Raw genomic sequence first — 116,672 nt, 5'->3', positions numbered from 1 at the left:
TCTATCTATCTGCTCATCACTCCTCCCTCTTTATTTGATACTGTAAAGATCATTGTGTTTGTTTGTTTGTTTTCTAAATTGATTGTGTATGTCTAGTATGATATGGATGCTCTAGAAATAGGTGATGTTGATCTGCTGTGACAGTAATGCCCTGCTTTGGGCAGAGAGCCTAATTAATCGGCAGGACCCCTGATTGCTGTGAATCGGTTTGCAAAACATAAACCTTAGGCCTCTTCGGTAGAGCGAGAGAAAAAAAACACACACACACACAGCATGGAGAAGGAAAACAGAATCAAGCCTTTTGTGTGGCACTGGAAGAAAAGTGCACACTTGCGTTGGGGACGGCAACAAAACAAAAAGGCCATGAAATATGAAAGGGCCGCCTTTGTGTCATTTGAATAATGGGGATAATTACCCTCTGTCCAGCGAAGCACCTGCATTTGAAATAAGCCTTTGATACCAACTTAAATCCAGTGAGATTGTGCTGTTTGATTAAGATTCAGGCTGATGCTGTCTCTACCTTTACAGCAGCTGGAGAGATCGCTCTGTCAACAGACTGACTGCACTGCTTTTTTCAATGCACATGTGATGATAAATAGATATGCATCACCTACACCGAAGTACTTATGCTTTGCTGCAAACTGACGTTTTGGGCTGCTTTAATAAAAGCCATTTCATTATCGACAGAGCAGATAGTGTGAGTCTTTATTATTTTTATTTGCTAATTCCAGCCAGAGCAAAGCAGGCCGGACGTCTTGTGTGTGTCTACAGATATCTGAGTACAGGAGATAAACAGATAGTCTTTAAGCACCTACAAAGCTATCTCTTTTTAATTTGCTTGCACTGCCAGGAATCCATAGATGAATCAGAGTCTCTCATTAAACCACAGTCCTGACATTGTTCGCAAGGAATGGCTGTTTTTTTTTCTAGTGGTCTGATAGCAGAAATTGCAGGGACATTGTAACGCAGAGGCAATGAAAATGCTCAGAATGTAGACATGTTTTTTTGTCCTCAGCACTGGAGGCTTTATTTTGATAGCGATCGTTGATTGTGGCTTGAATCTCGCACCACCTCCAATATGGAATGCAAAATTATATTGAAAATGCAGTTTTTCCTTAAAACAAGCAAAATAGTCTGCCAGTGGGTAGGTTAAACAATCTTGTTTTGAGCTTGAAATTAGTTTATTTTACTTACCTTACAGATAGATTATTTGATTGAAGGAAATCCCACTTAATTTAGACTTATAGGCTCAAAGTCTAAAGTGCATGGCGCAAAAGCATTAAGGGCATGTGTGATCCACTTTTGGTATTTTAAGGACGGATAAATACGCTTGTACCCCTGCACATGGCCTAACAGGGTTGTGCTTATTCTCTTAATGAGTTGTGGGTGTGTTTTGAAAATAATTTGCATTAAACCAATCAGAGCTTCACCTCCCATTCTCTTTAACCAGTTAAGCTTTTAGGCTATTTTTGGTATTTCCGCAGAGGAGTAAATACAAAAGTTTGTTATAATTTTAAAAGGAAACCATTTGAGATTACATAAAATACTGTTGAAATTGATTACTATTATTGTGCATATTGCATGGTGTCCACAACACTCTTTCTTTCATGTCGGGGCGCCATGCCAAAATCGATCCTGATCGAGATCAATTTTTTCTGTAACCGTAGTAGTGCTGTGCGTTAGTTGTTTAACCCTTTAAGGTTACGTGCTGACTGACTGACTGGCTGACTGACAGGTGCGTGATGCATGAGGTCAGCAAACACGACGTATAGGCGTTTCACTTTACTTCAGGACGCATTAATATCGCTCTGTAGGTCTATTTGAGACATTCATAAATATTCCTAGCAAATCTAATAAATATGTTATGTAGCATACTTGTTACATAAACGCACTAAATCACACTTCAGCAGCGTTTATTTAAGAGCGCACAAGTAGATCTGCGCTTGAGCAGCTTATATTTGAGGGAGCGCGCAAGAAGTTTTGCAAGAAGTTTTGCACGAGCAGAAGAAATCGGCGCCCAAGCAAAGAGATTCGCATGCTCGTAGGCCATTACATAGGCCTAAATGCGATCTTGACTTGTAATACTGCGCTTACGACATTTGTCATTGAAATAACACCACCGGTAGTTGGTAGATCTGTGTAAAAAAGGCCTGCCGACACAGCTGGAAAAAAATCCTAGAGGAAACACATGAAACTTCATAGAAACACTGTATGGTCTGTGTTATAATAAACACACTCAAAAAGGCGCATTTACTTTTATAAACTGAAGATTGAAAATGTGTAACTCAGGCCTTGAGTGCTCCAGCACCCCGGAACCAATTTAATTTCTTTCCAGCAGGTGTCAGTAAACACAAGAAAAAGGAAATTTCTCTCTATAATAATATATGCAAGAGTTATGCTATTCCAACTGCAAGGAGGAAAAATGGCAAAAAACATTATTTCCGCCAGCCTAATTTTGAAGTCTCCCCATACCCACATACAGTACAATAAATGCAATATCTCAATGTCATTTTTAAAGTTAGTTGCATCTCACCATGACACATTTGCTATTTACATGTCAGACTTTGTTAGTGGAAAAACCGAACGCTTCACTAGCGAGAAAACAGTTAATCAAACCATTTGCAGCGCGAGGATAAAGAATAAGTCTCCTCCATTCAGTATCTTTACTTTCTTTTTACTCTTACTCTACTTCTTTACGTTCATGGATAAGGGAACTGTGTTGTACGCACTCCACTGAAGACATCCATTAGCCTACATATTTAATTTAATTTGTTAAGCGCAAAGATTTGTTTCAAAACTATTTCTAAATTCATTTGTAATTTCCAGCAAATGAATAAATGAGGACGCAGTGGCGCAGTAGGTAGTGCTGTCGCCTCACAGGAAGAAGGTTGCTGGTTCGAACCTTGGCTGGGTCAGTTGCCATATTTGTGTGGATTTGGATCTTCTTCCCGTGTTTGTGTGTTCCCCCACAGTCCAAAGACATGCGGTATAGGTCAATTGAATAAGCTAAATTGGCCGTAGTGTATGTGTGTGAATGCGGGAGTTTGTTTTGGGTGTTTTATAATGTTGTGTTGCTGCTGGAAGGGTATCCGCTGTGTAAAACATATGCTAGATAAGTTGGTGGTTCACTCCGCTGTGGCGACCCCTTTTTTAATAAAGGGACTAAGCCGAAAAAAAAAAAAATGAATGATTTATACAAATTGTCATAAATAAACTGATAAAAAAATAAAATAAAATGAAGAAGTCATGGAGGCAGGGGTTTTTATATAGAAAGTAATAGTTTTTGTAATGTTTTAATCCTTTATTTTTTCATTTGCATATTTGAGTATTGCTGTACATCTTGTGTGTATTAAGCCATGTGTACACATTTAAGGAGCACAACTAATGCTCTGTGCGCTGGACGTTAGACCAACATTCAGTTGGTCAATGGCGTGGTCTATTTTAGTTCCTCAAAATAGCAACAATGCGCCCTAACACACCTCCATTCTTGACCGACACACAAAGCAAATGGTGCAAATGGATTTGCTATTTAAACAAAATGGCGCAAAACTGAAAAATTAAGGTTGCATTGGTCTGAAAGTAGTATTTTATTTATTTATTCTTTTTTTGTCCACTGACAGGTTTGGGACAGTAAATATGTTCACATATTACAATTAAGAGATTTCTGAATGAAGAGTGCATTACTTAATTCTAAAATAATTTAAGGAAAAGCAGACTATGTATTATCTATGATTATTTATTGAACATCAACGTTGAACAAATTAAATTAAATTGCACATTGCCTAAAACGAACAGTCAGAAAGTGAATAACTTACATTTTTTTTTAAATGAAATAAATTATTTTCAGTGTTTTTCATATTAAAAGTAGGAAATAATCAGTAGCTCTTCTAAATAAATTAACTCTTGTAAATTCTGTTAATAATATTTTAAAAAGTGAATTTCTTGCATCTTTCGTAAATTAATAATTTAATGTAAATAATAATTTGACTGTAATGCATAATATGCTGCCTCAAGGCATCTTAGCGCAGCTTCCAATAATCATCAATGTAGTGCAAAGTAAGGCTCAGGAATGGGTCCTACTTGACTCAAATGTGGCTGCAAAGTGGTCTCAAAAGAGCCACAGCCTTTAACAGAGCGGGGTCACATGACACGTATTGAAAGTAATTGAAAAAATCATCCTGAAAAAATGTAATCAATTTTATTGTCTGAATGTCAATTTCGATTACTTTTAGATGAATCACCTAGCCCTACTAAAACAAAACAATATTTTGTAGGTGTCTTGAAAAGGCTTCTTGGTTTAAGAATATTTTACAATTTAAGAAACAAGACAAAAGCTCCAAGAAAAGCATTTTTGAGAGAGCATAGTAAACATTTAAAGGGATAGTTTACTCAATAATTTCTGTTAAACAAAAAGACATTAAAGAGCGTTGGAAAGATTAATTGAGAACTTATTAGATAGTTACTGCTAGGTAACGATCACCTGCATTTTCCCTGTCATGGTTAGGTGTGTATCAGCAAACTAATAAAGCCCTGACCTCACTGAATAAACAGTGTTCCACCAGATCCTATATGTCAGAAACTATAGTTTACTGCTGAACAACTTTTTTTTATCATGGTAAACACAGAAATTGAATAATAACACTTCAATCTCCTCCCGAAGCTCCGACGGTCAGCTTAGAGAAACTGTCAATCACAAATGTCAATCACGATGACACACCCAGCATTAAATTAATGGCTAAAAACATCTTCTTTACAAAAATGAAGATCTGCACCCATATCAGCGTGATAACCAGTGCTTTAATTGACCAGAACCATCTTTCGGGAAATGTAATTGCAAGTAGTTCATTTTTTAATTTGGGCTCAAGTCTCCTTCATTAACACGGAGGAGGCAGACTTTATGACTTGTACTGCTGCCAGCCCCCAGGGGGCGATCTAACGGCCGGGACCTTCATTCAAAAGCAGGAATGTGGCACACTTGGTATGGATGTTTTCCAGTACTGGGTTGCAGCTGGAAGGGCATCTACTGTGTAAAACATTAGCGAAACTGATCTGTGGTTTTCTACTTTCGCACTGATGAGGGTCACAGTTGATCCTATATTGGATGGCTGAGGAAATATATATAAGCTTTTCTATTATGGTCAGAAATATATCTGTTGTCCTTTTCTCTCCACCACAGCCAGCCATATGCCGCTCTCGGTTTGCCACGGTAAACATCAAGAATTTAAGGGCATCTGGAATTGACAGAAAGGGAACATTTGCCTTCGGCCTGGATAATGACTGTTTTTTATGTCTATTTTTAGACATTTGGTCAAAATACTCACTTTGATAACCATTGATGTATTTCACATAGGTTCACAAGATTATCATTAATAAGTAATTTATTATGGCAACACGGTGGCTCAGTGGTTAGCCCGTTTTCATGTGAGTTTCCTCCACAGTCCAAAGACATGTGCTGTAGATGAATTGAATTCTACTAATTGAACTAAATTGGCTGAGTGTATGAGTGTGAATGAGATTGTATGAATGTTTCCTAGTACTGGGTTGCAGTTGAAAGGGCATCCGCTGTGTGAAATATGCTGAATAAGTTGGCGGTTCATTCCACTGTGGCGACCCCTGATTAATAAAGGGACTAAGCCAAAGGGAATAGTTTAATTTAAATAAGCATGTCATAGTTTTTTTGTGAATACAATACAGTTCTTTATTGTCAGACTTGCATCTGGAATTTTTCTTGCATACCAGCATGATAAATACTCTTTGCAAAGAGACAAAGACATACGAAAAAAAAAAAAACAATTCATTTTACACCGGCTCTATTCAGCTCCAAGACAGCCTGATATACAAAGGACTTTTTTAATTTCACTTTATTAAAGCTTGGAACTCTAAATCAACGCTTAGACTTTAATTGCATAAATAAATTCATGATTCAACTCATGACCTGAGTTCAAAATGATGTTCCTTGCCACCTTGTGTTGTTCTTGTAATTCAAATGGTCTTATAATTTCTTAATAGGCTTTCCCACTATCTTTGAACAGATTTTAATGTTTAGTATTCTTTTAGAGAGTACTGGTTTCTTTCTTCTGGTTGGCAGAAAAAAAAAGATTAATTGGAAACTTATTAGGAAGTAGATATATTCTAGATATTATTTTAAATTCATAAATTCATAAATTCGTTATTCTGTTTAACATTTTAAAATTAAGCTAAGAGAGATTTTTGAGTGAATGCACTGAATGCATTTCTGTTCTTGATGCACTGAAAAGCATTTATATTATAATATACTTATGGGATTGAATTGATCTTCTTCTCCTTTTTATAATTCCCTGTTTTAATTGGTCTGTAGTGTCAGATGATCCTTCAGAAAACATTCTAAAAAATCATGCACGATATTCATTGATTCATTGATTCATTCATTCATTCATTCATTCATTTATTCATTCATTCATTCATTCATTTATTTTTCTTCGGCTTAGTCCCTTTATTAATCAGGGATCACCACAGCGGAATGAACTGCTAACCTAGTATCCATCATATGTTTTACAAAGCAGATGCCCTCCCAGCTGCAACCCAGTACTGGAAAACATCCATACACACTCATTCACACACATACAGTAGCGCATGTGTTTAAACTGTGGGGGAAACTGGAGCACCCGGAGGAAACCCACTCGAACTCTGGGAGAACATGCCAAGTCCACACAGAAATGCCAACTCAAACCAGCACTCGAACCAACGACACTCCTGCTGTGAGGCGATAGTGCTAATCACTGAGCCAACGTGTCGCCTCCATCCACAGCATATTGTTTTTTTTTTTTTCAAAACAATAGAAAACATCTTTACAGTTTCGGTCCTTGCTAAATAAAACTGTTAAACAAAAGTGTAAACGTGTAAATGATTCTGGAAAGATGAAAGTGTTTTATATCTTCAAGAGGATCATCTCTTTATTTGTAGATCTGTGAATCAGTTTGCAGTCCCTTGTTATTTTCCTAATTGTCAACTCTCTCAAAAAGCCACAATCTAAAGCTGACTGATGATTTCATAACACTTTGCTTTGAGTCACAGAAAAGGAAGACCGATGTAAACAAAAGTTATGGTTTTCAGCCACATCCCGCAGATGAAAGTGTGCCTTATTTTTAAGATCAAAGCCAATTGCTTTCATTTAAAAGGTGTACTTCTCCACAAATTGGAAGTCTTCTCTTGCCAACCCGCCTATGATGTTTTAAATCAAAGATTTCCAGAAACCTCATGTCAAGTCCAAACAAACATCCTTAAGCCAGGACCGGTGCGCAAATTGAGGTTACCTTTCTGTACTCAAAAGTGGCCTGAATGTTGGCCAAATAACAGTGTGTTTGTGATATGCGTGCCATAGAAGTGGGTGATAATACTGGCCGGGCAAACATCACCCTGCTGCCTTATCTCTGATTTTGCACCGTAGCTTTGGAGCCAAATAGTTCCATTGGTGAATGTGGGACGAAATGAAGAAATAAACATTCTTTTGAGTGGAAGAGGCTTAGGAGAGATGAATTAGGCTTTCTTGGATAAACTGTCAGTCTGGTTTATCATGCTATAGAGAGCCCGATCTGTTTCTGCTTGTCAACAAATTTCACTCTGATTGGCGGTGACAGTCTTAAATTTAGAGTGAAATCCGACAAAGCCTCTTGTCCTCAAGTTATGGGGCAATGCTTACGTCAAATTCTGTAATGCAATGCCTTTGAAATGCCTGCTGCATGCGGAATGACAAGAATCGCTCTCTTTTGAACAATCTGTTGGTTTCTCAGAGGTGTTTTACTCCTGTAATTTGCAGAGGAGCCTGTGAAACGGCTATTTCAGAGCTCTCTTTGAACCTTTGGGTTTAGATGAATTACGGTGTGACTTTGCTGCAAGACAGAGGCAATTTTATTCTTTCAGGGAAAGGGTTTCTTTTGTGTGGGATTGTTTTTTCTTCTTTTTATCTTTTTAATACTATAGGACTGCTTTTTAAAAGGTTTTTTTGGAGGATACACTTTGATGGTCTAGATTGTTTCTTGACTATTAATTTTACAACTATATGTCAACTGACTCTTATTAAAGTGTTAGTAACGTGTATGGTAGGGATTATTTGAGTAAGTTGACGAACTTACAAACTATAATGTCTTTTGAGGAACCATTAAAGTAAAACATTGGCAGATTTTAAGTAGATATTCTGCTAATGTTATAGTAACTGCTAATTAATGTGTAAGGTTTTATTAAAACTTTATTAAATAAAAAAACAACAACACTGCATTTGTGAAGTGTGCTTGACAAACTACATGTCTCTCTGGCCACGTTTACACTAATGCGTTTTCATTTTAAAACGCACACGTTTTTCTACGGTTACGATATCCGTCCACACTACGCCGAAGTTTTCGAGTCCTGAAAACGGAGCGTTTTGGAAACACTGAAGTGGCCGTTTTCATTCTAAAACGCTGCTGCTCTGTCTCAGTGTGAATGGGGGAAAACGGAGACATCTGAAAACAGAGGCGGGGCTGCCGACATTCTGATTGGGGCTTTTCCTAAATATTAAGTAGCCTAACGTTACACACAGTTCAGTCCTGCATCCTGTTCTTGTAAGTTCAGACATCGCAAGTTTAATCAAGGCGGCAGTCTCCCCCTCCTCAGTTTGATATGGAAAACAGACTACCGAGGACACGGGTAAATCATCAAAGGGAACAGTGTACTTTATAACTTCATTCACATCACCCTGGCTACGTTGTTTCACTTTCTCAACAATAAAATGAAAACATGATTTAAGGAACTGCCTATTTTCATTTCGATATTAGCAACTTAACAGACAGCAGAATTGTTGAGGCGTTGTGCTGCTTATATGAGCGTCATCTTCACTGTGTGGATATTTATAACAAAACGAATCCTATAACATTACTGCCTCCTTTCATTTTCACTGAAAATACGAAACATTTTTTGCTGAATATCAGTTTTAATAATCGATAATGGCCATTATAAAAATATAACATACAATATGTTTATATATTATAGGAAATAAAGGCAAGCGATCAGTCAATATACAGAATGTAGGCTACGTGGTAACATTAATTATTAACTTATCTTTGCGCTTACCAAAACACGTTACCTGAGAACAAATAATAGATTCCAATGACCAAAGTCAGGGAAAATGTCGTTAGATATAGACAACAAGATGAATGAAACATCACGTTTAATAAATATAGTGAGATTAGATCCAGCAGAAGATGCTTGATGAGCAGTCCGACGAGCAGAGCTCTCATCTGGGTAGATAGGCTGCAGTGCTTGCCCGAGAGAGTGTGTGTGGTCACGTGATGTGCGTTTTCAGCGTTTTGGTGTGGACGGAGAGTTGTTCAAATACGGATGCAGATCCTTTTCATTCTAAAACGCCGTTTTAAAACTACAGTAAAACGCACTAGTGTAAACGGGGCTTCTATTAACTAAAAAACTCCTTTATTCAAGCACTTTATTCTCTGAGCACTATCAGTTTCTTTGTATAATTAGCACTTCTTGTGTGTGCTACTTATTCGTTGAATTGCTGAATGCCGCCTCAGTTGTAAGCCCTTTGGACAAAAGCCTCTACTAAATGACTGAATGTAGTAAGAAAGCGACAAAAAAAAAAAAAGTTATTCGAGACGATATACGATATTCAACTTTACACTGTATGTACACCTACTTCATCCGCCCAAATTGACATCATCTCTGCTTGTGTGAAGGACATTAATGATTGGATTACCTCAAATTCTCTGAAACTTAGCATGGACAAAACTGATATGATTTTTATTGGCACCCGAGCACTTACCAGCAATATTTCCACCAGTTTCTTCTGTGAGATTGCTGTCTCGCACATTAAAAACATCTACTTCTGTAAAAAATTTAGGTGTAATCTTCGACTCCACACTCTCTTTTCAGTCTCACATTAAATCTGTTATTAAATCTACATTCTTTCATTTACGTCGCATTTCCCAACTGCGCCCCTTCATCAGTAGCAAGGATGCTGACACTGTCATCCATGCATTTGTCTCCTCACACATCGACTACTGTAATGCCCTTTTCATTGGTCTGCCTGCCAGACTCATCTCCAGATTACAGTATATTCAAAACTCTGCAGCTAAAATTCTCACTCATACCAAACGTTCTGCTCATATAACCCTAATCTTGTATGACCTCCATTGGCTCCCAGTTGCATACCGCATTAAATTAAAAATTCTCCTCCTTGCATTTAGATCCCTAAATAGCCTAGCTCCCTACTATCTCTGCCACATGCTTGTTCTCTACACTCCAACTCATCAATACGTTCCGCTGACTCTGGCCTTCTCGCTGTCCCTCAGTACCGCCTCTGTTCAATGAAATCTCTCAGTCAGTTGCAACTTTCTGATTTAGTGGTAAATTCATATAAATTTGTTTGATCTCATTCATATTTGTTTGTACAATTTGCTTATCCTCAATGATGGATTGGATTGGATTTATTGTCCCTAAGTGACAATTTGTTTAACAGTAGTAGCTGACAAAGATCAACACTGGAACAAACATAGAGTAGTTTTAATAAAAGTTTTATTAACTCATGTCTAATAACTGATTTATTTTATCCTTGCCATGATGACAGTAATAAATATTTGACTAGATGTTTTTCAAGACACTTCTATACAGCTTACAGTGGCTTAACTAGGTTTAATTAGGTTAACTTGGCAGGTTAGGGTAATCAGGTAAGTCATTGTTCAACAATGGTTTTGTTCTGTAGACTATCGAAAAAAATATAGCTGGAAAGGGGCTAATAATTTTGACCTTAAAATGGCTTTTAAAAAATGTAAAACTGCTTTTATTCTAGTCGAAATAAAACAAATAAAACCTTCTCCAGGTGAAAAAAATATTATCGGACATACTGTGAACATTTCCGAGCTCTGTTAAACATCATTTGGGAAATATTTAAGAAAGAAAAAGAAACTCAAAGGGGGGTTAATAATTTTGACTTTAACTGTATATATAATCAAATACAACAAATTAAAGCTTGTTAACTAATCCAGTTTCTGCAGTTGGAACAGATGAATCTGTTGGACCTAGCCTGTCTGGAGTAAGTATACGTTCTGCCTCTTGGCAGGAGACAAAACTTAGAATAAAGTGGGTGATTCTCATCTGCTAAAATGGACTTAGCCCTCTGTATATGAACCTCACCTTACACCTGCCCAATGCTGTTAAGATTTATGCCCCAAATCTTTTAAGATAGTTAAACAATTTTGTAAGGATGGTTTTGTTGGTCATACTTTTAAAAATCTTAGATTTTTGTACAAATGAAACCTTATACATTTGTACCAATTTGCCACTTTTCTGAAAATACACAACATTTCCTTATGAGATCAGACTGGTAAAAGTATGTAGGCATTTTTGTATGACAGTTATTTTTTTTTACTCAAAAATAGGACACATTCTAATGAAAAAATCAGTGTTATACATTTAGTTTCTAAAAAAATCACTTTTCATCATTTCGTTTTACCAAATATGGATAAAAAAATAATAATACAGAATTTAAAATGTGTTGCAAGGATGTAAAAGCCTCCTTTTGACTTCATGATTGCATATTGCAGTCCAGTAAAGTGTCTCATTGATAAACATCAAGAAAAAAAAACATCCGTACAAAACAGCTGCGATAACCCAAAACCCCTCACTGAAAACCAATGTATAATATGAATTTTCGGTGCCTGTGTGAAGTCATTTAGTTGGCATTCATTATGATGGTCAGTGATGACATCAATCAGCTGAGGGGCAAGGTAAGAGTCTCCTCAGCTGTCGGAAATGACAGGTCTTCTCCAGCTTTGATTGCAGTCATCTCATCCCGCCACAATAACAGCTGTGCACTGCATTTGTCATTGAGAAAATGATCTCTGTTATCTGCCATGTCACAACTCTGGAGTCCAATCTCCACAATATAATCTGCACAGTGCATTGCTGTCATTGTAGAATTGGCCCAACGAAAGAAAGTTCATGCATGTTATGTACAGATGACGCATGTCCAGTGTCCTTTTGACCGATGGGGGGAGGTTTGTGTCTCCTTTGGCTCAGAAAATGACACCATTTTTTGGCGATCTGTGCAGACTTCCTTTCCAAAATGACGGCAATAGTGTGAGTCATGCAGTTGGAGATTTGGACAGGTAGAAAATGACAACATCTGTCACTTGTGGGAGGTTCGGTCAGGCTGAAGGATATGTGAAATGTTTAGTTATTCCTGACCTTGCTTGTCTCATCCATTTTTTAATATTAATAATAATTCCTTACATTTATCTAACACATTTCTGGGCCCTCAAAGCTCTTTACACATTGGGGGGAATCTCCTCGTCCACCACTAGTGTACAGCATCCACCTGGGTGATGTGAGGACAGCCATATTGCGCCAGACCGCACAGAGGAGAGGAGACAGAGTGATGAAGCCAATTATGACATGGGGATGGTTAGGAGGCTATGATGGATAGAGGCCATGTGGTCTCCCATCCAGGTACTGACCAGGTGTGGTCCTGCTTAGCTTCAGTGGGTGACCATGTGAGAGCTGCTCAGAGCTAGCTGCAAACACACTGATTTTTCCAATCAAAGAGATATATCTTAACTTTTTCTGTGTTTAAGTGACATAATCAGGTCCCCAGCGTATTTATAAACCCGGACTACATGGCAACCCAGCAACATTGTTTTGGTCAGCTTTTATGTACACACATAGAAAAATGGCTGGTTGAATATTAGGAATATTTAATAGTGCTAGAACTTGTAGTATCAATGAAGCCATAATCAGTGTAGGAGGTAAGCCAAAGTAGCGCAAGTTACGAAATGATATTACTTTTCTAAGTAACATTAATAACAGTCGAAAACTTCAACGAGTGTCAAGTAAAGTACGCATTACTTAAAAAAAATAAGCAATTTAATTATTAACAATATTTAAGTAACTTTTTAAAAAAATGTAATGAGAGTTACTTTTTATTTGAACTAATCAGCTTTTAATTAAGTTGTTAAATCAAAATTAATGTAGTCATGCTGAATCACGCACCCAATGAGAAAATTTATTCATTACTTTGAACACATTGAAGAAAAGGAAAAGGCGATTGTCTGAATAGACAGTGATTTTACTTAACTAATAAACAGGGCCAGACAGAATCTGCGGACATTTTTTGCTATTTCTTCCCGGAATTCTGTAAAGAATCTGCAGATTCATGCAGAAGGATTTTGGGAGTATCTTAACTTAAAAAAATAAAATAAAATTTAAAAATACCTTTTTAACTATTATTAAATGTTTACTATTTAATGCAAATCACTTATTTGGTAAACAAAGCAAGTTTCTCAGATAATAGATGTACTAAAAGACTGAAAATGTTACTTTTTAAAACTGTATTGTAAATAAAAGAAATTAACATTTACATACTTGTCAATAAATGTTACTGCAATTATATTAAAAACTGAATAAATAAAAATTTACACACTTTACACATGTAAATAAGTAGACTCATTTATAGGCAAAATATCTTTGGATTTCTGCCTGTGCATATTCTGTGTGGGCCTACTAATAAGACAACAAGTACACAAATAGCAAACACATTGCTTTAAACTGTAGGTGAACGTGCAGTTTATATGGTGCGTTGTTAAATGAAGAGCTCCTCTATTAAAAAGAGGAAAAAAAAACTGGCAAACTCTGAAAGAGATTACTTATATACACCGTAAAAAGTAACTAAGTAATGCAACTAGTTACTTTTTTGGGAGTAACTCAATATCGTAATGCATTACTTTCAAAAGTAACTTTCCCCAACGCTTGTCATAATAAAAACAGTCTCTAAATAAAAGATAGTAAATAGGATTTAGTATTTCCATTAGCAACCTAATTTTGTTTGGTCAAAGCTGTGTTGATTGGCTGAGAGGGGTTTGCTGTCTGTTTTTCTCATTGGAGAAATGATTAAGGATCTGTTGATTTGGGCGTCAGGTGGATGAACGCCACTGACCACATCACTCAATGAGGCAGTGAGTGGATGTGACGTTTACCAGAGGCAAAGAGCAGAAGAGCAAATCAATATTCACTCATGTGAGTGTGGCAGCTCCTTACTACCCTGATAACACACAATACATGCACACATGGGAGAGATGGGGGACATTTGGAAAATTGCCATTTTATAAAAGAAAGAAAGAAAGCATCATCCTTTTTATTCATTTTCCCAAGTGATGTTTAATAGAGTGTTGTAATTTTACATCATTTCCTTTTTTTATTTTTTAAACTGAATAAAAATCAGTTTTCAAAATTTTAAACAATTTGTGGTCAATATTATCAGCCATTCCTTAAGATATAATTTTTACTCAATTACAGCTGCAGTACAAACCACTGTTGTCCAATGAATTATAACCTATCTTGCCTAGTTAACTTAATTAAACTTTAAATTGCACTTTAACCTATGCACTAGTAAAACTATTCTGTTTTGAAAAAAAACTACTGAAAAATCTGTTGAAACCATCTACCTTGAGTAAATATTACTTGCTAAAAAATTTTAAAAGAATAAAAAAAAAATGAATAGAAGGGTTAATAATTATGCCTTCTATATGTACACAGAGACGTACCCTTGATGTCAATATTATCTGCCCTTCTGTAAATTTAAATGTAAAAAATATATACATACATATATATATATATATATATATATATATATATATATATATATATATATATATATATATATATATATATATATATATATATTTATATACTCTTGGCTACTTTATTACTGTTCAACTGCTCATTAACACAAATTTAGGTGCCAATCACATGGCAGCAACTCAATGCATTTAGGCATGTAAACATGGTTAAGACGATCTGCTGCAGTTTAAACTCAGCATCAGAAAGGGTGATTTAAGTGACTTTGAACATAGCGTGGTTGTTGGTGCCAGACGGGCTGGTCTGAGTATTTCAGAAACTGCTGATCTAATGGGATTTTTACAAACAACCATCTCACACTGGAATTTTCACACACAGGGTTTAAAGAGAGTGGTCTGAAAAAAAAAAAATCCAGTGAGTGGCAATACGAATCATAGATGTGCAGCTGACAAATCTGCAGCAACTGCGTGATGCTTTCATGTCAATATGGACCAAAATCTCTGAGGAATATTTCCAGTATCTTGATGAATCTATGCCGCGAAGGATTAAGGCAGTTCTGAAGACAAAAGGGTATCCGGTGCTAGTAAGGTGTTCCTATCACCTTTCTTCCCTATTCTGATGCTCAATTTGAACTGTAGCAGATCGTCTTAACCATGTCTACAAGCCTAAATGCATTGAGTTGCTGCCATGTGATTGGCACTTACATTTGCGTTAATGAGCAGTTGCACAGCAATAAAGTGGCTGTGAGTGTATATATCGATAATTATGACATCAAGTGTACTCTATGTGTATTTATAGAGACATACACTTGATGGCATAATTATTAACTCTTCTGTCATTTTTATGTTTGTTAACTATTAAAAGCTTGTTTTAACATGTTAATTAGAAAATGTTTCATATGAGTTATGATGGACAATGTGACTGAAGACTGGAGTAATGATATTAAAGTCTGGCTTTGAATTATAGGAAACAAACATTTTAAAATATATTAAAATAAGAAATAGATGTTTGAGTTCATAATAATATTTTAAAATATGACCTTTTCACTTTCTCTTTTAAAAGCATAAAATAAGTTTAAAAAGAATTCGAGCAATGATGCATATGGAAAATGTAGTCATTTTAGTTATAAGGGTAGTTCATATTGTAGTTATTCTTAATATAATTTCTGTCAAATTAAAAATCATAAGCAGGAACACGGTTTACACACGCAAACATTTTTTATGTGTTTTAGTCTTTTTAAAGCAGGATCAATGCAATATATATATTTTCTCAACACGATGAACCGAGAGCCTCATATCCAAGAAACACTCTTTGGAGTGGAAAGACGCCTGTGAATCCTGTCTGCTTTAACCTCATGGGGCTTTCTCAGTTTACGCTTGATCTGGCAAGACACTGATGATGCTGGTCAATCTCAGCATATCAAGCTGTGTGAGTCGGTGTATGGTCCCCTGATCACTCCAAGCCCACTGACTGTAACACCTTAAAACAGTCCAATCCCCAAAGGAAAAGAACAATTACATGCTTTGTGAGTATCTTCATCCCAATGGCTTTACCGCTTTGTTGAGTTTGGCTGGTATTAGCACCAACACAAAAGCTCTTCAGATCGAGAGCAGATTCAAAACATTTCCAGTTAATCAAGCTTGACATTAAGTGATGCTGAAAATATGGTTTGGTAAACAAAACACAATCCCGCCTTCATGTGTGGATGTTTTACATTAAAACTGGCAGCTTGTTAGATTGAATGGTGTCATGATGAATTGGTTTTATCGTACCTCAGAATTGTGTTTTGGGCTGTTTATTTACACCGTTTTGTGAGTTTCGGTTTAATGGCTGTCCTCAGTTTGTCTCTGATACTTTCAAACAGCAACATTAGAAGAGTATTTTAAAGCTTTCGCATGAAAACTGAGTTCCATTACGTCTGTTCAAGGACAAGAATGAAAGGTTTGTGCTGTCTGAGCTACAGTTTGTGTTTTCTGCAATGCAGACCTCAGATGCTGTAAATACTAAACAAAACATTCAATTTATTTTCTCTAAAGTGCTTGGGATTGTTGTTTTTAAGTTGTATGGAAGGATGGTGATTATGTACATGGTGATAAAAAATATTTACACAATTTAAAAAAATATGGGGGGGTGGATTGGGGGTTGCCACAACGGAAAGAACCGCCAACTTATCCATCATATGTTTTATGCAGCAAATGCCCTCTCAGCCGCAACTGGGAAACACCCATACATTTTTTCATTCACACCCACACATAAACTACGGCCAATTTAGCTTATTCAGTTCACCTAAAGCGCATGTCTTTGGACTGTGGGGGAAATCAGAGTACCTAGACAAAGCCCACACGAAAACGGGAAGAACATGCAAACTCAACACAAAAATGCCAATTGACCAGCTGAGGCTTGAACCAGCGACCTTCTTGCTGTAAGGCAACAACACTACCCACTCTGCCAGCGTGTGGCAACATTATTTTTATTTGCAGATTTTTTTTCTAGCAACCCAATTAAGTGGCGATTTCTTACACGGTCATACGGAAGCAGCATGCATCCACATTTATCATCACTTTCAAATGTTTCATGTTTTGTTTTCTAGTGATGGGTCGTTCATGAACGATTCGTTCATTTTAAACCAGGCTTCAATATGACTCAGGAACTACGAGTCCTCTCAGGGAGTGATTTGTTCATCTGCGCGTGCGCACATTTGTGCAGGTGGTATCGTTTATTTAAAGTATTTTAAGTCGTTCATCGCTGAAAGGCAGAAGCCAATCATAAGCGTTTAGAGCCGGAAAAAGAATTGAACTGTTCATCTCTCGAGTCCTCTATCAGGTCTGAGTCATTCGTTCCGCACGGGCCAATCATATGCGTTTAGAGCCGGAAAAAGAATTGAACCGTTCATCTCTCAAGTCCTCGGGTTTGAGTCCTTCTGTGATGTGATGAACGAACGACTTAAGAACCAAAGACTTAATAGGTTAACTAATTATCATGGCTCCTGACAACTCAGACTGTATACATTGGTTAAGATTATATGTGATTGTCAGTGTAACGTGAACGAAACATTGACATTTGAAAAAATCACCTGCAAGTGAGCTGAGCAAAGAGACAATAATACCTTCATAGACAAAAGAGCAGGTAAACATTGAATTATTATTTTCTCCTTCTTATGGCTAGTTGTAGATGTGTTTGGAAGCAATTCGTAACATTTTAATAATATTTTGGCAAATTGAACCAAATGAACGAAATGACTCGAAAAAAGATTTGTTCATCTCGATGAACGAAATTCAAAGATCCGAGTCAGTAAAATGATCTGAACTTCCCATCACTATTGTTTTCATGACAACATGTTTTGTATGTAAACTTTTGAAAACGATACTGTTAAAGCTTGTTTACACCAAGCATTATATCTATAAATATAAATAAAACAATAACTATATTTGTGTCCACACTAACGAATCATAAAATCCAGCCTGATCTCATGAAGAAAGGTGACTATTTCACGCTTTGTCTGTTTAGTGGCTTATTTATACAAATTTGCACAAGTTTAGTTGTATGACAATGTATGATTTAAAAAGGAGGTGTGGCACCCAACCCAGCCCCTAAACCGAACCGTCATTGGGTGATGAGCAAATCATACAAATTTGTGTGAACGAGATTGTACGAATTTATACAAATTAGCCACTAAATCAAAATGTTAAGAATTGCTGTGAGATCATGCTTTAAATGTCAGTTTATTTTAGCTCATGCTTTTGTTCAGCATTGGAAACCAGCAAATGTTGTCAGTGTGACTCTAGCACATCTGACCATTGAATCTTTCTTATTAAATCTAATTAAACGAATTTAGCAACTTAGTGTAGTGGATTTACAACCAACAGACTATTTTCGCCAGCATTTTTGAAGGAAGCAACACAACGACGCTGAAACTAGCTCTGCATACTTGAAGTACTTTTATTCTTATACATAAATTTGTAAGTCTGTCTTGCATTACCTCCATGTATTTTTATCATTGTATGATTGTATTTTATTCTTGTTTTCTAAATTATCATTATCTTTAAATAATCTTTAAAAAGTTTTGAAAGGCTTCTCAACAATGTTGTTTTTTAGCTTTAAATTGCACAAGTGCTTTATAGTTCTGTGGATTCTGATTAACGGCTTGTTTCTAGTGTCAGAATTGTGCTATGATGATGCCACTGCTCTGGTGCGTGTAAAATGTTCTTATGTCAGTTGCTCTTAATGCTTTTTCTGTGCCACTTTCAATCCCATAATGTACTACATGGGCTCAACTTCCATTTTCCATTTACGCTCAACTTTCATGTGAATGAACTAAAAACGCTGCCAATGTGCCAGAGGAAACACGCCATAACCGTCAGTGTTTCATCATGTATTAGCTGTGAAGAAAATAATACTGAAAGGGATCAAGTACATCGTTTTTTTCTACATCTTTGTCATATTGGCTGTGGTCTGAACTCTGCTATTGTTTTAAATTCAGAATGTTTTATACATTTATACGTTAATAGTTGGTGCGTTTGATGGGAACGGACCTTAAATGTCTCAGTTTTGTGAAAAAAGTGATGTAATCAGGGCCGGCGCATCCATAGAGGCGACCTATGTAGGTGGCTGCCATAGTTAGGCGTATATCACAGATTAACTTTAATCTGTGATAACAAAATCATCAGGGGTTTACCTAACTAAGTGACATCGCCATCTATTGGCCTGACCTGCAAATGACCAGCATGTTTTCCATGGATCATAGACCATTCTTAACATTAATATATATATACATATAAATTATATAATATACATTTTAAAAACAAGTTAACCCAGTGCCTTAAAAGGGATGAGCTGAAATTGAAGAATTAACTTTAAGTAGAAATTTAAGCTTAGGCTTAAAATAAGTAACCTTGGAACTTGGAACTGTTAAGTTGACTTAACTTATATTTGATGTTGTTTTTTTACTTAATAATTTAAAGGCAACAGGTTTATTCACTTTATTTTTAAGTACAGGCAATGTGTTTTGTTTTGTCTGGAAGGCTGCTTCACAGAGGAAATAGTAAAGTGTTGCCATATCCTCTTAATTTAAACATTGGTAATTGCATCCCTGGATTTGATTCAGTCTTTGCATTTAAAAAGAAGGCAGCTGCAGGTCACAATATTTGAGTATGTTTCTCATTTATTTGGGTTTAAGACTTAAGTTAAACATCAGCTTGTTTTTTTGTTTTACTGATTGCTTTTTTTTCTAGCAAAACCTGGCAACTAATGGCCCAATTTTCTACCTTACTAATGATGTACCTCATTCCCTGGGATTTCTTACATGGCTCATACATGCATCTAATACATACTAAATGCATCATTAAAATTATGTCGTTCAGTTCAGTTTTATAGACATGTTGTTAAAATATTTTGAAAATGTGCTTGTCACTTCCTGTATTTTCTGGACAACTACTGAACTACATGTGTACTAAACACAAATTTAAAACATCACGAATTTCATACGTTTGATAAATTAAAAAAACATATTGAGTGATTTTGAAAATTCATATTTGATGTACTTTATCTTGTATAATAAAATCATGAAAGTAAATATAAAAATACAAAAGATATTCCTGAGGAAATGACTCTTTCAGGTTTACCTAAAAACCGTAGTTATTATAGCCTTTGAGATTAATAGTAATCTACAACAATTCTACTGCTAAGTATAGCCTTATTATTGTTGCCAAGCAACTTGATTTATTACTATAGAGATTGCAGAGACAGGTGTGAATTTCTGTTTTACTGTGGCTGTGAATATGCCTCATACCAGCCCTATTTAGTTTGAATTATCCCCTTTATATTGAAAATGATGCTGAAATTATGTTTTAGGCGTTCATTTCACCACAAAATGGAGGAAAGTAAATGGGTCCTAGACAAGAAGTGGATTTTGAGTATCAACAAATAAAATAAGTAATATTATATACAGAGGACACTCTCAAAAATATCAATTAGTGTAGCAATAGTTCTCTTTATTTATTGAAATCTTATTAGACATAGTAAAACAAATCATTTGTTGAATTAAAAGACTCTATTGAAAGATCACATAGTGATAAGGTTTTGGTAATTTATCATTTAATATTTTTTTTAAATACTGGAAAATTATGTTTAAAAAATAAGTCACTGATGAAGGAACATTATTTAACCTATTTCAATATTCCGTTTTATCCAAAGACATTAACAATAATACTTAATTTGCATGTAATACTCTTTTCATAGAGCTATGGGGAAAAATGAAGAAATTAAGTGAAAATGTTTATATTGGATTTTTTAAATTATATCTGATGGTCTGACGGCATTTCTTCAGAATTTAAAATAGAAAAATAAATTGTCATTTAGATTTTTTTTTATTGTTTCAGCATCGATATCATAATGTGCAATGTTGAGTCTGAATTTATCAAGTTTTCTAAAAAAGAATAATAATGACACATGAAAATGGCACCTATTTTGATATTTTTTGCCAAAAAAAGTCTCTAAATGACAACAATTTTAGTTTACAGTTTGACAGAAGTCATTGGTAGTTTACAGAATAAAACAAAAATGACATTTTATACATCATAATTTTAGAGAAATCTCATTATTCTCAAGAATATTTTATCAATATTAGCATTTTTATATAATTTAATGTGGACACAATTAAACACATTTTTTTTACAACATAAATAAATTACAATTCGCAAAAATAAAAATTGCAGTTAATTTCACAATAAAATGACTTCGTAATTCCTTTACTCTCTTGATATTCATTTGGCAGCTCTGTTGTTAAAGATGATTCTCAATTAAATCAAAGACAACATCACAAGTAAATACTTCACAATGAAAATATCAAGTGTGAGTGAAACCCAACTGCGTCGTCTCTTCTGTCAGCGGATATCAGACACACACTTTCTTCAGGGCCAATGAACAGGCTGATAGAAGCTTTCTAAAGCTCTTGAAATTGATTCGGTGATGAGCAGTTACCCTGTTAGACACTCCATTTACATTTTTCACTGTTTCTTTCAGGGCCAATTAGGAGGGTTGCAAATTAGCTGCATAATAATAAGCCAATCAAGAAGAATCATCATTTGCTTAATGGGTGGAAGGATTTTAGGTTTGCACTTCTTTTCCACCTTGTCTTCTAATTGCCAGTTAAAAAAAAAAGACAAACATGTTGTATGAGAAACATGTGCACCGTAGAAACACATATGTCAGATACGCTTCAGCAGATTGACCTATACAGATGCTAGCTGCTTTAATAATTTCATAATTGTTTTCCACTTGCTCGTCATTACAGTGTGTTTTTTTGCTGAAGCAAGGCTTGGGGTTGTGTGTGGTGGGCCGGTGAAATGTCAAACTGTCACGCTGATTAACTAAATGCAGAAAGTGATTTGTGTTCTTGCCTATATCTGTTGTTCTGCCAGCTGTAATTGGTGTGAGCTTTTTTTTGTGTTAGTAATTGGCGTGTGCCTTTTAGCAGGTCAAACATTCCTCTTATCTCCTATGAAAAAGTGCTATAAAATGTGATTTAATTGACTGTTTGCCCTTTTTATCTTCTACAAGGCTGCGATAAAGGCAAGACATTGCAGGCAAGAAAATACATTTTTATGCAATTTCTTAAAGTGTGTTTTTTTCAGTCTCATAAAAAGTGAATGTCAAAGTTTCACTTTATTTGCTTGATTTTAATCATAGAGTTAATTATAGAGTGATAAAAAGAAATTCCCAAAAACTCCTTTGCAACTTTTGAGTGCCGTAGAGCCCCCACCAGTGCTGATATACAGCCATATGGCACTACTACAAGTGTGCTGTTAGGTTTATACAACAGTTTGACGGCATAATCGTGTGTATAAAAAAGAAAATCAAACACAGAGAGTCTCAAAAACCCTTTTGTACAAGGAACTACTTTTTTCCGCCACTCATTCACATCTGCAGCTGACATCAGAACAGCAGAAATCGTTGCTAGTTCACAGACATCACTTTAGAGCTAGTATCTAGCGTAATATCTAAAGTGATGACAAAACAGCTGATTTTAGCTCACATTTTAAGAGAACAAGGCTAAACGGCATGAAATGCCATCAATCTAACATTACAGAGATTTCCCAGTATTTTTCTATAGCAATCAGGATATCACAATAATTAACCCCGGAAAAGCCAGAGCAAAGCAAACACCGCCAGTTCTGTGGTATAAATACAACAATACAAAATACAAAAGAGAAAGGCCGACTCAGAATAACACTTACCTGATTTATAATGATTTGTTCAGCTGCAGTTTGAAACTTGCGCTGAGTAAATGTATGTTTTTTTCCCATAAGGACTTATTACGTGGTCTCTGTCGCCATCTTGTGGCAGAACGTCAACCGTCACTTTCTTTGGTCTGCTCAGACAGGCTGATGCACTGAATCGGATGCTCTGAAATTATAAATATTTTAAAATAGGCACTATCCTTATAAATAAACTGCACCTTTGCAACCTAAACAACTACATTTTTGACTGTGGCTGCATTGCATCATCCAAGTGGATGCTGCACACTGGCGGTGGTGTGGAAAGACCCTCCCTCATGATTGTGAAGCGCATGATTGTAATGTGCTTTATAAATACACATTACACTAATCAGATTTTTGTGCAAGCAATGTTTGCAAATTAGTGCATATTTAATGAAATAATGCATCCTTTGCACATTTAAACATGATGTTCTAGAAAATTGTAACGCAAATAAAGTTAGTAATTCTTACTAATCTAATTAATAAACTAATGAACTTTGGTGATAACGGTTGTTTCATTTTTACCATATTCACATGCAGTGTTTTGTCTTTTATAGGGTTAGCTATGCCATAAATTAAATTACTTTTTGGATTCGAGCCTTTACGAGTTCTGTCTTCTGTTAAACACAAAAGAAGATATTTTGAAGAATTACTGGATGCCATCGACTTTGAAAATCTTGTTTATGGAAGTCAACAAGTCCCATCAACCAGCATTCTTTTGACGTATTTTTTTGTGTTGAACAGAAGAACGAAACTTAAAATAGGTTTTGAACAAGTGACAGAATTTTCATTTTTGGGTCAACTATAACTATATCCATAATTATTTGTTAATATTTGTCATGTTATTGATGTATGATCTGATTTTTTCTTTATCTGTCTCTTTCTGCTGACTGAAATATGGTCGACTGAATCCTCCAAGGGCGTTTGTAGTGTGACCTCGGGGCATAAGTTTTGAATATGGAAATTGCTTTTCCTTTTAGGCCCTGATTAAATGGCCTTGCACACAGCATTCTGTGCCTATTAAGTATTTAATGTCCGTTTAATGAATGCTCTTATTAAATACCTCTGATGAGTTCTGAAACCTCATAATGAATTTGACATGGTGTCCATGAGCTTCTGAGGAAATTAGCCGTTTGCTGATCATGGTCTGTTACATGTCCAGCTGTGCTTAGAGGAACTGATCTGCCATCGAGTTACATAATGCAGCGGATTATGGAGGCATTTGTTAAATATTTACAATGAAAGGTGCTGGTTTGGCACAATGCATTTTGCTGTGTTCCTATATTTGTTTTTGTAAATACTCAAATCTAATGAAAAATATCCAATGAATTATTGTCAGTTAAGAAAATATCTAATTTCTAATAACTGATGTCGTTTATCTTTTTCATGATGACAGTAGATAATATTTTACTGGACATTTTTCAAGATACTAGTATTTAGCTTAAAGTGCAATTTAAAGGCTTAACTAGGTTAATTAGGCAAGCTAGAGTAATTAGGCAGGTAATTTTATAATAATGACTTGTTAGACAATTGGGAAAATGCTTAAGGGGGCCAATAATATTGACCTTAAAAGGGTTTTGAAAAATCTTAAAAACTGCTTTTATTCTAGCCGTAATAAAACAAACAAGACTTTCTCCAAAAGAAGAATTATTATAGCAAACACTGTGAAAATTTTCTTGCTCTGTTTAACATCATTTGAGAAATATTTGAAAAGTGACGTTTATTTATAAACTAATTTTGAGAGAATCACAAGCAAGATTGCCCACAGCTAGTCCTGCATTAGATATCACATTATTTACCAATCAGACGAATCCAAACTCACAGAAAGCGTAAGTATTTTACGTTTTTTCAGTTTAGTGGCTAATTTGTACAAATTCATACGAGTTCAGTCATATAAAAATGTATGATTTTAAAAAGGGGGCATGGCACCCAACCCCACCCCTAGACCCAACCATCATTGCGTAATGAGCAAATCGTACTAAAATGTACAAATTAGATTGTACAAATTAATGCGAATTAGCCACTACATTTACATTTAGTCATTTAGCAGACGCTTTCATCCAAAGCGACTTACAAATGAGGACAAGGAAGCAATTTACGCAACTATAAGAGCAACAATGCATGAGTGCTGTAGGCAAGTTTCAGGTATGTAAAGAAAATGTAAGAAGCAAAACATTAGTAATTTTTTATTTTTTTGTGGTAGTTAGTGGAGAAGCCAGAGAGGCAATTGCAGATTAGTAAGAAAAGTGGAGACTAAATAGTTGAGTTTTTAGTTGTTTTTGAAGATAGCGAGTAACTCTGCCGTTCTGATGCAGTTAGGGAGTTCATTAGACCAACTGGGCAGATTGAGCGCGAGAGGTCAGGAAAGTGATTTCTTCCCATTCACAGAACGCAAGTTTCTGGAGGGCATATGAATCTGCAGAAGTGAGAGCAGATAAGAAGGAGCAAAGCCAGAAATCGATTGGTAAGCAAACATCAGAGCTTTGAATTTGAATTTGATGTGAGCAGCAACTGGCAGCCAGTGCAAACGGATGAGTAGCGGAGTGACATGTGCTCTTTTAGGTGCATTAAAGACCATTCGTGCTGCTTCGTTCTGAAGCATCTGAAGAGGTTTGATAGAGTTAGCTGGGAGCCCGGCTAGTAGAGAGTTGCAATAGTCCAGTCTGGAGAGAACAAGAGCTTGAACAAGGAGTTGAGCTGCAGGTTCAGATAGGAATGGTCGGACCTTTCTGATGTTGCAGAGTGCGAATCTGCACGATTGAGCAGTTCTAGAGATGTGGTCAGAGAAGTTTAGTTGTTCATCAATCATTACTCCAAGGCTTTTCACCAATTTGGATGCAGTAGTGGTTGCCCCATCCATCTGGATTGAAAAGTTGTGATGCAGAGTCGGGTTGACAGAAACTTCAAGCATTTCTGTTTTTGTGAGAAAACTGACAGAAGGAGTTTCTATCAGAAACAGAAACTTTTCCCATTCCTCCAGAAAACAGAATACGAAAACTAAATCAAAAGTTATGAATTGCCGTGAGATAGCGTTGATATACTACACATCTGATACATATTTCAAATGCTTTTGCAGTACTGTACAAAATGTCATGCCAATAAAGTAACTCAAACTTAAACTTGAGAGAAATCTCACATCCTCGCTCCTCCCTTTGTTGGCAGAATAGTGTGACCTGCTTTATGGCACATTTTACTCTGCATAGGAGGACTTAATCTACATTTTCACTGTCAGCAGACCGGCTAATCGATTGACCCACCCTCCTCCTTCCCTAAACTCAACCAGTTTTACCGATTGACCCACCCAACCACCCGCTTACTTCCCTAAACCCAACCAACAATTTACAAAAGCCATCCAGAAAAAGAAAAGCCCTCGTCTGATTTTTACCACATTCTTACCCTGTTATTTACTTGTTGGAGGAGACAGAGTGATGAAGCCAGTTATGATATGGAGATGGTTAGGAGGCCATGACAGACAGATGCCAGTGGAAAGATTTGGCCAGGATGCCTGGGTTAAACCACTACTCTTTTTCGAATGACATCTTAGGATTTTTAACAACAATTTTTGGGAAATTGTGATTTCTTAGAGTCAGGACCTCACTTTAAAATCTCATCTGAAAGACGGTGTTCACTGAACGATATAGAGTCCCCATCAATATACTGAGGTGTTAGGACCCACTCGGATTGCAAGTTGAGCCCCCCTGCTGGTCTCACTTACACCAATTCCAACAGCAACCTAGCATTCCCATATGGTCTCCCATCCTGACGCAGTCTTGCTTAGCTTCAGTTAGCGACCAAGTGACAGTTGCAGTGAGCTAGCAGCCAACTATCTCTGTAAATTTTTGTTGTTACCTCTCACTCCTACGAGATCATTTCTGCTGGCTCAACATCATTTACACTGCCGCTTCAGACATTTGAACCCCACTGTACATGTTATTTATGATTATAGTGTTGTAGTAAACTCAGCATCTATTTTGTAATTGCAATAATAAATCGCATGCATACAATTTGATGCCATTTATGATTAGTTTGAAGGTCAGAAATCACTTCTCTGCTCAATTTTCAATGGCAAAAGTTGAGATTTCTCTTCTTTCCCATCCATCTTTCTCTCTCACACACACAAACACACACACACATACGCTGCACTTCTATTTGACTTACAAAGGACATAATGACAGGGAGCAAGTCCTTTTGTCACTGATGAGATAAATATTTATGAGCCGGCGACGGAGGCGATTGAAGCGACTTTCTTTGGGCCGAGGGGCTTCATTAAACGGCAGGGCAAATCAGTGAGGTCATATGGGCGAGTGAGATCCACGTCTGCGGCTCACGGCGTGGGCTCGCTCAAGTACCCATCAGTGGGCTGCTGTGTCCACATGTAAAAAAAAACATCTCCACATGCTGCTGTCTTCATTTCAAAGAGAGCTGATTGCCTCCAAATATTTCAAATTGCACTTCCCTCTTTCCCTCTTCAGCATTTAAGAGTCCCTTCAGTCCCATCGCAGCCTCTTTTCTCTTAGTCTTCACTGGCAAGTCCACATTCTGAAGCCTCAAGAACCAATGATGAATTGCACCAAATGAACACATCTGGTGGTTCGTTGTGGAGTTAGTTAAATGAGTTTTGGTGGGCCGAGTCAAGGAAATAATCATGAAATATAAATTGAAAATGAACATTTGGATATATTTATGTTTTATTTATTGAAGTAACATTTAAGAAAATATAAATGCGATTGTGTTGCTTATTTACTATATCAAGGTTCTATCAGCTTCCACTTCCACCACCAAGGGAAGTATTATATTATTTAATTTAAATTTGCTTTAGTTTATTTCATCATTTGTGAATCAGTGTATACAGTGGGAGAATTTTTTCTCAAAATATTTTTCTATTTTTCTCAAAAAACATATTTATAAAGGTGCTATTGCCTTTATTTTTTTCCCAGATGTTGGAAACAACCAAAGAAAACCATATATCCAAAGAAAACAAATCTATTTTACAAATTAAGTTTTGCATAATAAAATAAAAAATAACACAGTTACACAAAGTTAACACAAAGTTAGCGAAAGCCCAGACAGCAGCTGAAATCTCTTTGTTGTTGTTCAGCAACACTCGGCCCTTCGTTATTGAAAATTTTTATTGGCAAAAGAAAAAAATTCAAGCTGTAGAATGGCCCAGCCAATCACCTGACTTGAATCCGATAGAAAATACCAAATAATGCTCAGATTTGATAGACGAGACAAACAGAACCATCATTCATTGTTATTACACCCAACTCCTTTTTTAGTTTTGTTTTATTTTTATGTTTGTATTGTTTGGGTTTTTACCAAAATCTGGTTCAATTCCATGTCAACAGCTCCTTTAGAAAATATTTTTCCCAGAAAAAAATTACGTGTTCAATACTTATTTTCCCTGCTGTAACATATTAACTAACTACATTCACAAGGGGGTCTTTTTAAAGTTTCATAAATTGAAAATAATTTTCAGTAAACAGGCAAAAATGCTTTATTAGCTTAATTTTTTAGATTATAAGAACTCTGTATTTCTAGTCAACTAAACTTAACATTTTAAGTTCATCTAAAAGTTTGTCTTAATCAAAATGTTATGTTGATCAAACATGTACACAAGTCTAAACAACAATTTGACCATTAGGTTAAGTAAACCCAAAAATGTCTTAAATCTGGTTGTTTTAAAAGCATTTCTTATCATAGCCTAGAGAGCTCAAATTTAATTGCTGCAATTTAAGAAAGCACAGGTAAGTACAAAAAACACTAGCAAATTAAGAAAAATGGGCTATACACGGTGGCTTAGTGGTTAGCACTGTCGCCTCACAGCAAGAAGGTTCCTGGTTTGAGCCCCAGCTGGACCAGTTGGCATTTCTGTGTGGAGTTTGCATGTTCTCCTCATGTTTGTGTGGGTTTCCTCTGGGTGCTCCGGTTTTCCCCACAGTCCAAACTAAAGACATAGTGGAATAAACCGCCAATTTATACAGCACATGTTTAATACAGCGGATACCTTTCAAGCTGCAACCTAGTACTGGGAAACATCCATACGCACTCATTCACACACAATTTACAGCCAATTTAGTTTATTCTAATCACCTATAACACATGTGTTTGGACTATGGGGGAAACCACAGGAGCAAACCCATGCCAATACAAGGAGAACATGCAAACTTCACACAGAAATGCCAACTGGTTCAGCTCAGACTCAAACCAGCAAACTTCTTGCTGTGAGGCGACAGCACTAACCACTGAACCACCATGCCATATTTATTGCCAAACAAAAAGCCAAATTTTGAGATCAAATTGGTCATCAATTTGCTAAAATAGATAAATATGTAATGTAAAAGTCGTGCAAACTGTTGCCTTCCTAAAGTTTTACTAACTCCCCATTTTGACAAGGTGTGCTGACTTGGCCATTTAGTTACTCTGCAAAAGTTTCCCGGTGTTTTCCTTCAGTTTCTCTCTGAGTTTTACTTGGTGAAGGTTGTAAAGGGTGAGAGAAGGTATAGGCATTCATTCACCCAGCTGCTGCTACTGCTGCCGCCGATGGGTTAGCCTGTGTCCAGAGGTGATATCCGGATGACCTTGTCCTGTCCATCTCTGTGTGTTAAGATGATCTGACAGATAAATCCCATGAGCCTCTGGACATGAGCTGCTTCACAGCACTCGCTCCCTGACAACAGTCTGTCTGTCTTCTCCTTATATGCCATCCTGCTCAGTTCAGCTATTAAAAATGCATGAGGAGGGCTGTTTGTATGTGTATGAAGTGACAACTCAAGAGTGCTGATCATGACTTTTTTATGCTTTAGACACGCACACTCACACTTGCGCTGCTTGTAATGGATTGATGATGTCCAGCAACTGTTAAAAACTTGATGGGTGTGAGATTTTTTTTTTTGCTGACACCATTAGTCATCACCTGAAATGTGTGTTTTTTGCTCGGAAACAAATAATAGGAAAGTTCATTTGAGTGTGTGTGCGCGCGCGCGTGTGTGTGTGTGTGTTTGTGTGTGTGTGTGTGTGTGTGTGTGTGCGTCTGTGTGTTTGTGTGTGTGTGTGTGTGTGTGTGTGTGTGTGTGTGCGTGTGTGTGTGTGTGGGTGGGTGTGTGTGTGTGTGTAAATCTACACATAAAAGTAAATATACTCCCACTAAAGGTTCTTTATTCACCTTATTCTCAGCTGACGAGTGGGCGCTGCCATTTGAATCTTTTTGTCTCGCGACTTCCGGTCACATTCACTTCCATTCATTTTTTGACGTTAACAACTGCTCGTTACGCTGCTTGATGTTGCAATTTAATATTTTCTTATTATATTATGCTACTTGGTCTGTGTAGTCATGCAAACATTTGTTTGTTGAGTAAGTAGTTTGGCCATTTTCTGCCGTTTATTATTTCTAGTCATTTCTCCCATAGGCGACTGAATCGGAAGTTCTAAGACAATCGCGAAAACAGGCGCACTTCCGCATTTTAGAATAAGGTCAATAGTGGGAAAGAAGTTGTGCAGATAATTAATATGTTCTTCACACTATGAAAAAAGTTATTTACAGGGCACATATGATGAAAATCATCTTTTGTACGCTGTTTGGACAGAACTTTGTGTAGGTATAGTGCGTCCACTGGCATATATGATATAAACACAATACATTTTTTAAATAAATACTGATCCACTGTGAGAAACAGGCGCTAGTGAGCTTGTGGTAAACCCTCACGCTTACATCATCATCTGTGCGCACGATGTATGCTCTTGCAAGCGAGGTCAAGCCTACAGTGCACGTGCGCCATCAGTTCTCTCCGCTTGCTTGTTGACTCTTCTCTCTGCTCGCATGAAACTTTTAGATTTTTGTCTGTCTTGGAGCAGGACTTTATTTGTTTATTACTGGTTTCAAGAGTTCACACTTAGCTGATGATTTACAAAAGCTTGTTTGGCATGCTGTCCCGGGAGAGAGCCCCGAGCTCAAGGGCTCCTCGAGCCCGGGGCTTCCTCCTGTTGGCAGAGCAAGAGGGGAGCCTGAGCTCAGTGAATCTCAGAACTCCCCTGCTGCGGTAGCTAAGGCAACACAAGGGATTAGACAAGCTTGATTGTTATGCATGTTGAATGTCTTTGGATGGTGGGAGGAAACCGGAGAACCCGGGGAAAACCCACGCGGACACGGGGAGGACATACAAACTCCTCACAGAAACACCCACCGGTCATGTGGAACCAGGGCCGGCAGTGTTCTTGCTGTGGGGCTCACAGTGCTAACCACTGGGCCGCCGTGCCACCCAATCACAGGTAAAGGAGGAGAATAGGGGAGGAGGGGGGTTTCTTCCAAACGAAGATAAAGTGAACTGAAAACTGTGGCTATTTATAGTAGCTTATGGCTCATAAGATTGGAAGATAGTGATTGGCAAATGCAAGACTGGCCGTGATAAATCATAAGCATGTGATCCTCTCGAAATTAGTTTATGAATAAACTTCACTTATTTGTTCTCAAATGCTATTGGTTACCCATTTCCCAAAAATCCAAAAAATGTTGCGCAAACAGAAAGAATAGCCAGCGAGCAAGTGAAGAGAGCTGATTGCACATGTGTGCTGTAGGTGCGAGAGCTTACAGCATGCACACAGATGATGATGTGCGTGCACAAGGGTTTACGTCTAGCTCATGAGCACTCGTTACCTCACGGTGGATGAGTTCAGAACCCGTAAACATCCTCTGTGCATGCGCGAGCTGTAGTTTTCTCACGTATAGACCTTTAATCTGCCCACGGTTCACTTCTCCTTGTGGGTAAACCTCACAGCTGAGCGCTATTATTTTTGACATTGATTTACCGTCATAGGTGACTCATTGTTGCAACTCCACAACAAATACATCACACAATTATTGGGAAAGTTCTTACTGTAGTATTTCTCACAAACGTTACTTGAGATCTGCTTCCTTCATGTCTTTCACTGTGCTGTTTATCTGAAGCAGCCGAGGCGGAGGTTGAGGCGCACTCTGACAGGCACGTGAAAATGGTGGGTGGTAGGGCTGTGCAATTTTTCAAAATCGAATCGCGATTTAAAATGTTGTGATAAGCTAATCACAAGAGGCTGCGATATGAAATGTATATAGATTATAAAACTTTCCCCACGCAGAGCAAATGCGTGACTGCCATCTGTGTGTGATATTCTTACTAGCCAATTGAGTGAGCACACTTTCGTTCTGCCCAATCAGAATTGTGTAAGTCACAGACACCAAACAAAACCAGAACTGTCCCAGAATTGTAGCCACAGCACAAGAAAATACAACAACCAGCACCTAAAAAAGCACCACAGGCGGCTACATGAGGACTGTCTTGCTAAAACGTCAACTAAAAAATATTTCCAGTGACACTCAATCTAGTAGCTAGCAACAGCTAAGTACAATTTCAGAGTTGTTTGTAGCTGTTACACCATATGAAAAAAACATCATGAAGGCACCAGGAGATAACTAACTACTAACATAACTCATTACTGTTTGCTCTAGAGAAAAAATAGTGATTAATTTTTGACTATTTGTAAACAAATTTAAATAATAGTTGAAGTTAGTTAATATATTTTTAATTCCTTTTTTAAATAACACTCGCTGCATTTTAGCAGTACAAAGCTATGATATAGAATATTGAGCTGAAGCTTGACTAAAAAATAAGATCAGAAATCAAATCGAAATCACAATATCTGTCAAAAAAAATCACTATTAGATATTTTCCCCTAATTGCACAGCCTTTGTCGGCGGAGAGAACTAGCATTACAGGCACAGGCCACAAAAGCTACAGTTTGTTCAGAGCTGAAAATCCAACATTCTGAAAGGTTTAATAAATAATCTGATAGGTGTTTTGAGCTGAAACTTTACAGACACATTCTGGTGACACAAAAGACTTTTCTTACATCTTGAAAAAGGGGTAAAATAGGAGCCCTTTAAAGAAAGTTCACTGTAGAGTTCTTTCTTTTTGGCATCATCATGAAACCCTCTCTGAAAAAAATTTCCTGACACCTCTATTTTTAAGAGAGTATCTAATCCTCAAAGGTGTGATTTTTCTTCTAGGATTTTGTGATAAAATGGACATGGGTTTCTGAAGAAGGCTAGAGAGGTTTAAAACAGAGACATGATGTGCGTCAGTCAGAGTGAAGAGTCTGCCAGCCATCAGCTCAAGCACCAATCACAGGCTGCCATTCACAGCATCCCTAAATCTTCAATGTTTAGGCGTCACATGCATCCTTGTAACAGTGAGTCTGAAGTGAGTTTAATGCCATCAGTGAAAGTACTTTTTCCTGCTGTTCGTTGGTGACTATACATTGGGACAAATATAGAGCTATGGAAAAATACTGGAATGGCACAGTGGCTCAGTGGTTAGCTTTAAAAATAAGAATGTTTTAGTACCTTTCTGGACTTGCTGTCTATGGAAGTTCAGAGAGTTCCTGGATTTATTCCAAAATATCTTAATTTGTGTTCAGATGATGAAAGAAAATCTCAGTGGTTTGGGACAAAAAAATGGCAATTTTAAACAATTTTTATTTTAGGTTGATTTGTGCCTTAAATTACTACTATATGTATATTAGTATATTTGTAGACTGGTTGTTAATAGACCATAAATTAACAATTCACATTTAAAATAAGAGTATATATGTTTTTACCTGGAAATTGCTAGGTTTATTCTTAGGTTTAAAGTAGCTTTAAAATCAGACTGTTTTAGTTTACCGTGAAACTCTGAAACACAAGTTCTATTCAGTTTGCCTCTTTTTGTTTGTCCATATATTTTAAAGATTAGATTCTGTGACAAGGGTCATCCTCTCTACAGCAATTTAGACAAACAAGTTATTTGAGATGCCATCTCGAATCAGTCTGGTCAGTCTCATCTGACCTCAGATATTAAGAAAGCATTTTTGCCACTCACTGAAGTACTGCTACTGACTGGATTCTTTCTCTTATTCTGACCAACCTCTGATAATCCAAGAGATGATTGTGTGTGAAAATCCCAATACATAAGAAATTTTTGAAATAGAGCCAATAACACAATCTAACTTCCTTAAAGTCAGCATGAAGTCTAAATGTAGTCTTCTTACTTGTTAAAAATGATGAATCTGTTGTAATCGTGATGTAGCCCTTGTGGTTCACTGGAGAACACTCTGTCATTCACCTAGACTACATATCCCATCGTTCCCTACAGTTCAACTCCCGATTAAACTGCTGACGCTCTTTGTGACTGATTACATGGACTATATATACACCACACACACACATTCAAAGTCTGAATTCACTGTAATGTTTATTTTTTCATCGCCTTGCCATGTCCTGTTTTTGACCCTTTGTTTGCTTATACTGTTTATGATTGTTTGCTTCCTGCCCTGACCTTTTGCCTGTTACCTCATTTAATCTTTAAATTATCCACATGTTAATGTCTGCTCCCCTATTGAACTTTGCATGCCTGACTATTCTAATAAAGTTGCATTTTGATCCGACCCCTGTCGTCAACCCCATAATTACAGTATCTGTGCATTTCATTATTTTTGCTCTCATAACCTTTAATCAATAATCATAACCTTCCCTTCCCCCTCAAAAAAGCTGCCTTTAGGGCAAGGCTTCCAGGGTGTGTTTTGTTTCTGCACTGCTTTCGTCCATTTGTCAACCTTCCTCCATTTTGTTATTAATGCCAATGATCCAATAACTTCCCAAAAGGATGGAATCATGCACCACTCTACATTTATTTCTCATTTCAGGACTGTTTAAATCAAATCTATGCTAACTTCAGTTTCATGGCGACTTTTAATCACATTTCTTCCTCATTCTGATGTTTGGTTCGAACATCCACAGATTCTATTAACTACATCGTTGTGACTCAATGCATTGAGTTGCTCCTATGCAATTGGCTGATTAAAAATGTTCGTTAATAAGCAATTGGACAGCTGTAGCTGATAAAGTGTCTACTGAGAGTATATAGCTAGAGTCCTGCAGCACCTAACTCTGATAACCCACAGTGCCCTCTGAGAGCTGTTGCACCTTTTTTTCTCCATTATTGCTGGGTTCATACTGACCCACCTGTCCATGGGGAACACACATGAGTGACTGTGAGCTTGCTTTAATCTGTGTGTGCCTGGGGAGGCTGCAGGTGGCTGAGACCACAGCGGAGTCGATGCCAACAGTACACTAAACCACTCCAGCACTCACACATCTTCAACTCAGTTGCCTTTTTCAATACAGCTGCAGATTTCACAGAGAACCGCATAAGTCGGATGCCTAATTATTTGATTTTCTGTACGGTCTGTGCCTACACGGTACTGTACACACAAGAAAATACGGTCCCACTTTATATTAAGTGTCCCTAACTACTACGTACTTACATCAAAAAAATAAATACAATGTACTTAATGTGTTTATAATGTATTTGAGAACACTTGTGGTGCTTTTGAGTTAGATAGAGGTTGGGTTATGGACAGGTTTGGTGGCATGGGTAGGTTAAGGTGTAAGGGATGGTCAACCATGTATTTACAAATGTATTTACATACATGTATTTAATCAAGCATAAGTACACAGTAAATACATGTATTTACACTATGTACATGTAACAAACTATTAATTCCTATGTAAGTACATATAAGTTAAGGCCACAATATAAAGTGGTACCGAAAATACTGTATATTAATTCTCATCGAAGTTGTCTTTCAGCCACACATGAAAAGAAAAATTGTTGATGGGTAATTAATAAATTATTGATTAATCTATCGTTTTCAATGTGTTTTTTTTTATTTCTCGTTTTATTCTTTTGACTGCAAGTTGAATCCTACAGTGAAAGAAAAAGGTTCTGAGAAAGAATTTGCACCAAGGCTACATTATTTATTTGATTGAATAGCTTAAATGAGCAATATCACAAGAGTAGTGGTGAGCTATGGCTGCTGTGAGTCAGCTATACATTTCAAAATTTACATAAAATCAATAAACCAGCAGAGTTCTGTCTGTATTACTGTAACTCATCTGGGAATTCACCAAAAGTAACCCATAAAAGCAAAAACAACCATAAATCGGGCTCAGCTTGGATTAGTCTCATCTTCACACAGCTTTGGTTTGAATGTCCACTGAGGAAAACAAAAATCAGACTTTCTATCTCCCTGTGTTAATACACATTTTGTTTTTGTATTGAATGAGAAACAAGTGATAAAAATAACACAATTCTAAATCCCTTAATTCACAAACTATTTTTACGCATATTTGAGAGGGTTTACGTGAATAATGGAAGATGCAAATGCATTTGCAGAATAAACTTAGATATAGTGATCATTATACCCACTCCATTATGCTTACCTTGTTTACTGTTGGTTGGTAGGTTACCAATACTACAGTCAGCCACTCTAATGATCTTTTTTAAGTTACAATCTTTGAAAGATTCACTTTGTGTTGTGATGAATATCTGGCTGATGTCTTCTTTCAAACGTAATGAGGATTTCTCATGACAATGCTGGTTTAGCACTCACTTAGAATATTATCATTCGATAGAATGGGCACTATCAGTGGTTATCAGCTGATAAATATGGGCCTGTAAGGGGCCTTCTGTGCCTACTAGTAAGCTCAGAAGGCTGTTATCATTCATCCACATGGTTAATCAACTACACTAATAGAGAAGACTCCAAATCCAGATCGGTTTTTACATAACTGTGACAGTTGGGTTTGTAGGGGTAGAGGTAGAAGTTAATAAAATACAATTAATGGAAAATTTAATAAATAATATAAATAATTCTCGTTACTTTCCGGCTGCAGCCGTATGTGATCTATAACTGATTAACCATGTGGATGGATGATAATATATATCATCTGATAACTACTAATAATGCCATTCAATCGAGTGATAACATTCAAATTGGCTGGGTTTAGCTTCCAGTCAATATAATAGGCTCTGGGCCCTATCATACACCCGGCGCAATAAAGTGCAAGACATGCATGGTGTGATTTGTTGCTATTTTGAGATCAGGGCAACTCTAATTTTCATGTTTTGCGACACATTATTTGAACAGCAAATTCATTCATTCAATTCATTTTCTCTCTAATGAAGCGTTTAGTTTTCCCGCCTACAAAGTCCGCCATGTAAACAGCAAATTTGCCATGAAGGAAATGTGAAATGTAACTCCGGTTTAATAAATGTTATGCTCAAAACACACCCATAACTCATTAGGAAAAGAGTTGGACAAAAAACCTGTATTTTTCCATCCTTAAAATAGCAAAAGTGGATTTGGACCATGCGCCTAAATCATTTAAATAGAGGCTTTTAATGGCTGAAAAATGCAGTCAACTGTCAATCATACTTACAAACAAAGACTATTTTTAATAGGACTATTATTTATGTACAATATAATTTATTGAGCAATGATAAATAATGATACAAACCAGGGTTTCTCAACCATGTTCTTGGAGGACCAACAACAGCGCATGTTTTGGATGTCTTCTTTGTCTGTCAAACCCATATCTGGTCTTTCAGTCTTCGCTAATGAGCTGATGATCTGAATCAGGTGTGTTTGGTTAAGGAGACACTGGAACAATGTGCAGAGCTGGTGTTCCTCCGAATGTGGTTGTGAAACACTGATATAAACAATTATGTAACAATTGTTTGCCAATAAGTCAAATAAACAAAGGGGATTTTTTAAAGATATGATGTAATTTATAGACAGTTAAATAGACTAATGTTGCACACAGTCAAATTAATTTTCTTTGTAACAAATAACAAAGGATAAAGACCAGAATTAATAGCTGTTAGATATAACCAATATGAATTCAATTTAATTTTTAACCAATAATAGAGACCTAAATCAGATACCAGAATAAGTGTCTGAGGTAAGGACGCTCTTGCCTTGCAACGCGAGCAATTATTTGGCCACTGAAACCCTGGATTTCCTAAATCTTCTTATTATAAGATTAGTTGTAAGATTTCTTATAACAGTGTCGCAAACTTGCAAAGCAAGAATATTCTATTTAAATAATTCAACTTTAAAATTATTATTTAAAGTCACAAAAAGTAAACATCACTATAAAAGTGTCAACAATTTGACTCATATTACAGTGACTTTTTTAAGGCCATTCTTTCATCTGAGTTCCTCAGAGATACCGACCAACATCCTTTGCCAGTTTCCTGTAACCATAGAGATAGTGAGTTCAGCCAATCCCCAGGCAGGACCGTGTGGAATGTTTTCCTGAACTCTCTATGAATTTCCTTTCATGACAAACACTCTGCTGCCTTTTTTCTTTTGCTGCACAGCTCTGAGTCATTACACTCATTGGGAATACTTCTATGGAATAATGCTGTGAAAAGTAAGCTTTTATTTTATATTTATTTTATAAAGTTTTCTTTTTTAACAAAGGATTAATGTGAATAGGCTATTCATTTTAACACAGAAACCACTCACTGTGCTTTACTCTTATAAATAAAAGTTCTCTCACTGATACTTCAAAATAACCAGTTTTAGTTTGCCAAAGATCCTTTAAGTGCATGTTTTTTTATTTCTTAGTTTGAAGAATATATTAATAATATAGGAACATTTTTATACAATAAAGGATCGTTAGTGGAATGAAAAGGCTCCGTGGATGTTAAAGGTTATAGAACCATCAATGCCATTAAAGAAGATTTTACAGAAGGACAGTACAATCCAATAGTTAATGTTAATTCATGTGTTTACTAACAAACATGAACAAACAATGAACGATACATTACAATATGTCATTCATTGTTTGGTTAACTCACAGTGCATTATTGAATGTAACTAGCTAAACTTTACATTTTAATAATGCATTAATGAAACACTTTAGCTTATGTCACAATTCATGCTATTTACAACTGCTATATTACCTGCCTATTATTATGATATTAACTGTTTGTTAGTAGTTTGATAAAGTTTGATCTTCTGCATCCCTAATCCTACCCCAAAACCAAAGCCAACTTCTACTTTACCAGCTATCAATAAACAGCTAATTATTAGTTTATTAAGCTAGTAGTGTTAGTTAACGGTTTGTTAATAGCATGAGTTGTGACCTAAACTTAAAGTGTTAGGCATTAATAAATGTTGAACTATGAATAATATGTTGTATTGCACATTGTTTGCTCGTGTTAGTAAATACATGAACTAACATTATCTAATACCAACTTATTGTAAAGTGTGACTAAGAACCTTTTTATTTAAAAGTGTTTTCCTGTTGATTATTTACAGTTCTTCAAGATAATTGTGAATTTAAATGTTACAGTATGCTATGGATGTTTACTGAGTTTATGTAAGTGGTACTGAAGTGGAGATTTCTGGGTCATAATTATTACACAGTGTATATGTATAGATTTTTTTAAATCACACATTAAATGTATTGTAATTAAAATCTATAAAGGAAAACCAATAAAGTGTAATAAAACAGTTAAATGTGTATTTTAGATATTTTCTTTTCAATAGTCTAAAGATGACAAATAGTGGCGGGAAAAGAGCACAAAAAATCACACTCTCAAACCTGAACAGTACCTCAGAAATGCATTATTTTTGCTTTGACTTTAAATCACACTGCTCCTTTCAAAATGAATTATAATCTGTGGAAGTTAATTGACTGAAATTCATCTTTGCCTTATAAATCTTCAGTTATATAAGCTAAAAATTTGCTTCTGTTCTGGAATGAAATTCTTTATTAAATCTATCAAGAACATCTTTTTTAATTTTCCTTCCAAAAGAGTCACCCATGTAAAGCCTGCAGGTTTTCATGAGGGTAAAAAATGTTGCTTTTAAGTTTTGCTACAAGCTACTTGTGCTTGGAATACCATCACTGTAAAGTACAGTACAAAATCTACATACTGTATATGTGACCCTGGACCAAAATGTCTTGTTTTGCATAGATATATTCTTGGAAATAGCCAAAATACGTTGCTTGAGTCTAAATGATTCATTTGTTTTTTTTATGCCAAAAATACTAAGATCATGTTCCATGAAGATATTTACAATTTTTCTAACATAAATAATATATCAAAACTCACTTTTTGATTAGTATTATTTATTTTAAGCACTTCATTTGGACAGTTTTAAAGGCGGTTTTCCCAGTGTTAATTGTTTTGAATCGTCAAATTCCAAGTTTACAGATATTTGTTCTTCGGCCAAGTGTTCGTTCATTCATTCATTCATTTTCTTTTTTAGTCCCTTTATTTATCTGGGGTCGCCACAGCGGAACGAACCACCAACTTATCCAGCATATGTTTTATGCAGCGGAGGCCCTTTCAGCTGCAACCCATGACTGGGAAAAGGCCAAATATTATCCAACCCTAATAAATAAAACATCATCAGAAATCTTAATAATTCAGCTTTAAATTCTGCATTAAATTCAAAATTCTCCTCCTTGCATTTAGATCCCTAAATAGCCTAGCTCTTTCCTGTCTCTGCCACATGCTTGTCTTCTACACCCCAACTCGTTCATTACGTTCCGCTGACTCTGGCCTTCTCGCTGTCCCTTGGTACCACCTCTCTTTAATGGGGGGCAGATCATTTAGTGTTATTGCACCCAAACTCTGGAACTCTCTACCATGCTCACTCCGTTCTGCTAATAATTACTCTGAATTCAAATCCTTACTTAAAACTCATTTATTTTCTGAATGCTTCTGATCTGACAAACTGACCACTTTATCTGATCCACCCGCACTCTGCTTATTTGTCTCTTAGGTCTTGTTTTTGTATTTCCAGTTTGTTATATTTGACTTCCTGTATGTTTGTGTATCTTTTATCTGCTTGTACAATCTCTTTTGTCGCATTCTTTGTAAAGTTTCCTTGAGTTCTGGAAAGGCGCAATATGAATAAAAAATATTATTATTATTATAAACTTGATGTATAAATGACAATGTCTACAAACTGATACCTATAACCAGTGCTTAATTTGTAAATGAATAATTTCTGGAACAAAACCAGGAAATATAAGTTACTGTCGTCTGCCACAAAATTTCAGTTTACCTGGGACATGTTGTTACTGAGCAGTTATAGAGAGAAAAAATGCATTAAAGTTCTGAACGGTTTTTTGCAATACAATATTATGGGTCAACCGTGGATAAAAAACAAACAAAGATATAGCTACAAACATAAATCATTTACTAATTTTAGTAACATCACTGACTTTCAGTTCACTTCACTATTATGTGCTAAGCGAAAATGACTCACTCTTTCTAGTCTTGAAGAAGAGCCCACAGTTAGCTCTTCTGTCATGTTTCCTGGCTGATTTGAGATCGCTTTGCTTCTGTCTCCTATCCTGATCCAGGGGTGCAGTTTCATTTTCTTGAGATCTTGTTTGATCAGGCTCATTGTCAGATTTACTTGTGGTTTTACAAAAATGATATATGCTTAACTGCTTCTTTGGCATTTTGAAAATACAAATATTATTTAGGAAGACCAGTATGCCATTATTTATTTTCGCTGCTCACTGTGCGCAAAAAAACAATAATTAACAACCAATGAGAATTATTATAAGAAACTGATCTTGACCAATCAAGAAAACTGATCAAAAGTGACTACCTTTATGCGTGTGCGAGCACAGAAAATCCACACAGCTTTGTTTGCTGCTTATCACTCGATTTCATTCACATTCTCTCTCACACATGCAGGTATTCACCACACAAAAAGTTAATGCCGGATCAATTAAAATAAATGCCGCAACACAAACCACTGATATCTGACATTTCCTGGAACAGGATCTAGCAAGATCCGACTCAAATTAAGCACTATGACTGGTTTTGTGGTCCATGGTCACATATACTATTACACAAGCTATGCAAACCTTAGACAACAGAATGATTACACTACGCTGTAAAGTCTGTCGCTCTACAGTAAATCTCAAAGAAACAGTTCAACTGACATCAATATTGGCTCGGCCTCAGCAGCTCACAGGTCTGCAAGGCTCACCGAAGCCTTTGATTAAATTCTATATTAGACCCCAGATCTCCACAGGATGGCCAGCGCACTAGACTGATCTCAGCAGGTTAACCACTTACATATTTCAGTCAATCACACAAAGACTCATTCTGTTCCAATGCTGTTTTAATTGAGCAGCAGGAGTCGCCACCAGGCCCTGATCCGATTCCTTCAATCTACACCTTCTCCTAAACAGATGTTCAGCAACGGATGACTGCCTTCGCCTCTGCCGAGACACTTTTAGGTGGAGAAACACACATCTGGAGATGCCCACTGAAAGTACAAACAGAAACCTGAGTGTTTTGGCAGACGCTCCTCCAAGGAAGAATCAATCAAGTGTTGGCTGTCGGACTTCAGCTCTGCCTCGTGTTTGTTGGGACTTTCAGCTCAGTTTGGCTGTGCCGTTTATAGTCTTGGCTGGGATTTTGATCTTGGTTTTACTATATTGGGTGCTTCTTCTTCGCCACAGGCTCCGCATCGCTCAGGCCGGAAATGCTCTAGAATATTTTGGTTTCTATCGCATGGCTCAGTATGATTTAAAACAGCCCAATATGTCTGTGGTTATGACTTCTCCTCCCTCTCCACCTCCACCTCCTCCTCCTCCTCCACCTGTTTTTCATGTCACTCCACCTCCACCACCATTGTTATATGTGACGCCTCCCCTCATCCACACCACACCACCCAGTCCTCATCCATCATGTGGAACCGCTTCGGATGCAGAGGTTTACTCGCGGATTGGTGTCCTGCGACCCTCTAGACCCTGCAGTGTGAGTCAGACACAGGTGATCCTGTTTGAACACTCAGCTTTTTGAGTCTTTCAAGTACAACTACAGCTGATTTCTTTACAGTGGCTACTTATTTTCAGGCTGTTTTGTTGAACAATGTAAAAAAAGATATAGATACTTATTTTGAGACTATAACTTCAAGACATCTAGAATGATTATTATAAAGGCAACTTGACCCCTGCTTAAAAAAACCCAAGCATGTGCTGGTTTGATGTTAGCTTGAGATCTGGTTGAGATTGGATGTTGCTGGTGCTTTGCTAGCCATATTGGTCCTGGCTGAAACTTGAACTCAAAGATTTACAAATTGAGGCCTATAGCCAGCCTGGTGAAAGGCTTGGTTGTTTTTTCTCAAAAAGTGGGCGTTTTTAGAGTTACATGCCTCATTTTATATTTAATTATGAGAGTTAAATAGATTTTAAGCACTATTCTTATAAGCCTTAGCTTGTCAGATGGTCATCATAACCACACTTTGATGTACCAAAAATATTTCCTAAAGATTTAGAACACAGGTGTCAAACTCAGTTCCAAAAGGGCCGCAGCTCTGCACAGTTTAGTTCCAACCCTAATTAAACACACCTGATCAAACTAATTGATTCCTTCAGGCTTTTTTGAAACCTACAGGTAAGTGTGTTGGAGCAGGGTTGGAACTAAACTGTACAGGGCTTCTGCCCTCCAGGAATTGAGTTTGACACCCCTGATTTAGAATAAAGAAATGAAGAGTTCAGATGCAAAAAAAACTCTAAATGCCATCTAAATATTTTCTGCACATTTCTCAGCCTCCTGTGTCTTGATTCATTAATTTCACTTTTACAGCAAAAAATAAGTTATTTTGATAGATTTTAATATAAAATAACTGAACATAAACATAAGAGGCAGAGAAAAATGCTCATTGTAGAAGAAAATTCTAGATGACATTTAGAGGTTTTTGCATCTGAACTCTTCAAATATTTATCTTTAAAATACAAATTTATTACATCATATATCATAAAAAATTAATTCATTTTAAATTAAAAACAAGGCTATTGTCATTTATTAGGTAAATAAATAACAAACTAGCCAGCATTTTCAACTTTCCTCAGTCAGAATTTGGCCATTTGAAATAAACAAGTAAATAATTAAATAAAAATAGAAAAATTAATTAATAAATAAATATAAATAAATAATGAATACATTTAATTTAACAATGTAGTGCTGTTAATTTTCTAGACTCTCTTGTAAAAAAAACAAACAAACAAAAAAAAAAACGTACATTTAAAAATTCATAGATAATAAAAATAGCCAAAATTGTCTTCCAATTAAATTTAATATGATCCACTTTTGGTGCTTCACACCTTTATATTGGTCATTATTTAGTGTCATGAATAAGGTCTAAGCAAAAAAAAAAAAAAATGTCCTTGTAAACTGTTTTCTGTATTTTAAAAACAATACAGTAGTAAAAGATCATGTCACTTACATCAGATTGTGTGTTTTCTTGCACAGCTGGATGTTAGACTCATGAAAAATAATTGTTCGCATTGGTCAAAACAGATTAGCTGCTGAAGTCATGACAGCCAACACAGAATTAGGCTTGGTCTTAAAGCCTTTTCGATGGGTTATTTTCAATAATTACAATAAATTAGCAGTCAAAATAGGAAAAATTCTGGACCTTTGTCAGTGAGGGGTGGGTCTTTCAAACCAACCTGAACCCCCTATAGGCTTGAAACTGCACAAAAATTAAGTTTTTCTCCTCGTATTTAAATTTTTTATAACCTTCTACCCCATTGTCCTGTTTCCACATTTACCATTTTAAAACGATGATATTATATTTTCATTTAAGTAGTTTCTGACTTCAGCGTCATCCTTGGTTAACTAGACTGGTAGCTGCTCCTTGAGCCTATCAGTTAAAGAAAAAGAAGTTCTTTATAATTTGACACGTTTTCATTTTTTTTTAATTTGAGCTTTTTAATTTTTTAATCTGTGACAGCAATACTTTGGGTGGAAAATTGATCTCATGACCAGCAAAAAAAAAAAAAAAAACAAGCTTAAAGAATCTGGAAGAACCAGCTCATGACCAGCAAAGAACCAGCTTAAACCAGCATCCAAACCTACATTACAAGCATATGCAGTTTTCTTTCAGCAGGTATTAGCATTTGCACGAGTGACCACCAACTCTGCACATCTTCCATGTCTCCTTAACCAAACAGACCTGATTCAGATCATCAGCTTATTAGCAGAGACTAAAAAGACCTGTAATGGGTGTGACAGACAAAGGACACATGCAAAACATGCAGTGTTGGTGGTCCTCCAGGAACATGGTTGCTAGATTATTTCACTTCAGCCATAGAAAAAATCAACAACATGAAACCAGTTTGAAATCTCAATAGCAGATCATAAAGACACACTGTTTTGTAGTAAAATCAAGTGGTAGTTCACCCCAAATATTTAATTTTGCTCTTAATTTTATTATGTTAATGAGATTATTTTCTTCAATGTTTTTTTCTGAAAACCTGCTAATGGTTTATCATAAAATGTCAAAAACACATATGCAGGCAAAATAAATGAATACTCATGGCTCCCGATAATACATTATGATGTTGTATTAACGATCTGTGCAAGAAATTAATAAATATTTACAATATTAACTTAGATTATTAGAGTATGTCCCTGATACATTTAAATGTTGGTGTAAACTACCCCTTTTACCTGTAATTTTCCAAATGTGTTACATGTAAAAGCTTTCAAGTGTTGTCTGTGTGAGGAAAACTAACAGGAAGGGGGTTTATTTTGAAACAACATATTCCTCTTTTTCCTGAATCTGCATTGTAATTTCCTTTAAAGGGTGGGATTTCCTGAGGAGACTTTCCATTGCTTTGTTCCTCTCTGCCTCTTATAACGTTCGTTCTCTCTCACTAAGTAAATATCAAATAATCAAGTATGAAAATAAAGTTTTACTATCTATGTTGATTTTTAATATGGTTTAAAATGTCATTTATTTCTGAGATGGCAAATCAGTCATTACTTCAGAGTGAATAAACCTTCAGTAATCATTCTAATTTGCTGATTTGATGCTGTTCAGGTTGTGCTGTTTAATATTTATTAAAGAAAGCCGACTTAATCATGAGTGTTTGATAAATAGAAAGTTTTTAAAAGAACAGCTTTTGAAGCTGAAGTCTTTTCTACATTTCTTCACTGTCTTCTTTGATCAGTTTGATAATAAATCTCTGACCCCACACTTTTCTGAATATATTATTAAATCTATAACAGTGTCATCAGTGAAAACGCGAGTCTCTGTGTAAATTACAGCACACCACAGCTGCGCTCATGTGTTGTTCATATACAAATGTGGCCACAAAGTAGATTTGAATAATTGATGATTCTCCACCACTTCCCTTTGCCAATAATGTATAATTTAGCATTGTTAAATAGCTGTGAGAGGAATATTGAAGAGCAAAAGTTGTCAAGCTTTTTATGATTTTTAAAAACAACTTGTTTTACTCAGTGCAGATTAAATCATGATAGATTAGTGATATTCAAATGATTGATTATGTTAAAATCTACTATTATTACAGTTGTTCTGTCCTGATTAATGAGTTTGTTTTTGGGTTTGGTCAGATTTAAATGCTTCTTCCTGTGTAACTGCGGTAGTCCATCCTGTGAGTGTGATAAAAGATGTTGTGTTTGTTTATAGCTTAAAACGATTCTCTAATTTTCAGTATTACTTTTTATAGTCTGCTGGAACTTCTTTGCCTGTTTGTCAAAGTGAAGCCGTGTAGTTATACACTATACCTGACAAAAGTCTTGTCATCTATCCAAGTTTTAGGATCAACAAATTATAACTTGACTTCTAGTTGATCATTTGGTATCAGAAATGGATTGTATAAAAGGCAAAGGCCTCTAGATTACGCTTATTTTACCAAAATAAAATAGGATCATGCCTTGACTTTTAATTATTTAATTATGACAGTAAGGTTCTGACTTTGCTCAGACATAAGTCTTGTTACTAAACAGAAATAATCTACAGTATTGAAAATAAAGTCATGGTGCAGTTGAAAAAATTATTAATACTGTGTATGAATCCCATGAGCGTGGAGGACTGCATCCATACATTTCTGCAATGACTCAAATAACATATTAATAAAATGATATGGAATGCTAAAGTAAGAGTCCTTGCAGGACTCCCAGAGTTCATCAACAGTCTTTGGATTCATCTTCAATGCCTCCTCCTTCATATAACCTCAGTTGTAACCCCGCCGGGTCCTACGCCACCCAACCCGCTCTGAGCTGGTATTGAACCAGCGACCTTCCGTATGGGAGTTGGTTGCTCTAACAAGGAGGCTAAAGACCATAGCCTCTAGCATCTGTCGCTAGAGCACCTTTAGAGGTCAGAGGAGTGAGGTTTACCTGCACAGCACACACTAGCTGGCCTCCGTTACACAGACATGCTCAATAATGTTCATGTCTGGTGACTGGGCTGGCCAATCCTGGAGCACCTTGACCTCTTTCGCTTTCAGGAACTTTGATGTGGAGGCTGAAGTATGAAAAGGAGCACTATCCTGCTGTATAATATAATGGTGCCATATAATACACCAGTCATATACCATATAATTACCATATAATGGTAATCTTGTTTTCTTGTGGTTATCTCCCTATATTAGCATTGTGTAAATACATAGCACAGCAAAACAACTTTGCAGAGTGAGTAATCTGCTAGAAGTTACTGTGTTTTTGACTTCTGGAATGACTACTGCAGATGAAATCTTGTATGACGTATGAGCTTGCGAAGACTCAATGATGTGCGGGTGGTGTCCCATTTCTTAGGGGAATATTTTCATCCCTTCACATTCTGTCTCAACGAACAATGGCAAGCTGTAGGTGTATTGGTATAAAACAGAATTGGAACCGGGTCTTAGTCTTGGTTTAGATGCTTTTGACTATAAATGACGGTAAACTACAAACCACTGAATGTATTGTACTCATTTCATCTGTCAAAAAATAAATAAATTCCACCCTGACTAAGTCTACTGTGGCTCATACGCACGAGACGAGGCTTTGGTTCAGCATCATCTGCACTTTTCTTCTCTTTCATTTCCTGCCTCCTCTCAGCTGCCTCTTTCATTAAAATGGCAAAAGCCCAAAACTAAAATAACAAAGAACAATAAATCGCAATTTTCATGAATACAGCCTGGCGGGAAAAAGGCTGTTGTTTTCCATAGCATGGGGACACTTTTCTTTTACCTCAGTGGTGATTTTGAATGAAGTGGTTTGGAAATATTACCTTTCATATGTGCTTTAACTGAAGCTGGAATAGCGGCACCTGCCACCTCTGGGAGAGCTTTCGTTGACACACACTCAAGCTGTGATTGTGAAGAGCAGAACTGCTGTGTGTGTTTGTTGGTTTATTGCAGGTCTGTTTGACAATTGTTGGCACTGGGCACAAGAAGTTTTTTTGTTTGTTTTTGTTTGTTGTTGTAGTTGTTGAATGGCTGAGCTGTGGTCTTGGGTTTAAACCTTTGTATCTTGCCCGCTGTGAAGAGACGTCCTCTGGAGAATCAGCCATCAGCTGCCTGGATTATATGAGACTATCCAGAATCTCTTCTTTTGACGGTGCATCTGCTTCTCATAACTCTTAGTAGAAAACCTGAGAAAAGCTGCATTTTCTGCATCATCACTGCAGTCTTGAGTCACATGATCCTTTACAAATCATTTAATGCTTTTATTTTTAATGTTTAAAGACTTTGTATTCAAACTCTGAAATTTGGAAGCATAGAGGGCTTTATTATGAAACTTCAGGTTTGGTTTTCAGGCCAGTAGGCAGGGAGGGGGTTAAGGTGGTTTGAAAGACTCACCCCTCTACTAACAAAGTCAAGACTTTGGCCCCTATATGAGCTTATTTGTTCGATTTTTAACAGTATGCCATCATAAACGGTCAAAATAACTAATAGAAGAAATCTTTAGGACAAATTTAATTATCATTATTAAAATGGATAAATTCTGACTGAGGAAATGAGCTGGCCAGTTTGTTATTTCCCTGTAGGTTACATTTGGTCATTTAAAATAGATTCAAAAGACTCTTAATTGTTTTCTTTTTATGATGGATGATAATAAATGAGCGTTATTTTATTCAGTATTTTTTAAATATTTCTTTGTTCAAACATTTTATTTAAATTTAAAACTCCAAACTCATTATTACATTATTTATAACACTGTAATAATGTACATTTTGCACATTTGTAAATAAACACAATTTTTTGTAAACATAAAATTGTATGATTTAAGCACTTTGCGAAAATGTAAGAAATATATTTGTTACATCAAATATGCATAGTAATGATAACTATCCAACAAGCAAAAATTTGTGCTTAAAATGTTAATAAAATGCAATATTTGAACCTTATAATTTGATAGAAAATAAGGCGAATAACTGCAAAAAGGACGATATAAATTTTTTATCGTCCTTGGGCTGGAGGGAGTCCGGTTCGGGGACCACAGGATCTCATCTCTGTTATTCGCAGACAATGTTGTTCTGTTGGCTTTATCAAACATGAACCTTCAGCATGCTCTGGGGCGGTTTGCTACCGAGTGTGACGCAGCTATCTCTCTCAGCTGGCCTGGGAACGCTTCAGGATCCCCCTGAAGGAGCTGGAGGAAGTATCTGGGGAGAGGGAAGTCTGGGGTTCTCTCCTAAGACTGCTGTCCCCACAACCCGGCCCCGGAAATGTGGTTGAAAATGAATAAACTGCAAAAATGTCCACTTTTTGAGAAAAAAGAACCACTCCTTTAATACAAGTCTGGTTTTGGTTTTACACTTTTCACGTTTTAACAGAAATAATATTTCACAACATTACTGTTTTATTTTATAGTCTTAAATCGTAATTATTTTGTAACCTTTAGCAATATTTAATCTTGAGCTCATCTTAACTTTAAGATTTTATTCAAACTGTAGAATTCTGAATGAATGCTAACACTCGACATATACTGTATTCATTATGTTCATTCATGTTCATTGGATACCAAGTTTTGGTCTTGGTTCTGATAAAACTGTAGCCTTTTCAGGCTTTTTGGAATCAGAAATTTGTTGTTTGTCCATGAAGAACATTTTAGTAATTTTTTTTGTTTCACAAAAGGTTCTTAAAGGCATAGTTCGTCCAATAAAATGACAGTTTACACACTATTTAATCTGCCTCAAGTGGTTTTGAATTTTTTTCTTTATTTTTTTTTTTATGCAAAAAAGATATTTTAAAGAAAGCTGAAACACTGAAAAAAAACTTTCAAGCAGAGCTTCATTCAATTAAAAATGTATCTTTCATTTCATTTTAATTATTTATCTTTATTATTTAAATATTTTCTTTATTATTTGTTAATTATTATTTATTATGTTACATTTTTCAAGTAATATATTTTAAGTTAAAAATATATAGTTAAATATAAATGAAGCTCAACTTAAAAGAGCTCAACTAAGAAGAATTTGTTTGACCAATATAAAATGTTCACGTAATTCACACAGGCCAGTGCATGCATATTAAACAGAAACTCAATATGCTTAGTACTTTCATGGACTTAAAAAAAGTGTTTAAGGCTAATTATGTATTTTACATTGGCTCAAGAGATTAAATTTAGATGTGAAACCATTATCCTATTTTTAAATTGGATGAATGACTGTTTTAATTGGTTATTAAAGCTATATCTTCTGGTTTAGAACAAAAAGAGAATTTAAATTAATTGGCATTTGTACCAGGTTATATAAAATGGTTCTGAAGATAGAAAATATTGTTTAAGGCAAATTATTTATTTTTCATTGGGTCAAGTGATACAGTTTAGATGTGAAACATTACCATTAACATTAAAAAAATGTAATTGGATGAACGAAAGCTTTTATTCCAGTGAAACCTGTAACCATTGACTTCCATAGTAGGAAAAACAGACACAATAGAAGTCAGTGGTTACAGGTTTCCAGCAATCTTCATTTTATCTTCTTTTGTATTCAACAGTATAGAAACTCAAAACAGTTTGAAACAAGTTAAGGGTGAGCAAATGATGACAGAATTTTCATTTTTGGGAGAACTACACTATAAAAAATTTACACAATCACAATTTTGTCATTTGGTCTAGACAAAAATTAATTAAGTTATAACTTAAATGTTTTTAGAAGTTTAAGTAGACTGAACATAAAACAATTAAGTTGTTTTGTGTTAAAGAAAATTAAGAATTGTGTTGATTCAGCTCATTTTAAATAAGTAGTTTGAACAAGCAGCCAATTTATTTTGAATGTATCAGATTATTAAAAGGACAAATTTTGACTGAAAGCAGCCCAAAATACACTGAAGAAAATGATTCAAAGATGATTCATTGGATGCATTTTTTAAGTTAAGTGTTTTAAACAATTTATTTGGGCTAAATTTAAACAAACAAATTAAGATAAACATTACTAAATTTAATTTGCTTATTAAAATTCCGCACATAAATTGTTTGCAACAACTTTGTTGACATTTTTTATAGAAATCTTCATTTTTATTTAGAGTTTTCATGATTTTCCAAATAAGGAAAAAAATAAATAAATATCTGTAATTTAATACCAAACTATACAGTCTGTGTAAAGGGATTGCACTGTCTGTGGACTTACCTGACAGACTCTATTTTGGCTTAGATTTTTTCTTGTCTATGCAGTATATTTACTCTAAGCTTACAAGCTCCCGTGGTGCAGTTGTGACCCAAAATAGACAATCACGAAGCTCACGGGTGTTTGTTTTGCGATCAGCAGTGGTGTCTCTGCGGGGTTCTGGAGGTTTCTCACTGTAATAAATAACTGTGGATCCTCAGGTGGGTAAATGATGCCAGCTGTGGGTGTGCACGTGGGTCTGCTCTATTGTCCCAGGCCTTTGATCAGATAATTGCACCTCAGACCCAGAGTTTGAAACATCTGAGAGTCTCTATGGTGACCAGCACCACTGCGTCTGCTCTCTGGAGTGGCTTTTACAGATTCAGACACCAGAGCTATGGCAAACAATTATGGCAAGCTGTTTTAATACACAATTTATTATACGTAATGGTGTTTTCATGCGAGTTACTTGGTTTTTAAGTACTATCTTTCCAATTGAGTAGTACTTACTTATTCATATTATTGAATTACTAGTTATTTTTGTTATTTATTAGATATTAGTACTCGTTAGTTATACTGGGTAACTATTAAACAGACACTAGTCATTATACTATTCATTTTTTACATTTATTCATTCATTTTCCTTCGGTTTAGTCCCTTATTTGTCAGGGGTCGCCACAGTGGAATGAACCACCAACTATTCCAGCATATGTTTTACACAGCGGATGCCCTTCCAGCTTTAACCTAGTACTGGGAAAGACCCATACACACTCATTCACACACATACACTTATAGCACATACACTTTTAGCTTATTCAATTCACTAGTGCATGTCTTTGGACTGTGGGGGAAACCGGAGCACATAATAAACCTACACGAACACGGGGAGAGCATGCAAACTTCACACAGAAATGCCAACTGACCTAGCTGGGACTCAAAAACCAGTGAACTTTCTGGGAGGCAACATTGCTAACCACTGAGCCACTGTGCCGTCCTGCTTTAGATCCTGTTTAAAAGTAGTGTGAGCTGTTTGGTGTTGTTTGTACTTGGATTGTAGCCTTTTATGTGTTCTTTTACTGTAAAGCACATTGTAATGACTTGTATGTGAAAGGTGCTATATTAATATGTTTTTACTTACTTTACTTGGTGCTATTTAATTTAAAACGAGTACTTGTTTCAAAAGTAACTAATAAATAATACTGTTTCAATTGTTGTTGTTTTGCCATTGACTTCTATTGGAATCTGACATTAGGATAGGGCGTTTGTATGGAAGCTGTGACTGTTACATATTTTGTTTGCACTGTGCTTGATGTGCTTCTATGAATGTTTGAATGCTAATAATTACAAAAGTAACCTGTAAATGTTTAAATAGTAAGCATTCATTAAAAACTGAAGAGTTTAGATGCAAAAATCATCTGAAATTTCCATCAAAAATGAATATTTTTCTCAGCCTCCTTTGTTTATGTTATATTAAAAGACCTGGAAAAGGACTTATTCTTTGCCATGAAAGTGATATTGCTGAAAATAAACACAGGAGCCTGATAAAAATGCTCACAAAAAAAACTCTTCAATTATTAGTAATTATTAATTAGATGTACTTATTCACTAGTATTTAGCAGGTGTTAGAACTTTTTGCTTGATGTGCTTCTATGAATGTTTGAATGCTAATAATTACGAAAAGTAACCTATAAATTTTTAAATAGTTTAATTTTATTAGTAGTAATTAATAATTAGATACTATACTTATTGACTACTATTTAGCAGATTCTAGAACTTTTTACTTGATCTTTCTATTAATTTTTGAATGCTAATAATTACAAAAGTAACATGTAGCCTAAATGTTTAAATAGTAAGCTTTCATTACATTTTATTATTAGTTGTTACAGATATTATACTTATTGACTACTATTAAGCAGATTCTAGAACTTTTTTATTACAGTAGGTATTAGAACTATTACAGTAGGTATTAGAACATATTTATTATTGTAACAATTCATATCTATATTGTAAGATCTGCTGTTTTAGATGTCTTTCAATATAATTAGTCTACAGACAAAATATAGATCAATACAATAATTTAGTTAAATAACAAATTATTAGTAAAATTTTAGTAATTTTAGTAAAATTTTAGTAACAATTTTTAAGCTGAATTAAATTAACCTTATGGGTCCATTGAATTCATATTATGTTAAACTGACTTAAAACAGCTTGTGTAACTTATAAAATTAAGTTAGAACATGATTAACTTAGTTAAACCTAAAAACATATGTTGTCAGGACTAATTGATCATATAATTTTTTATAGTGTTGTAGTAAATAAATGTTAGAATGTTACTACTAATAAGAGTATTAAATGATAGCAAGTTAGCTACCATTTAAAAAATAAATAGTATAAAGAAAAAAGTAGTATGTAAAAAAATTTACAAGTCAGAACAGAAATAAATACTCGTCAAAACTGAATTGATATCTCAATGACAAATCCCTGACAACAAAATTGTGGATCACTTATGAAATAAGTAATCTATTTAATGGGTACTGTATCCAATAATAACCAGTGTCTATTAAATAAATACTAGTATCTAATAAATACATAGGCCTCACACTGTAAACCATATAATCAATGACGTCATGACGACATAAATGCTTTATTTAACTAATTTAATGATGTTTTAACTTAATTTTTTTAAGTTTTATATATTTAGGTTATGCATATTTATATATGTTTTAAATTTAAGTTGTGTATATTTACATATTTATTTATGTTTTAAGTTTAAGTTATACATATTTAAATATGGTTTAAGTTAAGTATGTTTTAAGTCGTTTTAATGTGACTTATGTTAGAATGACTAGGGTTTCTAACCCTAGGGTTTTTTGATTCAACCTAAAAAATGTTATGCCGTCCATTTTACAGTATAACTATTAATTTAACCACTGAGTTTAATTTATTAATTACATATTATATGGTTAAATGTGTGTTTAGTTTAGGATTAGTTACATACATCATCATGCATAATTAATTGTAATTACCATAGTAAATACAGAACAGGTGCAATAAGGATACCTTAAAACAAATTATATATATATATATATATATATATATATATATATATATATATATATATATATATATATATATATATATATATATATATATATATATATATATATATATATATATATATATATATACATATTTACATTATATTATATTATATATTTTTTTTTGGGGTAAGTGGTTGGAAACAATTTTTATGGGCTGAATTTAAACAAACAAATTAAGTTAAACATTACAATTTTAAATTGTTTGTTTAAATCCAGCCCATATAATTAGCTTTTAACAGCTTACCATAAAAATTTTGCATATCCAATGAATCATTTGTGTTCATTGTATGGTTTATGAATTAAATTAATAAAATGGCTTACTACAAAAATCCACTGGATCTGTTGCTGGAACACAATTGAAGTGGCATAAATCCAAAGGGTGCACATCTGACTGTTCTATTGGCTTTCGCACATTTTCATTTTCAGTAAACAGATGATTTTGTTCCAACAAGAATTCATTAGTTGACATAAACATGGAGAGCTGAGGACCTGTTAATGTAATTCACTGGAACAATTTGCACTGGCACATTCCTGATCATGTAAAAAGCCTTGAGATTTCTATAAAAGAGATATGCGCAGTGGAGCATCTTGTTGTAAAAAAACATTCTCATATGTGTTTGTTAAGAGGATCTTTGGCCTCCCCGTTGCTCCTTTGTGTCCATTGTTTGATGCTGGGTTTACACAGAGGATGGAGGTGCGAGTCAGGATTAATGGGTTTTAAAGTGCTTGCAAAGAGGAAAAGTATGAAGACGCATTTCAATGATGGACTGGAAAATGACACATTGATAAATGTATATCTGCCTCTTGAGGGAAAAAAGGCAGCAGCCGTCTTTAGAGTATCAAATATTGATAAAGCACTTACTGAATGTGAGCATTCTGTGATTTTATTATTGAAATACTTAATCTGTCAAATATTAAGAAAAAATATGTTATCATTTATGTACGATCAATATATCTATACAGTTGTTGTACATTAAAAGTTCATTAAAAGGTTTTATTTTTAAAATGTAATAATCAAGAGATCATTATTATTTTTTAAATTACTCAGTTCAGCTGTTTTTCTTTCATTGCAGAGCATTGTATATCCTCACTCAAGTGATCTCTTTTGTAGTATATCAATATTAACAATTAACAGAAAGCAGGAACGCATGGTAAACATAATGGGACTTTTTATTTCCACATCATGGATATGATCTGTGTTTGTCATGGACATGAAATAAACATTTTCAGTACACATTATGGTGTTAGAGCATATACATCTGATATATAAAATCATACTTATAACGGTACTAAAGATGTTTTCAGTGCTGTTAAAATACACCACTATTTCTTCAGAGCAATCAATACTGTTTAACTCGTGTTTCTGACAGTAGAACTGAAACATTTATGGCCTGCAAAAATGGCATTTGATGATTTTCTTGAACGCGCTCTGGAAGTCTTTATTAAAGTATGCGTAAATGATGGGATTCAAAAGCGAGTTTGAATAGCCGAGCCAGTTAATGACGTCTTGGAGCCACAAAGGCATTACACAAGTCGGACAGAAAGGCATCACGAGCGCTTTGATGAAGAATGGCAGCCAACACAGAATGAAAGTGCCCATTATGATGCCCAGAGTCTTCACTGTCTTGCGCTCGCGTGCCAAGGCGAGCTTCCTCTTCGCCTCGGTGTTTTTCTCGTGTTTGTTCTCGAACAGAGGGACAGAGTTTGGTGTGTTGGGCAGAGGCAGGTTGTTTTTGGAGTTGCTGTGAACCTCGATGATCTCCAAAGACTCGCCGTCCTCCGCGTGCTTGATCGCGCCGTTTACGCACGCGGCGGGCTTGGGCTCGACTGCGCTTTTCCAGTTTTTGCTCAACTCTCCGTTGGCGCGCTTGAAAAGTGCAGGCGACACAGTCAAACACTTGACCCTCTTTTTCTCAGGCTTGCGAACAGTTTTGCGAATGCGAAATCTTGCCGCTTTGAATATGCGTCCATACAAGACCAACATGAGAATCAGAGGGATGTAAAATGCGCAAAAGGTGGAATAAATGGTGTACCAGGGGTCGTGGCTGATCATGCAAGCTTCAGGGTTGGCCATGTCTTCTGCTCTACTCTTGGGTTGAGACTTCATAATCAGCATGGGTGGGATTGATATCGAAAAGCCGACAAACCAGGTGACGGTGATCAGCAGAGCAGCGCGTTTTAATGTCCTTTTCTTCATGTAGTCTATAGGGTCGGTGATCGCCCAGTATCTATCCAAAGCTATAGCGCACAGGTGCAGAATGGAAGAAGTGCAACACAAAATGTCTAAAGAAATAAAAATATCACAAGTTACCTGTCCAAGTGTCCACTTGTCTAAAACTTGGTAAAGAGCAGCCATCGGCAGCACGAGCACCGACACCATCAGGTCCGTCACGGCGAGAGATCCGATCAGGTAGTTGGCAACATTTTGCAGAGATCTTTCCAACGCGATAGCCGCCACAACACACGCGTTTCCAAATATGGAACATAAAATGAGCGCGCCGATCAGCAAAGATGTGGAAATCTGATAACTCAGTGGGACCTTCACTGGTAAAGTCACATTGTCGGTTTGGTGATCTAAATCACTGTCGTTCTGGAATAAGAAGGACGTGTCGTTGTTTTCTTCCATGTCGTGTAGAACATGAAATACGCAAAAGCTTCAGCAAACAGCGCTACTCCATTCGGAGGAGCTCGTACACTTGGAGGCGATGCCAACCGTCAACATTGTTACTGACGACTTGTGACGACGCAGCAGCATTTATATGAGAAGTGCTCCAGACGTCAGGTACCTACGCAGGTGTATCGGGTGGGCTCGGCATATGCGTGCGCCTTAACTTCTTCGTAAGGTTCATGTATCTTCTGGGTTTTCCAATTGGTGGTGTCTTGTAGTTTGTCAGAAAATAGGTTTATTTCCTTGAATTGCTGAATGATTTCACTTAATTTCTTCAGAAATGAACTTTTTTTTCCGGATAGTAGCCTATATTCGATAGGCTCTGCACCGCTGTGGCGACACCCGTCGAGCTGAAAATTGCATTGCTGCTGCTGCCACCTGCTGTAGCGCGCCTGCTTCAGAGAAAACTCAACATTTTGGAGAAAACGCCTCACATACATCAACCCCCCACATAGAGTGCATACCAGCCCCACTCCAAGGGTGAGAATTGTTGGGGTTTGAACCCATAATTGATGCTTGGACTGCTTCAGAGAAAGCCAAAACAAAGGTTGGGTGGCTGGTGTGGGCTTCACAATGTATTCTTTTACAACGTTACTCTTTCAGCTGTCCTCAGATACACTCTGGTCAAAAGTTTAGGGTCAATAGGATTTTTAAAATAAGCTTCTCCTGCTCACCAAAGCTGCATTTCATTCGTTTATTCATTATCTTTTTGGCTCAGTCCCTTTATTAATCTGGGGTTGCCACAGCGGAATGAACCACCAACTTATCCAGCACGTTTTTACGCAGCTGATGCCCTTTCAGCCGCAACCCATCACTGGGAAACACCTATACACACTCATACACTACGGACAATTTAGCTCACCCAATTCACCTGTACCGCATGTCTTTGAACTTGTGGGGGAAACGGGAGCCCCAGCAGGAAACCCAAGCGAATGCGGGGAGAACATGCAAACTCCACACAGAAATGCCAACTGACCCATAGGCTCGAACCAGCGACCTTCTTGCTGTGAGGTGACAGCACTACCTACTGTGCCACCGCGTCACCCCAAAGCAGCATTTATTTAATCTAAAATACAGTAGATAGTAAAATTGTTCAAAAGTAATTTAGAATTTAGCAAAAAATCAGTTCAAGGCACTCGAAAAATGTGGAACAAAATATTAAAAAGCCTTTAATTACATGGCTAATCCTGAACAAGGCAGTTCTTTGCCAAAAACACAGGTTTTTAAGGATTAGCTATGACAATAAAGACTTTTTTATGTTTTTTTTTTCCAATTTTTTTGAGTGTCTTGGACTAATTTTTGCTGTTTATTCTGATGAATCCCTTACCCAAAGAGCACCGACACCTTATTTAAGCTACCCCTGAGCACTTTTTGTTTATTATTTTATTTAATCATTTATTCCAGCGATTTTAAGGATGAAATTTCAGCTTCATTACTTCAGTCTTCAGAGTCACATGATATTTCAGAAATCACTCTAATATTAATAATTATTGTTACTATTATTAGTATTATTAATGGTAATAGTAATAATGACTGGAGTAATAATTTAATTTGAAAATACATACAATAAGAAAGCAGTTATTTAAAATTGTAATACATTTTTGTTTACATTTAATAAATGCTGCATTGATGAACAGAATAATTTTCTTAAAAAAACATGAAAAAAAAACTGACCCCAAACTTTTGACTGGTAGAAGCAGTATAACATATGCTTCAGCTAAATGTCGCACAAACAAACCGGAAAATCGTATCATATCTGCTTCTCAAAGAAGGTCTTAAAGCAGTATGAAATATCATCCAGATAAGTCAGCTCTTTGCATTATTGTTTTGTTTTATTAAAATTATTTTTGATAATTTATGATTATTCTATTAAAGAGTTCACAGCAAAATTCACATTTCCTGTTAATTTACACCCCCTCGGATCATCCAAGATCACATCATCTTCAGTAGAACTCTAAAAAAGATTTTCTGTTGAATGTGTGGTCCTTTTGTGATTCTTATTTTGACAGTCAGTGGTTACAGTTTTTTAAGATTAAAAATAAACATATAACAATGAATCTAAATCAATTGCTATGGCTGTGCTTGATAACACACTGTTTTTAATGTTTTCTTTTTTTCTTTTTTCTTTTTTTCTTTTTGTAAAGCAATCCAATTGATCTGTGTAAAAAATGTTTTAAACTATAATCCACAGCCTGGACAAACAGTTAGCAGTGCATGGACAAAAATGTAATCACTGCCATATATGAGAATCACCAAGGACCACATATTTAACTAAACATATTCTTTAATGTAAAAATCTCAAGGGTGAGCAAATTAACCAGACATATTAATTTTTGATTAAACTATGCCTTTAATATCTAAATGTTAATGAGAAGAAGATATACATTTTCTTAAAAATATAGTTTTCACTGAAAAGCCTGAGTAAAATTACATAACCTAGCACATATAGAAGACTTGAACTAAAAGTGATGCAACCTGTTTTACAGAATACCAAACTCCAGGTGCATGAAGCTAAAGATAGAACAGGTCAATTGTGTTGCTTCATATGAAACCAATCGTTTAGGAAATTATTATTTTTTTAATGTACTGTATACAACAATAATCCAAAAGTAACCATTAAGGAAGGTTCTTAATTATATTTAACTTATATTACAGGACAGTTTAATGCTTTAGTATGATTTTCTGAAGAACTTTAAGGTGTTTGGTGTGCAGTAATTTTCAGGGAAGCTCACAGCTTAAGTTTTGAATGCATTATATTTAAACATCACTTGCAGTTTATTTCATATTTCCTTTTTAAATCACTTAAAAGAGTACAACAGCCAAAAAGTGTAGTCTAAGATAAAGCAGGGCATCACGGTGGCGCAGTGGGTAGCACGATCGCCTCACAGCAGGAAGGTCACTGCTTCGAGCTCCGGATGGGTCAGTTGGCATTTCTGTGTGGAGTTTGCATGTTCTCCCCATGTTTGTGTGGGTTTCCTCTTGGTGCTATTCTCAATTATTCTTTCAAACAACTGCGTTAGTGGTGGCTCAAGCCTTCGTTCAAGCAGCACTTAAAAATGCTATTAGTGGAGATGTTGCTGCTGGTGGACACTATTGAGGAATTAAAAAATGCATTTAATTCACTCTTTTTTCTCTGTGCTGTCAATGGCGGAAACCTCTGTTACAATATGTAAAATGTCCAATTACAGAATACTAATATTAGGGGTAACATGCTGTGTTTTCTGGAGGAGGTAAGCACAATTACGTATCAATTAATTGTAAATGTACATCACAAATATACCACAAGACTTTTTATCTAATGTGTTTTTAAAATAATATACTTTTCTGTGTTCACTTTACTCTGTATTTTTTGTGCAAGTTTAAAGAAGCTGAATCATCGAATAAACAAATCAACAACTTTAGAAATTGGAACTAAAAAATAAACAATTTACTCTATGACAGACTGCTTGCAATTAGGCTGTATTAGTAAATGTAGGCCATTATAAATTCACTACACAAATATACCACAAAACGTTACTGTTTCAAAAACAGTATATTTACTTTTCTGTGTATTTATTTAAAGTTTAATAAAAAGTGAACAAGTAACTATGAATGAGAAATAAATAAACAATTGGTCCCACGCAGTGGTGAAAAGAGTACTGAAAAAGCATACTTAAGTAAAAGTACCATTACTTGCCCAAAAATGTTGTGCAAGTAAAAGTATATGTTGTAAATATTAGACCATTCTAAAGTACTCAAGAGTAGTGAGTAGTGCGCTGTAAAAAGCTGATGCATTCAAGTCATTTGTGCATGTGTGTAAACGTAACATTCTGTAGTGCATTTAGTTATTGCCTAGCAGGTACACAACGTCATAAGACATCAATATTAGGGTAGATTTAGGTTGTGATATCAGATGACCAAATTTTAATGTCTAGCCAGTGTCTAAGGACATTATTTTGATGTCCAATAACGACGTCAAATGGTGATGATGTTTGATTGATTTTAGGTTCTGAAGAAAGTGACCAAAATCCAACGTTAAGCCAACATCTTAAACCGATGTCACACTGACGTGAAATACTAACATTTATTCGTCAAGTATGGCAACCAAAATCCAAAGTCCACACAATATCAAGCTGTAACATCATTAGTCGTTGATATTTGGTTGGTTTGGAGACATTGACGTCGGCCTGGAATTAAGTCCTGGTGTCAACCGGATTTCTATTTCTAAACAAAATGCAACATCCCCACGACGATGGGGTACAACGTCAATATGAGGTCATGTTGATGTCTTATGTCTGCTGAGTGTTTAAGGTCATTTTGGTCATCATACAGTATTCTTCATCTTCTCATCAGTAACATGCATCTAAACAGACACTGAGTCAATGCGTGTAAAGATTTTGGACATTTTTTCTTTGACACTTTAATGCTGCAGTTTTCTGCAATTATAAATCGGCAATGTCTTAAGGTACTACATAATGATGCGATTTAATTTCTATGTGCGATTTGACAGCAATCACAGGACTGATTTTCCTAATCCCCATAGACAGGAAAAAATAAAGAAGTGACTGCAGATTAAGTAAATATGTAGTGGAGTAAAAGTACCAATACAGCGCTAAAAGTTTACTTACTTACAGTAAGTTTGAGTATTTATAATTAGTTACTTTACACCACTGGTCCCACGACTCCCTCCGCGGCTTGATGAATCAATTTTGTCCCTTTGCGCTTTCCGTAGCGGAAGAAACTGTGGTGGAGGCAGTACAGAGCCAGTCTGGTGTTTTTAGCCTTTTAGCCAAACAACTTGAGGTGCTCTACAGAAATCCCGAAGAAGGAAATGGCTACCTCTCTCGTGGTACGTATTGTTTTTGTTCGTACGCAAACCACTTGTTAACTCAGGCGAAAAGAAATGTGTGTATATAATAATAATGACGGATAAAACGCCGGCCAGTAACGTTACAAGAACTAACGTTATTGCTGTAGAGTCTATTTAAAGAAAACTGCAGCTTAAATCTGGGTGCAGACTTGATGTGAAAATCAAATAACAAATGCATCAAAAATTGTGTTTTTCTAGTGTTGTTTGTTGCAAAGACATCCTCCTTGCTTTATTTATGCCAAAGCAAAAGTTCTTTTTAATTTGCAATAAAAGGCTGATTAGAAAACCATACAGTGATGACAACCATAGAGATTACATAAGAACAGTCAACTGGTTGTATATAGTACTAAGCTATCAATTCATTTATATAGACAAGCTAAAATAATTTCTGATGCACAAACAGACTGAAGATCAGGATCAATCAAGAACAGTAGAAAATTCAACAAACCTTCGCTGCAGAAAGTGCCGCAGATGTCTAATAGACACAACCAGCCTTCTTAAGGTGTGTGGATTACAATTAACTTGTCTTAAAAGAGCTCAGTTCTACATGTTATACTGATTTGTGAACAGTTAAACATCAAATAACAATGATAATCTACAGAAACATGTTGTTTTATACTATTACAGGTTGTTACATCAACAGAAGCTGCAGCCACATGCAATGTGTGGCATTTAAACATTGAATTTTTGCCAGATTGGATTTTAGCAAGTGTTGATCAGGTAAATATTCATTGTTGACGACTCTTTGAGAATAATGAGTGATTCTTCTGATAAATTTACTCTTCCTTTTAGGCCAGTTGGACCATCGGGAAATTAAACTGTCAAGTCTGTAGAGCTCGCTTAGGAGGTTTTAATTTCATAAACTGCTCTAAATGTACCTGCGGACTTGATACAACTGTGCATCTCAGTAAGAGTCGCGTTGATCAGGATTTTAAAGCTCCGGTTATGTTGACAAGACCAGGAAGGACTAGAGAACATGATGTGGGAAGGAGGAATAATGATGCTGAGTCTCAAACAATAAGCTCATCTCCATCTACTTCCTCAAACGTCAGTTTCTCCTGTACTGTACCTCATGTAGTCTCTGCTGCTGAAACGGAATTTGAGTCAAGTAGAGAGCAACAGATTCCTAATACTGTTGAGAGACACACAGATCTTCCTTTACTTTATGAACTGCCACCTCAAGTGTCTGATTATCAGGAGAGAATCGAGGAACAGCATGCGGATTTTGATAGCAGAACCTCTCTGGATGGTGCAGTAGATCAAGAAGTGGTCAGACTTGGAGTGATGGAGGAGCCATTAAGAAATGTCTCACCCAACCTAGAGCCAAAGCTTTCCAAGAGAGAGAAAAACCGCCTGAAAAGCTTAAGAAGGAAGCAAAGGAAGAAGGAACGCTGGGTTCAGAGACAGCAGGAGGCCAAAGATCTGGTGAGATGTTTCAAAGTCATAGGCAGTGCCAAAGTCTGAATTGCTTCTTTTTCTAATTTGTGAATTTAACAGCTGGCTTGAGAAGTCTGCCTTGCAATTCTGGTCATTGTTCAGAATTTGGGAATTGGCAGGATGAGGAATTGCATTGATAGACATTGCTCTGATCCCCCCCAAAAAAGTTTGTTATAAAAACAAAGTAATTAAAAATTGAAAATAATTTTCGATAATTTTTTCAATTTATTGATTTGATTCATTACGAATGATAGGAAATAACACACAATATATATTTTTTTCTTTTGCATAACATTCATAACAACAAACTGTCCAACATATGTTTATTATTGTGTATAACTATTTAAAATAGTAAAACAATATAAAATAATTTACATCAAGTTTTGTTAACTTAATTAACTGAAAACAAATCCACAATGGAGGTACTCTGGGCCGGTAAATGATATTAAATAAACATTTTTGTTAATAACAATGAAAAGCTCTGGACTTTTTACTATATATTGATCTAAGAGCCAATCACACAGCAGAAATGTGCCATCCATCTCATGTACTCTTTCCATTTTACGATCATTTACCTTCTGGTAGAAGATACAGAACTTTCCGCTGGAAGCGAAACAGACTTAAGAACTCCTTTATTCCAGTGTCAATCAGACTGTTGAACACTGATCGATAATGTATGTAATTCTTTTGCATGTTGGCTTATTTTTAACTGTCATTGTGTCAGAACCTGCTGAAGTGCTGTGTGAGTCCACAGAAAATTTCTCCTTGAGGGACAATAAAGTATACAAGCTAACAAACAAACAATGGGAATCTAAAAGTTTGTTGATATTAGAGATGCACTGAATATTTTTCGGCCAAAAATGTTATGCCATTTAATTGACCCTCTAATTTTTGTGGCTTCAGTTATTGTTGGGGTACTCTTTTAAATCTGGAAGCATTAACACCTCATATTAAATTATGTATATGTGGTTATCGTTCAATATATATATATATATATATATTTATTTATTTATATATATAACCAAAATGCTCAAGTTCAAATATGATCTGCTGTTAGCATTTTGTTTTTGTTCATAAGCTGGGGGAAAATAATAATAAATTCTGATAGTGATTTTAAATGGGTTGACTGATACTGGATTTTACCAAAACCAATAATGAGGGACCGAACAGGCTGATAATAAATCAATCAATCAATCAATCAATCAATCAATCAAATAATCAGTCAATCAACCAATCAATCAGTCAGTCAATAAAAAATCATACCAAAAGAAAAAAAAAGCATAAAACTACAAGTAAAACAATGCTGAACAACATTATTAAAAAAATGTGCTCTCCTTTAAAAATGAAATACATTTAAAATACTTTAATTATACCTTGTTTATTCATTTATTAAGCAGTGTTAACAGATACAACTTAAAATTATAAAATGTACTTTAAATACTTTTACTTAAAGTCGCTCTTCAGTTGCATAAAGTTGAAGGATTCTCAGCTTTGTTGTGTGGCTCAACATGCCCACCTTGTCACCAATGGTTGCTGTTTCGCTCGCTCTGCGTTAAAATAAAGTGTCGCTTGCTGCTAGTCACTCGTAGTGTAAATGCAGCATAAGGCAGAAAGAGAGTTGTCTAAGTCAAAGCAGAGTGCTGAAGAAATTGCTGATGTGAGATGCTGCCTAAAAGCAGTGGAGCTTTTATTATGCAACAGAAACAGTGCTGTGTTATCATAATAAAACATTTTTAGTTTCTGTGCAGTCTAATAAAACGAAGTACATATTAAAGCATCTTTGGTGTTTCAATGTAAAAAAAAATGTAAAATGGAGAAAAATGGAAAATGTGCATTTCATTTACAGTTCAGCATCCTGTTTGCTTGCTCAGTTCTGAATATAACGTTATTTGAGTGCTAAGAAAATGACTATACCAATGTAAAGTATTATTATTAATAGTAACAATGGTGAACAGCTCTAGTTTGTTTAATGCACGAGGTGTCCGATAAGCTATGAATGGATTAGGGCTATTAAACGCAGAGCTGTGTTGTGATGAAAGAAGTTCTGGCAAAATGTCAATAATAGATCCGTGGATCAAGACAGGCATAAATCTGCTTAATAGGCTGCTGCAAGAATCCTGAGGAACTTAAAGGCATTCACAGCTGCACATCGCTCCTTCAGCAGATGTTGTTATATTGGGGATTTTGCTTTTTTTTCTTGTTTTGATCCTAAGTAAGCCTTTACATTGAGACTTTGATTTTTTTTTTAAATATATTTTAAACTATTTATTCATTGATGTTTTATGTGCAGGCAATGAAGTGGGACCTGACTGGCAGCGATGATGAGGAAAGAGATGGATACACATGTGCCGTGTGTTTAGATGTGTATTACAGTCCCTACAAGTGCCATCCTTGCAATCATGTGTTCTGTGAGCCCTGTTTGAGAACTCTGGCTAAGAACAGGCCAAGCAATACCCCCTGTCCACTTTGTAGGACCCTTATATCCCATGTGCTCTTCCAAGAAGGTGAGAGGAACAGATCTTCAATTTAAAAACAAATCTGTATTGTTTGGAAGAACATTAACCACCTGATGATCTTTTTTCATTCAGAGCTTAATCAAACTACAAAAACTTGCTTCCCGAAAGTGTATCGTTCAAGACATGAGACCTTTCAGAAGATCAACTATTCCAAATGGCCTCTGCCCAACTGTCCGAAGCGCTTTCGCATCTTTTGGGGTTTGTGAAGTGGCATTTGCACATCCTAAACATTCTTGTAATTTCATGTTGGCCACTCATATGGGTTGTAAAATGGCAGAATGCACAAATAAGCAGTAAAATGCTCTTTTTGTAAAACACCATTTAGAGACAAAAACAGCATGTGCACTTCATGTGCTTCATAGCTCACATTGTCACATGATGTTCATTGGGGTCCTTAAACTATTTAGGTTTTCATTGGAATTGCCGATTTAAAATGAGCATATTGTATCACAGCAGAAGACATGCTTTTCAGTGGCAAAATGTATCGAGCTCCTATGTTTTTAGAAATGTATGGAGAAAAAATATTTGCTAAATTAGCCACTTATTGCTCACTGTATTTATTAATGATTTTACGATTTCGTTTTGGTTTATAAGAGCTGTATTTTTTTATCTATGCTTGAGACAGTCACACCACCATATGACAATTTTGAGATTTGAAAATGTAATAACAGCAGTTTTTATAAAGACGTTCATGGTAGACAAAGAAATGTTTAACAATTTACTGCATTTTAAATGATGACAATACTAATTATATATAAAACGCAACATCACGTCAACAAGCCATATTTATTTTCTGTGTTATTTTAGGGTTTCAGAGACATGGAGGCCCAGCCAATCGCTGGCAGTTTCCCCACAGAGCGTTTGGCTTGGATGCGTTGGATTGGGGAGACATGTGGGGCTGGCCGTTTGACATTGACTTTGTGATCATCTCTGTTTACTCTCTGCACTGGGTGATGGCCTTCATCATCTTCTGTGGCCTCTGCTACTTCCTCCTCCTCTGATATCTGGATCCTCGAGCTTACTTTGTTTTCTGTTGCTGGACAAACGATTGTTGACATCTTATCAAGTGCCTCATCCTTTTGTTTCAATGTAGCTTCAAATATGATGAACTGTTATTAAGACGTTGTTCTTCCTGTGGGGAATCCTTTGTGTGTTTGTGGTTTAGGTCTTACGGGGTTTGTGCAATTCATAGATATCACGTTTTAGTTGTTGCCTTATATCATCTGCTTTACTTGACCTGTAAACAGTATTATAATGTGGTAAAAACAAAATAAGCAATAATTCAGGACATAGTGCTTAATCTGTTTGTACACATTTTTTTAAATAGGTTGCCTGTATTTTTGTTGCTGTAATTTGAGCTTTTTAGATGCTTGTCTAATGCTTGTACCAAGGGTTATTATTAAAAGCTGCTGTGCAATATATTTAATGGCCTGTTTTGCACAGTAAATTGTTTGAGAATATTTGTTGTTTCTGTTTTAATGAGTGGGTCAATTAATGAATGTTTTGGAGGTGACCTACAATCACTGCCAAGTCCCATTTCTCAAAGCAAAGAGAATATTTTTTACCCAACATTCAGTGAAAAGAGGACTTAAAATGATATAATACCTGACAAAACTTTTTTTCAAAAATTATTTTTTTTATGAACCCCGAACTTCATGAAACAACGAAGATTCCTACAGTGTTGGAAAACTATTCTAGACACTAAATTTAATGGGCATTTTAAAATACCATGCAAGCTTTTTTTCAGGAAATCAGGAATTTTTTTTTAAATCGTTAAGTAAAAACCGAGCTAAATTAATTAAATATATTAATTAAATATATATATATATATATTTTTTTTTTAAATTAATTAATTATTTTTTTTGCTACTAAACACTAATAAAATATTGCAATTTGTGTGTGACACCACATTCAACAATACATAAACCTCCCGAGAGGGTGTTTTCACTAAAGAACCTGTACAGATTTTTTTAAATACATTCCATTAACCCAATATTAACGTTACTGCAACGTTTCGAAGAGGTTTGATAGACAGCAGTTGTTTTGCCAACAATAAAATATACAAGCAACGAATCCGCACGGTTTAAGCACCGCTTAAACAAAATCTTTATTTCTTCTTTTTACTCATACTTTTGTGTTTTTCGACGAGCTCGTTTATCCTTATAGCGGATCCTGCATCTGTGGAGCTCCAGCAGCGGCGCTCGGCCTGGACAAGGGTGAAGGTGACTCGCCTGTTGGTGCGCGAGATGCAGAGGAAGCGTCGCGGACACTCGCTCCGCTCCTTAAAATCACTCTAATCATCGACAACCTGCGTCCACCTCACCTTCTCCTCGATGACACACGGATTAAAGCCATTTTCTAAGTGAAGGGGTTTTATTCGTGGATGCGTATGCATGTGTTCTGCACCGAACGGGCGAAAGAACCGCCCCAGATCCGCAGCCAACATTTTTCAGATCGGCAAGTCCTCGGTGAGGGATCCGGAGCGGCGGGAGAGCACCGAGAGCTCGCGGAGAGCTCAGCGGGCGATGGATGACTGTCGAACGGTGAGCGCACTCTAAAACAACAGCTTTCACTCCACCATGGATGCTAAGCTGTCGTTGGTGTCTTCACATTAAAATACTTTGTTTAATACTAGTGATGGACAATTGCAGTAGACTGATATTAACACGTTAATGGAATACTGTAATGTCGATGTATTAATTGTTGACTCCCTTTGCGGAAGAATAACATCTTACGTTTCATTTAAAGTGTATTGTTCCTTGTTTGCGTTTTCATATTGCACCATTGTTTGGAAATTACATTCCTCTCCACAATCCCATGTGTTGCTATGTGGCATCTAGATGATGGCAGCTAAACTCCTGCTTACCCTGCTGGAAAATCCAGTTAAAGCTGTGTGTTTTGGAACATGGCAGCTAGTTCAAAATGTTCAACCAGCTATAAGCTTGACAACCAGTTAACTGTTTTGGTACTGGTGTACCAAGGCAGCCTCCATGTTCCAAAATTTGATTTTCCAGTAAAGATATATATGTTCACTGTCTAAAAATAGACTGAGAAGGATTTGTCTAATTTTTTTAGACGGTTCAGGAGTTCAACACTCTCGTGGCTCTTCATCGTGAGCAGGTCATCTCCATAGGAGAGAATACAACCGACTGTCCTTCTTTAAGGGCACAGATGCACAAGACTCGCGTCAAAGGATGCGCCGTGGCCCAGGCTGCTTATCAAAACCTCATTGCAATCTCTGGGTAGGCATTCATCTTAGAATAGACATGCAGTTTTAAATATCTGTCTGTATGATATATCTAATGTTGTGTCTGTTTATCTCTCGTAGGCCAGAGGATGGCGAAATCCACCCAGAAATATGCAGGCTCTTCATCCAGCTTCAGTGCTGTCTGGAGATGTACATTACAGAGATGCTCAAGTCGATGTGTCTGTTGGGCGTTCTGCAGCTCCATAGGAAAGGTGTTGTGTCAATGACTGCCAGCAGAGGACAGCAGATTCTTTAAATAAGCAGACATGAGTACATAGGGCTAATGTACTGCATGCCGAAATACTACTGTCAGTTTTAAGGTGGCAGGGATTGCACAACAATTACATAAAGCAGCTCCTCTGGGACGTCACAACAAAGCATAACTTAAAACCGTCTTTGTTTCAGGAAATGACGTGTGTCCTGAGCTAAACATGGACTGCAGGGTAGACGAAAGCTCTGATGTGCCCATGCTGGAAGATCGATCGTCGTCACCGGTGGATTTTCCACAGGACTCCTGGGTGGTGTGCGCAGACATTGAGAACATAGAGAGGTATGAAAAACACCAGCGGATTAAGAAAGACATTTTTTTTTCTCTGCTCATTTTTTTGGTAGTAATTTCGAGCTGTTTCTCAATAAGCAATGCTAAAGCCAGTTTCACCCAGTGCAATTACTAGTTGTCTTTTAACATTTGTGAACACTTTGAAATCTCAGTGTTTATTAGAAACATGTCAAAAGACTCTAAGCCAATTTCTTATGCAATAGAAACGATCTCTAGTGTCATTTTGATCCTGTCTTGATGATATGTGTTGAGCAAGTGTTGTGTTTTGTTGTCGTCACTCAGTGCATAATCAGGTTCTGGGGTCCGTTCTTCGTACGTGGATTACTTAATTAGCTGGATTTGGATATTGACGATTTGACACGATCCAGGATCGTTTCGTTCTTCAAAGCTGATCCGAGAGTTGTTGTCATAGCAACAGTTCGGCTAGGTCAAACCTGATCGGGAGCAGGTTCAATTCATATAAACAGGATTAGATCGGCTCAGTTCAAGCAAAGATAATACAGAAAGTATGTTCTGAATTCATGGATAATTGAATATTAATCAGATGATGTCATTACGCTGCTGTGCCGTCAGCCAATCGTTGCATTGCTGATCATGATTTCGAGGATTGATAGATCCTTCACAACACACGCAGCGATCTCAGATCAGTTTATCCAGACATTCTAATCTGATTCGCGAACTTGTTTGAAGAACCAAATTAGCGAGAGATCAGTTATCGAGATGAAAAGATCCAGGATCTGCCAAATCATCTTAGATCATTTAAGCGAGGTACGAAGAATGGACCCCTGTTCTCCAATGGAATATTGATATGATATTTGTCAAATCTCAAATCTGTGCCTCAAATCGTCTGACGCTGAGTGAAATTCAATTGCAGCGTTTATTAATCAGAGGTCTGAGATCATGACCAAACCATGCCTAAAATTACACATTGTTATCTTAAACCATTCTGTATGGCTTAAACCACTAGTCTAGTCAATCTTTCCTGAATTGACTTACTTTGAATTAAAGTAACGCGTATTTAAATTGTGATATATATGATCAGTGTGGGTAATACTACTACTGCTAATAATAATAATAATAAAATAATGGCCAAATATAATAGTAATGGTTTATAACCAGTATTTATGAGTGTAAGAACAACATGTTTAAATTTTTTTACTATGAATTCACTTCAAATTTGTAGAATTTTTTACACTCACCGGCCCTTTTATTAGGTACACCTGTCCAACTGCTTGTCAACGCAACTTTCTAGTAAACCAATCACATGGCAGCAACTCAATGCATTTAGGCGTGTAGACATGGTCAAGGTGATCTGCTGCAGTTCAAACCGAGCATCACAATGGGGAAGAAAGGTGATTAAAGTGACTTTGAACGTGGCATGGTGGTTGTGCTGGTCTGAGTATTTCAGAAACCGCTGATCTACTAGAATTTTCACAAACAACCATCTCTATAGGGTTTACAGCAGGGGTCTCCAATCTCAGTCCTGGAGGGCCAGTGTCCCTGCAGGGTTTAGCTCCAACTTGCCTTTACACACCTGCCTGGATGTTTCAAGTATACCTAGTAACACCTTGATTAGCTTGTTCAGCTGTGTTTGAATAGGGTTGGAGCTAAAATCTGCAGGAAACCGGCCCTCCAGGAACAAGTTTGGTGAGCCCTGGTTTACAGTTTCTGGAGGAGAATGGCCAGACTGGTTCAAGTTGAAAGAAAGGCAACAGTAACTTAAATGGCCTCTTGTTACGACCGAGGTATGCAGAAGAGCATCTCTGATTGCAAAACACATCCAACCTTGAGGCAGATAAGCTACAGCAGCAGAAGACCATATCAGGTGCCACTCCTGTCAGCTAAGAAATGGAAACTGAGGCTACAATTTACACAGGCTCACAAAAATTGGACAATATAAGATTGGAAAAATGTTCCCTGGTCAGATGAATCTCGATTTCTGCTGCGACATTCGGATGGTAGGGTCAGAATTTGCCGTCAACAACATCAAAGCATGGATCCATCCTGCTGTATCAACAGTTCAGGCTGCCAGTGGTGGTGTAATTGTGTGGGGGATATTTTCTTGGCACATTTTGGCCCCATGAGTACCAATTGAGCATCGTGTCAATGTCACAGCCTACTTGCGTATTCTTGCTGAACATGTCCATCCCTGTATGACCACAATGTGTCCTTCTTCTGATGGCTACTTCCCTTCAGAAGTAGCCAACAAATGAGTTCACTGTACTCAAATGGCCTCCACAGTCACCAGTTTTCAATCCAATAGAGCACCTTTGGGATGTGGTGGAAGGGGAAATCGCATCATGGATGTGCTGCCGACAAATCTGCAGCAACTGCGTGATGCTATCATGTCAAATGGACCCAAATTTCTGAGGAATATTCCAGTACCTTGTTGAATCTATGCCATGAAGATTTAAATAGTTCTGAAGGCAAAAGGAGATTCAGCCCGGTACTAGTAAGGTGTACCTAATTAAGTGGCCATTAAGTGTAGATTGTATAGAGTATATTTTTAATTATTTCCTAGTACTGTGTTGTGGCTGGAAGCCCATCCACTGCATAAGACATATGCCGGAATAGTTGGCGGTTCGTTCTGCTGTGGCGACCGCTGATAAATAAGAGAGTAAGCCTTCGGAAAGTGAATGAATGTGCTTTTAATTATCAATAATGTAATGTAAATTGAAAGATCATTGATTGAGTATTAGGAAATTATCATCAGTCAATGTTGATTATTAGCTGACAGATCCAGAGCCCCCTTACCCCAAAATACTGAATGCTTGTAAATCAATTCAACCATGACTCCTTTTTGCAGTGAGCTCAATTGATGTCCTATATTGTGAAATGTCTTCCAGTGACATGCGAGAAATGAGAAACCTTCTAAGCAAACTCAGGGAGACAATGCCTTTGCCATTGAAAAATCAAGGTCAGTCTCAAACACCCAGGATTTTATGCTCAATTTGTGAGAAATGTATTATGTCTCGTAATGATATGTTCATATGACCAGAATAGTTTTGTTTAATTCTCTATTTTCTTGTGTGTAGATGACAGCAGTCTGCTGAATCTGACTCCTTATCCGCTGGTGAGGCAGAGGAAGAGGCGATTCTCGGGGCTCTGCTGCCTTGTGTCTGGCTGACCCTTCAATGCTCTCCAGTCTTCATCTGATCAGTTAGTGCTTCACTCGTCTCCTTTATGTCTCTGGAACCGTTTCGCTAATGTAACTTGTCTCTGGACAGTGTCAAAACTACTTAATCAGTTGTTGGATGACAGAATCCCCTCGACTCATATCCCTGCCTATTGAATACCTAAGCTAAATCAATTGTCCAATTTGAGTTACCCAGAGGTTCGTTTGTTTTGTGCTGTGAAACCATTTGATTGTATAAAAAAAGCAAGTGAATGAAGTAAAATAATAACATCTGTATCTGATTTTGTTTTCTCATAGTCAGAGCTAGTTGTCAGTGAAATGAAGGGCAGGTTTAAATGTAAGATGTGTACTGTTTTTCATCAGATTGCTTCTTTTTGTTCTTTTATATATGAATTTACTCACTGTGCAATGCTTTTAATTTAGTCTTCCATAAAGGGGAATTGTTGTTTAAAAAATGGATACTAGTCATTTTATAGGGCACAAGAGCGCTCTGCACTAAAGCCATTGCTTTCTCATTCTAAGCTTGAAACAAATATAACACAATAAAATTCACTATGTACATAATACCAATAATTGTAAATAAAACATTGTATTTATTACGAAGGATTTATTTTTCGTTTTTACATTCTAGACATCTGGTTTGTGTGAAGAAATCTTTTTTTCTGAGGGTTTGATTTGACACTGCAAAAAAGCTTTTCTTATTTAGAGTTTGTGTCTGTAGTTTGTTATTTCTTATTTGTAGTCCAGATATCTAAAGATTCTTAAATGAAAAAAACATTTTGTAAGCATGTAAAAAAAATTCCCGAAAATATAAATGAAAGATTACGTTGTTTTTTTCATAAAACAAACAAAATAATCTGCCAGTGGGGTAATTATTAATACCAACCTCTCCAAAGCAATCATGTTTACGAGATCTCTTCCCCACGTACCAAATTTAGGTACAGATTCAGCTTTTCACATTCTCAAAATTCCCTTTTTGGCAGTGATACCATACCAAATAACATGGCTTGTCTTTCATATTTATTGAACATCTCTAAGATACTAAATATCCCAAGAACAGCTATAAGTGAACATGGATTTTTGGAGGGCTTTGATGAAATAATGAAAATAACATTTAATAAGAATAAAGCAAACCCTATTTTGGCATGTAGAAAGGCAATAAATTAGTCCTGTAATAACATGTTTTCCATGTACTCCCTGTTCACATTCCCTTTGTCTAAAGCCAAGCCAAATGTCAAAGTGAAGAGTTGCAGCTGTAGGGCTTTACTGGAAGTAAAGGGGGATGGAGATATTCTGGACAGAGAGTCAAGAAGGCGTGCTGACAGACAATTCATAAGGGACAGAATAAGCTCCAGAGCAACTGATTCTTGATCATTTTCATGTTTACTTTTATTGCGATTGGACACAAAAGCTGTTCGTGAAAGTGCCACTTTTGGAGGAGTCTGTAATTCTGTGAGTATTCCTCAATCTCAGACACTATTAGCTTTCAGCAATTTGTCTCAAAAATCGTTCAGAGGATATGTGTTAACTTTATTGAATGCTTAATGTCCATATTTTATCATGTTTTTATTCCTTTCTTAAGTAAAAGTTTGCTTCACAATATACTGTTTTACTATTTAAAAGCTGCTTCTGAGATCGAATTTCTCAACACAATCTCTGTTTTCAACCATAGTTTTGCAGTGTCTAAATGTTTAAAATTGTACAAGTTGTACAAACGTCAGCAGCCTAAGCAAGCAAATTGTTAATTCACGTTGCTGATGTTTACAATGCTTACGATGCTAAAAGCATGCTAACGTATGCTAACAATGTGTTAACCATGCCACATAAACGTGCTAGCAATGTGCTACTTCAGACTATAATGATGCTAACCATGCTTTTTAAACACTTTTATTTACATTTTAAATATAGAAATTATAATATTCTCTTTTACAATTGATTCTTCAATCCAGATATCTGCTGAAACTAAAGATAACAGTCTTGTACATTTGCAGTACATTTTACTATGTGTTTAGGCAGGAAATGCAACATATTTATTTACTATTTAAAAGCTGCTTCTGAGATCAAATTTCTCAACACAATTTTTGTTTTTAACCATAGTTTTGCAGCCATAGCCATATCACCTTGCAGCCCAAGACCGGTTACTCGCTGAAGCTAAGCAGGTCTTAGCCTGGTCAGTACCTGCATGCGAGACCACATGGAAAAACTAGGTTGCTGCTGTACGTGGTGTTAGTGGGGCCAGCAGGGGGCGCCCAACCTGTGGTCTGTGTGAGTCCTAATGGCCCAGTTAGCTTAAATGGGACACCATATTGTCAGTGGGCACCGTCTTTTATATGGGACGTCAAGCCTGACTCTCTGTGGTCATTAAAAATCTCATGGCTCGTCTCGTAAAGAGTAGCGGTATGACCCCAGTGTCCTGGCCAAGTTCCCTCCATCAGCCCTTAGACATCATGGCCTCCCAATCATACCCGCCCACCAAATTGGCTCTATCACTGTTGCTGGTGTGTGGTGAGCGCACTGGTGCTGTTATCCTGTGGCTGCCGTCACATCATCCAAGTGGATGCTGCACACTAGTGCTTCATGATTGTAAAGTGCTTTGGGTGCATGGCCACACACAATAAACACACTATAAAAATACACATTACATTACATTAGTGTCTAAATATGGAAGCATGTTTACAATGCTAGAAGCATGCTAATTTATGCTAACAATGTATTAACCATGCAACAAACGTGCTAGCAACATGCTAAGACCAAATCCCAATTCTAGCCCCTAGCCCTTGTTCCAGTTCTCTTTAGCTTAAAGGTGTAGGGCTAAGGGGAAGGGCTAGATACCTCTTCAAACAGACATTTTTCAGGACCACTCTCGAAACCAAGGGGTAAGAAAATTTCCCAGAATACACCAGCTATAACGGCAGCATGGCAGCACTCGGAAGTAAAGAGATCCACAAATTAGTATTTTTGGTCATTATTACAAATTTTTACTAAAAACAATCTTGTTTTAATACATTCATAATGGTGTTTGTGTTTATCCGTCATGCTTTAAAAAAATGCTAAAATATAAACTGCAAAATTTTGCGATATATTATTTATAATCATAACTCCTGTACAGTTGTCCCACAGCATTCAGACACTCGATGACACTGGAATACCCCATCAGAAAAGTCTGGTGACTGGGAATGACCTTTTCACAGTGTCTGCTGTAGTATAGCGCAGTAAAGTTACGATCTTATTGCCCCATTAGATCATTATGCATAATATATGCCTTTAATGATTTCCTGAAGATAAATACCAAAAAATAAACCAACTGGAAAAACTACTTGGGAAAATACAACACACTGATTTACTATTTAAAAGTTGTTTATGAGATCAAATTTCCCAGCACAATCTCTGTTTTCAACAATAGTTTTGCTGTGTCTTAATATGTAAAGATTTTAAAACAAGTTAGCAAACGTCAGCAGCTTATGCTAACAAATAGTTAATTCATGTTGGAAAAGTTTACAATGCTAAAATTATCCTAACAATGTGTTAACCATGCAACAAACATGCTAGCAACATGCTAAATCAAACCATGAATACCATGCTTTTTAAACACTTATTAACGTTACATTTTATATATAGAAATTTATATTTACATTTTGCCATAATATTCTCTTATACAATCAATGCTTCAATCTAGATATCTGCTTAAACTAAAGATAACAACCTTGTACATTTGTAGTTCTATTTTACTCTTTGTTTACTCAGGAAATCCAACTTAGGATTTTACTATTTAAAAGCTGCTTCTGAGACCAAATTTCTCAACACAATTCCTGTTTTCAACAATAGTTTGCAGTGTCTAAAAGTAAACATTTTAAAACAAGTTAGAAAATGTCAGCAGCTGATGCTAGCAATTTGTAATTAGTGTTGGAAATGTTTTCAATGCTCAAAGCATGCTAATTATGCTAACAATCTGTAAAACATGCTACATAAGCATGCTAGTAACATGCTAAATCAGATCTACCTTTTTTTTTTTTTTTTTACATTTTATACACACTTAAACATCCCATTACTCAACCCTGATATCTGCTGACTTAAAGATGACAATATTTATTTATTTATTTATTTATTTATTTATTTATTTATTATAAATTATTTATATATATATATATATAAAAAAACAATTAGCTTTCGTTAGCTAAAAGATTCATTCTAATGATTTGTGTTTGACTACAGACGCCAGTTGTTTATGTATGTCATTGGAAGTTTAACAAACTCTGTGTTTCCCTATAAGCTATCAATTTCCAACAGGCCTTCTTCTCTATGGATTGTACTTGCATTCTCCTTGCCCTACTCTCCACCCTGGCTTCTTTAAGTCCCACTATGGGGTGTTTCTGTGATCATTACCCATGGAGTACCTGGTCCCAATGCACTAAAACCTGTGATTCTGGTACTCAATCACGTTTAAGGTAACAATTATTGAGCATTTATCTGATGTGTAAAGCTTAATGTTGTGATGTAAGTACATGTATTGTTGCAGGGATGTCCAGTATGATGATCACTGGTTTAAAAACAGCTGTTCCCAGCTGTGTCAGATACATGATAATAGAGTGTGTAATGTTGAGGCCTGCCCTATAAACTGCCAGCTGACTGAGTTTGGACCCTGGTCCGAGTGTTCATCTTGTGCCAAAAAATCAGTGAGTAAAACACACACACAGTTTAAAATGAGTTGCTCTGGGTGCTCACATAGTTTTCAGTGTTTGAGTTTTTGCATTCTATTGACTTTTTTCTTTCACATTCAAGAGGGTGCAGTCAATGGAACCTTACTGGCTCAAGACTCACATTGCAGATCTCATTCACATTCATTGATTTTTAGCTGTAAAAAAAAAACAGCACAAAATTCAGCTTGATGTTACAAACTCGTGTGTTGTTACTAGGTATAGTCATAAAATATTCTGCTGTAGGCGAAATGAATCAGAAATCAAAAACAAAACATTTGCAGAATAAGAGCGCATAAGCAGAAAAAGGTCAGTACAGATAATTAGCATAATGCAAACTGCTGTGTATATCCTATAAATTTCCAAATTGCTAATTATTTTGATATATCTAATTTGTGTACTTTCTGCAATATACATGAAGAGACTTTATTTAACTTATTCTATAAATAAACTTATAATAATGAAAAACTCTTTGAAACAACATTATTTTTTATTTATCATCCTTATTTAAATATGATTTACATTTGTCTATAAAATATATATTTCTGTATTTCTCTGGTTATGATCATGCTCTCAATTTTATTGTTATTTTTTTGCGTTACACTGTAAATTGTTTATACACAATAATAAGTTCCTAAAGGCAATACCTAGATTTAATACTTTCCATGCTGAAATTTTGTTTTTCTTAAGCTTATTAATAACAATAAGAAGAATATGTTTCTTAAAGCTTATGATAATCTTAATGATTGAGGCTTTAAGTTTTTGTGTTTGTGTGTGTTGTCGTTGTTGTTTTTCTCTTCTTTCTAAATTTTATATCATTGTATTTTTTCTTCAATGCAGTGACGTTATTATTCTTGTATTTAATTATAAAAAATGCAAACTGCAGATAAGCTGCTTTTTCACACTGACTGACAATGCATTTTACTTCTGCACAGTATGTGGCTCAACTCACTATTGAGATGATCTGCTTTACTAATTTGACTAGAATAATGACTTTTGTGCAAATGCAGCAGTTCAGGGCACATCATATAAGGTCAAACCTAGTTTGATGGCCCGTTTCAATGCAAAAACTCACTTTAGCTTGATTTTAAAGGACACCTATTACGAAAATCTTGTTTTTGCAGTTAGGACAGAACTGTGTGTAGGTATAGTGTGTCCTGATCCAAATCCTATCCCATTTTGAGGCCCACCGCAACATGACATAGGAGTGTGATTTCCCTGCCCACCAAATTGATTGACAGCCGTGCATTAACATGTATTCGAAGTAATATATTCATATCAACAAGACAAGATATGCACAAAGCAACTGGAATTAAAGGATCTGTTCAGCACTCTGTGATCATCAATCATTATCAAATGTGATCAAGAATGAGTTTTACAAGCTTAAAAGGTTTTTAAAACAGTGCATGGTTGTAATGAATTACAGCGATTTACCATCTTTGCTTCATCACTACAGTCACATGTCAGTACAATTATAAAAGAAGACGCTTCTATCCCGGTTTGCGGACGTTAAATCAGGTTAATTTTCTACAACATAACAGATGTCTATTCAGCAGTGTGTATTAAAGTCTATCCTGTCACATTTCCGTGCAAAGTTAAATGTTAAACCTTCAGGAACTGAGTTTGCCACCCCTGCTCTTAACCATGTTGTTTTTCAAAATATTGTGCTGTTTGTGATTTAGTTCAGAATCAGGTCTGTGTTGAGGCCATCTCAGTTCGGAGGGGCCGACTGCAGTCAATCTCTTATGGAGGAAAGAGCCTGTCATCCTTCCAAGGAATGCGGGATTGAGCCTTTGAACTGTAAAGACAAGTTCACCTGTGACACTGGTACATCAGCAACTTCTGCTACATAATCTACTGATCTAGCAAGTTTGTACAGTCCTTCAATGCAGTGTTCTAGAAAACTTGGGACAACCAACTTGTTTTTTTTTGCCACCAAAGGAAGATGTATACATGCTGATCTGCAATGCAACGATCAGAACGACTGTGGTGACAACTCTGATGAGAGAGACTGTGGGCGCATTAAAAGTGTGTGTTCAAATCAGCGGATGTATGCTTTCGTCCCTGGAGCAGACCAGATTGGTTTTGGGTGAGTTACAGATTAAGATCATTTACTTTCTGAGACTGCAAAAAAGCTAAATGGAAAACATTTAGGGTGTTGTCAGCAAAACATCTCTGGATAATCGGAGAATGTGCTTGATTTAAAACTGATAATGATTTAAATTTTAATGATTAAATCAGATTTGATGCTGCAGCGGAGCAGATGAGAGGTGCTGTTCTGGACAACTCGTTCATGGGAAGTAATTGTACTGTAGAAAAACAAAAGAGGAACTTCTACAGAATCTCAGCCAACATTGAAAGATATGAAGTCAAGGTCAGAAAGTACTTTTTTCATGCTTGAAATATTTGAGTTGTCTAGAGTATGTATATCCAAATAACTGGGATGTGTAACATACATTTATAATTATTATTTATGATCAATTTAAACACATAATTACTAATATGGGTCATTTAATAAGTATTGCAAAAAATCTTTATTAATAGTTCTTATAAATGATTTTAAAAGCTATAATTGATGGAGTTTTGGACAGTACATTATCATCTTGCAGTGCCAAATTTGTGTGGGGAGAGCTATTTCTTTAATTTTGTACAGCAAAATAACATAGATAAAAATTTATTTTATGCATTTATGTGAGCAATATTACATGAGTAGCAGTGTGATATGGTTATATATTGACACTGGTGGGAGGTGTGCATTGGCTTGAGGCCGCAGACGGAGTTACTTAGTGCTCCCACCAGTGCCGATATACAACCATTTCGAAATGCTACGAGTGTGATATTGCGTTTATACAACAGTTTGACAGCATAATCGTGTGTATAAAAAAGAAAATCAAACACGGAAAAGTCTCAAAAACGCTTTTGTATGAGGAACTTCTTTCTTACCCCACTCATTCAGTCATCTGCAGCTGACGTCAGAACGGCAGAAACTGTTGCTAGTTGACAAACGTCACTAAAGCTAGTGTTTGAATGATTCTCTAGCATAATATCTAAAGTGATGACAAAACAGCTGATTTTTGCTCAAGGTTTAAAATTGTAAGGATGAACGGCATGAAGTGTCATCAGTCTACAGAAATTTCCCAGTATTTCTCTGTTGCAATCGGGATTTCACAATAATCAACCCCGGAAAAAGCCAGAGCAAAGCAAACACGATCAGTTTCTGTAGTATAAATACAACAATACAAAATACAAAAAATACAACTTTAAAACCTGATTTATAATGATTTGTTCAGCTGCAGTTTGAAACTTATGCTGAGAAAATGCTGTTTTTCTCCCTAAGGACTTATTATGTGGTCTCTGTTGCCATCTTGTGGCGTAACATCAACCGTCACTTTCTTTGGTCTGCTCAGACAGGCTGATGGCGGCCGACATACTAAATCTAATGCTCTGAAAGGATAAATATTTTAAAATATGTGCTATCCTTTTAAATTGCAATCTAAACAACTACATTCTCAACTAAAACAGCATCAAAAGTACATTATTTTGTCCAACAGCAGCAATATTTTTTCAAACTGTAGATTGTGCTCTGCTTGTCGCTGTACAAAGATAAATACACTAGATATAGCATACTGACCCTGAGCATGTGTCAATAGAGTCGCCACATTTGTACGGTGCTCCCAGCACAAATGTCATTCAGCCGCACTAGTCAAGATTAAAGCCAATGTGAAGATGCTGGACTTGCACTGTGTACGTGTGTAGTAACGAGCAAACAAACCATAAAGGCAGAACATTTCAGAGGTAAGATTTTGTTTTTTCACGTTTTTGTATGTTACAAACTTTTGTGCTCAACAAATAACGTTATTGATGATAATACAGTCTCTTACTGCACTGACCATAAGGTAAAGTAGCACCAACTCACACTAAATACTAGACTTATGCTAGTTTTGTTGAATAAAATAAGCAAACAATGTAAATGAAATATGACAACAAGATGCTGAGGTGCCGGAAACTTGTCTTATTGTTGCCTAAGTGAATAGGAGTCATTCACAAATGAATCGCTTACTTCGTTAGAATGAGAAGTGAAAGCAGGAGAGGAGATGTGTTTCAGGACATGAATTAGATCAAATTTAGAGGATAATATATTTCCATGCACACAAACACACACTCTTTGTCGGCGATACCCATGCGATCACTTATGAAGTGATATAAACTTGTAATTTTTGTAATTTAAAAAAATATTTGCATTCGGACCACCGGGAAAACTCCCGATCATATATATATATATGTATGTATGTGTATATATCTTGTGCTCTGGATGGCAGTCCTCCGCTGCACCTTGGTCCCACATTCATTTCCTTGAGTGCTACCTTGTAGTAAAAAGGCGGTTATATTGACACATTGCTTCCATTGGACAACAATAGCATAGGCGACATCTAATGTAAATATCTATGGTCTTTGTATGTGGGCGGAGTAATACACAAGGGTGAAGAGTGCTGTTATTTCCAGAAAATCACACAGCCATCAACCAATCAGATTCAAGAACCAGACCGAGCTGTTGTATAAATATATTTAATTATTGGTCAAAACAATTATCATCTGCTTATAAGTAGTGGCCAGAATTTTTATATTGGTGCTGTATTGTTTTGTCACAAAATTATTACCACTAATCAAAATTCAGTCAGATTTTATTTGCAATTCCATAACAAATCTTTTTATCTTTGGATGTCAAATAAAAGATTTTTAACCTAAGAGATTTCTGTCCTTTTATTAATGTCTATTTATTCCTAACTCTACAGAGTGTTTTATATATATATATATATTTACAATTCTATTTGCTGAAATAATAAAAGAAAAACTCCAGGATGGTGTTATCAAGGCTTAAAAAAAAAAAAGGAAAAAAAGTGTGAGACTGATAACGACAGCCAGAGGAGTGAACAACGTCAAATTTACTCTCAGCCCTATAGACGTTGCTTTAAAAACAACTCACATAAGCGGTAATTTGTTTTTTGTAATTTGACACAAAGATGATATAATACATACATATATGCATATAAATGTTCACGTATTTCATACGTCTTGTGAAAGAGATACATTATTGGTCACAGAAGCTCTAGCATGCTTGCTTGATTCTTAAGGACCAATGAGGTTTAAGCATGTCGCACAGCACATTTGAGCTTGAACAAGAACCAATGAAGTCTGTTCACATGTCAAGCAGACTTAGTCAAACATCCTTTTACATTCACTTGTCAGTGTTTAAAGCAATGGTCTCAAACTCAATTCCTGGAGGGCCACAGCTTTACATATTTTAGTTCCAAATAACCTCCAACTCACACCTGCTTAATAGTCTCTAGTATTCTTGAACACCCTGATTAGTTGGATCAGCTGTGTTTGAGTAGTGTTGAAGCAAAACTGTGCAGAGCTGCGGCCCTCCAGGAATCAAGTTTGAGACCTATGGTTTAAAGACTAAAGATAAAACCTACTTGATGCATATATTAATGTATTTTTTTATCTCAGCAGATGGACAGGAATCTCTCAGATTTGATTAAATGTTTTTTATTTTCAGAACAAAAAACGTTTAGTTTTGGAATGAATGAGTTTGATAAAATTAGGACAATATTTCAATTTCAAATGAACCCTTTTATGACTGGCTTTTTTATTTGATGGCATTTCCAGGTCGAAACCCTTGAGGATTTTCAACCAAAAGAAACCAAATCCCAAAAAATCGATCTGGCCAACGAACCCCTTTACAGGGAAGCAGTGAAAGCATCTCAACAAAAGGTGAAGGTTCTTAAACAATGATGCTTTTATGCCCTATTAATATGTTCACAGCTAAAACAAAGATCTCTCTTTTTTTCAGGACTCTGTGTTTTACCGCGTGCATCAAGTTATTGCAACATCAACATTCAAAGTAAAATCCTCTGACCTCTATTTATCAGATCCGTTCCTTCAGTTTTTAAACAGCCTACCATTGGAATACAACTACGCCCTTTACAGGCATATATTCCAGCTGTTTGGAACACATTATTTCAGCTCTGGGACATTAGGAGGGAAGTATGACCTCCTTTTCCAATATGATCGAGAAGAACTGAAAACCTTTGGTAAGTAGATATTATTATTATCGGATAGGAAGCGGTTGTGGCACATCATTAGTGTTCACTTGACTTTATTGTTTCCCTCTCATTTCTTGCTATTAAAATCAGCATCTTTACCAAACATCTTTACACTTTTTAGGGCTTAAAGAAAGCGACTCAGAGTACTGCTTGTCTGATGATGACACACTCGTCACATTTTTTTATAATAGACATAAACAAAGAAACACTTGTGGAAATATTTCTATGAAAACCAAATACGAAGGTAACAGACATACAAATGTACTATTTACGCAAACAAGGCTTGTGTTTTTAGTTATATAAATGTGTGTCCACTCCAGGGTCAATGGTAAAAGCATCAGAGAGGTGTATCACATCTGTACAAGGAGGACGAACTGAATTTGCAGCAGCACTGGCCTGGGAGAAGAAAGGCGTTTCGCCACAGAGCACTGTATACACAGACTGGATCAAGTCTACTATAGAAAATCCAGTGGTTATTAATTATGAGGTTAGAAAGAGCAACAAACTTAAATGCCCTTTCTGTAAAAACAAAACAAAAGAGGCCATCATGGAATCTGTGATATTTTAATGGTTATAATAGAAATAATACTGGCTTTAATGGCAACTATTTGGCCTTCTATTGGTGCTGTGTTCAAATCAATACATCCTAATGTAATGTATCCCAAAACACACTTGAAATCATCAACATGTGCTACTTTTAATGGCTAAAATCTTTTTTACTACTTACTACTAATTTTAGTAGTGGGAGTCTTCTTCTGTGATGGTTTCTGTTGTTTGAAAATGGCTGTGGATTAACCTGCTAATCATTCTGGCAGCCTTTTATCTAAAAAGAGAGAAAAGAAGAGCAAATCAGCATCAATAAATGGCTCTCAGATTTTAATATGTTTGTGTCTCATCCAGCTTTTGCCTTTAGTGAATTTGGTGCGGGGCATCTCTTGTGCTGTGACAAAAAGACGCCACTTTCACCGGGCACTGGAGGAGTACCAGACTGAATTTGACTCCTGCAAATGTGCCCCCTGTCCGAACAATGCTCGGCCGGCTCTTTCAGGAACCGAGTGCCTTTGTATATGCCAGACTGGAACATATGGATCAAACTGCGAGAAACGAGCACCGGACTACACCTCAGGTTTACGTGCATGCTTTTAAATATTCACATGTGGTATTGACGTAAAATATAAATACCCTTGTAGGCAAGGCAGGTTTATTTATATAGCACATTTCATAAACTATGGTAATTCAAAGTGCTTTACATGAAAAAGACAGAAACGTAAAATAAACAACAATAAGAAATAAAATCAAATAATAAAAATGATTAAAATCCAATAAAAATAGATTAAAATGTGTTAAACGACATGTTAAAAAGACATAATAGTACGATCTGTCGGACGTAGGACAGTGGACATTCAGTAAAGGCACAGCTAAACAGATGTGTTTCAGTCTTAATTTGAATGTTCCTTATGTTGGAGCACATCTGATCACTTCTGGAAGCTGATTCCATCAGCGGGGGATGCAGTAGCTGAAGGCCGATTCACCCTGGTTTGACTGAACTCAATTTGAGACTGAATTTCCAATTTACTCAACCCTAATGGTCTGAGTGATCTGTTTATTATATATAAAACATTGTTAACTCACCCTCATGAGGACTTTTGTTCATGTTCAGAACAAAACTGTAGATATTTTATGAAATCAGAGAGATTTCACTGTTGAAAATCTTTTTTTTTTATTTACACTTTAAAACATTTTAAATCAAAACTATTTAAGCAGTTCAATCCTTAAAAAGTCTTCAGAAGAGATATTATTGTTTTATATGAAGATTACATTATTCACATATAAACATTGATCAGCAAAAATGAACAGCATTTCTACTTGATAAGCAGGAACAAACCTCATTAATTTGTATTTGAACCAATTTTGACACCATCTGTCCACATCTCACAGTTGAAGTTGATGGGCACTGGAGCTGCTGGAGCTCTTGGAGTCCTTGTGATGCCACCTTGAAGAAGCACCGCTCTCGTACCTGCAGCAACCCTGCCCCACAGCGAGGCGGCAAACCCTGCCCAGGCCTTGAAAAACAGGTGGAGGAATGTACCATCTCCATTTTCCAGGAGTAAGTGCCCTGATTTACCTTGTAGGCTACAAGCAGGCTTGTACTGTCATTGTTACGTCGATGAATGTGAATTGATCTAATTTGGGTAGCATGTGCCTGAAGCTAGTCATTTACATTCAGTCTGTCCATACAGTATCTCACACACATGTTGGTGTTGGTGGTTTACAAGGACTCTCCGTAGGAGTAATGTATTTTATTCACATTTCTAAACATAATAGTTTTAATTAATAATTCATTTCTTATTACTGATTTATTTTATCCTTACCATGATGACAGTAAATAATATTTGACTAGATATTTTTCAAGACACTTCTATACCGCTTAAAATTACATTTAAAGGCTTAACTAGGTTAACTAGGCAGGTTAGGGTAATTCGGCAAGTTATTGTATAAAAATGGTTTGTTCTGTAGACTATCGAAAAAAAAGATAGCTTAAAGGGGCTAATAATTTTGACCTTAAAATAGATTTGAAAAAATGAAAAACTGCTTTTATTCTTGCCGAAATAAAGCAAATAAGAATTTCTCCAGAAGAAAAAAATATTATCAGACATACTGTGAAAATTTTCTTGCTCTGTTAAACCACATTTGGGAAATATTTGAAATAGAAAACAAATTCAAAGGGGGCTAATAGTTCTGACTTCAACTGTATGTGTTAAAGTGTTCTCGTAAGAAGTAAAATGCAAAGATAAATATATTTACTTTAGTTATTTATTTGATTGTAACCTATTATTATTATTAATATTATTCTCTCTTCTTGTTTTTGTTTCTTATTTGTTTCCTTTTTTGGTTAATTGTTTATTATTTTCGCCAGAAGTGGGTGGAATGGGGTGGAGCATTAATAGAAAATGCAGTTGGTTGCTTGTCCATAACAGTGTATGCTAGATTATTTCCAACTGTTCAATAAAAATGTAATCACAAAAAAAGAAAAACAATAAAAGAATTGATAAACTTAGTGAACACTTATATCTTCTCAAACATCAGACTTCAAGCTACATAAATATAACACATTTTCTTAAAAATTGTTTTACAAAAAAAAAGTACCCATCTATGAAAATCTACAGAATTATTTGCTAACGAGACCCACTTTTCCTATTTGTCCATCTTTCACAGGCAAAACGTCTGCATTAATGATGATGCCTTTGTGACTGAAGATTCCAGTGAGAGTCGGCTGCCTCCTGGAACTTCTGGCTGTGCAAAACCTCTTCCACCAGCCAACAGTCACTTAAGAGTGCGCAAAAATCACATCACAATGTTTTGCCAAACTCTTTTACATTGTCTTTTAATATCTTTTATATTTCTTATATGTGCAGATCAACAAGCGCCAGTATGACTATGGAGATCACGAGGAGATTATTTGCTTCACTGGATTTGAGTTGCAGGGATTCCAGCTCATTCATTGTTTGCAGGATGGTACCTGGGAGAAACCAAAGGCACAGTGTATTAGTAAGCCAAACAAATGCCTGTTTAATATCTGAATAACACAACTTATGATCTGAAAGCTCATTTTGTCCTTTAACACACTTTGTAATCAATGTAATTCATGTTGTTCCAGAAAAGGTTTGCTCCAAACCCTCTGTGCCTGATGGCATGACGATTAATCCAGACAGAATGGAGTATAAAGTAGGAAGTGACATCATGCTGGTTTGTTTAGAGAGCGGCACGAGTCCTTCAGGACGCCTGTCTTACTCTTGTGGAAAAAGTCTTATCTGGGAACCGAGCATTCCAAAGGACATATACTGCAAAATCGGTACTCATTCATTTTCCTTCGGCTTCTTCTCTATTTTAGAGGTCACCACAGCGGAATGAACCATCAATTATTCCGGCATATGTTTTATGCAGTAGATGCCCTTCCAGCCACAACCCAGTACTGGAAAACACCCATACACAATCATTCACACATAAAAATACACACACACACACACACACATACAGTATGGACATTTATTCATTCATTTCATTTTTCTTTGGCTTAGTCCCTTTATTTATCAGGGGTCATCACTGCGGAATAGTGTAAACCGCCAACTTCTCCAGAATATTTTTTACCCAGCGGATAGAGTGCATATGTTTTACACAGCGGATGCCCTTCCAGCTGCAACCTAGTACTGGGAACACTCTCTCATTCACACATATGTATGAACAATTTAGCCTACCTAATTCACCTATACCAAGTGTCTTTGGACTTGTGGGGGAAACCGGAGCACCCGGAGGAAACCCATGCCAACACGGGGAGAACATGCAAACTCCACACAGAAATGCCATCTTGCCCAGTCGGGACTTGAACCAGCGACCTTCTTGCTGTGAGGTGACAGTGCTAACCACTGAGCCACAATGCCGCCCCAAAATAGGAGCTTACAAAGAATAAATGCCAAACTTGATTTTGATTCACAGCTTTAGCTTCTGAGATGCAAATATGATGCCTCTATTGTGACCTTTTAAAGGTTTGTTTTGGAATGCACTTTTTTGTTAATATATGCAGTATAAGTAACAATTTAAGTTATATGCACTTATATTATCATTATACATGTTATTTCATCATGTTGTTAGTGAACAGTTAGCTTTATTAAAAATGAAATTAAAATATAATACAAGCCTATAAAGACATTCCCAAGAGGCATTACATCATTCTTTGGATATAATTATTAAATTTCCAATCTTTACTTCTAATCTTTTTTCAATTGAACTGCCAGGCTAAATTATGTAGCTAGGTTTTTTTTTTACACAAATTTAATGGATACCTATTATGGCAAAATTAATTTTAGACCACTTTCATCTCTTTACTTAAGAAAATTTCTTTCTCATGAAAAACAATATAAAAAATCATTAGAATTTTTGAATCATTAGAAATATAATAAAAAGTTCACAGGAGACATCATAAGTCAGTATTATGCTAATTTTATATAAATCTTCTAAGCTTGTGCAGAAAGTAAAGGTGTAATTACTAACGACTTGTTTCCACTGATTGTAAACTTCGACCACTGGAAATGTATGGAAATGTATATACAGATATACTGTAATACACACTATATTAAATATTTGCAAAAGCTTAACAGTGCGTTCTTTTCACAGATAAACCCTATGTACCAGACAGCAGCTGCAAACCTGGAGAGATCAATGATGGGACTAAATGTGTTTGCATGACTAAAGAAAGATGCAGGTATGAAGTTTTCCTATTTGTGACAAGTTCATTTCATCATGTTGTTTTCCTTCTCATGAGAAACAATATTAAAAGTCCTTAGAATTTTTGAGTCATTAGAAATATAATAAAAGTTAGTGGTGTAACGGATCACAAATCTCACAGTTCAGATCACATAATGGTTTTTTAGTCACTGATCGGATAATTTTTCTGCCAAAAAGGGAGGAGACAAATGTAATTTGCTTTCCATTTATTACAAAGACAGACCTCAAGACACTTTTGGTTTTTAACAAACAGAACTTAGAACCTGTAATTGTATTAAAAATAAAATTAAGAAATAATCAGCTGGATCAAAATAAATTGTAAAATATTCAGTACTGTGAAAAAGTCACTGATACTACTGCTGTTGCTGATAACAGTAAATGTAGAAATCTAAGATTATCATTTGCACAATCCATATTTATTTTTAGTCTTGTTTTCAATAAATGATTCAGTTATTATAATGTAATTGCTGCCAACAACTCTCATTTTTGAGCGTTGTTAAATATGATGGTGATTTTAATCTTTAACATAAACATCAGTGGTTTTATCCAAACCCTAAACTGTTATCTCAGGATTTCTGTGTTATATGACTGTTTGTAACTTTACAACTAAATCAAAAGACTAAAGCCTGAATCAATTTTAAATTTTAAGTGTTTTCAAACACAGATTTGAATGTAGCGATTCGAGGGATTAATAAACATGCGAATCACTATCATTTATAATTTATGTTGCGTGGGTGTTGAGATCCTGATCTTTTAATGATTAATCGTGCAGCTTACACTGAATGCATTGATGCAGGCTAAACAAGTTAAGACAGAAAACACCTTTCATATCCCTAGGCTCTCTTGTAAAACATAACTGTGAAGAAAAAATTTGCGGTAGTTTATTCAGGATGTGGTGGGTTTCTTAAATGCTTACATACATGCAATTTGAATGACTCGAGAGGCGATCTCTCTACGATTGTCACAAATTTAGGATCAATCTACAAGTGCGGGTCACGTACGTGTGTTTCAAATTGTGGGTTGCGATTCGTTACACTCCTAACAAAAGTAGTAAAAGACCTAAAACACTCCCACATGAAATGGGCAAATAATTAATCCAAAAACATCCATTCATTCATTTTCCACAGTGAAATGAACCACCAACTTATCCAACATATGCTTTACGCAGCAGATGCCCTACCAGCCGCAACCCATTACCAGGAAACATCCATACACTCTCATTCACGCATATACACAAGGGCTAATTTAGCTTATTCAATTCACCTATAGCGAATGTCTTTGGACTGTGGGGGCAACCGGATGACCCAGAGGAAACCCACGCAAACACGGAGAATGTACAAAATCCACACAGAAAGGCTAACTGATCCAGCTGGGGCTCGAACCAGAGACCTTTTTGCTGTGAGGCGATCGTGCTACCCACTATGCCAGCGTGTCCCAATCCGAAAACACCTCTTTAAATCCACCATTTCATTCTATGATATGCTTTCACATGAATTATCACTATATCCCAATTCATTTAGCTTTTAAAAGCAAAATACTAAATCAACTTTATCAAACGCCTTGTAGAAAATCTAACAGCTTAACTTGCCTTCATCATATTTTTTCATATAAAATCATATACAGTTGAGGTCAGAATTATTAGCCCCCATTAAGATAGCTGCCTTAATGCAGTGCTATTTGCAGTTTTGACCATTTAACACTATGTATTTGTGTATCCTGCAGAGGTTACAGAGAAGACTTGTGCGTTTATGACGCTGGCAAGGAAACTGCCATTATGATGTCCCTCTGTGCTTTTCATGCTGACCGTTGTCATGGAGACAGATTATACTTTATGAATAATGGACCGTGCAAAAGTGACGCACGCAGTCTGGACTGGGCCAAATTCAGGGTCAGTGTATCTGAGCAGAGCTCGGTGCAGGAGCCCTGCGGTTCAGACACCTGTTACGAGTGGGAGACCTGCTCAGGTACAGACCGAATCACAAATCCTTACATAATGCATTCTTTCATTATATTCAACTAAAATAATTCAACAGTCTTATTGTCTTTTCTTCTTAGTGTCCAAAACGTGTGAGTGTAAGATGCCCAGAGAATGTCCAAAAGACGGGAAGAAAATATACTGCCTGAAAATCGTGAGGACGCAAACCACAAGAAGCATGAATCTGTGTTTTATGGCTGCAATGAAGTGCAGCAGTATAGAGTTTGAGCTTCAGCATGAAGGCCCTTGCGCAGGTTCTTAATTGTGCACCACTTAAGCTGTAAAAATGTTCACAGATTTGCAGCCATTATTGATTCATATTGATAACACATTGTCATTTTAAAATCACTCACAGCATGCTATAGTTATTTGTTTGTGCATATGGGCATTCTTGATATTGATCTGGAACAACACAATAAAATATAATCGGACATTCAGATGCCTTCTAGTATTTAAATACTCTTTCATCTGCTAAAGTTGAATGTTAAAATAATTACTTTCTGGCATGTCAGAAATAACTGTAAATAAGCTATTCATGTGAATTATACTGAAATGCTTTGCTGTTTTTTATTGCCCACAATCCAGGAACACTTTAAGTAACAAATTTGCACTTATTTACAAAATTTATTTGCAAAGTGAATACATGTCTTTTTTATATTACAGTAAAAAGAAACATCATAGAGCTGCACCAAACAATATATTTAAAAAATACTTTATGACTGACAGGCTCCAATTTTGAGCACGTTCATTTCTTTCCCTCTGCATCTCCAAGCTCCCGCCTCACATTCTGACATCATCTCAGGAGCTCCGCCCATCAGAGAGACACACACGTGGGCGGAATCATCAGGGCAGTCCTCAGGATCCTTACAGTCACATTTCGAACCTAAGAACACATTTAAATACAGTTTTACATATACTCTAAACTCTAAAGTGACCAAATGTTCTACTTCATTATGTATGAAAATAACAAAAGATGGAACTGTGGAAAATATGGTCACAATATTATAAATATTCTTTTTGTATCAGATTTTTTATTCACTTATTAGTCTGTCAAAATTAAAGCCTCTGGATATTTTTCTTGATAGACATTTTTTTAAGGAAATGATTAATTATCATACAATCAGAGTATCCAACACATTATGTGCGTGAATAGTGTTTTGAAAGAATTATAATAATTGCACACAAAGTGCACTGTGTCAATGACCAGTATGAGAAAGTTACTGTTTTTTTGTGTTACCATCGCATGTCTCCCACTGATGGCAGTCCTGACAGGATGTGAATTTGGTTTCTGGCCAACTGCATGCACTATCCTGCAGCAAAGTAAAGGTTTGCCCAAGACACTGCAGAGCCCCAAGCTGGCAGACACTCATTCGGTTGACCCGGCCCGGACGCACAGTGGCACAAACGTGGAGAGACGTCCTGGTCAAAGATGTGACATTAACACGTGCTGCTTTTGTATGATTTTTTTTGTCATATATTCAATACCATAATTAAGGCACTTACTTGCATTCAAAAGGCATTTTGCAAACACACTGACCCGTCCCTGGTTTTTCCCATGGTTTGCAGAGGAGGCTTGGTTGGGTGGGCACTGCTTCAACTAATCAAAAATATTATATTAGCCATAATTAAAGCCATATTTAGAGCCATCCATTAATTTGATAAATATGAGCAAAGAACGCTGTGGAAAAATAATTATCTGGATCTTTTGATCAATCTATTTTTTTTTTTTTTAAATGGAAGAAGTTGACAGATGTTTGTGGTGAGACTTTTTAATCCATAGGTCTTAAACTCAGTTCCTATTGGGCTGCAGTCATCAAACTTATCAAACACAATTGATCCAACTAATCAAGGTGTTTAAGACATATCGAGTAGAATTGAGTTTGAGACTTATGCACCAATCCCATGACCCTTCTAACCTCTGCCGTTCTCCAGCTGTGGTTTTAAGAGATTTATTTGGCCACTTAAACTTTCATCCTAACTGTCTTGTGAAAAATTCAGCACATGTCCTCTTCCAGGTTTGAACCCTTAAACTCTGTTTCTTTACCTACATTCAGGTCAACTCTGTTACATTACAAAAAGACATCGGTTATAAAAATCTTTAAAGTACTTATAGAAAGAAACTTATTATTCTTTCATTAATTTGTAAAAAAAAAATATATAGGCTAATTATTTGTAAACTCAGTTACTGTGATATTTCAGTGAATTTCTCATTTACTTTTTATAAACAATAATATGACAAAACTGCATAGAATAGCTCAAACTGTTTATTTTAGTAACTAGATTAAAAAGTTCTTCAACACAAACTTTAGGCTGGCTTGAGAAAGCTTAGACTGAAGGTTTAAAGTAGTTCTTAAGTTTTAAATGGCTTAAAATTTTAAGTAGTTTTAATTAGTTCTAAGTTTTACACAGCTTGAGGTTTAAAAGTAGTATTAAAAAAAGTAAAAAAAATTGTTTTCATCAACAACAATTACTAACAAAATCAAATGCTCTCTATCACGCATTTTACATTGTCACTTCAATAAAATATTTAAATGGCTAGATTATACAAATACTAGATTGCTGGATTATAATATACATATGTAACAGTGCAAATGACCAAAAGGTTAAATAATATAAACTTTTTCACAGCCTTTTTTGATCTTATTTATGAAGGGTACCGATATGTTGGGCACTGTATGTGTTTGCTTTTTTTAATAGGAGCCTACCTGGGTTGCAACGGACACTCTTAGGATCTGGATACCAGCTGAGTCCAAGCCGGCACCTGATTTCTCCTTCACCATCTTTCTGCATTCCGCTTGGACATGAGAGGGTCACACTGTCACCAATACGATAGGATTGTTTTAAGGGCACAACAATCACATTTCTGAGAACAGCTGGAGCATCACACTCTGATTCTGGTAAATATACAAACACAAGAAAATACTTCACAACAATTGCCAAATGTAATGATCTAAAAACACAGAACTGCATTAAATGGGTTACATGTAAAGATTTGTATAACCATATCTCTATTAGTCTCAGATATTCTTTATAATTTAACTATGATATCAAAATGATGTCATTTGAACTGCCTAGTTTGTCGACATGATGCTGTTGAATAGCAGAGCTTGATCAGATACTTTATTAACTAAATTTCTTAACATCAACTATACAGCATTGACTGGTACATCTTAGATTTATCAAAAGTATTCATTTTTCAGATACTTGTACCAGTGAAAAGCTACTTAATCATTAAATTAGTATTTATACTCTTATGCCAATTAAACAGATTATAGTTATCACATGCTAGTATTTATTAGATAATAGTTCTTTTATCATTTTAGTACTAATACATTTATCATTTTATATACTATATACTAATGGACAAAAATACTTATCTGAACTATTAGAACTGAAGATATTTAACATTTCATCGGTAAGACTATTAACCAAAATATACTGTGGTCATTCTGATTAACCAAATGTTGCTAAAAATGAGACTTAATGAACAGCATGTATAACCCTGATTTAATAATTATTCTCCTGGCAAATACCTTAACACTTTTTGATTTGGCAACTACCCAGAAAATATTGTCACCATAAATAATACATTTAACATTTTCAATTACTTTTGCACTCCATTGGTGATATCCTCCATGTCAGGCTTTCTGTACATTCAGCGAATGGATTGCCAATGCGATCGTATCCGTCTGTGCAGGTGTATTCAATCTTCTTGCCAACTGTATAGATGTCTTTTGGGTCCTGCATACATGATGGAATGCATGCTTGATGTGAGTTTTGTGTATTGAAAGTTTCATTACTGTGTGTATTCCCACACCCTTTCCATTTGCCTTGAATAGGGAGATACTTACCAAAACAAACCCATTAGCCAAAGGAGGGGGAGTTTTACATGTCTTCACTGGTGTCAGTGTGGGATCAAAGCAATGGGGCTCCAAGATTCTAAAGTATGGAGAAGAAAAAAGGCCATGATTGTACACCAAAATATAGAGTTAAAGTCAAAATTATTAGTCCTCCTGTGATTTTTTTTTCTTTTCTTTTTAAATATTTTTCACAGTATTTACTATATTTTTTTCTCCTGGCGAAAGTCTGGTTTGTTTTATTTAGGCTAGAATAAAAGCAGTTTTTATAAAAAAGAAAAAAAAGAAAAAATATATTATTTAAGCAGTATTTTTTCCAATAGTCTACAGAACAAACCATTGTTATATAATGACTTGCTTAATTACCCTGACTTGCCTAGTTAACCTATATAATCTAGCTAAGCCTTTAAACTGCACTTTAAGCTGAATACAAATTTCTTGAAAAAATATCTAGTAAAATATGATGTGTATGGGCTAATAACTCGACTCTCTCTCTCTCTCTCTCTCTCTCTCTCTATATATATATATATATATATATATATATATATATATATATATATATATATATATATATATATATATTAAATGCACAAACTGTCATCCTCACTTGAGGTGTTCAAAATCCGGCTCCTCGCAGCTTCTGCGCTCTATGGTTTCTCCTATGCAATTTTTGCCTCCATTTCTTGGCGTAGGATTGTTGCATGAACGAGTCCTTGACTTTTGACCATGAGAGCAGCTGCTCCAGGCAGACCAGCAGCTCCAGCCTCCTTCAATCACTCCTGTAAAGCATGACATATTTCAGACACAATGAACAGGCAGGATATGTTCAACAAATGAACAGCATTCTTTAATTCTGAATCCGTTTTTCTAATTCCTGAACAAACAACTCTTATGAACCAGATCTTTATAGGGAATCAAAAACAAGAAGCGCAACCAGTGATTTTATTTCCTGAACGAGTCTAATATAAGAAAAATTTAGATAATATATATTTGACCAATTAAAAAGCTCCTATAACCTCTTATAAGCAATTAATGACTAGTTTGAATCACTTCAGCCGTTCCTGAATCAATATCTGACTCACCTAAAATGCAAGTTTCCTATAATAAGTGACCCATTTTGTCTTGTAGGGGCGAGATACTTTAAATACCAGAGTGCAAAAGTGATGATGTGAGGAACTGTATCTCAGTAAATATTAATAATAATAATAATTCCTTACATTTATATGGTGCTTTTCTGGACACTCAAACGCTTTTTACACATTGGGGGGAATCTCCTCATCCACCACCAGTGTGCAGCATCCACCTGGATGACATGACGGCAGCCATATTGTGCCAGACCACACATCACACACCAGCTGATTGGTGGACAGGAGGCCGAGTGATGAAGACAATTGTGATATGGGAATGGTTAGGAGGCCATGGTGGACAGAGGCCAGGGAGTAAATTTGGCCAGGAAGCCAGTGTTAAACTACTCTAGTTCGAAGGACTTCCTGGGATTTTTAACGACCACAGAGAGTCAGGACCTCGGTTTAACATCTCACCCTAAAAGACTGACAAATCTTCTAATGAGAAGAATGGGCACATTAGCTAAATAATAACTTTAATACTAACAGATGGATAACCTAAAGGATAATTTTAACACTAACCGGGAATTTGTTTTGATGAAGTTTTTAAACTAATTTCGAGAGGAGCACGTGATATAATTGACAGCAGCTGGCCACCTATCTACACTCATTAGTTAGCCAATCAGATCTATCCTAACCCACTATAAGTAGCCTAGCTAGACATTACTCCCTTATCTTCGTTTTCCGAAGAAACCCCCCATCCACCCCTTTCTCCTCCTTTTCTCCTTTACAAAAAGGGGAGCTCTCGAGAACCACCTGATCTCGTACTCCCCTCACATGCTCTATGGACCTGGCGGGAGCCCTGGGCTCAACTATCTCCGAGCTCAGGGTTCTCTCCCGGGACAGCATGCCAAACCTGCTTACAGCTGTCAAGCAATATCTAAGTGTGAACTCTTGAATTGAAACATATGACCACCATTAGCTGAAGTGCAAAAGTGATGTCATTAAAAATCACTGACCCAAAATGACAGAAGTGAGAAACTATTTCACTAAATCTTCTAATGACAATTGTGTATGTGTTTTGGAGCACAGTAGCTATTGGATAATATTAATACTAACAGACTGATACCAACACACACACAAAAAACTTTCATTTTATTTTCATGCAAACTTCAAAAGTTAATTAAGTCCTACCTGGTTGCTCTCCAAGGACATGGCCATTCTGGCAGGCATTACCGCTGGTTCCTGGCCTACACACACATGTACAAACCCCTTCACTGAGCACAGCCATGCCATTGTTCTGACAGGGTCTGCAGTGACAGGGGCTCTGCTCCTCCAGATAGGCCTCCAGTGCCCTCTTCAGGTGGACTTTCTTTAGTCCTGCACATGCCACCTCCTTGACCAATTCATGCAGCGGCCTCAACTAAGAAATAGACACATCATAGTGTAAATATTTACTCTATACTTTTAAGTACATATTTCTAATGTCTTAGGCCTGACATACCTTCTGTTTTATAACTTTAGGGAACTCCTTTACTGACCCAGCCCACTTTGTGTACATTTGTTTGTTATTGTCAGGGTTTTCCAAGTCCAGGAGACTAAGGCCAGCAATATAAGCGCTATTTCCTCCTATAATGTCTGTTTTTATTGGCATCTTATGGTTTCTGTTCTCTGTAACACATTTTAAAGTGTTCCACATTCAAATCTAAATTTAAACACACCTTTAGTGATAATAATTTGTCAGAGCATCAGTAATAATGTGCTACTAACCACTGAAATTCTCAATGGTCTTCATCAGTTTCACACACTTGGTTGTTTTCTTCTTATAGAAGAGACGCCGCTTCACACGGGTAATACACTGGTGGAAATCAGTCTCTGTTCTACCTGCATTAAAAAGGACATTAAGTTAAGCAGAATGAATCTTACACAAATGCCCCACAATACAAGGGTTAGCGCTTACACTGAAAGCACATTGACTTCATATAGAAAAATATAAAGTATCACTTAATCAGGAGTTCCCAATTTTTTCAGCCCACAACCTCCAAAACTGCAATGCCAGTGACTTGTGATCCCCAGTATTCTCTAAGGTGGTTATAAATATATAAACCTTGCACACAATGGGGCACACATACCAATAGGCCCAAGTCTAGTCATTGTTTAATTTTGGAAATCGCCAGTTAGAGATGATCCTCCATGTTCAGTCATAAAGGGGTCAGAAAGTTTAACCTAGTGCTGTAAAATCAATGTGCTGTGTCTTTAATATAACGTAATCACCCAAGGGGTTGCAAAAAAATCAAAAGGCTGATGGCTTTTTACTTGCATGTTTTTTTTAACGAAACTATTAACTACTATTTTTCTTCAGTAGGTTATGCATAAAATATGGCAATTCTAATAGTTTGTAAATGAATTAGATTTTTGGAAATCACCAAGCGACCTGACCCTGCACTTTGGAAAGCACCGACTTAGCTGACACAAGGGTCAATATTAAGATATTTGTGTCTGAATCAAAATATGTTCATAAAAATAATTTTATATTCAAAAAAGTACATAAAATGTAAGAAATGCTTATGCTTTAAATCATTTGTTTAAAATAAAATGTCAAAAAATATTAAATGTTATGATATAATGCTATCAGCATGATATAGTGAAGATAAATTTATGTGGCCAATCATTAAAACATATCCCATAATAAGTGATCATACGAAATGTTAATTTTAAATTATATAAAAAAATTATGTGTTGATAACTAAGTAAAGCCTAGTGATTTGAAAGATGGTGGCAAAATATAAAGATTTAAAATTACATATATTTAGTCATTTAGAGCTGCATTGTAATCCAAATGGAGTCTATTTATAGAGTAACTCATCAATTTAATATTGTTCTAATAAGCCTATATTTCTTTCTTTTTGTTTTTTGTTTTGTTTTTGTATATTAACCCATTTTCATCTTTAACCCAGTAGATGTTTCAGAAAAGGTCTGAGTGTTCATAATTCAGAAGCCCAAATTCTAATCAAATATGAAACAGAAAAGGATTAAATAAGGATTTTGGAATAAAACCTAATACATTCAAGAGATTGATTGGACTGATAAAGATAAATGTTCATAAATAAGTAAGTCCCCTCAAGTTCCTAATTCTAGCACATATTAAGCACCAGTGTTGGGGAAAGTTACTTTTGAAAGTAATGCATTACAATATTGAGTTACTCCCCCAAAAAGTAACTAGTTGCATTACTTAATTACTTAATTTTTTCTAAGTAATGCGTCACGTTACTTTTGAGTTACTTTAGCTTTACGTTTTATTACCTGGCTGAGGCTTGATCTCTTTCAGTACTTTTTTTTTAAATACAGGAGCTCTGCAATAAACAACACACTGTATAGCCTACACCTAAATTTACCTTAAAAAAGAACAAAACAAAAAAAAATTATCGTTATCAGAGAACTTCTTGACCTCAGAGCTATACATGCCATATATACAGATTAATGACAGTTTAAAGCAATGTGCTTTTCTACTATTTGTCTTAGGTAAAATCACTGTCTTATTGAGACAAAGCCCTTTTCCTTTTCTTAGATGCGTTCAAAATAATGAACACATTCTCTCATTGACTGCGTGATTCATCATGACTTCTTTTATTTTAATTCAGCAATTTTTTTTATAATTATTTTTCAGGGTTTTCACCTTTAATGGATAGGACAGTAGAGAGTATTGACAAGAAAGCATGGGGAGCAGAGAGAGAGGAAAGATCGGCACAGGACCGCGAGGTGAAAATTGAACTCTGGTCGCCATGAGCACTGGAGTGCACGTGTTGACACACCAACTACTACGTCAATTAAAAGAAAAACAATAACTTAAACTAAAAAAGTAACTTGCATTAAATAAAAAAGTAACTTAAATATTTATCATTTTTAAAGTAATGCATTACTTCACTCGTTACTAAGAAAAGTAATATTGCGTAAATCACACTACTTGTAATGCAGTTTATATACCCTATTATTTCACAATTAATATTACCAGAGAAAAGAGAAAATTAACACATACTCATTTCCATCATATAATTTGCGTCCAGCTCCAGCAGTGCCCTATACTGGCCCCCCAGAGATCCTTCCTCCATATAGTGAGTACCATATCGCTGTATGAATAGTCGATAGGCTGATGGCTCATATGTGATGGGCAGAGCTGATAGATCCTTCCAAAAATCTTCAGACAGAGGCAAGTATTCCGGAGCGTTGTTCTGGAACTGAGCCACTTCTACCTCATTTCTTATTATCAGCAGGTGATAGGTCTTTAAAAACAGAAAAACACTCTTTAAATATATCATTATAACAAGTCTTTTCTACTGTTTAATATATTGAATGCATTGTTACCTTGTCCTGTTTAAGTTGGTTATGAAAGGTTTTATGATCATGGCCTCCCCGAATGATCCTTCTTTGCTTTTCATCCCTCATGTAGGACCAGGAACTGTCATAGTAGTCATCAGTGAAATCGTTTTCAACACTGACCTAAAAGGAAACAAAATGTTTATATAACAAGGAGGAGAAATAACTAAATATTAATAGTACATTAAGTAATTGCAGCATATTTACACTTTTTGCTCCAAATTCTTTTTTTTATACTTTATTTATAAAAGTTTTTATGAAACTTAACACCCACTAGAGAACATCATGTATTTATTTAACACGATTATCTCAGTGTTTTTACTAGATACCAACTAGAACATGCACCAAAACACTAGCAAACAATACTGCAATTATACAGTATTATCATTAAAATAATACATCCCAGCCAGACTAATCGAATCAGAAACAAAACAAAATAAAATGACATGTAAAAGGAAAGAAAAAAAATATTTTAGAAAAATAAATAATTACAGGCATTATTAACATTTACATCTAAGAAGGGGGCCCCAGATTTTATAATACATCTTTTGTTTGCCGAATCTAGAGAATCATAACCATTAGAGAACCATAAAGAACCATTTCAGCTAGCTATTTAAGAGGTGTCGTGGATTTCCACTCCGTCAGAATCGCTCTCTTGTCTAGCATTTTCCTCACAATTTTGAGTGTGTACAGCCCAATTGTGAAATTTACAAGTTTGGACATTAAAATTGTGTGATATAAATTGAAAAATTGTACGAAAAATTTGCAGGATGGAATTCTAAGATAGAAAGTCATTATTATAGATTGATTCAGAATTGCATATTTTTTAAATAGAAATAGATATACAAGTTTTTATCCCACAATTCTGACATTTTTTATGTCTTCTGTTGAACAAAAGAAGATAGTCTGAAGAAAGTTGAAAACTGTAACCACTGACTCTCAGTATTTATTTTTCCTATGGAAGTCACAGGTATTCAGCTTTCTTTAAAATATCTTATTTTGTGTTCAATAGAAGAAAGAAACTCATAAAGATTTACAACTACTAGATGAGTAAATAGTGAGTAAATTATTATTTCTCATAAATGTGACATTTAAAATCTATGGCATTATTCCTCGCAGTTGTGATTTTATTGTTATCAATTCTGACTTTGTTTTTTCTGAGTTTATATCCCACAATTGTAGCTTTTTCCATCAATTTTTGAAATAAAATACAAATAAGAAATGTGAAACATAAGCTAATAATCTGGCAGTTTTGACGTGCTTTAGACTTTTCCTCAGTATTATGGCCTGCATTCGAGGGGAATAAAAGCCCCCAAAAAGGCTTTCTATGATTATAACATACACATATGCTAAAAATGTTCACCTGAAAGCTGTATCTGAGTAGATTTTGAGGAAGTCTGTAGAATTCTCTGTGGTCTCCACTGAAAACCTTCCTGCACTGTCCACCAAAGCTACGGGTGTTGATGACACCTGCTCTCAGCTCACCCGTCAACTCATCAAACCTATTGAAAGCCAAATATAGTCACTATATTGCGTCATATCATCATTTGCAATAACTTACAGTCAGCATAAAATGCATATTCTACCCTCTTCCTGTGAGGTCTGAGTTTGGTGGTGGCTTTTGCTTATCACACACTATAGAGCCAGTACAGCGCTGTTCATCCAAACCATCTTCACAGTCATGATCTCCATTGCACACCAGAGACGGGTTGATGCACTGACCTATGAACAAACAAGCCAATAATCAAAACTGCAGATTTTAGCTCCAAGTTGCTTCAACACACTTGCAAAATGTTTCTAAAAAGCCTAGTAAGAGCTTGATTAGCTGGTTCAGGTGTGTCTGATTGGGGTTGGCACAGGCCCTCCAGGTCCAAGTTTGTACACCCCAGCTCTAAACTGACTTTTGGCTTTCGTCCACAAATAGGCCTAAACTGAAGAGAATTACCAGACGTGCAACGAAATCTGTTTTCGCATCCTGCCTGTAGAGGGCAGCTTTTCTTCGGTAAACAGGCTTGTTTCTGAATGTCCTCGCCTGTACAAGACTTTCCGCCAAACTGAGGGAATGTCTCTACTTGACGCACTCGAACCTGAGAGAAGAAAAAATCAAGGTCAGTCATTCGCTTGTGGTCAGCACGGTAGTTCCTGAAGATAAAAATATTTGTATGTAATTTGTATTTGTAAATGTATTTGTATTTAGGTTTTTCATAAAATGTTTTTTTTTTCTTCAGTCTAATGTAAAGACAACATCCAACATGCACTTATCTATATCTAGTTGTGTCTGTAAAATTCGATTACAGTACACGTTTTAATTTCTTAGTAGTTTCACACCCTCCCCCAAAAGCAAACAACAACAACAACAATAAAGAATATATGAAATATGTAGGAAATATGTAACCAGGGGTGGATTTAGTGATTTAAGGGCCCTAAGCAATTCCAGCCTATGTGGCCCAAAAGTCCTAAAATGCACCTTTTGTACTTTCATTTATTTTGCTGTTTTTTTATATCACTTAGTCTTCTTTTCTACATTTTATCTTAATGCAAAATAATAATAAGATGTAAATCATCTTGTAAAACTTTTAAATGATTTGTTTTCTTAAACTGAAAAAAGAACTCCTTTGCTTTTTAAAACTGATCTGACTGCTGGACTGCTCTATAATTTAGGGTGAAGGACTTGGACAGATGTAATATTTACGTTAAAATTAAATCTTTTATACCCTCTCTGTACAAAATATGATAGAACAGTTTGTTATAGTTTATAGCTATAATTTATACTTTTCCCAGTACTGGGTTGCAGCTGGAAGGGTATCCACTGAGGAATAGTTGGTGGCGGTTCATTCCGCTGTAGCGACCCCTGATAAATAAGGGACCAAGCCGAAGGAAAATTAATGAATAATTTATACTTCTAGGTTTTTATTTTGGGGCCCTCCGATTTCCTGGGGCTCTAAGTGGCTGCTTACTTTGCTTATTGGTTAAATCTGCCGATGCATTATATTTTTTTCCTACTACAGAATTCAAGTATTACAGCAACATATTTCAAAATATCCTATTTTGTTTTCACCACAAAAGGCATAACAGTTTAAAACCACTTTATAGTGAGTTTATTTTTCCTTATGGGTGAACTATACCTTTAATTTCAGCCAATTGAGCCATAAATCTCCACTTTAGTAATACTAACACGCAGCAAACTTGCAAAGTTTTATAGATACTTATTTTCTGAAAGTTTTAACTTAGAGATTTTGTATTAAGAACGTATCTAATTATATACTTTTTCTTTCTACGCAAAGTTTTGACATTTTTTTCTTTTGGCAATTCAAGTACTATCTGAATAATAAGGAAAATAAATCCCCAATTTTCATTCTGTAAAGACAACTGATACTATGTCAAAAGAAACCAATACAAATGAACCTGACATCATCCAGATTTTGGTCTCAAAATGTTTGCAAATTCAAATTAGTGCAAATATTTAAATGATCCTTCATTTGCATATAAATATAATCCAAAAAGTATATTATAACAAATATTGCAATTATTAATGTAATAAATAATGAATAACATTAATAATGTAACAAATGCAGTATGTTAAAAAGGTATAAATTAGGCTCTTTTTTTTGTACCTGTGTTTTGGTACAGCCGTCACACTCTGACCAGTCTCCATACGGTCCCCATCTGCAGTTTAATGGCTGCTCACACCTTTCACAACAACAGCACGCCAAGTTAATAGATGAAAAGTATGCAGCATAACCAATGCATACAATGATGTTTTCAAGCTGAACTCACCAAATGTAAGGCAGAAACGTGAGAAGAAATATTAAAGAGGACTGAGGGCACATCTGAAAAACACCAGTGTTATAGATTGTTTATAATTTTTTAAAGTATTTGTTAATGTTATGTCATTATATTTCAATTTTATATATGTGAAAAAAGGGGGTTTTCAAAGGGGGCTTTTCAATTGTGCTGTCTGGTAATGACTATAAATCATATATATTGACCACGACTTTTAGAAAACCAGAATGAAGAATAAAGAGAGGACATGCAAACTCTACACAGAAACGCCAACTGAGCCGAGGTTCGAACCAGCGACCCAGGGACCTTCTAGCTGTGAGGCAACAGCACTACCTACTGAGCCACTGCATCGCCCCAGTTTAACAATTGTAAACAAATTTCTTTGGACATTACAACTGAAATAATTTAATGACATATTAAAAGGCTATTAAGGATCAGAGTGCAATTTCAAACTAGTAATTTATTGTCATTATAAATATTTATTCTTAGTCATTCTTCAAAACACTGAGATTTAGCTATATTTATCAGCAAGGAGTTGTAATTATGTAAAACATTTAGTGTGCTGACTTATTCATTTTAAATATTTCAATAAGTACATTAATTACACAATGTACTTTTATTTACAGTAATTTACATGAATATGTCAGAATTATTAGCACCCCCCCCCTTTTTATTTTCCCCCAATTTCTGTTTAACTGAGAGATTTCTTCAACACATTTCTAAACATAATAGTTTTAATAACTCATTTCTAATAACTGATTTCTTTTATCTTTGCCATGATTACAGTAGATAATATTTTGCTAGATATTTTTCAAGACACTTCTATACAGCTTAAAGTGACATTTAAAGGCTTAACTAGGATTATTAGGTTAACTAGTAATTAGGCAAGTTATTGTATAATGATGGTTTGTTCTGTAGACTATCGAAAAAAAATAAATAAATAGTTTAAGGGGGCTAATCATTTTGACCTTAAAATGTTTTTTAGAAAATTCTAGCCGAAATAAAACAAGACTTTCTCCAAAAGAAAAAATATTATCAGACATACTGTGAAAGTTTCCTTGTTCTGTTAAACATAATTTGGGAAATATTTAAAAAAGAAAAAAAAATGTAAAGAGTGTTTAATAATTCTGACATTAACATATATATTTATTTGTTTTTACACAGTTGCTTAAAACCTGAATAGATTCTTTTTTCCGCAACGCATTTTCAGACATAATAATTTTAGTAACTAATTTCTAATATTTAAATTAATTTATCTTTGCTATGATGATAGCACATAATATTTTACTTGTTATTTTCCAAGATGAAAGTCCAATTTAAAGGCGTAATGAGTCAAGTCATTAAACAAGTGGTTTGTTCTGTAGCCAATCTTAAAAATCGTAAGCGGCTAATGATATTGACCTTTATAATTATAATTTTTATTACAACTAAAATTAACAATACTTTCTACAGAAACAAAATATAATTTATATATACTGTGAAAAATTTCTTTGCTCTGTTAAACGGAAATTGAATTTTATTAGTGTTATGTCACTGACTCACTTTCGGTTTCAATTTCACTTGAGGTCTTAGTTATTTTGACATAAGCTTTAGTCATTTCTGTTCCTTTTAAATAGATTTATTTTGAATTTTTAGGTCAACTTTCAAAATTATATTAAAACTATTAACATTAAAAAACTATCCGGCCATGACTTAAATTCTCTACATCCCAAATATATTACATTTCTGCATAAACAGCTCCTTACCTTAATGTTGTAGATGCTGCAGAGTATACAGGTCAGCATTGATGGTCCTGCTCTTATACTGGGGTTCCTACATTGATTTTGACGTCATTATAGCACAGAAAGGAATTCCCAGCATGACTCAACTGCTGGACATTCAGTGCCACCTCCTTATGCTTACTGTGCCAGTTTCATTTCTGTTGCCGCCCTTTCACAATCTTAAATCCGTCGATTTCAGTAAGTGGTGTGAGTATGATGTTCTTGGGCTGTTATTCTGGGAAATAAATGGGGTTCATTTTGTATTGTAATGAGGAGGGTAAACTAGTTTGTCCTAAATGCATGTGGAACACATAGACCTCTGTTTTTTTTTTTGAGTTGTGCAATGTTTGTTGTTCAAGTCGATGACCAATCACTGACTAACATGGGGTCAAAACATCCACTGAATGCTCTGTTTGTGTGTCATAATACAGCTTTGTTCTGTAATTCAGGACATCAGTGGGATTGCTGTTTACACAATAGTGAGCAGCATCCTATACAGTAGTGAAAGAAATGACTGTGCTTACAAGGCAAATGACTGTATTACAAGTGGTGTTATAGAAGTAAACAAATCTTTATCAAGTATAGTAATTGCACAGCTGCATTATTTAGTGCTGATTAGCTTTTGTTTTTGGACAATTAACAAAAACTGACATTTAGAGATACACAATCTCCAGTAGACATTGAAAATGTTTGGTTTGTCTTTATTTTAAGGTTACTGTGTACAGTGCTTGCATCAAAAACATTAATTAAAATGCTTTATATTTTTATTTGAAATTTGGATAAAATGTTATCTTAAATCCAAACAGACGATTTTAAAGGGAGGCATGGCACCTACACCCCTAAACTCAACCATCATTAGGGAATGAGCAAATCATATTAAATTTTACAAACGAGACTACAAATTCATACAAATTAGCCACTAAATCAAAAACTTATGAATTGTTGTGAGATTGTGTTGAATAAATCCAGTAAATACAGAGAACATTAATATGGGTTTCTTGGATAACACTTTACAGTAAGGTTGTATTATTTTACGTTAATTAATTAATTAACATGAATTAGAAATAGCAAAACATCTTTAGCATTACTTATCCTTTGTTAATGTGAACATGGTTAATGTAAACATTTGTTAGTTAATGCATTAGTTAACATGAACTGATGGTAAACACATATTAGCATTAGATAATCATTGTTATGGTTAACATTCATAGTCTAATATATCTCTTTAGATTATCAGTTTTGTAGTTGCTCCAACTTATTTTTTTCAAATTATCATAATAACATATTTCTAGTTGCCCTAACTTAATTTGTTTAATTCTTTTAGCCTTTTTTATATTCTCATAACATAAACTTTCATGTTAACCTAACTTAATTTTTTTTTATAATTTAGCTTTCTAGAAGATTGTACTGTATAGTGCTGACTGAGCCACTTGTCATTGTTCATATTAACTAATGTATTAATTAGTATTTTTATTTATTTTATTTTTATTTTATTATTTATTTATTTATTATTTTTAGATCATGTTATCTAATCCACTAACAAAAATTAGTGTATGTGTAAACATTAACGTAAGTAAACATTAAAGAAATACATTACAAATTGATTAAGCTACTGTATCATTAAGAAAGATTAAGTAATGCTAAACAGATGTGTTGTTTATTGTTAATTCGTGTTAATTAACCCATTAATGAATTAATACAACCTTATTGTAGTCTAAACATTTCTTGCCATGTAAGTGAGATATGGTTTATTCATTAATTATATATAATCGTGCTTATGTAAACAGATTGCAAAAATTAAATACTTATAAGTTATATTATATTTTAAAATACTCATAGTATCGTTACTTTTTATTATTTAATATATTCGTTCATTCATTCATTTTCTTTTCGACTTCCTTAATTAATCTGGGGTTGCCACAGCAGAATGAAACACCAACTTATCTAGCATATGTTTTACGCAGCAAATGCCTTTCCAACTGCAACCCATCACTGGGAAACACCCACATACTTCCATTCACACACATACACCATGGACAATTTTATTTTAAATTCACATACAGCATATCATTGGACTTGTGGGCGAAACCGGAGCAAACACGTGGAGAACATGCAAACTCCACACAGAAATGCCAACTTACCAGCCGAGGCTCGAACCAGCGACCTTCTTGCTGTGAGGCGAGAATGCCACTCACTGCGCCACTGTGCTGCCCTATTTAATACATTGCTAAATAAAATAAGCTGTTCTCCTTAATTGTTTATTTTAATAGTTTATCTTCTTTTTTATTAAACATCGGTTGTTTATGCTCAGAAATTGAGAGGCCACAAAGCATTTTTTAAATAGCATTTTATTTTGACTGGTATTTTCCAATATTTTGTTTAGTGGGACAGTAACAAAGAACAAATATATTTCTTTCTCTTTGTATTCTTATAGCAATGTGGTACAAGATTACTCTTTCTTTATTTCAATTACTGTGACATAATTAGGTTTTTATGCCACATTCAGAAATGCAAAGATATAAAAAAAAAAGAAAAGAAATGCAAAGACATTTTTCAAATGTGCGCAGTCCAGTCCTCTGTCTCCATCTGGCTGTGTCTCAGCAGACTGACAGAAGCTCAACGCTACAAATCCTCATATCTGCTGCATTGGTCGTAGGTTTTGCGACACCTGAAAAACACCAGAATAACTTAACAGATATTCTGTACACAAACCTTCAAAAGTTAAAGTGAGAAAGAAGCACATTTAACAGTGTAATGTATAATGTTTGATTTCTTTCCCCATCACCTATATGGATTTACACTGTTATGTTTTTGAGTAAAACATATTTTTTTATGAACTGTATCATTAATTAGTCTGATTAGTAAATCATAGCACTTATATCAAAAGGTCAATAATATTAGCAGCTTGGATCTTGCAATCTGCAATTTTGCCATGATTGTCACCCAATTGAGCATTTGTTTGTTTTTTTCACTTTTAACAGATCAAAAGGATATAATCAGCTCTGATCATGAGTGTCTTCTGTTTGCTGAAATTATTTACTTTTATCAGCCACTAATGATGATTCAGTATGAAAATGAAGGATTATATGAATGTAAAATGCCAAATGAAATTACATGTAAGATGTATAAAATGAAACACGTAATGTGATGTTGACTTAGATATTTTGCACCCCACAACACTCATTTTGCTGATGTGAGAGGGTTACGAAACACACGGTTTCAAATGCACACACTCTTATTTACAGGATGACTCATTTTTAATCACATTTACCTCTTCAGCATAGCTCCTACTGAAGTAATTCAACAGTTATGACTAACACATTCTCAGAAAAATGATATTTTAAATTCTAACACACCTCATCAGTTTAGTAAACATGTTGTGCTTTAGTAATTGTAGCCCTGGTTTTACCTTTAATGCATTTTACTGGACTTAAAACATCAACCAGGGAAACATTGCTGTTTACTGCTGTTTTATTCTGACTGTCTCTTCTATCTAATAGCTATTAAAATTTAAGCTTGCCCAATTTACATATGAACATAAAAGATCTATCCATCTATCTATCTATCTGTCTGTCTGTCTGTCTGTCTGTCTGTCTGTCTGTCTGTCTGTCTGTCTGTCTGTCTGTCCGTCCGTCCGTCCGTCCGTCCGTCCGTCCGTCCGTCCGTCCGTCCGTCCGTCCGTCCGTCCGTCCGTCTGTCTATGCTTTTAAACTAAAACTATAGCAAAGTTTAAATCCCATCTGTGTGCTTCAACAATAAAACAATCAGGATTTCTGCAGGTTTCCCCAAGTCAAGACATTTTAAAGACCATTAAGAATGCAATTTCATACTTTTACAGAGCTAAACACTAAGGTTTTTTTTTTTTCAAAATGACCAGTGTTAAAGATTAGTACTTTTTCAATAAAAGAAAATCTTATTTAGATATTTATACCATATATTACAAATAATAATTCAAACAAGCTACAGTAACTTTAGTTGTACACATACACTTTTTTCCCCAACATAACTTTTAAAAATGGTCACGTTCTAAAAACTATAATAAATTAAATGCTGTCACAACAGTCTGTAAAGGTCAGTGTCCTCAATAGGTAACTATAAACAAATATTTATTAAGATGGATTATTCATGATTGGATAGGTGTTGCTTTAGATAGAAATGGGAAATTTAAGAGCTGATTAAAACAATTGAAGACCTACAACACAATATTTAAGTGATTTTAAGACTTTAAGGCCTAAAATATGGTTTTTGAAGTGTAAGACTTTTAGACCCAGTGGACATGCTGATGCGTGAATTGAAAGTTGCTGCAGACTTTTATTTAAATATGATCAAGTTCAACTAAGTAGGGGGGCTGAGTTTTGTTTTGTACTCCTTGGCCTGTCACCATATCTATTTTTTGTTGTAAGATATAGTGAACCAATATATATTGTTATAAACAATATTACTGTCATTTAAAGATCATTTTATGTCGTTTATTATATAATGGCAGAATGACAATATAATATTACAATGCAAGTACACTCTTCCTAAGAACACATACTATTTCATTTTTAGGAATATTTATTAGTCATTTTAAAAGTTTAATAATTAGTACTGAAATCAAAATGTGAAAATGCATATCCTAAATTATTGAAGTCATGTCATGTGTTGTGCGATAAGTCAATATTTATTATTGTGAAAGGCCTATGTACTCCTCCTCATACCTTTCGCTCCCAACAATCTAATGGTTGAAAGGGTGTAGCTAATCATATTTAATCCAAGCTGTCAAACTGACATCAGAGAAAGACTGCCATTCCAGTGAAAGCAAATGGTCAGATTTTCATTTAAGATTACAAAATACTTTTATTAACTCACAGACTAGAAAAATAAACATTGTAAATTATGATTTCACGTGAACTTTACAAATCAGATCAGTAGACAGAGAGTTGCTGGTCTTTTGTGACCTTTTGAACACTTTCAACCAGATCCAATTGATTGCATCTTCAACTGCCTTTTGTTTACATTTAGTTACATTCAGTGTCATACAAGTGTGATAAGATAATCGAAAACACTCTATCTGGTTTTCACTCTACTGGTATCTTAATACCAGTGGCCCTGTTTAAAAATAAACAGAGCCTGTGAGCCTCACCTCAAACTCTGTCCCGGTACAGGCTCTGATGTCATCTGGTGTCAATCCTTCCAGAATCTCAATGAGAGTTAAACCCTTGCTCTTGTCTACATCAAACACCGCCTAAAACAAGAAACATCACACTGTCTGTGATTACTATGAAAAACAGCCTAACAAAATGTCTAACTTATAAGAAAGAAGTTTTACTGACCTTTTCAGTGATTATACGGTCAACACACTGTTTTCCAGTCAGAGGAAGTGTGCACTTGTCTAAGATTTTATGCTTCCCACCCTTTAAATATAAAGTACAAACTTTAGTGACAAAAAGGTGTTCACTGTTTAATCACCCTCAAGTAATTCCAAGTCTTTATGAGTTAAGTTTTTTTGTTGTTGTTGTTAAATGGATAGTGGAAGCCGGAAGACACTGACATCCATAGTGGGAAAAAATATATGGAAGTCAATGGCTATTAGTTTTCAACATTCTTCATAATATCTTCTTTTGTGTTCAGCAGGAGACCAAATCTCAAAACATGTTTGAAACAAGTTGAAAGTGAGTAAATAATGAGAAAAGTTTCATTTCTGTGTGAACTATCCTTTTATATTGGTAAGTGTGAGAGAGTACAGATTTAGGCTGTTTACCTTGGCAGAATGTTCCATAGTGACCACAATCCTTTGATTTTGTGGCATCACCAGACACCAGGTCCATCGCTCCACCCATCCCCTTCACCATTTTACCCTAGAGAAACACTTACATGTCAGTCTAAGCAAGTGTAAACACACTGAATGATAAGACAAAATCAAGCATGAAACTCATACTGGGATCATCCAGTTGGCCAGATCTCCATACTTGGAAACCTGCATTGCTCCCAGCATGGTCAGATCAATGTGACCACTAAACAAAAAGGCATAAAAGGTGAAGTTAAATTATAGTAGTTGGGCCTGTAATCTTGATAGATGTATTTGAACACACTCTCTGATCATGGCAAAGGATTCATCTCTGGAGAAGTAGGCAGCTCCTGGATAAACTGTTACCGTCTCCTTACCTGAATGACATATCAAGAGATATGAAAAAATGTTCACATGGTTTAATGTTATTATCGTTGTTCTTAAGTCAAATTTTAAAAGAATTGAACAAATCAATATTAATATGAGTCATTTTTGAAGATATTATTATTTGTATTTATTTTAGGATATTATATTACGTTACATTCTATTATATTATGTTAATTATAATATATCATATTATGCTCATTTAAAATTCAACTTCTGATTTCTAAATGAAGATCTTAATAGCAAATTCAATTAAATTAGATATCAGATTAAATGTTGACTGTGTGTCATGCATTAAGCTATGTAGAATGTGTAGGACATATATATCAGACCATAAAATATGATAAACATAGAAGATGTCACTCTACCAGCATTGATTAAATCAGGATCCACTTCACTTTCAGTTGGATAAGGGCCCTAAATGAGCAAAAATAAATTGGGAATTGAATGTGCCATACATTTACCCACTCTGCAAGAGCACAGTGATATCAGGACTAATGTAATTGCTGGCCAGCATAGGGATCCCAATACCAAGATTAGCTAGAAACTTTGTCAAGGTGTGTGTTAACAAGACACTATTCACTCATCCACCATATTGACAGTGATAGTATGCAGTATGTAGTCAGCCTACTGAAGGATACCATACATGCCATCCTGAAACTCCAGTGCAGCTCGCCGGATGATTCTCTCCCGGGTTATATCTGACTCCTGCTTCACTTTAGGCTTCTCCTCCTTGCCTGATTAAACCAACCTTTTCTGAAAAAAATGTGCTCCTGAATCTTATAAATTCTAAAATTGCATGTACATTTGGTTTGAAAAGTCATTATCATTTTAGGTTTTCTTTCCCCAAAAGGTTGCATTTTTAGTTATTTTAATGTGCTACTCTTCGTCATCGTGGATCACAATATTTTTCAGGCCATAACAATTTAATTTGTTCAGCAAAAAGTGTCTTACATGGCTGAAAATAATTTCTTGCTGTCAGAAAAGGTGTATTTTTCCATTATATACTGTGTATTCAGATATTTACATTTAGTCATTTAGCAGACGCTTTTATCCAAAAAAATGACTTACAAATGAGGACAAGGAAGCAATTTACACAACTATAAGAGCAACAATGAATGAGTGCAAAGTTTAAGAAGGAAAGCATTAGTAATGTAAGTTTTTTTTTTTTTTGAGTACAGTTAGTTTTATAGCCAGAGGCAATTGCAGATTAGGAAGGAAAGTTGATGTTATTGTACATTTCTTAGGCCGATATTTCATTTACTTTATTTTTAAATCCTCTAAAATAATGATTTTTTCTGAATTTGAAACTGTTTACAAATAGTGTTGATGTAATGTAATGTGTATTTACATGTGTAATATCTAATGTGCTCAAAAAATAAAGGAAACACTTGGAGTGTTCCCTTTTTTGTTTTTGAGCAGTTGTATATGTGTCCATAAATCTTTTGTCAATCTATCACATTGGGTTGTTCAAAAGTTGTTTAAAGAGGAATCCATTAGTGCCACCGGCTGTTAACATTTATACTAGCAAGTGGAGTTTTGGCCTTTTAAAATGCATTTAAAATGGTCAATTCTGTTACTGTCAAACCACACACTCTGTAACCAATGTAGCATAACAGTGTTGACATGACAGAAATGACAAACTTTTTATTATTATTATTTTATTAGGTAAAAAAGAATTAACTTGTATTTGGCAAGCACTGGATTATTGAAGATGATTATTTTCTGTACGATACTGTAAAGTATTCCTGTTTGTGTTGATTTTATTTATATTTCTTAATATGGAATCATCCATCTATATAAAAATGTATAATATGCTCAGAAATCATTAAACCATTCTAACGGTGACGATCAGACAGGTTATTCAGTCTTTCTCACCTCGATTCTTTTTTCATAGCTGGCTCCTTTCACCACGCGGTCTACATAGATGCCGGGAATGTGAATGTCTTCTGCATTAAAACTTCCAATATCAACAATCTCTTCGACCTACAAGGTAAAAAGCATTATCAGTTTTTTTTTTGTTTTTTTTAGATGAGTTTAAACACAGTATTCCAGTAAATGTTGCACAGCTCATACCAAACTATAAGGTCACAAACCTCCACTATGGTGACTTTACACATAGGCTGATTGAAATTGCGGGTTGTTTTCCTGTATAAAAAATATAAATGTCATAATGCAATAGCAGCTGTACTTTTTAATGTATTTATCTTGAACTATTTATTCAAATCAGAACATTATCCCTCGCTCTCTCTCCCTTTTTTGAACTGTGTTTTTATTAAAGTTTTTATAAACGTAGTATACACATATAACATTTACTTAGATTATTTTTATTCACAAAAAAAAATAGAAAATAATAATAGATATAAATTTTAATAATAAATAAATAATAGCGACAGCTAAAAAAAGATAATACATTACACAAAAAGTACATATATAATTAATTAAACTTCAATATAATGACAAAAACTACAACAAAGCCCCTGACAGCATTTTAAAGATATGGTTAGATTAATGCCCAGGTCTGTTGGAAAATGTCTGTTTTCAACTGAAAATCTGCAACCATTTTACTTACTAAACTGATCGGGGGAAAGCCAACAAGCAAAAATAAATAAATACTGGGTGCATTGGTATGTTGTATCCTAACACTTTACTAAAACTTTACTCCCTTTTAACCTTCTGCCAATACACTTGTATTTTGGGACATTACCCTCTCTCCTTTTTATTAAACTAGAATTTAAAAAAAGTTGCATTAAATATTTTAAACTAGTAGTGGGAGTGAGTAAACAGCCTACATAGCAAACTTCAAATAGCCTTATGTTTCTTTGAAGGCAGTTTTGATTCAGATATACCAAAGCAAGTCTTTTCCTGAAAATAAAAATTTAAGCAGCGACACTAAAATAATAATAGTATCCTTGTTAACAAACAACAACAGTCCATTATTCAATGTTTTTTATATTATGTAATGTGGTATAGCTGAACAACTAAATTGTATTTTATATTATATCAATTTTCTATTTATTATTATCATTATTATTATTATTATTAAAAAAATATTCATAAGTCGTGTGTTGCGGACCTTTTGGCTAGGTCACCCTTGTAAATTAGATCTTGATCTCAATGGGTTTTTATCTGGTTAAAGAAACATATAATAATCTAATAATATATGTGCTTTTGTTTATTTTTGTAGTGTACAAAAACCCTATTCATTTTTTAAATAAAGTGAAGCAACATCAACACTTCCACCAATAAAGTCAAGTACATTTTTCCAAAAAAGTGGAAGACACGAAGGAGAGATGCCTAAATGACTATTTGATAAGCAGATGAAGCCTGACCTCTAGTGGACAGTAAGTAGGCTTACTTCAGAACTCTACTTCGGAAAAGACTAAATATTACAGAAATGTCAAGAAAGGGACATGATTTTAACGTTTCATAAATTATATATATAATAATATAATATTTTTTCATAAATATATATATATATATATATATATATATATATATATATATATATATATATATATATATATATATATTTTTTTTTTTTTTTTTTTTTAAATTAGATTCGTATGTTTTACCTGAAAATAAGATTTCCTGCTCTATCAAATTTCCAGGCCTTTACCAAAGCAAAGTCACCAGTGATCGCCTTTTCCATGAGATAATGCCTGCCGTTAAACTCTCGAACCTGGACCAAACAACCAAAAAAATTTAGGGCCAGGTATGTATTTTTTTCGGAGACAGTATGTTTTTAGACAGTAATATGATTTGCCACACCTCTCTTCTTTCACTTGCAATGGCAATGGTCCCATCTTTGTTGTATTTAATGGGCGAGCCGCCCTCCTGGATGAGAGTGCCATATCCGGTGGGAGTAAAAAACGCTGGGATTCCTGCACCACCAGCCCGGATCCTCTCTACTAATGTGCCCTGCCATACAAACAGGTCAGTAACACTTTACGTAAGGAGTAATGTACATCCTTCATCCACATTCTAATCTACAGAATTACCTAAACTAAAAAAACATGGAGCATGTAAACAGTGATAAGTAAATTGATCTACAGTACCTGAGGTGTAAGCTCTAGTTCCAGCTCGCCTGAAAGATATTGTCTCCCAAACTCTGCGTTTTCCCCAACATATGACGATATCATGCGCTTTATCTGTTTGCTTTTTTTAGAAGCATGCCCAGGCGAAAGTTGTCAACCCTGCAATCACAAACACTCTATATCAGGGGTTTTCAAACTGGGGTCCGCGGCCCCCTGGGGGGCCGCCAGATGGCGCTAGGGGGGCCGCAAAGAAATTTTAGATCAATGAGCCCACATGGATGAATTTTGTGTCCCGCATCATTCTGAAGGTTAATATATTTTTATTATAATTTGAGCTCAAAAGTACTGCAAAAATGAAGCTTTTTTCATTCTGCGTTTATGTCATTTAAATGCAGTTGACATTTTCGTGACACAGGAAAAGAAGCGCAGCGGCCCGCCTCCGTGGACGGGGACTTTTATTGAATAAGCGCTTCTGGCCAGGCGCTTCCTGACTGTGATTTTTGGCGCTTGTCTGCCGCACCTGACGGCGTTTACCTTTCACTTACGCTTACCTCTTTTACGCTTAACAACTAAATGAATGCTCAGGTTTGACTGACTATATTTCAGTTAAAATACATGATCAATAAGAACATTATCGGTGGCTGAAAGCACTACCCTGTTTATGGCTTGCGTTCCTAAGTAACCGAGGTGCTGCGGAGTACGCGCCTCTCTGCGCAGGCTTCACTCATAGGGAACAAATAGCATTTTAAAGACACGGCACAACATTGCACCTCGTCCACAGCGCGACAGGCTTTTAAACTTTGCATTGTACAAATATCAGACGGTCCTCTTTGCAGCATGGCAAACAAACATATTAAAATTGTAAAGCAAAAAGTGCTGCAATAACAATGAATGGAGCTGTCATCACATCAGCGAGTGCTCAGTTTCACTCCTGTTACACTAATGACAGCTGGATGAGCTCTGCAGT

At 35.5% G+C, this 116,672-nt stretch overlaps 5 protein-coding genes, 1 non-coding gene and 1 pseudogene across 11 annotated transcripts; 4 read left to right on the top strand and 3 right to left on the bottom strand.

Moving 5' to 3' along the window:
* The first annotated feature begins 38,063 nt into the window (after positions 1 to 38,063).
* LOC108180727 (uncharacterized) lies at positions 38,064 to 43,626 on the top strand. The gene is made up of 3 exons (XR_012396761.1): positions 38,064 to 38,139; positions 41,883 to 43,038; positions 43,240 to 43,626. It is a non-coding gene; the product is annotated as an uncharacterized protein (transcript).
* An 11,963-nt stretch (positions 43,627 to 55,589) lies between these two features.
* On the bottom strand, positions 55,590 to 56,831 carry htr1ab (5-hydroxytryptamine (serotonin) receptor 1A b). Its single transcript, NM_001145766.1, is given in 2 exon segments — positions 55,590 to 56,263; positions 56,294 to 56,831. Coding segments are annotated over 2 exon segments (1,212 nt in total).
* Positions 56,832 to 61,532: 4,701 nt separating this feature from the next.
* Positions 61,533 to 67,093, top strand: rnf180b (ring finger protein 180b). The gene is given in 7 exon segments (NM_001110404.1): positions 61,533 to 61,701; positions 62,126 to 62,224; positions 62,350 to 62,442; positions 62,515 to 63,147; positions 65,450 to 65,663; positions 65,748 to 65,873; positions 66,483 to 67,093. Coding segments are annotated over 7 exon segments (1,377 nt in total). The 5' UTR covers positions 61,533 to 61,683; the 3' UTR covers positions 66,677 to 67,093.
* A 772-nt stretch (positions 67,094 to 67,865) lies between these two features.
* Positions 67,866 to 73,220, top strand: rgs7bpb (regulator of G protein signaling 7 binding protein b). 2 transcript variants are annotated; one of them, XR_012396482.1, is made up of 6 exons: positions 67,866 to 68,218; positions 68,751 to 68,917; positions 69,004 to 69,242; positions 69,328 to 69,472; positions 72,328 to 72,398; positions 72,517 to 73,220. XR_012396482.1 is itself a non-coding variant. In NM_001030069.1 (6 exon segments), coding segments are annotated over 6 exon segments (756 nt in total). In that variant the 5' UTR covers positions 67,866 to 68,068; the 3' UTR covers positions 72,609 to 73,187.
* A 687-nt stretch (positions 73,221 to 73,907) lies between these two features.
* On the top strand, positions 73,908 to 94,418 carry c6.2 (complement component 6, duplicate 2). 3 transcript variants are annotated; one of them, XM_073934342.1, is made up of 18 exons: positions 73,908 to 74,069; positions 76,905 to 77,062; positions 77,134 to 77,290; positions 78,994 to 79,138; positions 79,253 to 79,400; positions 79,553 to 79,685; positions 82,982 to 83,086; positions 83,166 to 83,406; positions 83,540 to 83,662; positions 83,739 to 83,905; positions 84,319 to 84,544; positions 85,357 to 85,525; positions 86,635 to 86,752; positions 86,835 to 86,967; positions 87,077 to 87,271; positions 88,591 to 88,678; positions 90,424 to 90,665; positions 90,757 to 94,418. In XM_073934342.1, the coding sequence occupies exons 2-18, from the start codon at positions 76,917 to 76,919 to the stop codon at positions 90,936 to 90,938; spliced, it is 2,718 nt and encodes a 905-aa protein (XP_073790443.1). In that variant the 5' UTR covers positions 73,908 to 74,069; positions 76,905 to 76,916; the 3' UTR covers positions 90,939 to 94,418.
* On the bottom strand, positions 91,281 to 105,764 carry c7b (complement component 7b). 3 transcript variants are annotated; one of them, XR_012396582.1, is made up of 18 exons: positions 105,500 to 105,748; positions 103,749 to 103,801; positions 103,586 to 103,661; positions 101,917 to 102,058; positions 101,558 to 101,693; positions 101,335 to 101,473; positions 99,960 to 100,094; positions 99,634 to 99,877; positions 97,368 to 97,481; positions 97,102 to 97,268; positions 96,564 to 97,020; positions 95,141 to 96,208; positions 94,528 to 94,615; positions 94,285 to 94,417; positions 93,382 to 93,570; positions 92,180 to 92,273; positions 91,914 to 92,095; positions 91,281 to 91,559 (listed from the first exon to the last, which is right to left on the bottom strand). XR_012396582.1 is itself a non-coding variant. In NM_001386266.1 (18 exon segments), coding segments are annotated over 18 exon segments (2,502 nt in total). In that variant the 5' UTR covers positions 105,539 to 105,764; the 3' UTR covers positions 91,281 to 91,389.
* A 2,079-nt stretch (positions 105,765 to 107,843) lies between these two features.
* LOC797311 (succinyl-CoA:3-ketoacid coenzyme A transferase 1, mitochondrial-like) lies at positions 107,844 to 116,135 on the bottom strand (annotated as a pseudogene).
* Positions 116,136 to 116,672: the final 537 nt, after the last annotated feature.

Source organism: Danio rerio, chromosome 21 (genome assembly GCF_049306965.1).
Source record: "Danio rerio strain Tuebingen ecotype United States chromosome 21, GRCz12tu, whole genome shotgun sequence".
NCBI classification, from domain to species: Eukaryota; Metazoa; Chordata; class Actinopteri; order Cypriniformes; family Danionidae; genus Danio; species Danio rerio.
This window is presented reverse-complemented; position numbering and strand designations above follow the sequence as displayed.

Excerpts from the sequence above, each read along its gene's own strand:
- c6.2 (XM_073934342.1), top strand. The coding sequence starts at position 76,917 with ATGGATTGTACTTGCATTCTCCTTGCCCTACTCTCCACCCTGGCTTCT. Across the intron at positions 77,291-78,993 it reads CATCTTGTGCCAAAAAATCA|TTCAGAATCAGGTCTGTGTT; the intron begins GTGAGTAAAACA and ends TTTGTGATTTAG. Across the intron at positions 79,401-79,552 it reads GCAGACCAGATTGGTTTTGG|ATTTGATGCTGCAGCGGAGC; the intron begins GTGAGTTACAGA and ends TGATTAAATCAG.
- c7b (XM_073934941.1), bottom strand. The coding sequence starts at position 100,040 with ATGAGGGATGAAAAGCAAAGAAGGATCATTCGGGGAGGCCATGATCAT. Across the intron at positions 97,482-99,633 it reads AAATTATATGATGGAAATGA|GTAGAACAGAGACTGATTTC; the intron begins GTATGTGTTAAT and ends TTTTTAATGCAG. Across the intron at positions 95,313-96,791 it reads TGTCCTTGGAGAGCAACCAG|GAGTGATTGAAGGAGGCTGG; the intron begins GTAGGACTTAAT and ends CATGCTTTACAG.